This window comes from Schistosoma haematobium, chromosome 6 (assembly GCF_000699445.3).
Source record: "Schistosoma haematobium chromosome 6, whole genome shotgun sequence".
Taxonomy (NCBI): domain Eukaryota; kingdom Metazoa; phylum Platyhelminthes; class Trematoda; order Strigeidida; family Schistosomatidae; genus Schistosoma; species Schistosoma haematobium.
Genome location: NC_067201.1, coordinates 15,143,095 through 15,287,273, shown reverse-complemented (window position 1 = coordinate 15,287,273; position 144,179 = coordinate 15,143,095). Strand labels below are relative to the sequence as shown.

General features: G+C 32.5%; 2 protein-coding genes across 2 annotated transcripts; one reads left to right on the top strand and one right to left on the bottom strand.

Moving 5' to 3' along the window:
- The first annotated feature begins 18,012 nt into the window (after positions 1-18,012).
- On the top strand, positions 18,013-36,291 carry LHFPL4 (LHFPL tetraspan sub member 4 protein). Its single transcript, XM_051216938.1, has 3 exons — positions 18,013-18,763; positions 34,405-34,506; positions 35,250-36,291. The coding sequence occupies exons 1-3, from the start codon at positions 18,220-18,222 to the stop codon at positions 35,828-35,830; spliced, it is 1,227 nt and encodes a 408-aa protein (XP_051065571.1). The 5' UTR covers positions 18,013-18,219; the 3' UTR covers positions 35,831-36,291.
- A 4,552-nt stretch (positions 36,292-40,843) lies between these two features.
- Positions 40,844-130,155, bottom strand: GABRB3 (Gamma-aminobutyric acid receptor subunit beta-3). The gene is made up of 4 exons (XM_012937820.3): positions 128,687-130,155; positions 49,108-49,323; positions 46,517-47,050; positions 40,844-42,593 (listed from the first exon to the last, which is right to left on the bottom strand). The coding sequence occupies exons 1-4, from the start codon at positions 129,839-129,841 to the stop codon at positions 41,748-41,750; spliced, it is 2,751 nt and encodes a 916-aa protein (XP_012793274.3). The 5' UTR covers positions 129,842-130,155; the 3' UTR covers positions 40,844-41,747.
- Positions 130,156-144,179: the final 14,024 nt, after the last annotated feature.

The following is a 144,179-nucleotide window of genomic DNA, read 5'->3' as shown; positions in this document are numbered from 1 at the left end:
TTGTCTGATCATCACTTTTACCAGATCATATGATAGTTACCAAGTTGGTTTAAATATTCTTATCTCTCAAGTATGTAACACCCTTTTTATTTCTTCTGGTGATCGAATGGATCATGAAGACGTCAACATCTGAGGGGAAACATGGGATACAGTGGACAGCTAGGATGAAGCTGGACGACTTAGACCTCGCAGATGATCTGGCTCTTCTATCGCACACGCAACAACAAATGCAGGAGAAGAAGACCAGTGTAGCAGCAGCCTCAGCAACAGTAGGTCTCAATATATACTAAGGGAAAAACAAGATTCACCGATACAACACAGCATGCAACAATCCAATCACAATTGACGGAGAAGATTTGGAAGATGTAAAAACCTTTACATATCTGGGCAGCATCATTGATGAACACGGCGGATCTGATGCAGATATGAAGGCGTGGATCGGCAAAGCAAGAGCAGCATATCTATGGTTAAAGAACATCTAGAACCCAAAACAATTGCCAAACAACACCAAAGTCAGAATTTTCAATACAAATATAAAAACAGTTCTACTATATGAGGCGGAAACCTGAAGAACTACGAAAACCGTCGTACGGAAGACAAAAGTGTTTATTAACAGTTGTCTACACATAATACTTCGGCCAGACACTATCAGCAACAACCTACTGTGGGAGAGAACAAACCAGGTCCTAGTGGAGGAAGAAATCAGGAAAAGGCGTTGGAAGTGGATAGAACACACATTGAAGAAAGCACCGAACTGCGTCACAAGACAAGCCCTCACATGGAATCTTCAAAGCCAGAGGAAACGAGGAGGACCAAAGAACATATTATGCAGAGGAATGGAGACAGATATGAGTAGAATGAACAAAAATTGGCTACAAGTAGAAGGGAAGGTCTAGGATAGAGAGGGTTGGAGAATGCTAGTTGGCGAGCTATGCTCCATTGGGAGAAATAAGCGTAAGTAAGTAAGTAAGTAAGTAAGTAAGTAAGTAAGTAAGTAAGTAAGTAAGTAAGTAAGTAGTAGTAAGTAAGTGAGTAAGTAAGTAAGTAAGTAAGTAGTGAGTAGTGAGTAGTAGTAAGTGAGTGAGTGAAGTAGTGGTGAAGTGAGTGAGTGAGTGTGAGTGAGTGAGTGAGTGAGTGAGTGGTGAGTGAGTGGTAGTGAGTGAGTGTGAGTGAAGTGAGTGAGGTGAGTGAGTGAGTGAGTGAGTGAGTGAGTGAGTGAGTGAGTGAGTGAGTGAGTGAGTGAGTGAGTGTGAGTGAGTGAGTGAGTGAGTGAGTGAGTGAGTGAGTAGTAGTGGTGAGTGAGTGAGTGAGTGAGTGAGTGAGTGAGTGAGTGAGTGGTGAGTGAGTGAGTGAGTGAGTGAGTGAGTGAGTGGTGAGTGAGTGAGGTGAGTGAGTGTGAGTAGGTGGTAGTGAGTGAGTGAGTGAAGTGAGTGTAGTGAGTGAGTGAGTAGTGAAGTAGTAGTGAGTGAGTGAGTGAGTGAGTAGTGAGTGAGTGAGTGAGTAAGTGAGTGGTGAGTGAGTGAGTGAGTGGTGGTAGTGAGTAGTAGTGAGTGTGAGTAGTGAGTGAGTGAGTGTGTGTAGTGAGTAGTGAGTAGTAGTGAGTAGTGAGTGAAGTAGGTAGGTGAGTGAGTGAGTGAGTGAGTGAGTGTGAGTGAGGTGGTAGTGAGTGAGTGAGTAGTGGTGTAGTGAGTAGTGAGTAGAAGTGAGTGAGTGAGTGAAGTGAGTAGTGAAGTAAGTGAGTGAGTGAGTGGTAGTGAGTGAGTGAGTGAGTGAGTGAGTAGTGAGTGAGTGAGTGAGTGTAAGTGAGTGGTAGTGTGAGTGTAAGTGAGTGAAGTGAGTGAGTGAGTGAAGTGAGTAAGTGAGTGTAAGTAGTGAGTGAAGTGAGTAAGTGGGAAGTGAAGTGAGTGAGTAAGTAGTAGTGAAGTGAGTGAAGTGAAGGTGAAGTGAGTGAGAGTGAGTAGTAAGTAAGTGAAGTGAGTGAGTGAGTAAGGTGAGTGAGTGAGTGGTGGTGGTAAGTGAGTGAAGTGAAGTGAGTGAAGTGAAGTGAAGTGAGTGTATAAGTGAAGTGAGTAGTAGTGAGGTGAAGTGAGTGAAGTGAGTGAGTGAGTGGTGAAGTGAGTGGTGGGTGAGTGGTGAGTGTGAGTGGTGAAGTGGTAAGTGAGTGAGTGAGTGAAGTGGTAGTGGTAGTGAGTGAGTGGTGAGTGAGTGAGTGAGTGAGTGAGTGAGTGTGAGTGAGTAGTGAGTAGTGAGTGAGTGAGTGAGTGAAGTAAGTGAGTGAGTGAGTAGTAGTGAAGTGAGTGAGTGAGTAGTGAGTGAGTGGTAGTGAGTAAGTGAGTGAGTGAGTAGTAAGTAGTGGTAAGTGAAGTGTGAAGTGGTAAGTAAGTAAGTGAGTAGTAAGTGAGTGAGTGAAGTAAGTAAGTAAGTAAGTAAGTAAGTAAGTAAGTAAGTAAGTAAGTAAGTAAGTAAGTAAGTAAGTAAGTAAGTAAGTAAGTAAGTAAGTAAGTAAGTAAGTAAGTAAGTAAGTAAGTAAGTAAGTAACAAGTTTTATTCATAATCTTGAAATCTTTAAGACATCGTTTGCATTATATGTTATTCGATTTGTGCATTATTATTATCAGTTATGATTATTATTATTATTATGAGCTTTGAGTACTTTGCACAATTTGTTTTTATTATCTCGATAAATCATAGCCAATGATTTGTCTATTGTCTTTTATTTTCGATTAATAATTATCTCTATTGTAGATCAAGAAGTCATTTTAAGTTACTTTATTTTAAAACTTCACTATTTTCTCGGTTGTTTTTCTGTGTTATTCTAATACTACTTATTAATAGTGAATAGTTTAATCATTTCAACAATTTATACTCCGTATATTTGCGTTTTAATTTTATCGATTGCACCACAAGACTATTTAATAATAATTAATTTCTGTAAATTCAATATATTTAACAGCCATCTTCCAATTCCATTGGTGTAGATGCTCCATGCTGCAGATGAGAAAATTTGTTTATGATCTCTGCCCTTACTCTCCTCCGGTCAACTTTCTTGTGTGTATCGTATCATGCTACTTATTAATATCCAGTAAACAGTTGTATTTCGAGCAATTTCTATGCGTATATAGTAACACAAGCTTATCGTGTAATATTTTAAAATATTTACATATAGTTATTTATTATTATAATCACTTTCTTTCATTCTTTTTAGCAGTTATTCGCAATTTTGTGTCGTCATTTAATTTTTGTCTAAACTCCATAGTTTCCATATTGTTTGCTCTTAGTTGGATCTTTGCTTGTTGATAAACTGTTGTCAAGATTGGTCACAGCTAACAGCTGTCATTTACACCATCAATCCTATTTGACTGTAAAATATAATTCGTCAATGGATTATCTATTTGTTCCCTTTTTAATACTTTTGTTTATGATGTTATATATGAACACTGGGGGGATGGGGTATTTTTTTAAAAATGTTAACATCTGTACATCTGAATAGTTGAGATCATAAGTCAATTGAAGCTAGACCACAGTGGAAAACCTGGAAGTACTGAAGGGCCGTTTCGTCCTACTGTGGGACTCTTCAGCAGTGCGCATCCACGATCCTGCTCGCGGGATTTGAGCTAGTCCGTGTCGGGTAGAAACAGGTATCTAACACAATACAATGGAAGATGGTCGTGCAATTTCTTGAAATGGTTGAGGTTAGACATTAACACCGTTGAATGCCGGCCAGCCCATTGGTCTAGATTTTAAGCGTTCTCTCGCGAGACCAAAGGCTCTGAGTTCGAAACGTGTGGGTGGGGTTATGGATGCGCACTGATGAGGAGTCCCACAGTGGGACAAAACGGCTGTCCAATTCTTCCAGGTCTTCAATGTTAGTCTAACATCGATCGATTTATGATCATAATCAAAAGTTTTATAATCTCCACAACTCCATATTGAATGTTAATGTCAGTTTGAGGAAAATAATCAAATGAAGATAAGTAAAGTATGATATATACAATTCCGATCCAATTCGAGTTTGATAACTACATCAATCTAACATAAAATTTTAAGGCAGATTATATCGTGAACTAATATTAAGAGCAAATCTATTGAAAATTAGAAAATATTAGACTTCTTTTTTATGTTTGTCTAGGACTCATCAAACTGCTCAATTTTAACATGAAACAGAGTCAAATCCAAAACGTTTAGTTCTTGTAGTAGTTATACATTGAATTGTGTGCAGCATAAAGATGATTTCTTGAAGTCCTAATGGAAAACTATTGTGGTGAACGACAGCACTAGTGGAGACAACCAAATATATTTTAGTACATTACAAACTATTTTGGTAAAAACTGAAAAACATACAGTAATACTTCATTTGCAAAATATCCATCAATTGTCTCAGACTTGACTATTCCTTCGTTTCCGCACCAATCTCTCTCTGTTCTTGTTCTTTTCTGTCCGATCTTTTTAGCTTTCTGGTGCCAGGTTTTCCACTTCTGGTTGGTGTTACATACTACTTATATCTGTCGATATAAGTAGTGTACACCTCAATATTATTTTATAATGAAATATACTGAAAATACTTGAATTACGATAGTTTGATTAAAAGACGTATGATAGACATGTGTTTAATGGTGTTGTGTGATTGATCAATCATCATTGGATGATCATTTTTGTTTTATTGATGTATGTTAAGATCATTAATTTAAATTTGTCTGTTCTTATCGATTCGAAAAAAGATCAAATGAATTATTTGCTTTACAATTGTGATAGGTGGACTACATTGATCTTTCTTTCTTCCTCACGTTTAACTACGGTTGTGAAATAAGTGTCTCGCATTGTTTGTAAACTAGTAAACATGCTAATGACATCATAGTTATTCATAAAAACTGGGTTCTAGACATCTGGTCGTGTTGTATAATGATCCGAATCCGTTTTAAATAAGTTGTGTGATAACACATCTTTCTAATAGAAGCTAATGATCATGATCAGACGGTTAACATGAATAATAATGACTTATTCCGTGAAATCTATACAATCTTTTTACATTTTGTTCTAGTTAGTAAGTAATAATATCAAGTAAATATGGATCATTTGCCTAGTGCGTGTTGCATTCATTACTAAACTAGTCATATCAATCGTTAGGTTATTACAGCATACGTCAATTAAGGTTTATAACCATAGGTTACGATTACATTAAGTATATTTGTGTCAATACTTTAATACCTTCCAATTCGATAAAGACCGGCAGTCGATAAGTTCATAGATTGATCCTTTCTTTTGATGTAGCTTCATCCGGAATCATTCTAGCGTACTAATATGTTAACCAGAACAGAGACCAAGGTGTTCAGTATGATTAGACAATTTAACCGAATTTCGTTTTTTGATCTAAGTGCTCTAATTGTGGAGCTATTATTATCCTTCTGGACAACATCATCAACATAAATTTCAAACAGTTAAGCTATTCGAATTTTTCCTAATAAAACTGGCAGTTTGTTTTTTCTTCGTTAATCTTGACTTATGTCGACAATTATGGGCACTTGTTTAACTGGAATAATGTTTAAATTTTAGATATAGAAAACCTTGGGAAACTTTGTACTAGGAATATAGAAGGGACTGAGGTTAGCATGACATTAGAAAAAGAAGACAAAAACGGATGTCAGATAAAAACTGATCCAACCTCTAAAAGAATTAGACACTTACTTATTATGGGTCAATTGAAGCTAGACTACCATGGAAAACCTGGAGGCACTGAACGGTCGTCTCGTTCTATTGTGAGAATCCACAGCAGTGCGCATCCATGATCCTTCTGGGGAGTTCCACAATAGTACGAAACGGCTGTCCAGTGCTTTCAGGTTTTCCATGGTGGTCTAGATTCAATTAACTCATGATCTCAACTATTAGAAGAGTTACTATAATGTCCACAAAACTCCGTCTGATACTAATCAACATATGCTCACTAGTGACTGGCTTCAAGAGGTATTTCCTACAGTTCTAGTGAGGAGCACTGACCAGTGGAGTTCAACTGGGTCTGTTGTGAGATAGTAACCCACTGAAGAGAATGGTGGATATGTCAATACATTTAGTGGATTGGTTGAAGTTGGACATTAACACTGTTGGATGCCGACCAGCTCAGTGGTCTAGTGGTTAGAAATTTGAGCGCGAGACCGACAGATCCTGGTTTCGAATCTCTCGTGTCATTATCATGGATGCACACTGCTGAGGAGTTCCTCAATAGGATTAAACGACCATCCAGTGCTTCCAGATTTTCCATGGTGGTCTAAATTCAATTGACTCATGATCTTAACTATTAAAAAATTACTATAATATTGACGAAACCCTTTTGATACTAATTACTCATTAATTAGACGAATTTATTGAGATTACATAATTAGTGAGTGGATACTGTAAATCATAGTAAAAGAATAGTGGAAATGCAAATGAAAGGATTTTACACTGATTTAATGCAATTAATCAGTATCTATATATATATATATATATATATATATATATATATATATATATATATATATATATATATATATATATATATATATATATATCATACCGAACAAATATTACACTAAAATAAAACATGATAACTTCATCTTTTGAGGTTACAATGTCATTTTTTGACATTACACTTACATTATTTAGAATGAAGTATAACTCCTGGTAAGATTTTTTCAAAACATGTGTTTGTTTTTGGTACAAAGTTATCTTAACAAGAATAGAAAAGAAAAAGTAAAATACAATATGTTATAGTTTTGTAAACTATCTATGCATAGTCAACTTTAGAAACTACCATGTTCAGTACACAGTAAGAAGTGTACATAGATAGATAAACCTAATTTGTAACTCTATACACATTCTATACACATAAATCATTTATGACCCTATCTGGGTTTTTTTGTTTCTTCATCAACTGACAAGTATACAGTACACACAGCAACAGCAACAACAAAACACTTGAACCGAAACAAATAAAAATGTGTTTGATATTGTAAATTGTAGTTGAACATAATTTTAACTAAAATTATTTCTTAACCTCAACCAATTCATGAAATTGCGCTACCATCTTTCATTGTACTAAGGTAGATACCCGTCTATACACGACACGGATTAGCCCCACTGGTCACGGCTTTTCTCAAGAACTCCGAGAATTTTCTCATGAAGCTAGTCACTAGTGAGCACATGGTAATTATCAGTTTAGGGGTTATGGAGATTGTTAAGTTTTTGATTGAGATCATGAACCGATTGATGTCTAACATTAATCGGTTCATGATCTCAATCAAAAACTTAACAATCTCCATAACCCCTAAACTAAAATTATTTCCGTTCAATCTTGTTTTCTATTCAGTAGGATATATCAATTTCCCCAGTGTGTTATCTATTCTTTAATCCATATTGTTAGCTTTAAGAATTTTGAGTAAAAAAAAATGAAGAAAAAGAATTCGTTATTGATCGAATGGTTTCAAAGTATTTGGGCGCCAAGTTAATGCGAGACATTAAAGAGAAAGAACATATATATATATTTGTAAAATCTCAGCGAATAAATTTGCAAAAGCTTAGACCAGATTGCCAGGCAAGGCGTTGGATTTAATTGAAATTCATCCACTGAGATTTTACAAATACAACATTCTTCTTCTTTAATTGTTATTGGTATAAAAAACAGCACTTTATTTTGATTACCAATGACCTTGAACGTACTATTGAATGAAGTGTATAAAATAATAAATTTCGTAAATTGTATAACTTTCCCTCTTAATTTACTGTGCTGGTGAATCAGTCTGGATTATTTGAACAGTGTGATTACGTAATTTGTTTATGAATTAGACATTGTGTTGGATACGGTGGCATTTAACAACCTTGACACTTAGATATCAATCAATTGGTTACTGATCATCATATGGAAAACAAATAAGACTGATGAGAATCCTTAGGAAAAAAAGGATGATGTTTTTTATGTCCTGATTAGATAAATACCAATTTCGTCGCTAAAATTAACGTACTTCCATAACTTTCTGGAATATTAAGGTTAAAATGATCTATGAATACCCTTGTCTGGTGGATCTAAACTAACCCTCAAAGTTAGACTTTTCGAATACTTTCTGCCTTTTGACTTCCGTTTATGAATCAAGTGTAGGAGAATTTTAGGGAAGTAAACTTCAGGCTTAAACGAACAAAGTCTTAAAGTCGATTAAAATAAGACCAAGACTGTCGTTATGGTTCACAATATATCGAAAAATCTTTTATTCCTATTAGATTCTATGGGCTACCAAAGATTCACAAGAATAATGCACCATTAAGACTAGTGTTTGTTATTACTAATTCTTCTCTCTTACACCTGTTACTCCTCGTGAAGGAGCATAGGTCGCTCACCAGCATTCTCCATCCAACCCTGTCCTGGGCAATCCTTTCCAGCTCCTTCCAGTTGTAATTCATCCTTTTCATATCTGCTTCTATTATCCGACGTAATGTGTTCTTTGGCCTTCCTCTTTTTCGCTTCCCTTCAGGGTTCCAAGTTAGGGCTTGTCTTGTGATGCAGTTTGACGATTTGCGTAATGTATGTCCTATCCATTTCCATCGTCTTTTCCTAATTTCTTCTTCAGCTGGAAGTTGGTTTGTTCTCTCCCACAGAAGGCTATTGCTGATGGTATCCGGCCAATGGATGTTGAGTATCTTGCGTAGACAGCTATTTATAAATACTTGTACTTTCTTGATTGTGGTTGTTGTAGTTCTCCAAGTTTCAGCTCCATACAGTAGAATTGCCTTGACGTTCGTATTAAAGATTCTCACTTTGATATTGGTTGAAAGTTGTTTTGAGTTCCATATGTTCTTCAATTGTAGGAATGCGGCCCTTGCTTTGCCAATCCTCGCCTTTACGTCTGCATCTGAACCTCCATGTCTATCGACGATGCTTCCCAGATATGTGAAGGATTCTACATCTTCCAGAGTTTCGCCATCAAGGGTGATTGGATTGCTGTTCTCCGCTTTGAATTTGAGGACCTTGGTTTTCCCTTTGTGTATGCTGAGGCCTACTGATGCAGAGACTCCTGCTACATTGGCTGTCTTTATCTGAATCTGTTCACGTGTACGTGATAGGAGGGCTAGGTCATCTGCGAAGTCCAGATCGTCTAATTGATTCTGAGCTGTCCATTGTATTCCGTGTTTTCCTTCAGATGTCGAGGTCTTCATAATCCATAATTCATAATTACTAATTCACCAACATACAAACTAGCGAAATACTTACTTAAGATACTTAAACCTTACGATAAATTGGTTAATCATGGAATTAAAAACTTTACTGATTACAAGAATAATATCGATACCAGTCACATGGAAGATGATCATGTTACTTTCTTATTTAAAAATGTACCCATTAAAAGACGTCACTGGATGTCATTTATGATTGTTTAGAGTCTGACGCAGATTTATATTAACGATGCCTGTTGAATCCTTCCAAGGTTTTTAGGTTCTTGGAATTATGTGTACGATCCACCCGGTTTTTATTCCGAGAAGATCTTTACAGATAGGATGGCATAACAGTGGACTCACCAGTTTCTATGAATGTAGTGAGTGTATTCATTTATTCCTCAGAAACCGGTGCGATCGCAAAATATGTAAATTTACTTAAATTCTAGTTACGGTATGTAGACGGCATTTTGCCATGATTAAACGAAGTGGTTTGGAAGAAACATTTGAAAATGTAAGCAACATATCGGATAGCATTAAGCTAACCAAGAAGATATAGTTCGCTGACCACAAACTAACGTTTCTCGAATGTTTGGTTGGAGGAACACAATACCAACTTAAGAATTAATGTATTCCGGAAATCGACATATTTTGAGAGATACTTGGATTACTGTTCGGCTAATACGTATTGTACGAAAGTCACAGATGTAAAAAATCTGATTAACAGGAGCATTAGTCTCATTACAGAGAATGATGACCAACAAACTGAACTGAATGGAATATTGTACACACTTAGAGCTAACAATAACGTTAAAGAGTTTTTGAAGGAGATTATTAGGAGTGAAAGAAAAACTAAATTGCAGTGTATATTGACAGAATGGAAGACCACCATGGTCAACCCATGCCGTGGAGAAACATTGGAAGAAATCAATAGGATTCTAAACAAACAATATCAGAGTGTATTTTCGGGCTTGTGACACCATAAGATCAGCATTAATCAAAGTTAAGGATAGATTTTCAGAGGAAGAGCAACTGATTATTGTCTACAAGATCAGTGTTCATGATTGTAATGAATCTGGTGTGAGCGAAACATCTAAACAATTGAATGTAAGGTTGAAGTAACAGAAATAATGTTTGAAAAATGTTCCCAAATCCTTGGTTGATCTAGAGAAACTTGAGAATAGGTCAGCGATAGCGTTACATGAGTTAGAAACAGGGTACAAAATCAATTTCGAAAAGACTAAAATACTTCAGAAAGAGTTTAGCACACATAAATAAAGATTGACAACAGAAATGCTGTATATATGGGTTAATAAGAGCATTCTGGACAGAAAAGATGATATTCAACCAGCGAACACATCGCAAATGTTGATTAACAAGTAATTGGACCCTATTATCTATCCAACCTGTTTATTTCACATGCATCGTTATTCTGCTAGAAATTAATTTGATTATTTTAACATTACAACTATATATTTGATTATTCCCATTTTACACACATCGGCATTATAAAACCATTTTCGATTTGCACTTTTATTTTGACTTTTTACGAAATAAATAATCAAAATATATTCTAATAGTTGAATTCATCAGTCGATTTAAGCTAGACCACTACTGAAAACCTGAAAGCATTGGACGACCGTTTCATCCTAGTATGAGACTCCTCAACAGTGTGCATCTACGATCCCGTTCGCTGGTTCCGAATCTAGGACCTTGGGTCTAGCGCACAAACGCCTAACCTTTAGACCAATGAGCAGGCATCTGACGATGTTAATGCGAGATCGAAGGTCCTAGATCTGAGTCCCACATGCAGGGTCGTAGGTGTGCACTATATTAAGACGAAACAGTTGTCCAGTGCTTCCAGATTTTCAGTGGTGGTCTAGTTTATATCGACTTATGAATCCAGCTATTAAACTACTACAATCTCTACAAACCCCCATTCTTATAATATTTATTCACCAAATATCAACTAATAATAACGTAAAGTTGCACACACACACATAAACACATTCATTCATTTATTTTTACATTGTGAACTTTTCCCGTGATTCACATCTAACTGACTAATGTTATCCTATCCCATTGTTAATTTCTGAATATGGTTGGATAAGTATTTAGTGTAGATTTGATTTGATCAATAAACTTTATTTGTTCTTTGATAAATTTGATTTTTATATTATGACTTTAAAGAAGTCCAGGAGAGGTTGATAGATGAAACGTCGGATTTATTGAAATTTCAATTTCTGAGATCACTTCAAATATAATTTACACGAATCATGTCTTTTATGTACTGAGCGCTCGATTTCTATCAAACCGTTTATTCAAACATTGATGAATATTCGTATAGATTAATCTCTTATAGTTTATAGTATACAAGTCATTATTACCAATTTTTTTAGTAGTTTTTACAATATTAAAATTTACTGAATGATATTTCCTCCTGCCTTCTGATGAATATCCTTGTCTGTTTTGACAATAATAATTATTATGCAATAAGAATATATTTAACAAATGTAATAACGGAGAAGAGGAAGGTCAAAGAACACACTGTGTCAAGAATTGGAAGCAAACATCAAAGGAATGAATAGTAAACTGGAAACAACTGGAAATTGATTGTCCAGGACAGAGTTGGATGGAGAATGCTAGTGGGCGGCATATGGTCCTCTACGAGGGTTTATTGGCATGAGTAAGTAAATAAATCGGATTATTAGTTGCAGTGGTATGATCGAATATCTACGTTATATAATTATCAATGAACAGATCGTATATACCTTAACATGTAGACGAATGTAAATATACACATTCACAGTCTTGTTATATATATATATATAACAAGACTGAATATATTCGCTAGAAAGTATACATACACATCGGATAATCTGAACATTGATATAACTCTAGACAGAAAGAGAGTGATATAGAGAGAAAGAGTGAAATGATGATATTTTGATCTGATAAAACAGCATGAAAATAACATAACTAAAGTAGTTGAAATAACACAACAAGGTTAGCATATAGTGTAACAATATCAAGACAAGCATAGTAATAAATGCATGATTAATTCGTTACTGTTTTTCTCTATCCAACTTGTTAGTTTACTCGATTAAAAAATATCTGTTATTTTACCATACAAGCTGTGTGTGTGCGTGTGTTTACTTCATTTTAATGAAGCTGATCATAATAGGTTGGTGTATTAATATCATAAATATATATTATTTGTCTATTGAAACATTGACATTTAACATTGAACCTTGACGTATGAATGAAATAGTCAGATTTGACTAGTGATAGTGTAGTAGTAGTAGTAGTAGTAGTAGCATAACTATTACCATTACTTAAGGAGGAAGAATGTAAGCGAAAAATCTCAACGAATGAATCTGAAGTAAATCTAACGTTTCGTTTGGTAATCTGGTCCAAGCTTTTTCATGGAAATATAATCAAAGATTAATATTATAGAATATAAACAGGTATATGGTTCTTCGGTTAAGTTTATACTGAATAGGTCATCCAAATCGTATGTTTTCTTAAAAATTCACCGATCACAGGCGATAAATGGCCAATGAAATATCTTCTTACACTTCAGATTCACTTACGAATTTACACAATCTGTTATCGCAACACACTTTTCGTTTCACACCACATGTCTCATACACACTAAAGCAAATAGCTACTTTAAACATTGTTAATGTGATTGGAAAGTAAAATCGGGTCACTAAGATATTTACAACCGATCAATCATTCAGTAATGGAGAACTTCATGTTTGTCTACTCTTTTAGTGATAGCTGAATTATAACAATCAAGTTGTAACGATAACTTTTCAGACTGTGAAGCTAGTTAACTCTGGTTCGGATCATAAAAAAAGGTTTCGATCCCCTCAAGATTATTAGCTGGAAAAATTGCTAATAACATTTTCAAAATTTTTATAATCCACTTGATAACATTACTTTCGATTCATACTTCAGGGCTTGATAAAATTAGTTCCAAGTTGAATTTGCAGACCAAGATGAGTATGGAAAGTACGATTCCTGCTGCACGAATAGAGGATCTAATGTCTTTTTCACTTATTCAGGTATTGTTAACCGAGAACGTAAATACATCAAGTTAGAACTCCTGTCAAGTGACCGATGCGAACGCATCATTTTTGTCTATGGTCTACAATTTTTAATAGAAGAAGATATCCATACAAGCCTTCTCAACGAAACTGAGCTAGACCTTTTGAAAACATTAAAAATAGTTACTTACAGTCCTAGGGAGTTAAATTAAAATGAAAATTAAATGCTCTACAAACCAAAACAATTCAGTGCATTGAATACAGTGACAACTGGAACGTTTGAAGAGATTGGGATATCACCTTAAACTGACGAACGGAACGAAGTCAGCAACACAACAACAGAACAAGCTAAACTATTCACTGCACGCGGGCCTTACTCACTAGAGGGAGAGAATCAGATTCCGCTGAGGGAAATGTATATTCCACAAGCAGTCTGAAGCACGAACGAATAAGCCCACAACTCATGCGTATATATACAGTACAAAAATGTCCTTGGACAGCGACACAAAATAGCGTACTAAAAAAGGAAACGTACCAATTATATTCAAGGTATTTCCAAATGGGAAGTACAAACTGAAGGCAAAAGTGGGCGCTTTTGTCACGAAAATCAGAAATTTAAATTTTTAAAATATAACTACAAAAATTAGATGTTTACCAAGCGATTTCTGGGATCTATCATCCCCAACAGCAACATTAAAATAATCACTGAGACAGCGTTTTCAATCATTATCAAGGAAGTGTTTTCATTAGCTTGTTGGCGCTATGGTAGATGGTATTTCTCCAAGTTTTAGCATTTTGAGAAATACCGTTGTCAACAAGGTAACAAGGAAACGAATAGAAATGGGTTATGCAAATCACACCCCAACATCAGATTTGTAGCAAAGTAGAGAAAATCTTTACAGGAAAAGCTTTATATGCATTCAAGAGGTCTATTTACAACATTTATGATTAGTGTAAAGCTAAGTGGATATATGTACTTTTACAAATACAAAAGATATTCTACACACGTCCAACTAGATACGGCATCTGATATTACTACATAATATCGACGAAACTATGGTGATGCATGGGGAGGTCGTTGTTTCAAAAAGCACCTCAGGTTGCGAAAACGTCTTTGAATGGAATATTAAGTCTCAATGGATTATAAATTTGCAATGTTATGTGTCAATGTAAGACTACCATCGAGTCATTTTATATTACTAATATAAACCGGACCATGTTTGGATTTGATGGAATCAATATAGCTGGTATATATTCGCAATCGTTAAATGATATTTCTCTTTGAGCACACAAGAGCCAATTCCAGAAAAAATAGATCAAGTTATTTCGGTTTTTTTCAAATAAAGGTTCATATGAAAACCAAGAGAAAGTGCAATTCAAGTATAAAGTCACGATAAATACTTCTCAGATGTTGAAGTCCTCTAAAGCTGAAAACTCACCATCAGTGCTATTTGAAGACAAAAAAATCACAGCTATGGAGGAGATAACTCGAAACACTTCTTGAGTTGGTGAGTGACCCGAATGGTGTTAGAGTACTAAGTTTTAAACTTAGAGGATGTGAAATAGGTTAAAGAAGAACAAATTTTGATCTGAATGGTGGTATGCAATTCAATTCAAATTAAGACTTCGATCTGATGGAACAGATAGAACCTGAGATTATAAGGGTTTTGATAGTTAACCGGTATTCATAAGTGATGATTCAGAGCAATTTTCGTGTTGCCCACATGATCGTAATAGAATCAATGACCAATTGAGGCCTACCTCAGTTAAAGTTGAGAATAGCATCAAAAAAATAATCTCTCATGAGGAACTCAAAAAATGCACCTTGGAGGAATGTAAAGCTATATGCTAGATTTTTAATCATACAGTTATTAGGGAAAAAATCTTCGTAAAACGAAAAGGAAAAACAGAAACCTAGCAGTTTTTTTCAGTGAAAGGTTTTATGAAAGGAACGAACAGATTAATAAGTTAGAAATGAGTTAAATTTCTCAGTTAAGTTACTCAACATACACAAAGGGAAAAGCAAGATTCTCCGATACAACACAGCATGCAACAATCCAGTCACAATTGACGGAGAAGATTTGGAAGATGTAAAAACCTTTACATATCTGGGCAGCATCATTGATGAACACGGCGGATCTGATGCAGATATGAAGGCGTGGATCGGCAAAGCAAGAGCAGCATATCTATGGTTAAAGAACATCTGAAACTCAAAACAATTGGCAACCAACATCAAAGTCAGAATTTTCAATACAAATGTCAAGGCAGTTCTACTGTATGGGGCAGAAACCTGGAGAACTACGAAAATCGTCATACGGGAGACAAAAGTGTTTATTAACAGTTGTCTACACATAATACTTCGGCCAGACACTATCAGCAACAACCTACTGTGGGAGAGAACAAACCAGGTCCTAGTGGAGGAAGAAATCAGGAAAAGGCGTTGGAAGTGGATAGAACACACATTGAAGAAAGCACCCAATTGCGTCACAAGACAAGCTCTCACATGGAATCCTCGAAGCTAAAAGGAGGGGAGGAAGACCATAGAATATATTACGCAGGTATGAGAAGAATGAACAAAAATTGGATAGAACTGGAAAGGAAGTTTCAGGATAGAGTGGGTTGCAGAATGCTGGTTGGCGGCCTATGCTCCATTGGGAGTAACAGGAGAAATTACGTAAGTAAGTAAGGTATTAAATGCAGTCCTAAACATCAATGAGAAGATTCAAATAATCAATGTAAAAATGAATTACTCATCTGTTTATTGAAGACTTATTGATGTCCCTATCTAATGAAAAGTTTCTATATTCATTTATAATTAACATAATTCATTTGTTTCATTCAATCAATCAATATAACCCTATACACTTTGTTATCTGATTATTATTATTTTTTAAATACTACAAATTATATACATTGTTTTCATTGAAAGATAGAAATATAAAGAGGGAAAAACAGTAAATAATCTAATCAATATTTAAATGGAAACTGTTTTTATCGATTATTTTTTCTTTTTTTGGGGGGGGGGAAGAAGATAAACTCTGATTCCTCCCAGTTTTTTTTAAATATTTTTCGCGGAAAACACAATTAATCATGACATTAATGTTTATTTAAAACTAGTAAATCATCTGATTACATAATTTTATAAAATTAAATCTCTTTTTTTTTTCTCTTCTCTAATTTGATAAAATATTGAGTAGATTAGAAATTTATAAGTGAAGAATTTTTTTTTCATTAGTTAAGATTATAAGTCAATTGAAGCTAGATCATCATGAAAAACCTAGAAGAACAATGATTCATGATTTCAACTATTGAAATTACTACAATCTCCATTAAACCCCTTCTGATATTAATCAATAACGGTGGTTAGGCATAGAATGTTTTTCATTAGAAGATCGATAAGGAAAGGACGGGAACGGAACGCAATTGATATGAAAATACATAAATAATGAACTATGAGACAAGGGACTGATATTTACAAAAGAACAGTGAAATTTGAAACGATGGATTGATATTTTGCAAATTACCTATTTACTATATGATTCTCAAATTTTATTGAGATGCTTTGTAATTTCGTGTTCAAATACATTCAATTGTCCCCACTCGTGTTCTTGTTTACTACAGTATGAGACAATACACGAAAGAGTGGAAGGGAAGTGAATGAAACCAGAGAACGCAAAAAAGACTTAACATTTAGTATGGTGATCATTGCCATCATTCTCATTCAGTATCGATCCATTCATTTGAATGCCATTACATTTATTATTGACCAGTGATATACTTATAGTGTCTAGTGACCTATTCTCCATTTTCACTGGTTGTTGTGATCTGTTCCAATAAACAGACCAGTGATTCTTTACCATCTGAAAATGTTGGTAACGAATTAAATGATGAAGTTAAATCTGTTTGTGAAAATATTACACCAGTATTGTCACCTGAACAACAATTCAATCCATTCGACAGTTGATCCGACTATCTAATCAACGTATAGGTTGAAGCATTTGAATTGTTCAAATGGTTGAAGTAGTACTGTCTGCAAAGAAACAGTCAAATTTAAAACGATGGATTGATATTTTGCAAATAACCTATTTCGCTGATTGAAATCATGAGTCGATTGAAGCTAGACCACCAGGGAAAACCTGGTATGGGACTCCTCAGCAGTGCGCACCCACGACCCCGCACCCCGCGAGATACGAACCCAGGACCTACCGGTCTCGCGCCAGACGCTTGACCAACTAGACCACTGAGCTGGCCGGCATCAAATGGTGTTAATGTCTAACTTCAACCAGTCCACGAAGTTGCGCCACGGTACACCATTGTCTTCACTGAGTTACTATCTCACAACAGACCTGGTTGAACTTGACTGGTAACGGCTTCTACTTATTTACTATATAATTCTCAGATTTTATTAAGATGCTTTGTAATTTTGTGTTCAAATACATTCAATTGTCCCCACTCGTGTTCTTCTTCATTACAGTATGCATATATATCATTTCATCAGATTAGAATATAAATATAATTTCTATTTTGAATTCATTTGTAATTATGCTTATACGTATATACATTTACTGACTGATCAAAAGTCGAAATTTCATTGGTTAATTATGAATCATTTTTAATTTAGACGCCAAATACATATCCACTATATTATCCAATCAAATTAAATCCGATTGGTGTATTCTCTCATAACTGATATCAATATATTCACATACATAACAACTACTGACATACAAAAAAATAGTTACCTTTTTCAACATACATCATATATACATTATATATTGGTAAACAAGTTAAAAGTATGTTCATAAATAGTAAAATATTTTTTGTTGTTGCTTTAGTTCATTTATCAAAATGATAAATAACCAAAAAAATTATTGATTTTAAAAAGCACAAATATTGATTAATCAAAATTGTGGCTATCATTATTAATAATATAATATATATACATTATACACTTACATAAAATAAGTAATATAATCAATATAAGAATGAAATTATGAATTATATATGGTTAATATGGTGTATTCTAACATGGATAACAGCTATCTTATGTACCATTGGTTGTTTATTACCATATTGGTTAGATGGTAAAATTTTTTCCAATTATGAAATCACTACTCATGAACAAAATCTAATAAAACATACTACTACTATTACTACTACTTATTCTAAAGATATATCAAGTACATTAAATTTATTTCGTCGTTGTATTTATCCAGTATATACAAATGTAATCACAGATATTTTATCAGAAAATCCATTTAAAGCAAAACTATTTTTTAATCAACCAATTCATTATAAATTAAATATAAAACAACATTATTTAGAATCATCTCTTATTCATATACAAACTAATTGTGGTTATTATCAATTTTTTGATATACCTCATATAGCATGGAGATTTAGTTTAATCTTATTAATTATAAGTTGTTGTAGTTTATTTTTTTTAGCATTTCTATTATCATTTACTGGGTGTTATTTAAATTTTCTATGGAGATTAAATATACATCGTATATGTCAATTAGGATTATTATTAACCGGTAAGTTTATTTATTAATTTATTGATTCAATCAATCATTTAATTTCAATGTTTTTTTCTGTATTGGTTGTCAATGAAATTTCATTATATTATATAAATATCAGAAAAGGTTTTGTGAAAATCTGGAAAAACTGGAAGCATTGAATAGCCATTTCGTTCTATTGTGGAACTCTTCAGAAGTGCGCATCCATGATTAGTGGAGTTCAATCAAGTCTGTTGTGAGATAGTAACTCACTGAAGATAATGGTGGATTTGTCATTTAATTTCGTGGATCGGTTGAGGTTAGACATTAACACCGTTGGATGCTGGTCAGTTCAGTGGTCTAGAAGTTAAGCATACACAGGCGAGATTAAATGTCGTGGGTTCAAAGCTCGCGGGGTGCGGTATCGTGGATGCGCAATGCTGAGGAGTTCTACAATAGAACGAAATGGCCATCCAGTGCTTCCAGGTTTTCCATGATAGTCTAGCTTCAACTGACTCATGATCGCAACCATTAGAAGGATTACTATGATATCCACAAAACTCCGTCTGATATCAATTAACATACTCTCACTCGTGACTCGCTTCAAGAGGTATTATATAAATCTTTAACTGGTTAATAATAATTATATTACAATTATATGACAACTATTATTCATTGATTTATTGACTATATTACAGTTTTTTTTATATTGAATGATTCATAAGTTAGGGATGTTATAGAAGTAGGCAGTTCGCAAAAAGACTCGTGTGCATTTTGTAGGAAGTTTCCGTCTTGAGATGATGTTAGTTAGAAAATCATCGAAATCTAGAGTGTATAGTTTGATTAGTGAGTAGTAGTGACCAGTATCATGTTAGTCTTGCCTTTTTAGTACTGATCGCATCCTATTGATCAAGTGGAGATGAAGCCACTAGTTTAGGTAACTTATGATTGTATGGACTATATATTCGTGTATTATGGTTTGAAGTGGTCACCAGAAAACTATGATCTTAGGTTCCATGCCAGTTAGCAGTTATCGGTAAAAAGAAGTACCTTGAATATTAAGGGAAAAGATGCTACCTGTGGGGTCTAAAATAAATATTACATTTTTTTAGCTGTTCATATAAATATATTGTTGTGATGAGTGCTGATCCAGTGCCAATCTAGGTCTAGGGTTTTCGACTGACTTCCTTGAATAACCTACCTTCAAAGCTAGGTTGTGTCAAGCAGACGTTATATTCTAATTCGGTAGTTTTCAAACCTTGTGAAATTATAACTTGAACTTGGAAAGAAACAGTTTTTCCCGTTTGACAGTCATGAGTGAAAACATTCGATTCTCGACAGCTAAGTGTATCTCACTTTTAGCTGAAACATCAGAATCGTCCAAGGGATCTCATATTAATTAATCTGAATGTCAGTAGATCTTCTATGATTGAGTATATGATTTTAATGAATTTGTTAATCAATTATATGATACTGCAGATTTTTAATTCATACAATAACCTTTATTAATTCTTGATGGTTGAGTTTCACCTTGTATCTGCTCTTCTTACTGTAGTTGTGAAATCATTCGATTGATAAAATAACATTCTGAAAAACATCTAAATTAATGACAAAATCAATCATTTCACTGATTGAAATCATGAGTCAATTGAAGCTAGACCACCATGGGAAACCTGAAAGCTTCAATTGACTCATGATTTCAATCAGTGAAATTTCTAAAATCTCCACAAAACCCTTCTGATAAAATCAATAATTGTCGATTCAAAAAGACAAAGAAATAACCCTTCGTTTTCTAGAATCCTCTTAGGAGTTTTCTACTGGCTTACTACATACTTAAGCCTGTTACTCCTCGTGGAGCATAGGCCACCGACCAGGATTCCCTAACCAACTTTGCACTGGGCAATTCTTTCTGGTTGCTACACATTCCTTTGATTTCTGTTTCCAATTCCCGACGCAATATGTTCTTTGGTCCTCCTTTGTTCCTGCTCCTTTCAGGACTTCAAGTTAGGGCTTGCCCCGTGATGCACTTTGATGTTTTCCGTCATGTATGTCCTATCCACTTCCATTGTCTTTTCCTAATTCCGTCCTCAACTGGAAGTTGGTTTGTTCTCTCCTACAGTAGGCCATTGCTGATAGTATCCGGTCAATGGACATTCGGTATCTTTCGTAGACAATCGTTTATAAATACCTGTACCTTTTGATGATGGTCGTAGTAGTTCGCCAAGTTTCGACTCCGTTCACTAGGATTGTCTTGACGTTTGTATTGAGGATTTTGACCTTGATATTGGTTGACAATTGTTTTGACTTCCAAATGTTCTTCAACTGTAGGAATGCTGTCTTTGCTTTTCCAATCGTTGTCTTTACATCTGTATGAGATCCTCCACGTTCTTCGGTGTTGCTATCCAGATACATGAAACTTTCCACCTCGTCCATATTCTCCCCATTAAGCCTGGTTGTGTTGGTGTTCTTCATGTTGTATTTGAGGATCTTGCTTTGTCCGTTGTGTATGCTGAGGTCTGCTGCTGTAGAGGCTGTTGCTGCACTGGTTGTCTCGACCTACATTTATTCGTGTACATAGGATAACAGGGCCAGATCGTCTACGAAGTACAAATCGCCTAGTTGCATCCAAGATTCCCGTTGTATTCCACATTTTTTCTCAGATGTGGAGACCTTTATATCCAATCAACCAACAGAAGAAAGAGGAAGGGGAAGAGTAGTCAGAATTGTCTGACTCTAGTCTTCGCTTGAAATGCATCCGTCATCTGTTCTTCATTCACACTTTGCACTGTAGTCCGTCGTATTACTTGACAATTTCTCTGGGTAAACCATAGTGTCGAAGAAGGTTCTATGATGTTCTTCTATCTACACTGTCAAATACTTTCTCATAGTCAAGGAATTTAATGTTAAGTAGCGAGTTCCATTTAATTGATTGTTCAACATTGATCCGTAGTGTCACAATTCGGTCTGCGCAAGACCGATCTTTACGGAATCCAGCCTATTGATCTTGAAGTTGGGAGTCTACTGAATCTTTCATCCGATTCAGTTACACTCTTTTGAAAACGTTTCCTTGTACTGATAGTGGTGTGTTGCCTCTGTAGTTGGAAGTTTCTAGAGAATATTAATTAATCAATGTTTTTTCAGAAGGTTTCTCGCCTTTCAAAGGGCTTTCAACACTAAATCAATTCCCTCTTATTTTGTTTTATCAAAAAGCGTGACAAAAATAACAAAATTTGCAAACATTTAAATGTAAACATTTACTTTCAGATCAGTAAATATCAATAATAATTTAAAACATTTGGGTTAAATCTCAAGGAAATTGAAATCACTTATAAGATTACAAGATTATTTAAAAAGAAATAGGCTAGCTCAGTGGTAACGTCTCTGATTGTGAAGCTGGGTGACATGGGATGGAATCCTCCAGGGAGCACCAGTTCCCTCAAGATTACAGGTACACCTTGCTGACGAGTGACAAGTAGCACGAAACCTGGATCAAGGGTTTCCTGTAGAAATAGGTTCATTTAAACTGTATCTCTTGGGGTTTAATTTAATTCATAAGCGGTATTGAATCACACCTAAATGATTCTAATCAATATGCATTTAAAATGTATTCTGAAAGTTTTAAGTTTAGTCCCTAGTGAGGTTAACAATATAAACTATTAGTAAAGGCTACTGTTTAAGAACGAAATAGTTGTTTAATGATCTTAGGTTTCCAATAGACGTGTCGGAAAAAGTATCATTGTATGATGAATACATTATAATGATAAATATTATTGATATCTGATTATTTAATTAATTTAATTCATTAAATTATTTCGATTTATCTACCTATCTAACTGTCTATCAATGTAGATTTAATAAGAAACATTGTGTAGAATGATCACTGACTATTTTATGAAATAAAAAAACCCTTTTTTCAATAGTTGAAATCATGAGTCAATTGAAGCTCGAATACCACGGAAAACCTGGACGCACTGGAAGGCCGTTTCGTTCTGTTGTGGGACTCTTCAGCAGTGCGATCCATGATACCACCTCACGGGATTCCAACACAAAATCTATCAGTCTCGCGCGCAAACGCTTAACCAGTAAGCCAATGAGCCGGCCGGCATCCAATGGTGTTAAGGTCTAACTTCAACTAATCTACGAAATTGAGCGACACATCCACCATTATCTTCAATGAGTTACAATCTTAAAACGGACCCGGTTGAACTGCACTGGTCACGGCTTCTCACTAGAACTACAGGAAACCCTTTTTGTCTGAAAAATTATTTTTTCTCCTAATTAACAAAGGCTTTTTGTAATCGCAATAATTTAAGGATGTCATGTTCACTTTAAGATTCAAACATCATATGTAGCCTATTGTACATAAATTTAGGTTTATACTACTGAATAAACTAAAATATACAGAAATAACTATTTAATAATTCAGTGGTTGAGATCATGAGTCAATTGAAGCTAGACTACCATTGGTTGAAGTTAGACATTAACACCGTTGGATGTCGGCCGGCTCAGTAGTGTGGTGGTTAATCGCTTGCGCGTGAGACCGATCGGTTGTGGGTTCGAATCTCGCAAGGCGGGATCGTGGTTGAGCACCGCTGAGTCCCATAAAAGAACGCAACGGCCGTCCAGTGTTTCCACGTTTTCCATGGTAGTCTGGCTTCAATTAACTCATGATCTCAATTATTGCAATTACTATAATATTCACAAAAACCCTTCTGATATTTATTATTTCTTACTTTTAGCTAATGTCAATCAATACCAAACATATATGTTTGTTTGAATCTCCACAAACTGATTTCAGTTTGGAAGCAATCAACATTTATTTCGTCTTACTATGATATTTCTTAGTAGAGCGCACCCATAAATTTACTAGAGACTGAATCAAGGACCTACAGGTCTCTCTTTGAAAGTTGAAACATTGGAAATACTGGGTAGGCTTCCATTAGAATCATTTTAACTTTAGTCAATTTTCTATATAGTGCGACGATCACCACATGTTATTCATGATGTCTGTTTCACTCCAAACATGTTTAATATATGTTAGTCATAACTTCTAACTAAGATTTCAGGAATATTTTTAAGTGAATTAGTTGTAAGCTGATTATAATAGTTAAGTTGAAGGGGTTTTGTGGAGATTAGTTCAGTTTGTATGCTTTATTGTTAACACATTAATGTCTATTAAGAAGTTTCATACTAGGATGAAATAGCTGTCCAATGTTCTTTGGTTTTTAATCGTACAGCAACTGAGATTAATTCGCGACGAGTGAAATCTATAAATTAAATCAATTTCCACGACACCCCTTCCAATAAATAATAAACATTAAACCAATCTAATGTTCACTATAAATTTATTGAAAATGTAAACAGCCATCAAAACGGAGTCATTAGTACAAATAATAAAATCATAATGTTAATTGTACAAATCAGCTCTATGGGTAGGTAGTAACTGATAGTATCCTGAATACTTCTTAATGGGGATCAAGATCTATTACTCACGTGTGTAGTGTGTATGGTCACAAAATGAAGACATTCAATCTAACGGCAAACTCTGTTTAATGTAAGAGATATTTTAAATCTGTACTTTTTAAACTCACCAATAAAGATGTAAATTCAGCATTTAACGGTATCGTAGTGAACGAGAACACCAGTGAGGACAATGCAATGTATTAGAACGCGATATTACAGAATATTTTAGTAAAATCTGAGAACCATACAGTAAACGCTTCATTTGCAAAATGTCTCAGCTTTGATTGTTCCCTCGTTCCCATACCCATTATTCTCTTTTCTCGTTCTCTTTTCTTCGACCTTCCTAACCGTCTATCACCAGGCATTTCTCTTTCGATTGGTGGTACATAATACTTACAACTGTCGACATTAGCAGCACCAACCACAGGATTACTAGTAATAATTATCAGACAACTGTAGGTGAACTAGCGGTCATAGTCATAATTCAGATTGCGACTTTAAGAAAATGAGGAGAGATAGAGACTAGATAAAAATGTAATTTAAGGCAAAAATGATAATAGAGTACATAAGATGAATTGGGAAATCGATAAAGGCAAGATCGAATAAAGCTATCCGTTTTGATTTACACCAATCATCATAAAATTTAACTGTAAAAAATTCCAGCTTTTTAAATCATGTATAAAATTTATACGAATTTAGATTTAATATTGATTACAATTACACTACCGCATGGGCTAGCCCATGGTGTACGATTAATTGATGCGCGTTGGTTATACTTGACCTTGACGAGGATCGATGAACTATTCGATATTCAGTGCTCAACAGCCAGATAATTTGGCTCGGGCTCAGTGACATTTCACTGGCCTTACAACATAATATTAGTGAATGAACTGTGAATATGTAAATGAGAGTGGAGTTTTAGTTCATTATATTTAATCAGAGAGAGGTTTTGTGGATATTATAGTAATTTAATAGTTAACCACCATGGAAAACCTGAAAGCACTGGAAGGCCGTTTCGTCTTATTACGGGACTCCTCAGCATTATGCATTCACGATCTCGCCTCACGAGATTCGAGCTCAAGACCTATCGGTCTCACGCGTGAACGCTTAACCACTATACCACTGAGGATAAATGTTTTGGAAAATGGATTAATTGTAATCACTGACCATGTTACTTGAATCAGTTTAATTGAATTAAGAATAAATAATATAGGAATATGAATGTTTCATGAAAAGAAATATGTGATGATATGATAAGTAAAATTACTGAATGTATTCACCTCAGCTCCATTAAGTTTATCTCTATGGGTTACACTCAAGCATAAAATATGTAACTGTATACATTTTCATAAATTATTTTGAACTGAATACAAAAAAAACCCCGAATGGTTTCGCTATTATAATACGATATTCACTGATAGTTAGATGAGAAAGTATGTTATGTTATTCATGGATTTAATCACTGTTGTACAAATAGAAGGACCTATGAGTAGTTGTCTAGGACACCTATAACTGCTAGATGAATTTCTTTGGAAGTTTGAAGGTGTTGAACATTACTTTGAAATAATTGGAATTTTTGTAAATTCTCAGAAAATTCCAAAAAGTAAATAAATCATTATGTTTTTCTTTAAATACATTAGTTAAGCACTAAAACGTTGTTAGAAATCTTATATAAATATAACTAGCAACCTTATCAATGTATTTAGGTTTCCATGATCAAATTAATCTGGAAATCAATATTTAGTTTATATTTTCACTTTTCAGTTTTTCTTCAATGTGTTCAAGTGTTAAAGATTGTAGAATTGATCTAGGTAATTAGAGATCTCAGACATTCAATGTACTGAACCTTTTTATAATAACTCATGTTAATAGAATCACTAAAACATTGTACGTTAAGGAAGTTCATTTCGATAATCCAGTACTGAGTAGAAATGGTAAATTTTAAATGAAATGACACGTCACAGTAAACTGTATTGGTTGAATCATGTATTGTTAAGCTATTTAACTGTATTTTTTAAATTATCTAGCGTTCAATAGCTTGGATTTGTTACGAAGGTTACCTAGTTGCCACTTATCTCAGTTTATTTAATTAATGTCATTAAAAAGAAAGGGGGGCTATGGAAAACGATTAATAAGAGTAATGCATTGGACAAATCAAACAATATCCATGGTATTGATAGGTACAATAGTTGACTGGTCATGTCAACTGTAATAATCAATTGAAATATTTATCTAGTCAAGATCAGTAATCTCTGTATGACCACTATCTACGATTACGTACTTCATGTATTAGACAAAAGCCGCTTCCGATACACTTCGTTTCTTACTATATGGTCGAAAGTAGTGAAGTGTTAATAATAATAATAACCGTATTCATTACTATAAATCGTAAGGAATCTTCAGCATTAGTAGTACAGTAATACAATAAATTTCTCTTTAACAGTCATTCAAATTGCAATTTTTAAAAACATTGTATTTTATACATGATCTTTTCATTAGTCAGTATCTGGTACTTATTACAGAAAGTTTTCTTATCAGTTCTCAGGTATTACAACTATAGTTTTTTCTCATACATGTAATATATTCAGTTCTTGTGTTTGTTCAAAGAGTAGACAAAGAGAAAATTATGTCAATAAGTATCGGGTTTCAATTTAAGATGTCCAGTATTTAGCATCGTCAGTGAGAGCATATAAAATCAGAATGTTTAAGTATTTGATTTAAACTGATCGAAATCAGGAAGTTTTATTGTAATATTTAGTACAACTGAAAAATAGGTGACCTGAATATGTTGAGCAGGTCGTTGTATATCTGTAATATAATAAATCAGACTATCAGTGATATCAGGTGACTGGAATAAAAAATTGGATAGGTTCAATTGGTCAGCAAATTCCCGCTTGAATCATTTAGATAAAGAGAGAGGTAAAGTGATGTAAACTTTGTATTTGTGGTTCGAAAGGTAAATGAAAATCTATGGTTTGAGGAAAGTTGTTCCAAATACACCTCAGTAACATATGGGCCCTGTTATTTTTTCATAATTGTTGTATAAAGTTTTTGTTTTTCTTATTAATAAGTTCTAAATTCTTCATTCCACTCCCTAACTGTTAATCTCTCCCACTAGTCTTTTTCAAAGATCTACTTATCAGGTAGGGACTAATGTATATGGCTTAGAGCCGTACGCAAATGTGAGGTATATTCATACTACCTGACTCCTCCAGAGCAAAGTAGATAAGACAGGATTCGAACTTACAAATTAGTGGTTGAAAGTCGAATGGATAAAATTCACTCAACCACAGCCTACTTGTAGTGAGGGCATAGTAAGTTATTGTTCAAATGTAAACCGACGCAAAGCTAATGATATCAGATCTTACACTCTATATGTCTTTTTTATATCCAAGATGATAAATTGTCTTAGCATTGGCATACATACATATGTATGGGGTTAGGAGCAAGTTTGACTGACTGACTGACCTACTAAATTAGATCAGACTATCTTGATTTGACTAGTAACATTTCCAATAAAGTTGACCAGTAAATAATTTTCCATATACATTGTAACAAAAATTATCATTAAAAATGTTACATGATTAATCATGTAATTTCTCGTTTAAAATTTCAATTTTCAATGGTGATATCAGATAAATTCTTCATCTTTACCATTTACTTATTTGCACACATACATGCATACGTATCTGTTTACCTACCTACCTAACTACCTACCTACCTACATACATACATACATACATACATACAAACGTACTGGTATATCTAACATATGCCCATTTATCATTATAGTACTTGAATAACAGAAATTCGATTTTATCTGATAGTTACGTAGATTGGGTTATATATATACCCATATGTATACCCATATATAACAGCAGTGTACGCGAATACTTTGATCAATTAACGATTTTATGTGAAGAAAGGTGGTTTGAAGCAAGAAAAAAATTAAAGAAAACGTGCTTGTTATAGTTTCTTCATACAAGATAATCATTGTAATACAATCTTAATGATAGAAATTTTCATTGCATACATTATTACTATTTGATGAATTAGGTCTATTATATTAAATGAAAGAAAGAAACTGATCAATGTTTCATTGGATTTTTATGTTTTAACAAATATATCGTTACACTTATACACGGATACATACATATTAACACTTAATAGTTGTTTAGACTTGATAGAAATTATGGCTATCAATGTTTCATCTTGATTAATAGAAGAATTCTTCTTTGTTTCACATTGAAATCATTTTAACATTTGAATGTATATTTATGTTGCTGTTGTTGTTGTTGTAGTTGTAGTTGTCTAGCCATAGTTGTACGTATTTATGTATGTGGAAGTAGTGCTTGTATTAACACTTCAAATCGACAAATAGTTTTAAATAATAGAGTGTTTTATCGATAAAGGTGTTAATTTACTTGAATTTTCATTATTAGGTTATAGGTTTTAAGCCCACTCTATCTGATATGGTTTAGGTGACTGAATAGCTTTACTAGATACGATGAAATAAAATTGTAGCTCAAAGGCATGGACTAGAGAATTGAGTTTTTTTAAAGTCTTTATCACATATATTATTAGAATTATGTTGGTCAATATACAGTTTTCACAATTTATTGATCACTGGGTGGTGATCAATGTCATGTGGGTCAAGTCCTTATTTAGTGCAGATCGAATGATATCGACCATGTTGCAATGTGGCCACCAGTCTAGGTGACTCGACACTGCGTGCACTATATATCGAGATTAGATGGTGGTTGATGGTAGTTGACAGGTAACCCTGGACCCGGGTTTCGTGCTACTTGGCACTCGTCAGCAAGGTGTACCTGCACTAAATAAGGACTTGACATACATGACATTGATGACCACCCGGTGATCAATCAATTGTGATTATATCTCAGTCCTACAGGAGGTTAGTCACGGCTCGGATAGCTCAGTGGTAACGTCTCTGACTGTGAAGCTGGGTGACACATGATCGAATCCTCCAGGGAGCACCAGTTCCCTCAAGATTACAGGTACACCTTGCTGACAAGTGCCAAGTAGCACGAAGCCCGGGTCCAGGGTTTCCTGTCGACTACCTCCAACCACCATCTAATATACAGTTTATATAACAGATTGACTCGAGCTAAACAATCATAGATAAGTAAGAGATTATGGATGGATGTCTCCTCATAGTTATGAGTTTCCTCAGCAGTGCTCACATACAATTCTACCATTGATCAAACCCAAGATCTTCAGGGTTATTGGGTGATTTGAGGTATCTTTTGTTACCTGGGCTTGGCTCTAGTTGGTACAAGTCAACAAAGCGTACCTGTAATCTTGAGACAATTGATACTTCAAAGTTAAATTAATATAAATCATTTTCTAGTGTTCTTGATTTCTTTCTGTTCAAACTTATAGGAGATTATAGTTGAAAGACTAAGTATCAGTCGTTCACTTTATCTAGCTCATATAGATCCCGTTTGTACCCGAAGAATCTCATCATCAATATATAAGACATCATGAATCATAACAATTATAAATGGTACTCCTCATTTTTAAGAGGGAATTGAATGAAACAACATATTAATGAATAAAGAATAACTATTATTTCTACCCAAGTTAACTTCATTTTCATGAGTCATAATTTTATCAGACAAAGACAACTGACCTGTGTCAGTGAAATAAAATTAGTTATTTAAAGAAGAAATACAATTCTGTATTTTTTTTCAAAAATAAGGGTTGAAAGCGATGAAAAAGTGGTGTGATACTTGGACAACAAGTTACTCGTTAAGAGTCTGTCCAAACGATGTACCAGCATAAATCAATCATCATTTATTCAGTTACTTTATATAATTCGCTTAAGCTTAGATCAAACTTACCGTACAAGTTTATTAAATTGATTATGAGTAACAACGATCTTAAGTGGTTTGTGATGGTCTACAGAAAACTCTTCACCTCGATTTCTTACGAGAAGTACCTGGAATCTTATGGGAAGCAAAGTTTCCTGTAGAATTCAAACCTGTTTCAACTAACTTCACTAACTTATCCTATTATGTTTTTCAGTCTCTTAATCAAATTAATAAATCAGGAAAATTTACTAATACGACTACACTTCATCTCTATCAGACCATATACCTTCTATTTCAACCAATGACACTCTTCGGTAAGTAACAAATAACCTTGAAGGATCGGTCATGACAACTCCTATTCCTAATGACCAGAAGTGCAGCTTTCTTCTAGCACAGTAGTCGGTCAGAATAAGAACACAACAAGCAAACAAAACATTTATAGATTTATATAAACTAATTAACAGACCACTACATACTACAAGTAAGAAATTATAGAATGGACACAACGGAGTCAGAGATAATTCAGGAATGGTAAAACGTATACCGACAGCTAAGACTTCAAAGGAAGGCTTATAAATAGAATAACATAGAAATACCATAAACTAATTACTTTATAAGTGTGTAATAAAAGTAGAGATAATACATCATCCTATAATAATGGTAAACGTTTCGAACTTCTCAATATCCACTTCGTTTTAACGACATTTATTTCAGAAACTTCATACACATAGTTCCCTTTATCATCTTGAAGAGAGCAAGTACCTAGATTTCAGTAGTTTATTTCCAATGAGTTACACGAAAGTATTGATCAAAACACTATTTTCTAGAGTAAAAAAAAATATGTACCATTAACAAACTGGAAAGTGAATCGATGAACGTTGAAAATTGCATAGGAGACAAATGTTACCCACACGAACTCATTGATAAATGTTAAAGAAAACTGAAGACAAGTCGGATGTAGTTACAGTCAATAAAAGCCAAGGTTTATCCATTTCAACTCCAAAGGTGGCGGCGTTGTAGGGACGATGATTAAGAGGCTTAATGTTGTATTAGCCAGAACTTACTCTGAAGCCAAGCTATTAATATTGCCTGAAACAACATGTTCAATAATTCAGTTGAAAGCTATCAAGTACCTTTTTTATGTTACCGTTAATCGAATCTATAGATTCACATGTGCCTGCCAAAGCAACTAGACTGTCCGAATGGAGAGGAGAGAATAACTTAGATTGTTTTGATCATGTTCTGGAAAGTCTTCGAATAAAGGGAAGAAATATTTTAAATAACATGATTACTGGACATTTCTTAGACACAGGACATCAAGTTGATGCCTTGAAATCTCTGAAGGTGATTAATAAACAATCAAACTCCAATCTTTTGAAATTTGTTAAAGTCATCTCTATGAGGCATCAAAAACCGGATGTTCGTGTTCGTGCTTTGATAACATAAACGTCTTTTCAACACATTATGAAATTTTGTTTAACACTTTCTTTCAATCAATTACATCATTACGTCATTTTTATTCCAACTATGTTCTAAATGAATAATCCTATTTTAAATAACTGAGCTTCACTCATTTTATTCCTACTTATCAGAGTTTATTCATTACGTAACCACTAGTTTCTATCCCTTTAAACTTTTATTACTATCATCAGAATGGGTTTTGTGGAGATTTTTAGAAATTTCACTGGTTGAAATCATGAGTGAATTGAAGCTAGACTACCATGGAAAACCTGGAAGCACTGGACGGTCGTTTCGCCCTAGTATGGGACTCCTCAGCAGTGCGCATCCACGATCTCGCACCCCGCGAGATTCAAACCCAGGACCTATCAGTCTCGCGCCAGGCGCTTAACCAACTAGACCACTGAGCTGGCCGGCATCCAATGGTGTTAATGTCTAACTTCAACCAATCCACAAAGCTGCGCCACCGTGCATCATTGTCTTCAGTGAGTTCCTATCTCACAACTGCTGAGGAGTCCCATACTAAAACGAAAACGCCGTCAAGTGCTTCCAGGTTTTCCATGGTGGTATAACTTCAATTAACTCATGATTTCAACCAGTGAAATTTTGTTACTATCGTTGTTGTAGAATGTTCTTTCACATAAGATATTTATTTTGTCTATTAAATTTATTTACGCCCTTTCTATACCATAATGATATGTGATCATATCAACTTTCATCCAAACTCCTTTATGTAATCAATTCCAAACTATTTTATAACTATATTTGTTTAATATTACAGATTGTAAGTAGCTGACAAGAACCAAACGAAATCAGTGGAATTCATGTTATACTACTCAAATCATTGTACTTACTCTTTTCAAGTTTCTATCTGATTTGCTCAATGTATATCATTAATTTGTAGATTGTTTCTATCAATGTTGGAAAATTTCCTTTGAACTCTATAATAATAGATATTGATGTTAATGTATTCCGAATTGTAAAACATGTTAGTTTCGTATATTTAACATTAGAGTTGATTATTTTTTCTTTATATGGAGAATATAACTGACTGATTAGCTTTCCTCTTTATTACCGAAGACATGTAAGATTGGGTTATTTTTGATGTAAATTCACTGATTACTTTATCGATGTATTGATTATCAATGGATTCATCACTATGTTTAGTTTTGTTTTCTTTCAACTAAACAGTTATTGATAGAGATATATTTTTTCCATATTATTATTCTCTGTGTTAACGTGGATAACAAAATTGTTTCATTTTGTCTTAAATACCCCCCCCTCGGATATTAATTAACATATTCTCACTAGTGACGGTCTTCAAGAGGTATTTCCTACAGTTCTAGTGAGAAGCAATGACTAGTGGAGTCCAACCGGGTCCGTTGTGAGATAGTAACTCACTGAAGATAATGGTGGATTTGTCGCTCAGTTTTGTGGATTAGTCGAAGTTAGACATTAACACCGCTGGATGCTGGTCTAGTGGTTAGACGTTTGAGCACGAGACTGATAGATCCTGTATTGGCATCCCGTGAGGTGGTATCGTGGATGCGCACTGTTGAAGAGTTCCAGAATAGAACGAAACGACTATCCAGTGCTTCCAGGTTTTCCATGGTAGTCTAGTTCCAATTAACTCATGATCTCAACTATTAAAATTAACTAATTTTATGGAGTTTGATTTATATCTTGTCAATGCATGTACACCCACACATTCGTAAATATGATATTTATTATCAGAATGGGGGTCTGTGGATATTGTAGCAATTTTGGTAGTTGAGTTCATGAGCCGATCTAAGCTAGATCACCATTGAAAGTCTGGAAGTGCTGGATGGCCGTTTCGTTCTAGTATGGGACTCCTTAGCAGTGCTCATCCACGGTCTCACATGTGGAACTGAAACCCAGGACGTTCAGTCTCGTACGCGAACGCCTAACCTCTAGACTTCTGTGCCGGTATGTATTTAGTGTGAGGAAGAAATGTTAGTGTTTTTATAGTGTATACAGTCTCCCTCATTTTGTTGACTACTTAAACAAATTATATTGGTTACGCAATAAGACAGGAAAATGCTTTTAACAATTTGAATGAAAGGGAATTTTACTCTGTGTCTATGTTATAGTTCGAAGAAGCCAATAACAATCAAAGACAATAGAATGTTTATTTCATTTTATTTTGATATTTTTCAACAATGATTAGTCACGATTGTGTTAAAGACTAAAACCAAGACTGTCAGATCTCCCAACCACTTTGTTCTTCAGATCATTATATTAGATTTGAATAGTTTGTATAGTTAGACTTCGTCGGGAATATTAATTGAATGAAATTGATTATAGACTTGGTTAAACTTTATTTCAGTTATTTAAACTGTCATATTTTGAAATATGTGCTTTTAAAGAAGCCTATATTATTGCTCTACCCTCATCAAATGACACTGTTATCGATTGATTTTGAGTATGGTTTTACAGTTTTGTGAAAATTATTGTCAAAAGAATTAGAAATTATTTCAACGTTTTCAACCTAATATTACTGTTTTATGTTCATTTCTGGTCTAAATCATCATACATTTTTATGATCAAAGGAATTAATTGTACACCACGAACTGACATGAGTTAGACAACTATTGAAAACCAGGAACCAGTGAACAGGTGTTTCATTCTAACATGGAACTCCTCAGAAATTCGCTCCCATGACTTCACCATAGATCGACTTCAATACCTTTAGACTTCAAAGCAAACGCTTGTTCTTCAGACCAATGAATAGTAGCCAACTAGTCAACTATATGTTTGACTGAAACTTATTTTTGATATTGCATAACCATCATTCATTATCATTGGTAATATCACTTTATGAAAACATTTTAATACTACTCTATTTGTTTTCAGTAATCTATACCACATATCTAGAAATGAAGTCTTTTCTTTTGTTCTAAAAAGGTCTCTTAATCCTATTATGTTGCATCCTGTTTCCTATTGGATGGTCTGACAATGATGAAATTATTCAAATATGTGGTGAAAGGCGTTCACGATTCGATCTAGGTAAGTATTCTTTGATTTTTGTGCATTTTACTATTAAATGAATGCATCAAAGTAGGAATAGTGATAATCAGAATAATGTTTCAACATTGAAGATTCATCTGAGCTGATGTACCATTAAAAATCAGGGATTATTGGTGAACTAATGTGCCGTAGTATGCAACTCCTTATCAGTGTGCACCCACGGCTTGACCAAACATCAAACTAAAGACCTTCATAAGAACCACAATTTTCTTCGACTCTTAGTCAGTTGAACGTGATGCTAGAAAAACCATTCTATAAAAGACTAGAGAATTTTTACTTCTGAAGAAAAGAGGATGAAATAAATCTACATCACAGTAAAATGACAGTGAGAAGTTGTTTTTTTTCTATGTGAAGTCAAGTCTCGTGTTCTGCATAATACTATCCGTCTATGGAACCGGCATCCACTTAACCATATTTCACATTTTCAGTTAAACTCAAACGAAATATTTATCCAGTGCTCTGTGTTATTCAATGGATATCCAGCTAGTGTCAGGGAATGTTCCCAAAATTTTCCGATTCTTTAAATACATTTATAAAAATTAACTGAGGGTTGAATATTTGGTGGTTACCGATAGTTACATCCTTTTGATATCTACTTTCTAACTGGACAGATTTTAGTTATTTTTAGATATACCAGTGAAATTCGATAACTATCAATCCAAATCGACTGTAGATTGATTCATCAATTTTTCTGCATTTCACTTGTCAAACGTCTCTTTTAGGTCACTGTCAACTTGGATGGGCCTATGTCGTAACAATAATGAGCGGTTTATTATCAATCTTTAGTTCTGTCTTTCCAAATCTATGCTTTCCAAAGATACTATTTGAAATCAAACAAAATAACAAATCTCGGCGTATTAAATCTAATGAAAGACAAACAGATGATGGATTAATACCACATTTTTTATCACATGACTTGTCAATGACGCCAACAATTTTAGCACCAGCCACACTAGGTGGACCACCATCAATTGAAACTGTATCAACTAGTTTACGTACGTCTGATCCACGTATTCATCATGTTGGTTTCGAATCACCATGGTTAAAAACTTGGGCTTGCTTGAATACACCCACTCAACATCAATCACATGGGCCAGTGGTACTAATACACCCAGATTATAATTTATCTTCATATTCAGGTGGTTATTATAATGGAGATAATCAATTAGGCTATAGTCAAGGAAGTTTAGATGACACTTCACCAGTCGGGACAGAGAAGAAATCTGCTATTGTGAATTCAATGAAACCAGATGTCTCCAAAAATTTAACGCAAAACATGGAAAACAATAAAAGTAACAATTAGATGGGTGATATGGAACAAGTTCACAATATCTTACATGATCTTTCACATTATGTATTAATTCATAATACATGAACTATTTGCACAGTTCTTACCTAAGTCAAAGAAAATGTTTCACATACACTGACTTTATCTTTTACATATATATATATATATATATATCAATTGACGAAATGTATAATTAAATGTATCTCTCAAGAATTCTTCATTGAGTATTCGGCTTTTAAAATACATGTATGAAGTGTACTACTTTATGCTATATAAGTAGTTAAACAAAATATAAAGTTAAAATTTTATGGACATTCATGTATAGTAAGTACAATAGAATAGAAACGTGGGCACATTATTAGAGTTATTCAGTATATCGTAATGAAAGGAAGGAGTAGGTGGTTATAAAATTTTATGACTGGCCATTGATAATTTTGAATGTTGGAAACTGTGTGAGTTTATAAGGGGACAATCACTTTTGCTTACAAGTATACTTAATGTATCAGTCAAATAACTTTCGTAAATGCATAGTTCAATAACATTCAGTAAAGTTAGTGAAAACCATATATATCGAGTCAAACACTTAACTTTGTTTATGTCATTCCTGACCTCTTGTTTTTTGTTTATTTATTAAAGTATAACCTATTAGAGAAGTCATTTCACAGACTGGTGCATTTAATTTTTTTCTGAGAGTAAAAGTTTATAATAGAAGATTGCGAAACATTCCCTAAGTTATTTTATTATGTGCTTGATTTCAACTGAATAAAACGAACTATTCTAAACTTCTCTGAATTTAGTACGTCCAAGTAGTTTGTAATAGTCTCTGCATAAATCTACAAGTCAACAATTAACTGCGTGTACTTACAACCCATGTCAAGGTTAAAAAGTAGTTGAGGGATCCCAAAGAAGACAGGCTGCTGAATAAAGCCGGTTATGTTACTAGTCAAAGTCTTAGCCTATGTTTCGTTGTCTTGGTTAAAAGAATTGATGCATACTTATACTTATAATCTATTTACAAATGATTCCGTTTGCTAATTTAAGCTTTTTAGTCATTGCTCAGACCTCTCACGCTTGTTGGTAGTTGGGAAAACGTGTAGGAAGTGTATATATATGTAGCTGGATCAAACATCAGGGATCATAACATTTATCAGTATAGCCTTCTTTTATGAAGGATAAAAAAATGAGTTTGATTTTTATTCCCCGTATTAATCAAGTCAGTTAATAAATATGTAATATGCTGGAAGTATTTACTTAATTCTATGTTTCGCTGTTTAATTGTTTGAATTCCCAGCCTATTAGATATTATTACTGAAGCAGAACTCGAAGATTAAAACTGTGGTATGTTTCAGTGTGAAGAGGTTTATTTCATCATGGAAACATGAAGATTTTTCTTTCTTTTACTAACGGATATACTCACTGATATACAGATTTCCCTCTATTGATTATTATCTAGTAAATGTCTACAGTGAATTAGTACAGAAAAAATGCCACATTAAATTAATACATGACCTTAGGGATAACTTAGTGATGACAATGAATTGTTTAAATAAGAGAAACCTTTTTTGAATCTGTGATCGAGATAAACAAAAATGTTTATTGGAAATCCTGTGTGTACTGCAAATGGAATTAAATGTTCAAGTTTAATAAAATGTTTACATTTCATGACCCTCGATCTTTTATATATCCACTTGATTAAATCACTAGATGATAGAGTTCATTAATGAGAAGTTTGCTTTACGCATATCAAACCAAAAACCTCTTTAATCATGAACACGACTAACTGTGACAACGATAGTGGGATGGTAAATTCCAGTGGTGCTCCTTCTATCCTCAGTGGGCAATCAAAACACAAAAACAGCAAAGAAATTTGCCTTCTGTCATTGTGTTATCATCCTGAGTGAAAAGCTTACAGGATTATGTACATCAGTTATATGAACACTGTTATATCTAGAGCTTGGATTCTTGCTATACCGCGTACCACTTGAGCACTCGAACGATAGAACCTTTCAAGTCATAAGTTAGAAGACAAAAACGAGTGAAAAGGAATGTTGTTCCAAACAGTGTTATATATGACACAAAACTCTCAGGTATTTAAAGTTTTTAGCAAAAACGAAATCATCATTACAGTCATTCAATCTGTATACAATGGTTTTTAGCATTTGTCTAATCGGGAAGCTATAAGTCGATATTCTGGAATGTTCTTCCGAAAGATGATTGGATGGAATATCTTCTACTCTTTCTGGGTTTCTTACAGTTTCCTTGAGTTCACTCGTGAGTTATCCTCACAACCACAACTTACCACGAATAAAAATTACTATATGTTCATAATTTAGTCATATGTGCTATGAGATTTAGTAATAAAAAATTCTTTGTTTAAGATATGGGTTTGTAAAGGTTTTGTACAGCTTTAGGGTAATTTTCATCACTTAGAAAACTGTTGAAAACTAACAAGCATTACGATATTATACTATTCTACATTGGAATCTCTCAACAACACACGCATAAGACATCATACTGTAATTGAACTTAGTCTGAGGAAAATCACCTCTGAAGTGTACTAACTTTTGTTGTAATATACAAAAAAATAGTAGAGCTAATCCGTGTCGGGTGGAAACAGGTGTCTATCTCAGTACAATGGAAGATGGTCGCGCAATTTCGTCGATTGGTTGAGGTTAGACATTAACACCATTGGATGCCGGCTCAGTGGTCCAGTTGGTTAAGCGCTTGGCGCGAGAATGATAGGTCCTGAGTTCGGATCTCGCAGGTGGGGGCGGGATCGTGGATGCGCACTTCTGAGTAGTCCCATACTAGGACGAAACGACCGTCCAGTGCTTCCAGGTTTTCCATGGTGGTCTAGCTGCAATTGACTCATGATTTCAATCAAAAATTTAACAATTTCCACAATCCCTAAACTGAAAAAAATAGTATAATGAATACAACTACAGTTGCATATTAGGTTAAATGTTTGAATACAAAGTATGGACCTGAATGAGATTAACTTACAAGAATGAAATTTACGACTTGAATTTTCAGCTGAAATTTAATCAGTCCTAGTTGATGGAATACGATTGTATGTTGTTTAATGAATTGATAAATGTAGAATTAGTATGTCAGTTTGTAGTGAATGTTGAATTCTTATAGTCTACATTATGGAGTGAGATTAGTTTGAGGTTGAAATATGTTCATGGAATATTGTGAATTGATTGAATTTAGAAATATAAACCATTAGACCCCATCCCAGGGATTAGAGTTGTTAAGTGTTCGCTGCAAGCCCTTAAGAGTCTGAGTTTGACCTATGGTAGAGTCTGGGATGGGTACATGTGGGAGTTCTACTTTGGGACAGAAATTATACTCAGTACTTCTTGATTCTTAGTAGTTGTTAGGCTAAAGTCGGTTCGTGATTCAAACCATAAATATGTTGAATGTATTACTTTTTTTCTCAATTTATTTCTAACACTAGTGAAGCCAATAAAGTCGGAATTAAGACATCCTGTTAGTAATAATGGAGAAATATAAGCAATATGGAACCCTGACTACTTCATACTGTGATCAGAGTCAAATGAAAATTCGTTGATTTGACTGATCTATTTTCTATTAATCAGGGTTGTTAGATGAATTAAGACGGCAGAATATTCTTATGTAAATTCTATATAGACTCTAATAGTTTTACTACTGAACTCGTTTTTGTTTGAACTTTTAAAACAATCTATTTTCTGATTTACCCAGACTTGAATAAAGTATCGTGGTTAAGAAATACTAGATAGTAGAATAACACAACAACAAAGCGCCTGGCGCGAGACCGATAGGTCCTGGGTTCGAATCTCGCGGGGTGCGGGATCGTGGATGCGCACTGCTGAGGAGTCCCATACTAGGACGAAATGGCCGTTCAGTGCTTCCAGGTTTCCAACGGTGGTCTAACATCAATTGATTCATGATCTTAATCAAAAAAACTTAACAATCTCCACAACCCCCATAATAATGACATTTATTATGTTTGAGAGATTGATTGAATTTAAGTCTATGAATCAATGGATGCTAATTGAATAGATAAATAACACTGGGTCTGTCATAATATCTGAACATTCTATTTTCTGTTACTATTTTTAAAGTGATGGTCATACATCGTTAAATGACCTCGAATGACAAAAATCGATATGGAGGAGGTCAATCAATCACATGTTCATTGATTAACCGAAAAAAAATACAGGTCGATAGGAATATAAGAACACATAGAAATGATAAAATCTTTGAAGAAAATCAGTTAGATATAAGGTTTATCAGAGGAGATTGATTTAATGCTTGTGAAATAATCAGAAAGCTTATGGCTACATGAGGTATACACTGATAATATTGTGCAGAATGACAAAGGAACCTTCACAATTAAACCATTCATCTGAGAGAACATAACATTATCAAAGACTATTTGTTTAGTACTGTTTAGTTTTCTAATTATTCTTCAATTGATCTCAATTCATGCTGTAAACTGTCATGTAACTCATAGATGTTATTCACAGTTTAAGGCCATATCATGGGCATGATTTTTACTTGAACAAATTTTTCATCAGGTATAGATTTTTAAATTTTTCATACCGGACTAACTTTGGTTAAACAATCAGTAAAAACCAGGAAGTTTGGAACAATTGTTTTGCCGCAATTTGGAATTCGTCAACACTAAATATTAAGGATCCCACGAGGATCGGATCAAGGACCTTCGTTTCTTCCAGGGAATGCGTAACTTTCAAACTACTGAGTAAAAATCCGTTGATTTCCATTTCATGACATCAAACTAAGCAAGTAATTTAGTGTCTTGATCTTATTCTATCCTTAACCAAATACCAACCTACCCACATACCCAGCTATTTATCCCCTCACACACATAAACATCCATAGAACAAACACTTATGGCATATGCATTAATATCATCATCATCATCATCGTCATCATCATCATCAACAACAAAAACAACAACACTCAACTGTACATTTTTCCTTATAGGAAATTAAACAAAACAAGCCAAAAAAAGAAAAAAAAATTAATTAGAAGAAACATTCTTTTTTCTCTTTGAACTATGGAAAGAAGGGAAGAGGAAGTGACAAAAAGAAAGAAAAACCTAGAGAAGATCGATTTAGCAGTGAAAAATATCGAAAAAAAGAAAGAAACAAAACAAAGTCAACCAATAACTCATAACTCTTGATATTGTTTATTATGATTATTATTACACTAATCTTTGTGAAATTATCATTATGATTAACATTAGTTTGGAGAAGAAAGATAATAATAATAATAATAGTGTTGTATTCCTTTGAACGTCTATGTTTATCATTCAAATTATGATAAGCGATTTTAATGTTAATAATGATATGATTTTGTTTGTTTTGTTTTTGTATTCACTTATATGTGTTTAAGTGTATACACTTGTATGTAGTTATCATACAACAAAGAGTCTGTGTATAACTAGAATTTGTAGGGAAAGTAGAAGTGAAAGAATGAAGAGTTGAAAGAGTTTAAGATAGATTATTATTATTACGGAATGTCAGAGATGATAAGAAATTCGAAGAAATACAGATAAATTTAATTATTCTAACTAATTGGGCTAAATAGTATCCATTTATATATATATATATATATATATAATATAATACATCCATGTACTCATAAGTATACAGTTTTATACTAAGATATCTATATAGGTATACATATTTGTATAAAAGATACTAATTAACTGAAAGACAATAAGTAATAATTCTATATAACATTGATTGTTAAGTCTATCTAATGTTTATTGATTTATTATTCATTTATCACTGATTATCATCATCATCATCGTTGTCGTCGTCATCGTCACCATCATCATCTTATTGTAATTATAATGAAACTATTGAATACAACAAGTTCTCTATTCTCATTTCACTTTTTTTCTTCGTCTTTAAAATTAATCTTTAGCTAATACTAAATAAAAAAACCAATAAATACATAAAAATAAAACAAAGAATATTGGAAAAATGAATCGACTATATGCATCAATTTTTGATTCATATGGGATATTATTATTAGTAGTATTAGTAGTATTAGTAGTAGTATGAGTAGAATTTATAAATTTTATTGATTTACATGAATATGATTTAGATGATCTGTTGAACATTTTAATTAATGGTTGATATTTTTCATTCGAATGATGATGATGATCATGATGATCATGATCATGATAGGTACATTTAAAACAACATATACATTTATATAACATATTTTTGAAATACCATAATTTTTTATTGGATTGATTCATTTGTTGATAATACTGATTGTCATGATGATTACGAGGATCAAGATGAGAATGATGAGAAGAAGGAGGAGGATGAGGAGAAGGAGATTGATAATCATGACGATTATTATGATTAGAATATGTTACTGATTCATTTATTATATTTTTCTCTCCATGATCTAAAAATGTAGTAATTTTTAACTCTTTATTTGAATGGATTAAATTATTATTATTATTATCATTATTATTTATATTGTATATTGTTGATTGTTTTACTTTTAATGCAGATTTTTTAGGTTGTTTATTTAATAATAATAATTCATTATTGAATGGTTCAATAAATATATGACATGAATCAATATTTATTGATTGTAATTGTTTTTCATTGATTAATTTAGTTTTTTTTATTGGTTTTATTATTTTAGGATAATCAATTAAATTTGATTTGATTTTATTGATTTTTCTTAGTTCATTATGATTTATTGATTTTAATTTTGATTGCTTTGTTGATATTTTCACCTAAATTTAATTTTTTTTAAAAAGAAAAGAAAGAAAAAAATATAAAAACTATATATAAACAACTAATAAATATGGTTTTAAAAGGGAATACCATGGAAGACTTGGAAGTACTGGACGATTGTTTCGTTCTATTGTAGGACTCCTCAGCAGTGCGCATCAACGATACCGCCCAGCGAGATTCGAACACAGGATCTATCAGTCTTGTGCTCGAATGTTTAACCACTAGACCACTGAGCTGGTCGGTATCCAACTGTGTTAATGTCTAACTTCAACTAATACACGAAATTGAGTGACATATCTACGATTGTCATCAGTGAGTTACTATCTCACAATAGATTCAGTTGAACTGCAATGGTCACGGCTTCTCACTAGAACTGTAGGAAATACCTCTTGGAGACCGTCACCAATGAGCACATTTTGATTAATATGAGAAGTTTTTTGTGGATATTTTAGTAATTTTAATAGTTGATGTGCACTGCTGTGAAGTTTCACAATAGGACGAAACGGCTATCCAGTGCCTCCAGGTTTTCCATGGTAGTCTAGCTTCAATTGATTCATGAATTCAACTATTAAAAAAACATGGCTTCATTTGATTTATAAGAGCTTAGATAACTAATTAGTAGTATGTTTAAAAGTGGGGAAACAAAAATAACTTAATGCGTCTCCTGGAAGCAAACTGTGATTGGTCAATGAGTGAAGATGGACAAATCTAACTGAATTATATATAAGAAATAATCTTGGATTGTTATTTATTTCAATTCTGTTCCATTTTGATTTTACCTGTTGACTACTTTATGTTGTGTATGGTAAACACGCTAACTGGCCTATATCTGGTTCTTGATCGTTGGTTAAATAATGGAGTTGAGTGTATTGCGTAAATATATTGTGATTTATCAGCCCTACTGATCTGACTTTTTAGTGGTTTAGTGTTGTGTACGGTTGCGAACCACAACTTGTAATTAACGGTTATGACGAAACTAATGCTTTCAGTATGTACGTTAAAAATAATGACATTTCATAAACATTCAAAGGAGATAAATAATACTGAACTTTTCAATTATTTAATGAATAAAATTACGTTTAGGAAAGAAATGAGTTGGTTGCTTTACTCACTGACTAATCAATTATTTTTGAGTTTTGTATCACCAAGTGACTTTATGTAGAGATCATCACTTAAAATTAAGAAAAACAATAGACTACTATTTGGAACTATTTATCAGTGTACATTCAGTTCTTAATCACGTTTTAAGGCTAAAACCATGAAGTTTGATAGAGAGCTACCTTAAGTCTACTCAGCTCATACATAGTTGTTCACATATCTGACCTTAGTCAGCCAATAATTTTGAGTGACTGTCATCCACTGTCATTGATGATACTTGTCTTGTTCTCGATATAGCTAAACTAAACTGGTAACGGTTTGGCAATATGGATTAAGAAATTAGTTTCAAACTAAGTTATTGGTAAGCATATAACTATTATTATCACTAAGGATTTGTAGAGATTGTGGACTTAACAGGATTTTAAGTAGTTTGGGTAAGTAATAAGTTCGAACCTATGGGTTTTAACATTGTCACTGTCACATCTATACTCTATGAATTTGATATTATATATAATTTAATGAGTACTGGTTATAAGTTATAAACATGGATTAAAAACTTATCCAATATTCCTAAGCTTTCAAATCATGTTAAACAGTGATTTAAGATGTTTCCAAATTAATGTGGCAGAGATTACAGTGTCAGGTCACTCTTAATTGAATTTTTCAATATATAATTCACAAACAGCATTTTATGATTAATGTTTACTCATAAAAACTATTCATTCATAAAACTGTCGGTTTCTCCATTGAAGTAAGGTTGATTTTCTAAAATGAATAATCCATAATCAAATATATCACCGATTTACACAAAAAGAACTGAAAAAAATAGGACTGAACAATGTTTCTGTGATGATAAAATCTCTTTCAAAAAAGAAACCTTACCAGTAAATGAGTTGGTTCACGTATCTTACGAAGTTTCTGAATGTTTATCCAGGTTTGAAAACTTCAGTTGTGAGAATTCTCAATAGAAATGATAGATAATAATATATGCTGTTGAGTGTTATTACTAGTTTTGCAATGGAAGCGATATCTTATTTGAATGGATGTGACTTACGGGTAGCATTTTTAATGAATGATATGAACTATTGACAAGTAGTATGAATATATAAGTGAAATATTTTGTGCTACGATTTTTTCCCTGAATCTATGAATTTTTAGGGAACACACTTCATTCCAACAAACAATATTATATTCGATAAGAATTATGTTTTTATTTTTCATTTTTGGCATTTTTTCCAATTCTTCCGTGAAATGTTTAGTTGGCATTAGTTTCATTATTCTCGGTATAATGAATAAAACATTTGACCTCTATCTTAAACTTAGCTATTAGTCTAATATATCTTTAGAATTGTTAATAAAAGTGTAAGAAACCATTCAGTTCAAATTCATACCCATTGCCAAGTGGGTGGTTATCTGGACTTAGTAGCTAAGTGGATAATGCTTTGGCGTTTGAAGCCTATTGTACTCTGTTCCAGTCCGGCAGTTAAAACTAATTCTAGAATGTAAGTACATCTGGCTGACGAGTCATAAATAGGATGAAACGTGCATCCTGGATTCCACTGCTACCTATCTCTTCTAAACAATTTAGACTAGTACTTTAAATATCATCGGAACTAAGAATTGTAAATTACGTTAAGAATTTACTGTGTGAACATTATATTTACAATTATGGAAGAATCTAACCGGAGATTAATGTACAGCATACATCCACGGTTAACTAAAATCTTTTTGAATTCAAGTCAATCAACAATTGCTTAAAAGATGCACTCTGATATTTAGAAGCATAGCGTTTTGATGTCAGTTACTCACTATACTATCAAATTATTTTAGTCAATACGATGAATAATTTATCTGAAATACTTTTCAAGATTGTTATGTAAAATTCATTATATTCTATTCTTTTTTTACCATAGTCAACAGTTTTAGGATTAATTCAATATTTTAAAATGAGAGGTAGCTTTCGTGAAAGAATCTTTGTGAAACTGTCAAAATGATATAACTGATTAACCACCTGTTAAGTTCTACTATTAAATTCACTTTGTCTAATACAACATCCGATCACTGATACTAAGGATCACATTTCAAATTAACCAATGAAATTCGACCAATCGTAATGATCACACAAATATGATACTACTTGATAATCAATTGGTGTACATATCTTAGTATTTTAGTAGGTCAGTTGTAATCTCAAAAACTCAATGGTAATGTCTCAGACTATGAAATGGAATGACAGATTTGAATCCTACAAGAAATATCAATTCCCTTAAAAGTTGGGTTGCACCTAGTCGACGAGTGGCAGCTAACACGAAACTTAAATCAAATTGTGTTTCCTTCACCTAAAATCAAATCTCTAAACTATTCAACAAATTCTGGTCATTCAAAACAATAATTTGATATTGTTGGAGAGGCCCAGAGTATTTTTCAATAAAAGCCCAGAGGGGCCCTGAAAACACTGAGAAACATTTTACCCAATCAGCATTGAATAAATGTTTCTTAAGAACATCTAGAAAGTGAAGAACCACGTTTCACATTTCAGACTGGGTGGGCATCTATGCTGATACTACGTTTAGTAGGACTCCAGATTCTTCCAAAAACCCGAAGCCATCTGAAGTGCTATAAATATCCTAATTACTAATAGTGGAGTAAAGCATTCTTTCCATATTTTGCACCTTTTTTCTCGTGGTTAAGTTATCGTGTAGATTTAACCTTGGAGTTACTAGAAGAGCTTAGGAAACCGATTGAAGCATTCAATTAAATATTTATAATCATATCAAATGATTAAAATCTTTCAGGAAAAAAATATCAGTCATATACAACTTACTTGTGTTGGTTTTTTTCTTGGTGCTTCAGGACATTTCAATCGAGCACAAGCTGGACAAGTACAACATACTGGTTGATATGATTCACAAACTTTACAACGTAGATTTGTTGATTTGATATGCCTTGATCTACTTGTTCTACTTGATTTTTTCGTTGATTTCATTGTAAATTCAGGATCAGATTCAATATCTCTTGTGTGTGAATTAAATTTTTTATGTGTAGTATCTATGTAGGATCGTGGTTGATGTGACTGAGATCTTTGATTATTATTATTATCTTTGAAAATTGGTTTATGATGTCGATTCTTTGTGAAACAACAACAACATCGAATTTCACCAGTATAATTTACTAATAAAGTTTTAACTAAATCTCTCACTTCTGGTTCCCATTCAGGACTGTCATTTTTAGGTGTCATTAAATAAGCATAAGCAAATTCAGCTAATGCTGCGATGACAAATAATAAACAAACAGTTAACCAAACATCGATTGCTTTTAAATAGGTTACTTTAGGTAATTGTGAACTAACACTGCTACTCTGTTTATTTTTTTGGTTAAAACAAAGAGAATAGAGAGAAAGAGAGGGGAAAAAAGGAAAGACAATGGATTTTATCAATAGAATATCTTGAAGACATTTTTTTTAAATCAGTAAAATAACAAACATGATCAAGATAAGAGTATTTCAGTCCAGACTTCCAAATAGCCTAATGTGCTGATTCAACCTTCTTGCAACATTTAAATAATATTGAATGAACCGAGCTCATAGTTGTTTGTAGTGAGTTATTTACTCAATGACAATGGATGAGGATGGTCCAATATTGTAAATCGGTCAAAGTTAGAAATGTAAATCAGCAGATAATAATTTGGTGGTACAAAGGCTAAGTAATCTACTGGAGACCTGAAGATCCTGGGCTTGATCCCTAGTTGAGTCGCGAACATGCAATGCTGGGGAGCTCATTGCTAGAGTGAAACACCTGTTCAATGTTTCCTTGTTTTAAATAATTGTCTAAGACAAATCAATGGTGTCGATTATTAAACTCAACAATCTGGATAGATGATTGGCTTTACAGACTACCAACAATCACTGAAAACTTTACAACAGTAGACTAGTGTTTGACACAACTCTGGAGCTTCTCAGTATAGTAAAATCACAATCATCTCTCTATAACATCCTCATTTTAAGAAATTAACTACTAATCAGTTTATAACACTGTAAGGTTTTATTAGGAGAAAAATAAAATGTGCTAACAGAAAAGAACCATCTTTTTTCTCTCAATTATTGATTTCAAGTTTAGAATGCAGTGGATTTCAATCGGACTGTCAATTAGGAATCTATTGACTTAAATTCAACATTTCTAATTTTTCTATGGCTGATAACATTAATTCAGTAGTAATGAGGATGCAATTTGTTTTTTAGGAACACATTAAAATATGAATCATCAAACAATAAAGATTAACTTTATTTATGAAGGTTAGAATCTTCTAATTTTGTTACTAAGGTCTTCATTTGATTAAGCTCTTTAAGTACATTGCCATTTCATCATAAGTAGCTACTAACGTTGAATATTACTCAGCAGTGGAATCGAAGATGTGCAATTTGTCCTATTCGAAATTTGTCAGCTCGATGAACTTACACATTCCAACGTTAGTACTTACTTACTTACATACGCCTGTTACTCCTCGTGAAGGAGCATAGGCCACTCACCAGCATTCTCCATCCAACCCTGTCCTGGGAAATCCTTTCAAGCTCCTTCCAGTTCTTATTCATCCTTAACATATTTGCTTCTATTTCCCGACGTAATGTGTTCTTTGGCCTTCCACTTTTCCGCTTCCCTTCAGGATCCCAAGTTAGGGCTTGCCTCGTGATGCAGTTTGATGATCTGCGTAATGTATGTCCTATCCATTTCCATCGTCTTTTCCTAATTTCCCCTTGAGCTGGGAACTGGTTTGTTCTCTCCCATAGAAGGCTGTTGCTGATGATATCCGGTCAACGCACATTGAGTATCTTGCGTAGACAACCATTTGTAAATACTTGTACCTTCTTCATTGTGGTTGTCGTAGTTCTCGAAGTTTCAGCTCCGTACAGTAGAACTGTCTTGACGTTCGTATTGAAGATTATGACTTTGATATTGGTTGAAAGTTGTTTTGAGTTCCATATGATTTCCAATTGTAGGAATGCTTTCTTTGCTTTGCTAAACCTTGCCCTTACGTCTGCATCTGATCCTCCTTGTTCATTGATGATGCTTCTCAGGTATGTGAAGGATTCTACATCTTCCAGAGTTTTTCCATCAAGAGTGATTGGACTACTGTTCATCGTTTTGAATTTGAGGACCTTATTCCAACGTTAGTACTCACACTCATACTTGAACTGAGCACTAATCATTTCAAACATCAACGCGTTATTCATTAAGCTGATAAGTGTAGATAACCAATAACTTGTGCAATAGTCATATGTTTTATTTAATTTAGCTAACTGGTTCTAGTAGCTAACTGAACAACAGGTTAGGCAATTGAAATAAAATGTACTCTTCGAGTATAAAACATCGATTATCAGTAACAAATCAAATTATCTTATGAAAAACAAAAAAAACTTACTTCAGTTAATAAACCAAGTAATGTTAACAAACCTAATGTTACTCTAGCTGGTACTGCTTTAATATCAATCCAAAATCCTAACCATGATACCATAACAATTAAAACTTCTGGAATATAAGTTGTAACAATATAAGAACCAATTAATCGTCGAAGTGGTATAATTAATAATAGACAACTATAAGTTCCAGTATTTGTTGTACCATTTTTTGTACAATCCTGTATAATAGAGGAATAAAATAAAACAAATAAATGAAATTAATGTTCATAAATTAATTATATTATTGTAGTATTTTCATTGAGATGATAATAGTTACGAATAGTTAATTGAGTAGTTTAGAGTATTGTTAATAATTATCTAGTATTGTTTGCTTGGATCTTTTGATTGATCTTTAGAACTACAATTGATCATCTTTTTTATTTGCATATGTGCATCATGAGCATGCCTCGATATTGTCTGGGATGTAGGTACATCTAAATAGAACGGAACGCGAGTCCTAGATTTCACTGCTAGACAATATCTATATTTGTTTATATTGTTATTATTGTATAAATTTATACTGATAACAAGAAACTAATAAGTCATATAAAGAAAAACAAATTAGACCTTGAATATTAATTGATACAATGTTTACTGATAGTTAAAAATTAAAATGAATTATTAAGATTTGTAATTTCCCTTTGTTGATAATCGATACTGTAAATAATCAGTACTTGTTTCTATACTTGCATCCAGAGGTGATTGTCTTGCTAGGATAGTGTCACAAGTTTTAGTAACTTCGTTATGTAATTGGCAGTGGACTTCAGGTCTAACATTTCTTTTCATTTGAGACTCATCAACTGAATATATCTAGATCCCGTTGTTGGTGTTCACATTGAAATTCAGTGGAAATTATAAGCACTTACTTGTAATATCATACTCATTAAATAAATTTGTGACTTTATGGACTAAATAGCTCAGTGGATAACTCATCGAGGTGGGTGGTAAAGGGAAAGAAACTGAGTTCGAGTTTTATTCATTTGAATTGTCAATATTTTCTTCTACTGAAAGTATTGATCGTTAATATTACAATGTTGTGTAAATTATCCTTCCTACTGTAAGTATTGAAAGAAGTCAATTAGTCTATTGAAAACAATTAAACTTCTTTTCTGATAGATCTTAATTGAATCATGATAACTAATTAAATAATCAGTGAGTGATCAACTTTAAATGTATGTACATGTGTATTGTTACTGTACTTTGATTAGTTCATATCGGTTAATAATGTTCTGCCAATTGCTCAATTTAATAATCTTTTCACTCAGTCAAAATGTTACGTTCTCGTTAGCGTTACTTCATCAAAATAAACTATCTTGAAACAAAGATAGATAGTAGCTAGAAGTGGAGTACAGGACATGCGTTTCATCCTATTTAGGAGTTGATGTTCATTCTGGAATTCGAATCCAGTACCTTTCACTTCAAATGTGATCGAATTATCCACTTAGCTCCTAAGTTCTGATAGCCATCTACATGTGCAATGGAGTGAAGTTTTAAATTCATTTGATGTTGTTTACTTGTATTTTTCCATTGTTATTTAGGACTGTCATTGATCAATCTCTTGTTGGCATATGTACATCGTGAATTTATTTACCAATACTAATGACCAAATAGATTATACCCATCATTCATACTGGTTACTCTCGTTTAATTTAAAATCTGTCTTCTTCTAATTATGTAATATTGAGAAAACTTAATTGTATTTTTCTTGCCAAAAAACTATATTCACATTATACTTTTTTTATTAAAAAAAAAATATCCGACAAAATCATCTTTGATCATGTTTCCTTATAATCTTTATAGAAGAAAGTAAAATCAGATTTTTTTTCAAGTTGAACTGCATTAGATTCATTAAAATGAAAAAAAACTTTTTTATCAGATGAGAAGGTCCCCCCTCTTTCTCTCTCACTCTCTTTATATATACATATATATGTATATAATGATAATAATTATATTTAAGTATCTATGGTATTTAGTATTAGTGGTATTCTTGGTGTTACTAATGAAAATGGCTTATTCTCCTTATTTTTTTTCTAGTTATCTTACACAACATACACATACCCACAATGTAAACAGGCATGAGCATATCCACGTATACACATACATATATACAAGTATACATATATATATATATATATATATATATATATATATATATATATACATTAATATTCCATTAACATAGTCTGCCAATATTTTTTTTACTGTATCACAAAAGAGAATCTAGATTACTCAGGGGTAAAAAAAAGAAGAAAGAAACAGAGAAACAAAACAAAGAAAAATTTCAAAAATTAATTGTTTGTTCCATTTTTATAAAAAAAACAGCCATAGAATATGACCGTGGTTAAAAATGAAATTAATTTATTTAAGTAAATTAACATTTACCCATTTATTATTATTATTATTATACTGACAGTATACATTTTAGTAATGTATATCATTTTATCCCATTGTATATATATATATATATATATAATGATGTAATATTGGAAACAAGATATTAAAATGAAAATATCATAAACCTATGACGTCATCATATATGTGTGATAAAATGAAGAAAATGAAATCATGAAAAAAAAGAAAATTATCAGAAGAGGTGATGGATAGTGGCTAGCAGTGGAATCCAGGACGCGTGTCTCGTCCTATTTAGGACTCGTCAGCTAGATGTACCTGAATCTCAGAGTTGATGTTCACTTTGGGACTCGAACCCAGTACCATTCGCTTCAAACGCCATCGCATTATCCACTCAGCTACTGAGTCCTGATAGCCACTTGCTTGTGTAATGTGGTGAATTTAAATTCACTTGGTATTGTTTTACTTGTATCTTCGCATTGAGGTTTAAGACTGCAATTGATCAGTCTGTTATTGGCATATGTGCATACTGTGCTTATGCCTCGATATTACCTTAAGAATACTTAACTGATATATATTAAAAGTGGATTTTTTATCACAATACATCTCGACATATATATATATATATAGCACAGTTCATCTAAAACTTTCAGACATGCACAGAATAGAAAATGCATATTATAAAACAAGAGTACAATAATGAGAAAGCACTTAAAATAGTCTCGACATTGCTTTTCTATGAATAAATTAAGGCAAATAAGTGCTTTTGATATTTCTTTTTCAAAAATTTTCTTCATAAGAAAAATGACGGATGTAATACTCAATTCACTTTGATGGATATGATAATGGATAGAGTTTGGAGCAAGAGAAAGTGAGAGGGGAAACAAAAGGAAAAAAAGCTCTGAGTATTTTTCGATTTACCATTATATCACGTCACCTTACTCTGGTTTATCCTCTCTCTTTTTTGGGCTATCCCTTACCTACCCGCTTCCTGTCACTGTTGTTACATTTTTACTCAGACAAAACAAAATCATACGGAAAAATATGTACATTGTGAAATAATCATATGTATTATTCATTTCTTTTTGTAGAAAATTGGGTGAAACAGAAAACAGTAGAGAAAGGTTCATAAAGTAAGGAGACTGGTATTTCTATCGTTATTAATTACTTATTTAAACAAAAACTGCCTATTAACAAGATGTTTCTCTCATAGGTGGTGAGTGGGGAAGGAAACAAATGAGGATAGATTGCATAACATACTCAAGAGATTATATTGAAAAGAAAGAGATAAAAGAGATCTGTACTGCATGAACAAAAATGGCTACGCATGTATATACACAGAGAGATATGCGTAAAAAGCACAAAGTATACACACTAGTGACGCGTACTTCAAGTACACTTGAATGTTTACTACATATATAATTATATGTTTAAACGTACTGATTCTTTTTACATTTGAAAAATGAGAAAAACCCTTAGATTTTGTGAAAATCAGAAGTGCTGTAATGACAAAAAAGGCTGATAGGAAGGAAGAAAAGGAATTTTAAATGAACAATTTCATGTTACGCAAATTGAGAAATTATTTTTAAGGGTTTTTTAATCTCCCATTATTGTTAATACTAATAACTGAAATCAATCAGTGTCTATTAGAATATGTGCAATATTGAGATAATCTAACAAGACTTAAAAGATATACACCAAGATAACGACTTGTAATGAACCGAGCATTCAAGTAGGGGAAATCAATTTATTGTTTAGTGTCAAATTACAGAGTGTTTTCACACAGTATGAATACCGTATATCAAATACATTATTCGCACATCTTTCATCTGTTGTCTCTTACAAACTTCATCATCCCTCCATGCCCGTTGTTATTTGTTTAAATTCCTATTGTCTTCAATTCGATCTTCTCAATCTTCTGTTGGAATGCATTCCATTTCTGACTGGTGTTACATACTACTTATTTGGAATCAGCAGATCATCGAAAAATACATTGGTATTTGAAGTAATAAGTACTGAGTTTTGGTTTCAGTATCAACATATTTAGTTAAGTTATATTCAACTAACAAATTCCCATTTAGGATGAAATGTGTGTCCTGAATTCCATTAGTAATTACATACCAAATATATTGGACTTAAAGAAAATAGAATATAATTAAATTGGAACAATAGTTCAATATAGTCTGAACACTATACAAATATGTTTGTTGTCTGTACTGTATTCATTTAGTATGTGTTATGTCAGTAGGCCCGTCAAATATCACGTGACTAAGTCGCCAATTAGAACATAGACTTATATGACCTTAGTCCTGTGCCAAACTAATAACGCATTAACCAGCACGAGCAGCCTAGAGTCAATTTGAGTCTTTATTAGATCCTCTAGCCCTATCCTGCCCGTTGAGTTCAGAACACCGATATCACCTTCCACTGTGTGAATCATATATTTCACACATACTCAGTTTATATACAAGCAAGTCAGGCCGCATCATACCAGAAAACAAAAATAGCAATTATCCAGGATGAAGCCAAAAATGGTTGTGATTGTGAGAGACTGTAACTAATAAGTTGGGAATAACTTAGGAATAACAAGTCGTATAATAGTATTCGACGGGTCAAATGAAAGGAATACGAATGCGTATATATATATATATATATATATATATATATATATATATATATATATATATATATATATATATATATATATATATATATATATATATATATAACAGTTCATAAGTGATTCCTAGCAGTTACCATTCGTTTATTCTTCGTTAAGATATAACTGTATAGAGTTCTTCAAATTTATTAATTGGGAATTTTGATTAATTCTACAATTTAAAGCAATTAGTCCCTTTTATAAATTTCGATAGAACAATAAGAAGACGGAGTTGATCTGAAAACACTTTTCAGATCAACTCCGTCTTCTTATTGTTCTATCGAAATTCTACAATTATCTAATAATAAAAAAGAAATACTATTAAGTAATTTTCTTTCACATATTATTTGTGTTCACTGGTACCCTGCTTAGTGATGTGTTTCTGAAGTTCTAGGGTGAGATGATGACCGATAAAGTTGAACCATATCATCACTGAATGACTGTCGTATCATGTCGTGAATTCACTAAAGTTGGAAATGTTATACCGCTTGGATACTGATCTGGTAGTCTAATAGTTAGGCGTTAGCTGAGAGATTTAAAGGTTGTGAGTGCTTACTAAAAAGGATTTCATAATAATATGAAGTGGCTGTTCGGTAATCCTTCAAATGACCTTCAAACTATGATAAATTCTACTTATAGATTCATTATGTTTATAAACATTGAATTTCATCAATAAATCAAAGGAAAAATCAAAACATTAACAAACTGAAAATGAAATGGATAACCTCGAGAAAAATAATAACAGTAACAATGAAGACTTATGTTTATATCAATAGTTGAGATCATGAGACAATTGGAGCTAGACCACTGTGGAAAACCTGGAAGCGCTGGACGACCGTTTCGTCTCACCGTAGGACTCCTCAGCGGTTCGCATCCACGATACCGCCCAGAGAGATTCGAACACAGGATCTATCAGTCTTGTGCTCGAATGCTTAACCACTAGACCACTGAGCTGGTCGGTATCCAACGGTGTTAATGTCTAACTTCAACTAATCTACGAAATTGAGTGACACATCCACCATTGTCATCAATGAGTTACTATCTCACAACAGACCCGGTTGAACTCCACTGGTCACTGATTATGTTTATATTTTGAAAAAAATGGCCTACTTATGAAATGCATTACCTAATCATCTACCTGTCTTTCTCTGTTTTCCAGTTACATATATATGTATGATCAGTGTTTTGACCTTTTTATTGTGATTTAATATGATTTATTTAAGTATAAACAGGTAACGGTTTCTTCTTCTTCAATAACTTTAATGTCAATCAATTGTTAACCTTATACATTCTATAGTAAATATATTACTGTAAAAAAAAACGTCAATTAAGTAAGAAAACAAAAGAGAGTTGTAAAGAAATTATGTAATTTTGTTGAACTCTTGGTCACACACACATATATATATATACACAGCGATACATCTACTGACAAATCTATACAAAATAATTCTAAGACATTAAGGCGAATACAGTAGAGTGAATGAACAAAATGAAAAGCATTATGAATTCTTCTTGATTAGAAAAAAAATGAAACACAAGAGTATATAAGTTAAAGTGAAATATTGTTGTTAATAATAAAGAGAAAGAATAAAAACAAAGAGAAAATCAAAGATTAAGGAGAAAAAGAGGGATTGAAAGTACAAATAACTGATTGACATACATATTTAAACAAGAAAACAATAAATTATTTAATGGATCAATGAATTTAATGACTTCTCATTTTTTACATTACTGTTAGCCTAAAGGTGTGTTAGAAAGTTAACAATATAAATGATCAGTGTTTAATGTCATCATGAATCAGTCATTGGATACCGACTCATTGTTAGACATAAGACCTAATTAATATCAATTCAAGTTCATGGAACGTAGGAGCATATAACGTGAAAGATAGCTAAATAAGTAAAAAATATAGTAAAATGGGGTTTAATGTCAATTGATTGACGGAAAGCAATATTTCAAACCGTGATCCTAGGTTTCGTGCTGGTTGGTACTCGCAAGCACGACTTAAATACAATCTTGAGAGAAATGATACTCCATGTGAGCTTACCCTTGGCTACTTCTAACCACCTGGCATCTTAACATAACGGACATGATATTGAGTTATATAGACTAGTGGCCACATCATAACTTGATTGGTAGTATTCGGTTAACATCAAATGAACTGGACAAACGTGAGATTGATCTCTATTCAGTGATCAATCAATGTTAAAAATGGTTTTCCACTTTGTACATTCTAAAACAAACGGATTTGTCAAACAGCTATTAATTTTAAATTTTGACACATGACTTTTTCTTTTATACCAAACTCAAGGTATTCGAATCTCGCTTAACCAGAATCCAGTGGTTCACATTTCCAACGTCCACCCGTTCATAAAACAATGCGATCTTTATTGTTACTGATGTTATCTGTTTCATATGTTCACATTCCACCAGTTCCAACTTTTCACTAGAATTTCTGTAAATTATCTTAAATTTGTTGATCAATGAAAATTCAATTGTTGAATACATGAGTCACTTGAAGCTAGAATGCCATGGAAAACCCGGAATCACTGGACAGCCATTTCGTCCCAGTATGGGACTCCTCAGCAGTTAACCTACTATAATATCCACAAAACCCCTCTCTGATTAGTGAAAAGGCTCTTATTGTCTGATTGAATGGATAGGGTCAGTTTTTAATCATATCAGCAGTAGTAAAATTCGAACTCAAACGAGCAAACAGAATACCCATTGATCAAGTTACTGGATATTTGCACTTGGAAGCTTATAAAAAAGCATATTGGTACTTGAAATGATAGACACTGGGTTGGATTTTCAGTGAGAACACTTATACTAGAATGCAGGTCATTTTAATTAACCGTTTCAAACAGCCCTAACTAATCGTCTTGGATTGCGCTATTAGTGGCAATTCCGAATTTATACATATCATTTAGTGTCAGTACAATAATTGATTCACAGTATCTTTAAAGATGATACATGAAAAATTGTTTAAATTAAGTTATATAACTCAACCCAACAAACAATCAATAAATTCACTTATTAGTGCAATAATAGTGCTTAAATTACATTTCAGTCATAATTACCAATCTCACCCAATTATGCTAAATAGTTTACACTTCGTTTGATTGATCACTCAATAGTAACCACTGTCACATTGATAATGACCCTTTACAACCGATCTAATTTTATCTGTAAATTTGAAATGTACCACTAGTTTAAGTGCCGAATATTACGTGCATTATGTTCGAATTTCGGTTGGTTGGAGGTATTCTACGGGAATTCTAGGTCTCATCAGCACGGCATACGTGAAATCTTGAGAGAAATGATGATCTCTGATGTATCTGAACCTAAGCCATCTAGTTTTACAGTCTGAGGCGTTACTATTGAGTTGCTCGTGCAGTGACTGATCTTTTACAGGAGTGAGATATTGAAATCTAATCATGGTCTCCTTTCGTCTACATCCAAGCATCTAAAATTTCGCATTGCTTTTGTTGAGTCTTGTTTTTATATCTCTGTCTTTATTCATTTCCCATGTCAACCTAATCATTTCGATAGTAAAATTATGTTGGCACAATTTATTGTTTGAGGGTTTTCGGAGTTTTATTATTTTCTTTACGGCGTTGCCTGTATCTAACCATTTTGTTACAAGTTTTGCAGAATTGAATTAGATTCATACCTGTTTCACAAGCTAGCGGCTAGTGTTTGGTCACTAAGCCCATCAGACGTTTGTAATCAAAGATAGTGGGTTTGAGTCCAGATGTGAAAAATACCAGATTGCATGTACATTCAGTTGATATGTCCAAAATGGGACGAAAACGGACATCCTGACTTCCACTAGTATTCCAATTTTTTTTCCTATAAAATCTAATTATTTGTATTTTAACCTCAATCTTTACTTGGTTATTTTGTTTCCTCTTTAAAAATACATGTAGACTATTCATCAAATATAAATGTATGTAGGATTAGATACCGTTGGGTGGCGATGGTTATTCTATACTACAACAAGTTAGTAGTAGTAACAATTATTGGACAACTATTGGAATTTCCTTAGATAATCATATTTTACTAGTATCATACTGGGTGTTAAATCGGTTTGATGTAAATTAGTTTTCTCACTCTTTTGTACTTTAAGTTCATATGGAGTTAACGTCGCTTCTTTATAATTGCATATTATTCAAAAGTCATTTATCATAGTAAAATGAATGTAATCTCCCTATCAAATAGACAGATAGATAGAGAAGATCGGAGAGAGAGTGAGATGAATTATGGTGTGGTATTTATGACATGACTATACAGTCTGGTATACATCTTTTGATAATAGTATGTATGTATGTATGTGTATAGATATGATATACCCTTTTGTACATAATAGTTTCTACACATTTAACCAATACCATCACACACAATAATCCACTTTTATTGTGAAGTATTATGTTTGTGTACGATGTGTGACATTTAATTTCCGTCATCAAACAGAAAACAAACGATTCAGTTCTTTTTGACACGGGGTTCCGTTTAATCACCTTCTTTTACGGTTTGTTCGTTTTTGCCTCCTTTTTTTCAGTTTTTTACTTTCTCGATTCCACTGTAGACTTGGTTGAAGCTGATTTCCGTTTTTTTATCGTTTCAAGATTTTTTTTTAGAAAAAACAGGGATCATACTACTCGTAAAACAAGGTGTACATATATATGGATATTTTACTTTATGTGGAATTTTTTAGCTATTATTAAAAGTTTATCAGACAGTATTATGCTTCTGAACTTGTGGTTGGGGAGTTCCTGTAAGAATAGAATAGCATGTAATCTTTTAGTCATTACTTTTAGTTATGTTTCAGTACGTTATATAGTTCAAGGTAGTCGAAAGGGAATTCTGTATGACTAAGGTTTCTGCTGGTTGTCACTCGTTAGCAAGTGTATCTGGAACCTTGAGAGAACTGATTCTTCCAGGTGAATTCGAATACGCGTCATCCAGCTTCACTTTACCGTCGAGCTATCCAGGTTGTGAATGACCTCATGTAGAACTGAAACATTTACAACCGATTGATCACAGAGTAGTGAAGAATTTCATGCTTGTCTAGTCCTTTAGTGGTGATTCGATCCTATTAAAATCATGAAGAAACAAACGGTTTTTGCATTTTATACTTAAAACTCTATTGAAGTGCAAAATTTCCTATTATGTAATAAAGAATTTTGCTGTTCAAGAGCGTTGACACACATTCAAATCAAACTATACTAGGAAATAAATTTTTGATATTCAAATTAGTCTTTCAGTAGATATTAGTTCATAATAAGATTCCATTTTAAATATCATGGATCATGGATGTACACTACTGAAGTGTCCCATATTGAGACGAAACGGCCATCCAGTGCTTCCAGGTTTTCAATGGTAGTCTAGCTTTAATCGACTCATGATTTCAACTATTAAATTTCCTAAAAAGTTATTTCATTATCACAAAATCAAGGTGCATAAAACTAACATCTTTTTGAGAGGGAATAAACTGTTTATTTATCTTTAAAATTGGAATTAAAAGAGATAGAAAGTAAGTAACAATGAAATCTAAGTCAAATCAATAATTTCATTATATAATCGTATGAATTGCTGGAGGGAGAGAGCGGAGAGAATAGGAAAGAGGAGTATAACAAAATGAATAGTTTCGAGTATATTACATTAGTGAGATCTGTCTACAAATATAACACACATTTCTATACTGTCCTTTGTATTATGAGTATAATACACGCATCTCATGTCTCATTACGTTACATAGGTCTCAATGAACTAGTTTGATATTAACAAACACACATACATATAAGAAAATCACAAATAAAGAAGATGAAATGGATGATTAACCTACACTGAAAATGATTCTAGAGAAATAAATTGTTTATAAACATCACAATTCAGTTAAAATTTGCATATTATTTGATAGATACTACTATTAATAACAACAGTAGCAAATAAGTCACTCCATCTGTAAATAGACATTCCTTTAAAAAGATAAATAATTAGCATTTTTAATGTACAAAAAAATTGAACTAATTTGTATGGATGCTAAACGGTTAGTCTATACTCGTTTAAAACTTGTGAAATAAGTAATGGATACTGAAAAATAGGTATTATGTAGGTTAGTTGATTAGTTTCTCATTACGAACTGATTTCAGTTAAAAAAAAAAACCACTAAAAACCAGAAAGTACTGGATAGTTAATTCATATCAGTATGGGATTCATTAGTAGTATTTATCCTCAATCCCACTGAGGAGTTGAAATCAGGTGCTGCAAGAAACGCTTAACTTGTAGACCATTGAGCCAACATCCAATGATCTCCATTTCTAACTCCAATGTTTCGTAATTACCTTTCAACCGAGTTCATGGGTGAATAATTACCTCTTAACTTGCATGGTTGCACCTTTCTGGTCATCATTTCTCACTAAAATTCCTTGAATGATCTCTTGAAACTAATGACCGGTGAGTACAGGTTCATTACTAGTTAGTGTAGAGCTTTATACAAGGGTCGTTGAATTTCAAATTTCATATCATGGACTTTGTTTAGACAATATAGGAATTACGATAAAACATAGAAATTTAAGTGACTTAATAATTTTATGTTAATAATAATGACTTATCAAAAAGGAGACGTGGAAGAAGTTTCGACGAGACTATAATTTATGAACTAACCACTAAGATTTAAGATAACAGGTCTTGGATTTCGGAGCGAAATTTACTCATCCACTTGGCTAAATAGCGTTTTGGTATTTTAGCTGATGTCAATTCATGATGAAAATTCTAAATATAATCCCTGTCCTTAACCATCAACCGTAAATCACAATCCATATCCTTCACATAAGTTTATAACCCTCATTTAGCCTTAGTCAGTAGGTAGACATTCTCAAGGCCACATTAGTGTCACTCAAAGGTCGTCCATAAATTATAGTCTCACCAAATTTAAAGTTCAAAATTTAAAATCTTTTAAATTGTTCAATAGACAGTCAAGTTCTAGTCTTCAGAACTTCACTTACATCATTGTTATGAAGTATAAGAAATCTGATTTACAACTTCAAAAGTAAATAATTATTATTCTTTCACTATATGGATATATAATTCCTATTTTACAAAATTCCTTTCAACTTTCTTTACATTGACTACATTTTCTTTTACTAACGCCTGTTACTCCTCGTGAAAGGGCATAGGCCGCTCACCAGCATTCTCCATCCAACTCTGTCCTGGTAAATCCTTTCCAGCTCCTCCCAGTTCTTATTCATCCTTAACATATCTGCTTCTATTTCCCGACCTAATGTGTTCTTTGGCCTTCCACTTTCCCGCTTCCCTTCAGGATCCCAAGTTGGGGCTTGCCTCGTGATGCACTCTGATGATTTGCGTAATGTATGTCCTATCCATTTCCATCGTCTTTTCCTAATTTCCCCTTGAGCTGGGAACTGGTTTGTTCTCTCCCATAGAAGGCTGTTGCTGTTGAGTATCTTGCGTAGACAACCATTTGTAAATACTTGTGTCTTCTTGATGGTGGTTGTTGTAGTTCTCCAAAATTCAGCTCCGTACAGTAGAACTGACTGTCTTGATGTTCGTATTGAAGATTGTGACTTTGATACTGGTTGAAAGTTGTTTTGAGTTCCATATGATTTCCAATTGTAGGAATGCTGTCGTTGCTTTGCCAATCCCCGCCTTTACGTCTGCATCTGAACCTCCTTGTTCATCGATTATGCTTTTCAGGTATGTGAAGGATTCTACATCTTCCAGAGTTTTTCCATCAAGAGTGACTGGACTGCTGTTCTCCGTTTTGAATTTGACTACATAGAAATGTTAATTTTTTAGACTGACTATTAGGTAATCACTTTCATTGAATCCTTTAGTTTCTCTTCTTTTTACTACTAATATTTTAGAATGTTCATTTATTTATCATGCTGATATATGGTCATAGTAAATTCTAACTAAAGTCATATAAATAAGTATTTCTTTAAAAAACTTATTTTGTAATTATAGTTTTTTTAATATTACAAGTTGTAAGTAGCTGACGAGAACACAACCAAAATCAAATAAATTCATGTTATACTACTTAAATCTATGTTCTTGCTCTTTTTATAATGATATAGGGAACTATATGTATATATGTGTTTTAAATTGAAGTAAGATAATAGCTAGGAGTGAAATCCAGGAGATCAATTTCATTCTAATCGAGACTTGCCAACATATCATACTTGTTGAACAAGTTAGTAGCTTTCGAAACTTATTTGTTTAATCGTATCGCATGTGAGGCAGTTACCCACGGAAGACAATGAAAGATGGTTGCGCGACATTGTGGATTAGTTGACACCGTTGGATGCTAGTTCAGTAATCTAGAGGTTAATCGTTCGCACACGAGACCGAAGGTCATTGATTTAAGTTCCACGTGCGGGATAAAGGATGAGCACTGCTGATTAGTTCCATAATAAGACGAAACGGCTATCCAGTGCCTCAAGGTTTTCAGCGGTGGTCTAACATTGATTAGTTCATGATTTTAATAAAATTCAAAAATTTTCACAACCTTAAATTGAAACTTAATTATCTAGTCGATAACACGTTCATATTTGATGCGATAGAAAAGTAGTAGCCAACAATAATTATTTTGTTGTAGTACTGAAAAAAAAATTTTCAATGACAGTTTTCATTAAATTCATATCTAAAATGAATTCCTACTATTTTGACATATAAAATGAATGATATTTGTACATACATAATAACACAGAAACAAAATTTGATATCATTATAGTGTTTATGAGTTAGCAACAATAATAATAATAATGATAATAATAGTTATATTACGTTGATGATTATTAATACTGATATGATTAGAACAACAATAATGTTAGTTATGTTTACAGTCTGACCACTTCCATTTTAAACAGTTCAATTCATTATTTTTTTCTTCGTTCAATTCATTTGATTATTTCTTAATGTCATTTGTATCTATCCAATTTACTGTTTGTCATCTATGGAAGAGACAGATCCTTCACACACACACACACACATACACACAGTCATATCATTCGAATCCACTTCATTCTCACTATTTATATAAATCATCCATATATAACTGATATAATATGCATGACTAGTCAATTAGTTGATTAAATCATAGAATTCATTGAATAATGAATAGTTATAGTTGTTTGAATGAATGAATTCATTTAAATTAGAATTTCTTCGGATTTCTTCTTCTTCTTCGAGGGATTCATTATCATTACTACCTCTTTTATTTTGATAGCGTTTTGTTCTCTGAGCTACATGGTTTGATCGTGGAACTTTCATCTAGCTCAAAGAATAAAACGTCATCAAAATCATCCACCCGAGCTACAAATCTTTTCCACCATCTTACTATCTTTTTTTATTCTATTGTAATATCTAAAATTAATTCTTTATTTCTATTATACATACATAGATATGATGAAGAGAATAAGTCCAATTTCCATTAGTAATACTTACATAAAATAATAATAATAATAATAATGATAATGATGATGATGATAATGATGATGATGATAAGGTTATATATTTAGATACTATTATATAATAACTATGTCTTTTACTGTAAAACAGAAAAATAGGGTTGATTTTTTTCTTTTTCTTTTTTTAATTACAAAAAGAACACATTATGAAATCAGTGTCAAATTGGGAATTGAATTAACAAATGAATGAACTAAACATTATTATGTATGACATTTAAATTTAAAAAGGATTATTGATGTAAAAGTTTGCCTAGGGAACTAAGTAATTGAATTTTCACAGTTAATTAAATGGATTGACGAATTAATTCATTCTAAGTTTTCAATGATAATCTAGTTTAGATTGATTCATGATTTCATTTGTGAAAATACTATAATCTCTACAAATCCTCTACATTAATTAATTAATTAATTAATTAATTAATTAATTAATTAATTACACACACACACGTCGTCCTGGGTACGAATCTCGCGGGGTGCGGGGTCGTGGATGCGCACTGCTGAGGAGTCTTATACTAGGACGAAACGGCCGTTCAGTACTTCCAGGTTTTCCATGATGGTCTAGCTTCAATTGACTCATGATTTCAACCAGTGAAATTTCTAAAATCTCCACAAAACCCATTCTCATAATAATTAATTAATTAGTCTCTAGCCCGAATATATTGGATTTGAGTTTCACTAGAACTATTAACAATTATTATGATGTAATCAAAGAGGTTACAGTTAATGTGAAACCCTAGCCTTTATTCATATTTTCAGCTCCATCAAACAACAACGACAATACCAATGATATTTTGACTGACAAAACAATGAATCATTAGCTCAGACCAAAGTATATTAGGCATTTGAAAAGTAAGATATTAGGTTAGAGTCCGGTTGTGTGGGTAATAACACTTGAACGATGCGGGTATATATCTAGCTGAGCGATCTCAGATAAGATAAGATGTGCTTTCTGGATTTCACTATTAGTCACAATCCACCTGTTCTATGGAAAAGAGTAGTACTGTATGTATCACTCGAGAATTTCTTATTAAAGTCTTTAAAAACCGATAAAGGGTTAGACAACATTCTATCGATCAGTATTCAAAGGGCAAGTCTCAGAGATTACTGAAAAAAGCGATGAATTATGTGTCAAACTTTGATTTAATAACATCTTATTCAGTTATTAAATTTATAACGCTTCTAGAAGTTTCCAGAATGTCGGTGTTACTTATGGACTTGCAAATACCCTTGTTCTAATTTCAAATCTTACTCTCTGTTGTTTGTGACTGGACTGTAAAGAGAATTCCGGGAATCTAAGTGGCAGCTAACAAATCATCATCAGATATTTGAGCAACAGGCTTATCAAGAACAGTAGAGAATATTAATTTTTAAACAAATTATGACTTATACTTAATTTTCAACATGTTACCTTCATGGTTAATGATTACTGTTGAAATGAATCCTTTGAAGTTATTTTATAGGGTAGCTATAGCTGGTTGACTAGTCAATTTAATCACGGAAGAAACAAAGTTCTAATTGAGTACAGATTCGTCTACTTGACTTTTAACCACACTTTATGCGTGAGGGCTAGTGATACCACCTGGTTGTCCGGACATTTGAGTCATGAATATGTTATATGATAAATTAACTAAATTTAAAATTTCTATACAAGTACACTCCAAGTAAGTAGTTTAAAGATACCATAGCGTTTTGGAGAAATTTTATTTTTCATTAGGTATTGTGTTTGACTAGCTATTTTTCAGTCAGTTGTCAAATGTGACCACCAACTTGATTTACAGTGTTTCATCTGTTTAGACATAAATTCAGTTGAAATAAATATATAAACACAATGTATTAAAGTATGTTTAATAGAAACAAATGACGTTTAGAAGATAGTATACATTATTATTGATAATGTTAATATTATTATTACTGAGTTTTTGGTTGAGATCATGAATCGATGAGTGTTAGACCACCATTGACAACCTGGAAATACTGGATGACCATTTCGTCCTAATATGTGACTAGTCAGCAGTGCGCATGCACAAACTCGCACTCGGAATTTAAACCCACGATCTTCGGTCTTGCGTACGAACGCTTAATCCCTAGACCACTGGACCAGCATCCAGTGTAACTTCAACCAATCCACGAAATTGCGCGACCATCTTCCTGACACGGATTAGCTCCATTGGATTTGTCACATACTAGGACGAAACGGTCATCCAGTATTTCCAGGTTCTCGATGATCGTCTAACATTCATCGATTCACGATCTCAATCAAAAGCTCAACAATCTCCACAATCCCATGTTGATAATAATAATAAGTTTTGTTATTATTTTAGAAATCCTAATTCGTATTGTCACAACCACAAGAAAATGTGAATGTGAAATAATCACACTTTGTTAATTGTTATAAGACTAACAGTTTATCTTAATCATATAAGTGAACTGATTAGATTAGGAATTAATCGACTGAATCAAAATTTCTTTATTCACTTTCCATTTTATTTCTAAGGAGGAAAAAAGATTTTATTTGTAAAATCAGTAGTATGGTACAATTATTAATAATAAATTCTATAAACCACTATTCTAAATCCTATTTATGTTTGAATCTTTTTTATTCAAAGGAAAACGCAAGCAGTTTTTCACTTGTGAAAAAAATTATTCCATTTGCATTTCGAGATTATGAGTGAATCTCAGTTCAATAATCATTGAAAATCAAGAGGTATTGAATAGACGTTTTGTCTTAAGACAGAAATACTCAATAGACTATATCCAAAATCCTTCTAGGAATCGAGCTTATGAGCTTTGATCCTCATAAGTAGTGACTAACCTTTGGACTAATAAGTTAACATGATATCATGCGACCATGATTCATTATAATCAGTGATATTTATCTGAAGTTTGGTATGGTTGAGCTTTAACTAGTCACAGCTTTTGAATAGGACCATTTGAATTTCTTCTCAAAGTTATTCACCAGTGAGTTTAACATGGTTATTAATTGGAATATATAACTAATGAACTCAAAGATAATTTTAAATGTCATTTGTTGTTGTTTTTTTAAAAAAAAAGACATTTTAATATAAAAAAAGAAGATAATTGAGTTGGGATTTCCAACAGTATCCATTTTACAGGTTAATTTTTTTCTTTTAGTTACTTTCCACTCCAATTTCTTTATCATGACACAGTTCATCAAACTAAATTATTTCAGATGATCTAATCTATTTGAGCATTGAAAACTGAAAACCACCACTTTCTATATCACCACCACCACCACTAACACCATCACCCAACAACGAAGAACAATGTTCTATTTTTGAAACTTGACAAAATAGAAGTAATTTTCAATTCAGGAAAAAAAACACAGTGATATATGTATGTGTACAATATTAATTTAATCTTTTCTTTCCCCTCTCTCTCTCATGAATTGGTTAACCTTAATGAATTTACAGATTAATAATTCATGAAGAAAATTATGAATTAATCTATGGTGTATAAAATCAATTTTGGTTTTGTATTTCTGTTACTAAGTTTATTTATAATGAGTTCAGTTGTTTTCTTTTTTTCTTTCAATCTTTTGTTTTTCTTTTATGCTCTAATTCTTAACAATTTTGAATAAAATAAATAAATATAATTATTAAGTAGTTGGGTTAATTGTTAAACAGGTAGGTATGAAGAAAAGAGATGGAATAGTTATGATGATACATATGAAGTTATTAAATAAATATTTATTTCAATAGCTGAGATCATAATTCAATTGAAGCTAGACCACCATGGTAAACCTGGGAGCAATGGACAGCCGTCTCGTCCTAGTGTGGGACTCCTCAACAGTGCGCATCCACGACCCACATCCCACAATAGGACGAAACGGCTGTCCATTGCTCCCAGGTTTACCATGGTGGTCTAGCTTCAATTGACTCAGGATCTCAACTATTGAAATTACTACAATCTCCACAAAACCTCTTCTGATACTAAATATCTATTGTTTATTGTAGTCACACATGACAATGTTCACTACTCAGTAACCAATCATTCGTGAATATTTCAGTCATATAGGAAGTTGTTGATAACGTCTTGGGTTAAAGGGGTAAGTAATTTAAATTTGAATCTCACTAGGATCAACAGTACTCTTAAGATTACAGAGTTTGTCTTATTAACGACTGTCCATGGATTCCTGTCGGCTACCGTCAACCTCCTAGCATCCTAAGATAACACGAACAATATTAATTCACTTAAACGAGTGATCATTACTAAACAGGACTAGGTAGACATGACAGTGGCCGCCATGCAGTGATCAAATAATATTAAATAAACTGATGTTTCAGTAAGCAATCTATCATGCTCAACTCTTTAGTGACATGGATATTTTAACGATGCAACAAACTGTATATGTAAACTGCCATACAAATATCTATAAAGACATTGAATAATTGGATTCGATTACAAAACGGTTACTAATTTGGAAGCTGTTTTCTTTTATAGCGAATATTATTTGATATTCTTGAATTATCATCATGATAGAGATCACTTCAAAGATAAAAAAAGACATATGACCATGTTATAAGTTTACAAATTTATACATGATGTTGACCATTATTCACTTAGCACCATTAGCTAACACTGACTTTATTATTATGGTAGATTTGTGGAGACTGTAGAATTACCTAATTTACATCATGGTTTGGTCTTAGTTAGAAAACTGATCAAAACCAGGAATCGTTGAGCATTTGTTTCGTCCTAGTATGAGACCCGTTTACGATCGCATTAGAGCTTGAACCTATGTCATATAAGTCTCACAGCATTCGATGTTTTACATATCTGACTTTAATCAATTTCTAGTATTACGAAACCATCGTCCATTGTTGCTGATGATATTGGTCTCACGATCAAAATGACTGAACTGTACTGGTTACAGTTTTTTTTATTAAAACTCCTGGAATTACTCCTTAGGGTTAGTCATCAGTGTGCACATTATTACTACGACAATATGGTTTGTGTAGATTAATCTTATAGACGAACACCGCCACCGAGGAGACCAACACTAATACGAAACATTTATTCAGTGTTTCCTGATTTCGAATGGTTGTTTATGGTGTACACCATGAAGTGTTGAACTTAGTCTGACAAAAAAGAAATGAATATGATTTAAAATGGAATTAGTTTTCAAACATTAAAGAAAAGATGGAAAAATGTCATTTTTGCAATTTTAAAAGTATAATCCTTATTTGCAAAATTACTAATATTTCAAATACCTTAGTTGATTAACTTTATTCACAAGGTAGACTGATATTTGAGATGAAAAATATTGAATGAATAACTAACACAGAGATTACTAAAATCATTAAAAAAATAAGGAAACATTTTAGTTTCTAATTAAATTTTCTCAGCTCTGTCTATTTCTCTCTCACGTACACACACACACACACATAGACATATTTTCTGTCACCTTCAATGAATCTGTGTTTTATGTCAATTTTTAAACGCGCCTGAGCAATTATGCGCTTATTATCACCATAGGTCTGTTTTTTATAAACTAAATGGAAATAAAAATAATGAGGAATATGTCAATGATTGATATTAATGATGACGATGGCGATGATGTTGATGATGATGATGATGACGATGATGAAGAAGAAGAAAAAGTAACGAAACTAACAGACAAGATGACAATCATGTTATTTTGAACTTTATTTAATTTTTATTCATTCTGTTAATCAAATTTGACAGATTTTTATAATTTAACTTGTCTATGCTTACCTATTGAACATCATTTGTTACCATTAAAGAATATGTATATAATTATATGTATATTCAATGGTAAGCTGATTGAATGACTTGTGGTGATTGATGTGCGCTTGATATTCTTTCAATTTGTTGTTTATTCGTAAAACATAATATGCTAACTGATATTTATCCATCAGTTTATTTCTTTCCATTTATTTAATTATTCAGTTATTCTTTTGTATTCGATTTCAATGAATGTTAAAGATATGTGTCTATATACATAGGTTTATGGGTACTTTATGGATTTATGCAAAGAGTTTACAAATATTACAATAAATTAATCTATAAGTTTGCTATTAAAGCTCAATATAGACAGGTGATTCCGTCTGTAGCCCTTCTAGGGTTACTGTCGGTCCCAAGCCTGGGAAAGGAGGAGGATTGTGCATGGAATCAGCAACTCCATCCAGTAAGAAACAAGTTTACTTTAAAAAAACGCTAACCATAAAAAATCATTTGGAACATTTAAACTCTGCCCTAATAGTTAGGGAATTGTCATTCAGAAGAATTATGACGCCTTATAATGAAAGCCAAGGTATTTCAGAAGTCATGATGTCGATGCTCCTTTTAACAACCAAAGCAACAATTAATATAAGTACTTGGAATGTTCGGACAATGAGAGAGACCGAGAGGACCAGTCAAATAGCCACAGAAATGAGGAGACACAACTTGTCAGTTCTCGGGATCAGTGGAAGATAAGCTTCGAGAGAAATGTTGAAAATGCTTCGCACACACAAGGATCTGCACTGATGCTTCTCAAACAAGCACGAAGAGCATTTATATGATGGGAATCTCATGGGTCCAGAATCATTAAAGCATCCTTCAAAATAAGGAAAGAGGAAATCACAATGAATGTCATACAATGTTATGCACTCACCAATGATAGCATTAACGACGATAAAGACCAGTTTTACAGGAGGCTGCAATCAATCATAGCGAGGTGCACAGGAAAAGACCTGAAAATCCTGATGGAAGAAGTAAACGCCGATGTCAGAATAGACAATACCGGATATGAGGACGTAATGCAGCTACATGGACTGAAAGAAAGGGATGAGAGTGATGAGAGACTGACAATTCTATGTGCTTTCTGATATGATGGGATGAAAAGTCAAAATTACAGTCTTTTACTCATTATGACTTTTTTGTTCAACATTACTTCCGTTTGTTTAATTGAATATGATGATTAATTAGTGTAGTATGTGTTTCGGTTTCCACTTTGATATTTTGTTCGTTATAACATTAATCTATATGAATGTGGTGTTTTACTCAAGATACAATATTCCGGTATTAAATTAACATGAAATGACATGTAGTATGTGATTTGTTAAAACTCTGGGTACTTTTCATATTTGTGATTTCATCCTAACTAATAATCAAAATGGGTGTGCAAATCAATATATAATTGAGCGTATTTTCGCCTCGAGTCGTTGTCACGTTTTGGAGTTAATAAATCTTCATTTATACCAGTCTTTGTGTTCTTACTTTCTCGTCGTGGGAATCGCAGTGGTTCCTCGCTTTGCCAGTTTAATTGATAAGCGATTCCGACATAACAATCAGCGACGACCAAATGTAACAATTTGTGACGCGGTCATAACAGTCGACCACCAGCCATAGCACTTTCAAAATCATGGTCAAAAGTGGTACAATATTCCTCCACAAACGCATACACAAATCTACATGGTTCACACCGTACCACACCACGGAGAACCAGATAGATCATATTTCCATCAGTAAAAAATTCGGAAGGTCAATGGAAGACGTGGGGTCCAGGAGAGGAGCTGACATAGCTTCAAATCACCAACTGGTTATGGCCGAAATTAAACTGAAGCCAAAGAAACACTGGACAGCTGGAGGAATGGCATTATAAAGGTTTAATACAGCCTTCCTTCGAGATACTGATGAACTCAGAGAATTCAAGATAACTCTCAACAACATGTTCCAAGCATTATAGGATCTACTGAAGGAAGAAGAAATTACTGTAAAGGACAACTGGAAACATATCAAAGGAGCACTGACTTCAATGTGTCAGGAAGGGTTGCGCCGCACCCAGTATCATCACAATTAATGGATCTCTATTGAAACCCGATACAAAATTCAAGAAGACAACGACTAAAAACATCCCAACAAGAACAGAGGAAGTTAAGGCACAAGATGAATACACAGAAACAAACAAGCTAGTGAAAAGGAGCATTAGAGCCGGCAAGCAAAAAATATGCAGAAGAGCTGGAAATGACAGCGGAAAAAGCTTCAAGAGAACGAGATATGAGACAGCCATATGACACAACGAAGAAACTGACAGGAAAATATAGTAAACCAGAGAAACCGGTCAAGGACAAGAACGGCAAGACAATCACCGAGATTGAAGAACAGAGAAACAGATGGGCAGAACACCTTGTAAATCTCTTCAGTGGATCAGCTCCATTGAATCCACCAGACAGTGAGGCAGCAAAAACATACCTTTCTATAAATGTCACGCCAACAACGATCAAATAAATCAGGATGGCCATCCGACAAATGAAGAATGAGAAAGCATCAGGACCTGATAACATATCAGCTAAAGCACTGAACTCAGACATAGAAGCAAATATAAATATGCTTCACACTCTACTCAGGAAGATTTGAGAGAAGGAACAAGTACCGATGGATTGGAAAGAAGGATACCTCACCAAGATACCAAAAAAGGAGGTCTGAAGAAGTGTGATAACCACAGATTCATCACACTACTGTCGGCATCAGGAAACGTTTTCAACAGTGTTACTGAACCGAATGAAAGATTCAGTAGAAGCTCAGTTTCTAGATCAACAAGCTGGATTCCGTAAGGATCGGTCGTGCACAGAACAATTCGCGACACTATAGATTATCGTTGAACAATAATCTGAATGGAATTTATCACTACACACCAACTTCATTGACTATGAAAAAGTATTTGGTATTGTGGATAGGAGAACCTTATGGAACCTACTTCGACTCTGTGAAGTACCCGAGAAGATCGTCAACATCATCCTGAAATCATACGACGGACCACACTGTAAAGTCGCGCATAGAGGACAGCTGACAGAATCATTCCCAGTGAAGATCGGTGTTAGACAAGGCTGTCTACTCTCCCTCTTCCTCTTTCTTCTGGTGGTCGATTGGATCATGAAGATTTACGCATTTGAAGGGAAGCATGGAATACAATCGAGAGCTTGCATCCAACTAAACGATTTGAGCTTCACAGATCACCACTCACTTCTATCTCATATACACCAACAAATCCAGGTCAAAACAACCAGTGTAGCAGCAGTCTCTGAACAAGTAAACCTCAACATACACAAGGGAAAAGGCAACAACTTACAACACAACACAGAAAACACCAACTCAAACGCATTTGATGGAGAAAATCTCGAAGAGGTTGAATCTCATGCATCTGGGAAACATCATCGATGAACAATGAGGATCGGATACAGACAAAAAGACAAAGATCAACAAAGCAAGGACAGCATTCAGACAGTTGGAGAACATATGGAACTCGAAACAAATGTCAACCAACATCAAAGTCACAATCTTCAACACGGACACCAAAACAGTTCTACTGTACGGAGTCGAAACTCTGAGAACTACTGCAACCATGATCGAATTCGCACAGGTATTTATGAACAGTTGTCTACGTAAGATACTCAATGTGCGTTGACCAGATATCATCAGCAACAACTTCTGTGGGAGAGAACAAACGAACTTCCAGCTGAAGAGGAAACTACGAAACGATATTGGAAGTGGATAGAATGTAACATCACGGAAATCATCAAACGGTATCCGGAAGCAATCGCTAACCTGGAATCGTGAAGGGAAGCGGAAAATGGGAAGGCCTAAGAACACACTGTGTTGAGAGTTGGAAGCAGACATGAAAATGTTGAATAATAACTGGGAAGAACTAGAAAGGGCTTCCCATGACAGAGTTGGATGGAGAATGTCGGTGGGCGCCCTATGCTCCTTAACAGGCGTAAGTAAGTAAGTAATGAGTAACGTTACAGTTAGCAGTGAAACCCGGAATTCGCGTCTCGATCTATTTTGGACTGATAAATCGGATGTACCCGTGTCTCGATATGCTGATGATCACATTAGAACCCAAACTCAGCATTGTCACTTCAAACGTCAACGTGTTATCCCCTTCCCAACATAAGTCCATCTATTCCAATAGAAAATAAGTGCAACAAATTGGCTATATCGAGGAAATTTGCACAGAATGCACATTTACAAAGATTGCTCAAATTTCGAATCTGAATATCAAAAATGGGATTAATTTAAACCATAACTAATATTGATACGAATACATTTTCATAACTTATTTACCTAGTAAACATAATTTACATACATATATAGTCACGTAACTTCATTGAGATAGTCGATATTCTCAAAACAACTTATGATACAATATCAGTTTTGATTTCGATTTTTTATTTTCTATAACACCACAATATTTGATCATTATAAGACTCTCAATCACATAAGTCAACTAGTAACAAAACTGTATAGATTTCATAAACGGAATCTGTCAAAAGAATATCCTCTTCATTAAACTGTATTTGATTCTTCGTCAGTGACACGATGTATATCCTCCGTTATTTAAACAGTGAATTAATTAACTTAACCACTCACACTGAGATTGTGGAAGAGATTATCGAAGTTTAACATATGTCAACATCACAATTATGCTGACATGATCTTTTTGTTACATTAGAAGAAACAATAATGATGGTACAGATAATAATTGTTTACATACTAAATAATAGTTGAAGTAAACTCAACTCACATCACCACACTTCCGCATTACACACACACACACATATGAACATGCACATGGAAATACAGCACTCAGGCACATACATTCATTCATATTCGCATTTCAACTTCAAAGTACTTAGGTTTACAAGATGCAATTATTATTTCACTCTTTCAATAATAATAATAATAATACCAATGATAATAATAATAATAATAATAATGACGGCGATAACTACTAATGGCAACATCCTATCATCAGTAAAATGTGTAATTATCTCGTAACAATGAAGATAAATAATATTGGTTGCTAAGTTATTTTATAATAAAATTGAGATAAATCTGTCCAAATGTGAGTTTATTTCATTCATTTTCCATATAGATATACAAATACATATGTATATATTCATATGATCACTAAGCAACAAATTCTATTATTCGTTTAGATGAAATACTGTGTATGAACACAGATATATCAGGAAAAGTGATGAGAATAAGGCGCCTGATCAGATTGGATTTTACCTATTATATTTTTCGGAAATTATATACAATTTAAACAGAGATGGATGGTAAGCATCAGTAGAATTCAGCACGCAACATTTCGTCCTACCTACAACTCGTCAGTTTGATGTGCTTGTATCCTAGAAGTGATGTCCCACTCCACTCCATGATCTGAATCCACTACCGTTCACTTGAAAACACTATCACGTTATTCCATTAGCTACTGAATTGAAATGGGTAGAACTATCTGTACTAATAATATAGAGTGAAGGAACAATTATTAATAAAAATTATTAAGTAATTGTTGGATTAACTGGAAAATTAGGAAATAAGGCATGCATGAATACATACATACATACGACATACAAGAAGTAGTCCGTATAAAATTTAACATTAGTTCAATGGTTCATCAAATGAGCTATAAGAAACTGCATAAACTTATTAACAAATGGAAAAAATTGGTTGCGTTCCCGTTTTTCCTATCTGTCCTCCTCTTAATAAACAGGTATCAATGTTAATGATTATAGACGTAAATAAATACTACCGTTTATTTATATGTTCAGTATACTTTCCGTATAGTAGTGTTGTTATGCAAGCTTTGCGTGATCCCGTTTGTTGATACAACCCACCGATATGTACGTAAATTGTGTGTAACCAAGAGAATAGAAGACGGTGGAATCTATGTGTTACGCCCAGATTTCATGCATTATTCTTCTTATACTAAATTCCACTAATACTTATAAATGTAATAATAAAAGGGAATATTTGTTGTGAATACCATTTTAAGTAGTAATAGCGTAAAGAAAAAAAGTTTTTTTGATTGACACATCTATTTAAACGTGTACTGTAGTATTTCTTTTGTTAATTCGTTACAGTCATTATTCATGAACGAGGTTGAAGCGGAATGAGTATATGTACGTGTTTGTGCGTGTGATATATAGGAAAGAGCGAAACACGCATACAGAAAACAACGCATGAAAGACTTGTTTCTAACCAAGATAAGTCACCGTCCATCTAATCTCTTTCTATATCTTTGTCTATCTGTGTCTTTCCTGATTTCTCAACACTTCACAACTGATAGTTCACTGTTAATAATATACTTACTTACTTACGCCTGTTACTCCTCGTGAAGAAGCATAGGCCGCTCATTAGCATTCTCCATCCAACCCTGTCCTGGGAAATCCTTTCAAGCTCCTTCCAGTTCTTATTCATCCTTAACATATTTGCTTCTATTTCCCGACGTAATGTGTTCTTTGGCCTTCCACTTTCCCGCTTCCCTTCAGGATCCCAAGTTGGGGCTTGCCTCGTGATGCAGTTTGATGATCTGCGTAATGTATGTCCTATCCATTTCCATCGTCTTTTCCTAATTTCCCCTTGAGCTGGGAACTGGTTTGTTCTCTCCCATAGAAGGCTGTTGCTGATGGTATCCGGCCAATGGATGTTGAGTATCTTGCGTAGACAACCATTTGTAAATACTTGTGTCTTCTTGATGGTGGTTGTTGTAGTTCTCCAAAATTCAGCTCCGTACAGTAGAACTGCCTTGACGTTCTTATTGAACATTATGACTTTGATATTGGTTGAAAGTTGCTTTGAGTTCCATATGATTTCCAATTGTAGGAATGCTGTCGTTGCTTTGCCAATCCCCGCCTTTACGTCTGCATCTGATACTCCTTGTTCATTGATGATGCTTCCCAGGTATGTGAGGGATTCTACATCTCCCGGAGTTTCTCCATCAAGAGTGATTGGATTGCTGTTCTCCGTGTTGTATTTGAGGACTTTGGTTTTCCCCTTATGTATGTTGAGGCCTACTGATGCAGAGACTGCTGCTACACTGGCTGTCCTTATCTGCATTTGTTCGTGTGTATGCGATAGGAGGGCTAGGTCTTCTGCAAAGTCCAAACCGTCTAATTGGTTCTGAGCTGTCCATTGTATTCCGTGTTTTCCCTCAGATGTCGAGGTCTTCATAATCCAGTCGACCATCAGAAGAAAGAGGAAGGGAGAGAGTAGACAACTTTGTCTGACTCCAGTCCTTACTTGGAATGCATCTGTCAGCTATCCTCCATGCACGACCTTGCACTGCATTCCGTCGTATGAGTTCCGGATAATGTTGACAATCTTCTTAGGAACTCCGTAGTGTCGAAGAAGTTTCCACAACGTTCTCCTATCTACACTGTCAAACGCCTTTTCATAGTCAATGAAGTTGATGTATAGTGACGAGTTCCACTCAACTGATTGTTCGACGATGATCCGTGGTGTTGCAATTTGGTCTGTACACGATCGATCCTTACGGAATCCAGCTTGTTGATCCCGAAGTTGGGTGTCTACTGCGTCTTTCATCCGGTTCAGCAACACTCTGTTGAAGACTTTCCCTGGTATTGACAGTAGTGTAATACCTCTGTAGTTTTCACATTTGCTCAGGTCTTTCTTTGGAATCTTGATGAGGTGTCCTTCTTTCCAGTTCATCGGCGCTTGTTCCTCCTCCCAAATCTTTCTGAATAGAAGGTGAAACATGTTTGTAGTTACTTCGATGTCTGACTTCAGTGCTTCAGCTGGTACATTGTCGAGTTTTGCTACTTTTCCACCCTTGATTTGTCTGGTGGCTATTCTGATTTCTTCCATCGTTGGTGGATTGACATCTATGGGAAGATCTGTGTGTGCTGCTTCGATATCCGGTGGATTCATTGGAGCCGGCCTATCCAGGAGTTCCTCGAAGTACTCTACCCATCTGTTCCGCTGTTGCTGAATTTCAGTGGTTGGCCTGCCTTTTTTGTCTTTGACTGGTCTCTCTGGTTTACTATATTTCCCTACTAGTTTCTTCGTTGTATTGTAAAGCTGCTTCATATCTCCTTCTCTTGCAGCGTTTCCCGCCGTCGTTGCTTGTCGGCTCTAGTGCTCTTCTTTACTTGCTTGTTTGCTTCCATGTATTCAGCTTGTGCTTGGACTTTCTCTGCCTGCGTTCGGCTGTTGTTAATTGCTTGTTCTTCCTTTCTTTGATCTTGTCCAGTGTTTCTATAGAGATCCATTCTTTGTGATGATGCTTTATAGTATTCTAATTGTCGTATGAATTAGGAATTCCAGGATTAACGAAATTGAATTAAGAAGACACAGGCACCAACGAATGTATTGTATTTAGAATTCGAAATCAAACATTCAACCAGTACAAAGGTATCATTAGTCCATTCAAACACCACATCCGCCACAGCTTAAATAGAAGTATAAGTGTTTGTAATCGGTTGTACGTCTTCTTGTTAAGTTCATCCTGAGTCTGTCCGACATCGTATAAGATAAAAACTTTGTAGTATCTAGAAAGTGCTCATTAGTATTGGAATTAACAAACGAAATCGGAACAGACCCACCTGGAATTGTATACAATCAGCATATCGGTTTTGTACTGAAATCATTAATATCTAGAATTTGAACCATAGATTTTTCAATCCTATCCTCCCCCACGAAATAATGTTGGATCTTTATATCCCCAAGTTATGAATAATGTGGCTTCATTTAAAACATATTTCTCACATTGTTTAGAGTAAACATTAGAACTGTTTTTGTGATAAGGGTAAACAGCAATTGATATGAAATCATCCGACATGTAATCAAACTCGAGGTCACTTAGTACTCGTGCTTCGCATTGAGCAGGTTTTTCACAAGGATCAAATGCATTATGAGGAGAGGTAATATATGATATGACATCAGGATTTGATTCTTCTGAAATATTCTCATGAAATTCATTAGGACTGTCATTGCAGAGCGTAGGATCGTTAGAAAAACCAGCATCTATCCTAACCACATCAGGTTTCCGATCATGATTAGGTTCATTTAACATATTTTCCTCAATATTGCAAGTAATTTCATTAGAAATATGTGAATCATTAGGAAAAGTCATACCTGGTACAATAGCATGAGAATTCTGATAAATCGGTTGATTAGGAACTGTTGTCTCACAAGAATTCTGGATTTCATCTAACTCTGAACTGTCATATGACTCTGCACTGTCTTTTGAAATCGTTGATAAAGATAAATGATCATTAGAAACATCCGAATTATTTAAATTTAAATTACAAGATTTAGTACAGCTTGAAGCAAAATGAACAATAGCTTTGCATACTGACTGAATGTGTCCTACCTTACCACATTTAAAACATTCAGCATTACGAAATACACATGGATTGCGAGCATGAAACTTTCCACATGATAAACATTTACCAAACTTCATCTCACCTTTGTGATTTGCTTTGTAATTCCTCGTTGAAACACCTTTCATATTTACACGAGAATAGGAATCACTGTTAAATGAACGCAAGTTTGATTGACCCTGAGATTGTAGTTCATCATGACGACTAAGCAAAGTATCAGAAATCTTCATCGACTGGATATCAAGTTCATTCACTGCTTCGTAGTTAATACACGCAGTCCTAGCATCTTGAAAGGAACAGTTTGGCATTTTTAACAGCTCTCTTTCCAAACTCGGTATGTTAATTCCTGCAATTAATCGATCTCTCAGTTGCACATGAAGTTGATCACCGAAATTACACTTGGCAGCTTGTTTCTGTAATTCAAGGATGAATTCCCGAGCCTTTTGGTCATTTTGACGAATCGTCTTATGAAACTTCGCCCTTTCACGGCATTCAAAACTGGTGCATTTTACATGACTTAATAATAGCACTTTAAGAGTTGCATAAGGGAGTGAGATAGGTTTTTCTGGACATGCTAAAGTTTTTAATAAGCTGTACGCTTCTCTCCCAATGAATGTGAGGAAGTGTGCCACAATATTAACATCCTCATCATCTTCTTTGGTCATGCTCCAAATTTCGAACCTTTCCAAATAATCCTCAATAGCTTCAGGAGTTGAATGAATATCCAACTTTTCCATTACAGGTTCCATCACGACGCCAATATAGTATTCCAATTGTCGTGTGAATTAGGAATTCCAGGATTAACGAAATTGAATTAAGAAGACACAGGCACCAACGAATGTATTGTATTTAGAATTCGAAATCAAACATTCAACCAGTACAAAGGTATCATTAGTCCATTCAAACACCACATGCTTCTTTAGGCCCAGAACCCCTTGACACGTTGAAGTCAGTGCTCCTTTGATACCTTTTCAGCTGTCCTCCATCGTAGTTTCTTCTTCCTTCAGTAGATCTTGTAAGGCTTGGAACCTGTTGTTGAGAGCTATCTTGAATTCATTGAGTTTATCAGTATCTCGAAGGAAGGCTGTATTGAACCTTTGTAATGCTGTTTGTCCAGTTGTCCAGTTCTTCTTCAGCTTCAGTTTCATCTTGGCCACAACTAGGTGGTGATCTGGAGCTATGTTAGCTCCTCTCCTAGTTCTCACATCTTCCATTGTCATTCGGAATTTGTTATTGATGCAAATATGATCTATATGGTTCTTTGTGGTGTGGTCCAGTGAGATCCATGTAGCTTTGTGTATACGTTTGTGTGGAAATATTGTGCCTCCTATGATCAATTTGTTGAATGCACACTGATTTGCAAATCTTTCCCCATTCTCGTTTCTCTCTCCCAGTCCATGTCGTCCTATGATATCTTCATACCCGGTGTTGTCTATTCCGACTTTGGGGTTTAGATCTCCCATCAGGATGGTGAAGCCCTTTCTTGGGCACTTCTCTATGATTAATTGCAGCCGCTCGTAGAACTGATCTTTAATGTCGTCGTTGCTATCATTGGTGAGTGCATAACATTGGATAATATTCATTGTGATCCCCTCCTTCTTTGTTTTGAATGATGCTTTGATGATTCTGGAACCGTGAGATTCATATCCCACAAGTGCATTTAATGCTACTTTGGACAGCATTAGAGCAACTCACTGAGTGTGCAGAGCATTTTCCTCTTCGTGACCGGAGTACAGCAGCATCTCTCCCATATTTAGCCTTTGTTGTCCAGCTTGAGTCCAATGGGTTTCGCTGATTCCCAGTACTGCCAAGTTTTATCTCCTCATTTCCGTTGCTATTTGACTGGTCTTCCACATTGCCCGTACGTTCCATGTACCTATAAAAATTTTTGCTCTGGTTGTTAGAAGTGGAATCGGTCTCGTGGCTTTAGAAGGAACTCGGCTTTCACCATGAGGCCTCATAGTTCTTCTAAATGAAGACCCTCAAACTCCCAGGGCAGCGTTGAAATGTTTTGAATTGTTTTTTCTGGTAAGCGTTTTTTTAGCGAGTTAGTTTTCTAAGGGATGGGGCCGCTAACCTAATACGCAACCCTCCTCCTTTACCCGGGCTTGAGACCGGGAGTAACTCTAGAAGAGCTACAGGCGGAGTTGTTAATAATAATAATAGAAATTATATATATATACTTATTGTGAATAAGTTGAGCTTTCCTTAAGTAGTCAACGTAGTAAGTTAGTTTGTAATATCGACAATCTCATAATAGAATCGATGCGACAAACATTTTTTCAAGAAAAAGATTAAGGTATCTTTTTTTTGTACCCAAAATAATAATGGACTTCACAATAAAACTATACAATACTGACAATATTGAATTAGTTGATCAGATTTAAGATAGCGTCACTCAGATTTTTACACGAAATTCTAGGTACAGCGTAAGAGGGATTGCATTTTATAATAAACTAGGCCAAATATCTCCCATATCCAGTTTCTAAAATCGAAATTGATGTAAATATATTTTGTGTAATCATATAGAGATCATGAAATGATATGTGAACTAAAATATAATAAATCCCTGCTACAGATAAGTATTCTACCTGAGAGTAGTTGATGCAATTTAAAGTATACAAAAGGTTATTTCTGTTTGCAAATAGTATTCTCCCATTCAAATCAGATATCTTAATGCTAACTCCCAACATTAAAAGTTGTAATCCTAATACTCTTAATATTAACAATAAATTAACTCTTAATGCTTAATCCTAATCATTTTTAATTAACTAATCATAATTAATTCATCATTCATGTCAAATAACTTTTATCATTGCTACTATATTATTTCGGTTAAGTTTTTTTATTTTCATCTTCATATGTGAATGTGGTATGGTGAATTAGGCCGATATATTTATGCATAAAGATCTATATTGATAATCATTGTCTATCGAAACTATTTATCAAGTGTAATTCAATCTCATTTTATTAATAATTGTTCCTTCACTCTATATTATTAGTACAGATAGTTCTACCCATTTCAATTCAGTAGCTAATGGAATAACGTGATAGTGTTTTCAAGTGAACGGTAGTGGATTCAGATCATGGAGTGGAGTGGGACATCACTTCTAGGATACAAGCACATCAAACTGACGAGTTGTAGGTAGGACGAAATGTTGCGTGCTGAATTCTACTGATGCTTACCATCCATCTCTGTTTAAATTGTATATAATTTCCGAAAAATATAATAGGTAAAATCCAATCTGATCAGGCGCCTTATTCTCATCACTTTTCCTGATATATCTGTGTTCATACACAGTATTTCATCTAAACGAATAATAGAATTTGTTGCTTAGTGATCATATGAATATATACATATGTATTTGTATATCTATATGGAAAATGAATGAAATAAACTCACATTTGGACAGATCTCAATTTTATTATAAAATAACTTAGCAACCAATATTATTTATCTTCATTGTTACGAGATAATTACACATTTTACTGATGATAGGATGTTGCCATTAGTAGTTATCGCCGTCATTATTATTATTATTATCATTGATATTATTATTATTATTATTATTATTATTATTACTGAAAGAGTGAAATAATAATTGTATCTTGTAAACCTAAGTACTTTGAAGTTGAAATGCGAATATGAATGAATGTATGTGCCTGAGTGCTGTATTTCCATGTGCATGTTCATATGTGTGTGTGTGTGTGTAATGCGGAAGTGTGGTGATGTGAGTTGAGTTTACTTCAACTATTATTTAGTATGTAAACAATTATTATCTGTACCATCATTATTGTTTCTTCTAATGTAACAAAAAGATCATGTCAGCATAATTGTGATGTTGACATATGTTAAACTTCGATAATCTCTTCCACAATCTCAGTGTGAGTGGTTAAGTTAATTAATTCACTGTTTAAATAACGGAGGATATACATCGTGTCACTGACGAAGAATCAAATACAGTTTAATGAAGAGGATATTCTTTTGACAGATTCCGTTTATGAAATCTATACAGTTTTGTTACTAGTTGACTTATGTGATTGAGAGTCTTATAATGATCAAATATTGTGGTGTTATAGAAAATAAAAAATCGAAATCAAAACTGATATTGTATCATAAGTTGTTTTGAGAATATCGACTATCTCAACGAAGTTACTTGACTATCTATTAGCTAATGAAAAGAAATATTAAGATGGAGATAAATTACAGATGGGATATAATTTTCCAATTTTAATGTATATAAAGTACAGGGTAACTGACTGTCAGAATAATTGTCGATTAAAATTACTTTTAAACAGTAGAAAGAATTGAATGCTAAATCCATGAGAGAATGATAGAGTGAACATGTTTTTGTGCATAAGGATTCTCAATGAATGCTACTCACTATGAGACCTGATAGGCTGATGTTTTTCAACCCATTTTGTTGATATGGTTGTACGTTGGTGTTCTGTGCTAAACAAAAATAAAGTTACCATCCAGGGTCTTCCTGGATGTTATTGGTTGTCTCTTTGATATTAGTTTACAAGTGCTTTTATTTAGATGAATGTCTTTAGTGACGAGTATTTGACTTTTTAAGCAATACTGGTCAAAAACTAATCTCAGATGCGATACAGGTGGAAATCGATGTGCACTAGGTAGCTAGTTCGTCACAACATACTATTCATCATGGGTGACCATTCCGGACCTCATGGAGGACTGCAATCAAAACCCGTATGCATTGTAACTAACACTTTTCCCTTATAACCATTGAATGAAGTGTTTTACACGAGATCTAAATGTTTTGGAAATGAAATGATTGAGTTATGCATAGAATTACTTCTTTAGGTAGGATCGAAATGGGAAACAAACTAAATTAGGTACCCAGAAATGAATGGTAATTTGTCAAATTCTATTCTCAGAACTTCTCATCAGTTCAGACAAACCAGATTATATTCCTACTGGACATTAGATTTAATAATAGACAGACTTTATGTAATGACAATAGAATAACGTAATTTTCTAAAATACATAAGAAGAATAAACGATACATGAGAACAACACTACACATTGTAGTTGAAATTGTTGAGTATAATTTGTTTTTGGCAAATTATCCTCATACATTTTTGGAAATTTCGCCAATGAAGTAATCCCAAGTATAACTAGAAAAGTCAAAATGTTTGAATAATTAAACGATATGGTTGAGATAAATTTACTTCAATAAGTATCAGATAGTGAGTGGTTCAATTTGAAACTCCATAAATATGGGATAGATAAAGGAAATTGAACAACATTCATAGTTATCAATGTGAACAGAGAGAGAAAGAGAGTAATTTTATTCTGTCTTCCTGTGTACACAGGACAAGTAACGGATGATTTGCGCTTAATGAAATGAATTATTGGTGTTCATTGTTCATGTGAAATGTTATATCAAACAGGGTACTCTGCTTACTACATACTACCATCCATCATCATATTATCTGTCTAACTGTTGGATATTTGGAAGAAGAATAAAAATACCGGTGTCTGCACAAATACTTTTACTTGGGTTCAACAAACTGACCATCGCAACTAGATAAAAATTGAGTTATTAAACTCCACCAGATTGTTCTTAATCCTCACGAATGACAAATTTGAAAGTGAAATTCTCAATAATCAGTTGAAAAACTATGGCTTAAAGCATTAACCAAGTTGGAAACAAGTTTATTATGATTGTTCTGTGACAATAAGTGGGAATAATACCTTGTAATGAATTGACCGAATACTATAATGGTAAGCTCTGTCACCGTAAAACTAAGTGACGTTAGTTCAAATTCCATAAGAACTATCAACTCTCCTAAAACTAAACATACAATGAACCACAAATAGTGCAAAACTTACATCAAACAGGGTTCATTATCGACTACTCTCAACCATTTAAAATAAGTACTTCGTATTTTGCATTATCTATTTAATTTAGTTGAGTTTCAAAAAATCTATTCTAAAGTGTCACCTTTATTATTTGATCGATTTGTCCTTAAAATCTTATCCATATTGAGTTGAAAACAGATAGAATAGATTTTTAACTAATTTAGTTCTGTATGCATATAGTTCTCTTTGTCAATGTTGGCAGAGGAGAAGAAGAAGAAGAAGAGGAAGAAGAAAGATTTGAATGGAGAATAAACATGAACTTTCATTTATTTTCGCCCTATAAATTTATCCAGATTTGTTCAGAAGTTACCTCCGAAACTCTGAAACAAAATAATAAAGGTTCGAATCCTATGAAATGGATCAGTTTTACTAATACAATATGAAACGCATATCAAAAGTCTTTTCAAACAAACTATCATCACAACAAAACTAGTCAAATTTCAAAGACTGTGAGCTGTTTGATGCTTGGTTCAGTGATTTGTAAGTAAGATTCTCGTTGAAATACTTCAAGAATCTTTTGGTCCCATCTTATTTGGTGATAATACACAAATTCACACTGCTGAGCAGTTGTACACTATATTTGGTGGAGTTTCTTTCTCTGAACTGGATGGTTTAATCATGAAACTTTCATTGTCCTTCTCGACAACATCATCAGATATCAGTGAGCTATTCGAATTCTGATCTGTATTATATGATCTAATTTTTGAACCAATTGAAATTCTTCATAATCAAATGCTTACTCAAGTCAATTTGTTGTATTGCAAAGAAAAATTTGGCATGGTTTTATAAAGTGATTTATGAAATGGTGGAGAAAATTCACAGTTGGAAAGATTACTTTTGGTATTGTTACTGAGTTCTCAGAGTTAAACGGTTAAATTGTGAAACCATCTTTATGTATGTGCTCAGAGAAGGAATGTTAGGGGAAATGATTAGTTGTAGAAAAGCACTGCATAATCAAATCCTGTAATTTTCAAGTTATTTAATGTTAAGTAGTTGGAAGTGCTCTCTAGGCTATTTATTGACTTTGCTGGTGAACAGTTACTAAGTTGTTTTCAATATTATAATATTGATAGTTATTGGTTTCATTTATAAACATCTTCAAAATAATATCAATTGTAAGCTGAAACGAACGATAGGTGACCACTCAGTTATGTTTAAACACTGAAATGTTTGGAATACCCGGGTTTTTTTCTACATACTCTGTGAATGTGTATATAGGTGAGTAATGGATTTTTTAAAGTTTCAGTGAGAAGCTATAACTGATGGAGTCAACCAATTTCAGAGCGAAAAAATCTTCGACAGCAATAAATAATAGTGTTGTTTTACTGAGAACTAACTGAAATCATGGGAAAGTGGATTACTGATCTTTAACATAATCGACTGAATGATGACATAATCAGTAAAAGATATGAATGCCTTAAATTCCGTTCTCTAGCCGAATACAAGCGCTAATTAAAAGAGAATTTTAGAGTCTAATTATCCACCCCATTTAGTTTTCAATAACTTCTAAATAAATACCAGACACTGATAATAGACAACTTTAAATATTAGTTAATTAGTTCAGAAAAACGTTAGATGTTAACCTTTATTCCATGATTTTATTAAATACTATGATTCATAGTTATCACTATATAAAGAGAGATTTTATCGGCCTAAAAAAAACATTTCTACCGTTAACGTAAAACAATCCAATTAGGGAAAGAATTTTCATTTAGCTGTAGCGTATCATATAATTCAGATCAATTTCTCATATTCTCTAGTCCTTAATTGTTGTCGGAATTACATGTATATCGATCGACTGCTATTAATGTACTGAATAGATTAGTTTGACTCGATAACGAATTAGTTATCGTTTGATTTTAGATGATCGTATGAAATTAGTATGATTGTTTTTATGTTGAATTTTTTGTTCAGTAGAAAGGTGAAATTCGCTTGCTTCGAATTCATAAATAGATATGTTGTCATTCATACTTACAGATGATATGTGTTAATGACTTACTAGATATCGAGAAACATTAATTACATACTTACGCCTGTTAAGGAGCATAGGGCGCCCACCGACATTCTCCATCCAACTCTGTCATGGGAAGCCCTTTCTAGTTCTTCCCAGTTATTATTCAACATTTTCATGTCTGCTTCCAACTCTCAACACAGTGTGTTCTTAGGCCTTCCCATTTTCCGCTTCCCTTCACGATTCCAGGTTAGCGATTGCTTCCGGATACCGTTTGATGATTTCCGTGATGTTACATTCTATCCACTTCCAATATCGTTTCGTAGTTTCCTCTTCAGCTGGAAGTTCGTTTGTTCTCTCCCACAGAAGTTGTTGCTGATGATATCTGGTCAACGCACATTGAGTATCTTACGTAGACAACTGTTCATAAATACCTGTGCGAATTCGATCATGGTTGCAGTAGTTCTCAGAGTTTCGACTCCGTACAGTAGAACTGTTTTGGTGTCCGTGTTGAAGATTGTGACTTTGATGTTGGTTGACATTTGTTTCGAGTTCCATATGTTCTCCAACTGTCTGAATGCTGTCCTTGCTTTGTTGATCTTTGTCTTTTTGTCTGTATCCGATCCTCATTGTTCATCGATGATGTTTCCCAGATGCATGAGATTCAACCTCTTCGAGATTTTCTCCATCAAATGCGTTTGAGTTGGTGTTTTCTGTGTTGTGTTGTAAGTTGTTGCCTTTTCCCTTGTGTATGTTGAGGTTTACTTGTTCAGAGACTGCTGCTACACTGGTTGTTTTGACCTGGATTTGTTGGTGTATATGAGATAGAAGTGAGTGGTGATCTGTGAAGCTCAAATCGTTTAGTTGGATGCAAGCTCTCGATTGTATTCCATGCTTCCCTTCAAATGCGTAAATCTTCATGATCCAATCGACCACCAGAAGAAGAAGAAATGGGGGTAGTATCAAGAAACACACTTCAGGTATATTGGCTTCCTACACTTAAATTGATCATTATGCGTTCAGATGTCTTTTTTTCAACTAACTAGAATGATATTAACATGCACAAATGATAATTTACACGGGTATACACAAATGACTGACTGATCACTGTTTGTCAACTTAACTCATATCTATCTAGGGACTTAGTGTTAACCAAATTCTATAGATTAAATTGTATTGTTACAACGGGTTCAAGTGACTTAATATTGCATACACTAGGTCATGTTACGAAAAGTAATAGTAGTAATGTATTAGACAATTACACTGGATGACTGGGGTACGAATCTCACAGAGGAGATATAAATACTACCTTTCTAATAAGTGTCAACTAGTACAAAATCTGGATTAGATAGTTACTGTTAATGACTACTCACAACTAGTTAATATTGTTTATTGAATATTCTTTAAAGTGAGACTGATTTCTAGAATCCTATGAAACTGTTATATAGGAAACTGATATATTTCCATAATTACCATTTGTAACAATAATTGTTTTGTCTAGTGGCAAAATTTATTATGTTATAGGCAGTTCTATTTATGTGCAAATAATTTACATTTGAGTATTTGAGCATGTATGGTTTATTGTTTGGTCTATTAATTATTTTAGATTACAAAAATTGAATATAGATGAATAAATTAAGTATATATCCCATATTCTGTGAATGTTCCTCTTCGATGAACAAATATATTTGTATGTTTTTTTTTTTAACATAGTTGAATTCACAAGTCGATCTAAGCTAGATCTCATACTGATATTTGTATGTGTTTATATATATGTATATAATTGTACATACGTGCATGTTGGCTTTTATAAAATGCTAACACTAGTAATAATAGCACTGGGAGTAATTATCATAATTTGTTATCCCCTTTGGAGTACATTATAAATTGGCAATTATGATCGATATGTTTTTTGTCTGTATTATTTACTGTTGTTATTAAGGGAATAGTGAATTCTTTTTTTTTGAACTATTTATCTAATTCTATACTATTTTAACATGAAATTAGAATAATTTACCTATCTACATATTAGTTGTTACTACGAGAGAATGTTGAACAAACTGATGAGAGTTCATGATTAAATTTTGTCACGATGCAATATCAGGTAAAGGGTTATGAAAAATCAGTAAACATTGAATAGTTAGTTTAAGACTTTTCAATTGTATATACTGATACCCCATATTCATGAAGTTGTACTCGGAACATTCAAGTTATAGATTTACTAAGATACCTTTGGACAAATGGATTGAAGTTCAGTTGTCGATTTGTGATACGACACGATCTTCATCTAATACTGAAGATGCTTCATTAACTTAACAAATTATAGTCTTTTATGTATAAACGTGATTTTTTGAAATAATTCATGGTGAACTTAAATATCAGTCAGTGAATTTCACTGAAATCATGAATCGATCTAAGTTAGATCACCATTGAAAACCTGGAAGCACCAGATGGCCGTTACGTAGTAGTATGGGACTCCTGAGCAATGTACATCAACGATTCTGCCATAGAGTTGGAACTAGGACACTCAGTCTTGCACGTGAACGGTTAACCTCTAGTCAACTGAACCGACATCCAATGATGTTGGTGTCTAACTTCAATCAATTCACGGAATTAAACAATCTTTGAAACTAAATAATATATTTGTAATATCACAATGAGTATAAAAATTAGATTTAGTGACTTAGTTTAAGCCACTTCTTCAGAAAATAAATATATTATTTACTTATAACAATCTACCCAATGGTCAATTTATTCGAAATTATCAAATCAAACCTTGGTAATGATACCTACAAATTCATTAATAACCGGATCAAATTATTCAAATGTAAATACAATCTTTACAACTGTTTACTAAAATATGTATCAGTGTTCATCTTTAACGAGTAGCAAATTGACATGAAACTTCTCATCTTATGTTTGTTGTTTATTTTCTTTTAATGATTCAGCTGGTAAGAGTAGATAACAATAACAAAATTCACTTTTAGTGTTGTTAAGTTCTCTGAGCCAAATGGTTTAATAACTCAACTTTCATCGTTGTTCAGGATAACATTGTAGAGGTAAATAAATCCCCAAAATAAGTAGCTCTGCAAGTCTTCAACATTAGATGCTGACCATATTGATTTAAATGGATTCACCTAGCTGAATGCACTCGGTCATGCATCCGCACCAGATCACGAATGGGAACTCCATGCTCAACATCCCCTGCAATCGCTAGCCAGTCTACATCAGTCAATCCTCGATATATTGGTAGCCTATCAAATATATTTTCGAAACTCCTCGCTTCTGCCTTCTGATTTCACTTGGTGGGTACGTTTCATATTAGTTGTTACTGGTTGAAGAGTTGTCAAACCTGTGGCATCTTCAACATCTTCAATGTTTGCTTCATTCAGAAGTCAACCTTTCCAGTTATACTAAGTGTGTTAAAAATCTGTTCATTCTGATGATCTTGTACTGACATTAGATTTCGCTGATACTCATAAAATAACTAAAAAATTTACTTCTAAATGAAGAAAACACTAAGAACGTTGTTCAGAATTACACTGAGAGTTTCACAATTTGATCATTTAACTCTGAGAACTCAGAAACAATATCAAAAGTAATCTCTTCAGCTGTGAATTTTCTTCATCATCTCAAAAATCACTTTTTAAAACCAGCATTCAATGATGAGGCATTTTAAGTGGTCCAAAAATTAAATTTTACAATACAGATCAAAATGATAAAATCCTTATAAGTGATGATAATAATCTTTTAGCTTTTTGATCAAAATATATATTTACTTGATAAGTTGGCGAGACTATAATTTAAGGACGAAACCAATCAGATTTACGATAACAGGACTTGAATTTTGGCGCGAAATTAATTAAGTCAATTGGCTAAATAGAATTTTGGCATTAAAGCTGATGTCAATTCGTGATGAAGATCTTAGATCTAATTCCTAACCTTAATTATCAACTGTAACTATTAATCCTAATTCTTCACACTGGTTTATGACACTCATTTAATCGTAGTATGTAGATGGATATTCTCAAGGTCTTTTTGATGTCGCTCAAAGGTCGTCCGTAAATTATAGTTTCACTGATAAGCTTTATTAAGAGAAAATAATTAACTATCATGGAATGATGAGTATAATGTGTTTGTAAAAACTGTTAGATTTTATAGTTTTCATTACAAACTGATCTCATTTAGATAATCATTGAAGTGTAGGAAGCACTTAATAGTTATTCTGTCCCAGTAAGGAATTTCTCTGACACCTCTATACAACGTCGTATGAAATCGAACGCAGAACCTAACGGTGAGCATTGAATCTTTAAACCACTAATTCGGCAACCAATAGTTTACATTCCTAATTTTGAATAATTTGCAATGTTGTGTAATCATCTTATGCTTAATTAAGGTGTACATTTTGGAAATGTAACAATCCTCACAAATTTCCTTCTAGTGATAATTTTTATATGCTAACTAGTGACGTATTTTCGGAGGTAATATACTGAGTTATAGTGCAAAGTAGTGAACAGTAGAGTTCACCCATTTCGAATGTCAAACGGTTGCTCACCAATAGCATTTGGTTGTGAGTACATAATACTGTGAAATGAACGTAATTAGACACATAAATACATGAGATGCCAACTTGTTAGTTTGAAGGTTAAGCATTTTTCATAAAACATCAAGGCTTTGAATTTAATCTTCGATGAGTTTGCGGTTGCAGACACTTGAAAAGTCCTATACTAGTTTGAAACAACTGTTCAACGCTTCTTGATTTTCAGTATTCATCTAAATGAGATCAATTTGTAGTGTAAACTACAGAATTAATCAAATAATTAACTCTTATTAATATTTTAAAATATTTTCTTTATTAATAAACAATACATTTTCACTACTGTCTAATTTAATCTAGTTTTATATTTAAAAAAAACTGTCTATTTAATAGAAAGCAGGCAGCTACAAGCAACAAATTGAAATTTAATTTCATTGATACCCTTTACAAAAACATATGAAATATGTGTTATTTCTTGATCGAGATCATGAACCGATTGATGTTAGACCACTGCGTACTGCTGAGGAGTCCCACAATAGGACGAAACGGCCGTCCAGTGCTTCTAGATTTCCAAAGGTGGTCTAAAACCAATCGGTTCATGATCTCAATCAAAAAACTTAATAATCTCCACAACCCCTATACCAGTAGTGTGTTATTTCTGTTGGAGTGATTCAGAAAATTTCTTGCAAAAGACAAGCAAGCATCAGAAAACACTAAGAAGCATTTCATCAAATCAGCGTTCACTTGAAGTTTTAGCCAAGAATATCAAGGAAGTGAAACGTCACATGCAGAAGTTCTGATTGGTTGATTGCTACACTGCTAATATGTTTAGTAGCATTCCAGAATCTTCTAGCAACCCACGGACATTTAAAATATTATAAAAACCCTGTATTTTCTGTATTGAAATGAACCTTGGAGTAAAGTACTTCTCGCATACTTTGCGTCTTCTCTCTCGTTGTTCAGATCGCTGTATAGTTTTAGCTTAGGGGTTACAGAATAGCTTAGGAAACGAATATAGCGTTCAGTTCGCAAGACTTATCAATTTCTCATTATCGAAACACATAAATGTTCAAGTCTATATATATATATATATATATATATATATATATATGGTCTAAGTAATTTTTTTAACAAATAAGACGAAAAAAAGAATCGAAAATAAATTAAACCGTAATACTACTTAAATAAATTAATTAATTTCGACAAGTTTTGTCTTTCAAATGAAAATACTCTTATTGTTAATATGGGAATTGGTATTATTGTTTACCTATTGTAAAGAAAAATTAAGTAGTGAAATACAATACAAAAGAAATCCAATTAGCAATGATATATATATTTATATATATAAGTAAATTTTGTCTATTTTAAATGGGTAGAATGCTAACACGAACACACACACAGAGATAGAGTATTCTCACTTCACACTGTCGCTACATCCACCACCACCACTACCCCTACAACGTTGTCATCGTTATTATCATCATAATCAATATCGACATTATCAACACTTTATTTATTCATAACATTTCTTTCTCTTACTTAATGATTTACATTATGTATGGTAAAAAAAGACTGTGTTCTATCAATTTAGATATAGACATATATATATATATTCAATTAATGAACAGAATTAATGAAAATTGAATGCACAATCTAGTTCTCATTTTAATTCATTTATAGTTAACAAGAATTAATTCTAATATTTATTTTTACAATAAATCAATATTGAAATAGTGTAATAGTTTTATCTTTTATCTTGTATTCTGTCTTTCACACATACACACACACTCTCTTCCTCTCTTTCTGTTGAGTTCATGCACTCATTTTTCTTTCTATAGTTTCTATATTAATCAATATTAATTACTAGGTAATTTCTCTCTATATATATATTTTTTTATAGACAACATTTTGATTAATGATTGTATAGTTATTTATAATTGTAAGAATGAGAATATTCTAAATGTACAATGTTAAACTGTGATTGAAATAACTTTTTAATGAAAAAAGCAAAGTGTAGATAATATAAATATTTAAATTTAACACAATTTTACAAATGTACTAAATTTCACTGGTTGGAATCATGAGTCACCATGGAAAACTTGAAAGCACTGGACGGCCGTTTCGTCCTAGTACGGGATTCCTCCATTAACACCGTTGGATGCCGGCTCAGTGGCCTAGTTGGTTAAGTGCCTGGTGCGAGACTGATAGGTCCTGGGTTCGAATCTTGCCGGGGCGGGATCGTGGATGCGCACTGTTGAGGAGTCCCATACTAGGACGAAACGGCCGCCCAGTACTTCCAGGTTTTCCATGGTGATCTAGCTTCAATTGACTCATGATTTCAACCAGTGAAATTTCTAAAAATTCTACACAAAACCCATTCTGAAATGTACTAAAGTTATATGAAACTTTTTTTCAATGTATAATAAGTATATTATATCTAATGCTATTGGTTAATTTTCTATTTATTTAATAGGTGAGTACTCAATATCTAAGTGTAATTTTACTTGAATGTTCTATTTTATAGTATCTAGAGTTATCTTTAACTGTTTATAATAAACATATTGATATGATACAGTCAAATATTTGATATATAGAACATAAATATAATAAAATATGAAGCTTAGAATGAAATCTCTGATATTAAGTAAACTCTAGAATGCAGTGATTACTCAATAAACGAATAAAAAAATGGTTGCAGAAACAAATGGATTCCAATAGTCAAATAAGATCACAGGATAGACAGACATCATCCTCCATTGCGAAACATTTGATTGAGACGGGTCATAAGGTTGACATCAAATCAGCATTTGTAGTGCTGTACAAAAGCCCTTAAGGATGTATACTGAGGTTTATTGAAGCCTTGGCTATACGAAAATTGAAACCCGCTTTGTGTGTTCATAAACAATTTGTCCTTACACTTAACCTACTCTGGTAATACTGATTTATTATCAAGAGTGTTAATCACATTTGTTTTTGTGTACTTCATTATTTTTCCTTTGTTATGACTTATCCCCAACCTGTCTGGTTGACCTTTTAATTTTCATATATAAATGTCCTTAACAAGTATATATGTGTGATCAGATTGTTCGAAATGTATTGCGCAAATATATCACATAATTCTGATAAACTTCGTCTTCTCATTGCATTATCGAAAAATAACAATAATTGAAATTATCAGAATGGGTTTTATGGAGATTTTAGAAATTTCACTGGTTGAAACTATGGGTCAATTGAAGCTAGATCACCATGGAAAACCTGGAAGTACTGGACGGTCGTTTCGTCCTAGTATGGGACTCCTCAGCAGTGCGCATCCACGATCCCGCCCTGCGCGAGATTCGTTGATTCGTGGATTGGTTGAAGTTAGACATTAACATCATTAGATGCAGGCTTAATGGTCCAGTAGGTTAAGCGTTCGCGCTCGAGACCGAAAACCCTAGGTTCGAATCCCGCGAGTGGTTTCGTAGATGCACACTGATGAGTTGTCACACAATAGGTCCAAACGGCCGTCCAATGCTTCCAGATTTCCAACAGTGGTCTAACATCAATCGGTTCATGATCTCAATCAAAAACTTAGTAATCTCCACAACCCCTATACTGAGTTATTGTAATAATGAACTCTAGCAATTTCCAAATAGATAAGTCATAGTTAACAGTAAAATTTAGGAGGTACGATAAGTGTTTTATTTAAAACAGACCAACTAAATAAACCGATATTTATATATTAATGTTTGCAATAGTAACAAATCCAACTAACAAGTCTCAAATAAAACAAAAGATTTATCTTAAATTTAACCACTAGTGTGGTGCGTGCTACTTATATTGATATAAGTAGTATATAACACGAGTTAAAAACGTAATGTCTGGCAACAGAAGATGAGGGAAGATCAAGAATGGAAGAGCGTGAACACAATGCAACTTGTAAGAAAACGCATGAACAATCAAAATGTGAGACAATGGATTGATGTTTGCAACAGGAGTAGTTCAGGTTAATATTTTGCAAATTAACGATTTACTATATGGTTTTTCTATTTTACCAAATAACTCTGTAATTTTATGCTAAATACAAATCAGTTGTCCTCACCTGTGTTTTCCTTCACTACACTAGTCCTAATCAATCTATTTTTTTAAAAATAATTATCCCATAAAGTTTAACAATTATGTAATAATGTAATTACAATTTAAAGCTTCTAAATATTTCCGTTCTTTCTTTTTTTCAATTAGGTTTCCTGATTATTTTTGGTTAATGAAATGGTTACTATGACCATTATATTTTATGTTTTTTTGTTTTTCTTTGCTTTTTTTGTTTTTCTGTTTTGTTTTGCTTTTATGTCAGAACATTTATTATTATGATTATCTATTAAAATGAAATTTATTTATAATTAATAAATGAATCGGGAAAAAAAAGACACAACTTTCAATTTTCAATTTAATTCCAATTGAATTCATTATTGTTTATCTTAACAACAAACAAGAACGATTCAATCAAATATGCTAACACTATTACGAGTAGATTAGAAGAAACTATTACTATCATTATTATTATTATTATTATTATTATTATTATGAGTTGAATTATCCAGTTGTGAGCATAAAAATGTATGAGAACAAGTTAATAATTTTCTAATGAATGAATTCAAATTATTATTAGATAAAAAAATGTTTGTAAGAGAACTTCATGAATGAATTAATGTTAGACCATCAATGGAAACTTGGAAGTACTAGATGACTATTTTGCCTTTGTATGAGACTCCTCGACAATGTGCATCCATCCGTGATATTGCAGGCGGAACTCGAATATAAGACCTTCGGTTTTACGCGTGAATGTTTAACCACTATACCATTGAACAGGTATCCAACGGTATCAATGTCCAATTTTGTTCGAGAGACCAAAGGTTCTGGGTTTAAGTCCCGCATGTGGTATCATGGGTGTGCATATCGATTAAGTACTTTTCTTTACTAAGGATTTAGCATGTTCCCAGAGGCTTTCAGGATGTTAGGGCCATTGATAAACCTGTAAACACCCACGCTTCCAATATATACACTAACGTTGAAATAAAATTTCTCTTATTACTTTGAGCCATTTCTGAAGCGGTTAGGAAGATATTACCAGTTGCTCAGGTACTAAACTTAAGATTAATAAATATTTTCTACCACGTAACTAAATAACTGAATAAAATGAGTAATAATTATCGTAAGAATGGGCATTTATATAGAGATTATAGTAATTTTAATAGTTGAATTCATGAGTCGATTTATACTAGATCATCATTAAAAACCTGATAGTACTAGACTGCTATTTCGTCCTAGTATGGAACGATTACGAGACCAAAGACCTTTATTTTGAGTCTCGCTTGCGGGATTGTGGATGTGCATTACTGATGAATCTCATACTATGATAGTTATCGAATGATTTGTTATTAAATAGTGATTTGACTAGCTTACAGGAACTTTCTTATATTTTATATTGATCAATCTTATGACTTGATTAAAAATAATCATAAATGATAAATTATTGATGAGTAGTTTTGGAATAAATTTATTGGTTAATTTTTCGACATAAAAGAAATAAAACTATATAGTTATGATCAAAATGATGAAAGGTAAAAAGGAAGAGAGCAAGCAGGCGACCGAGCGACAGCGAGAGAGAGAGAGAAACATTAAAGTCTTTTAATCTGGATTAATAACGAATTAGTTGATTAAATTAGAACAAGACACAACAACTATAGTGATACTACTCACACTACTACTAATGATAATAATAATAGTAATAGCATCAATCGATTATTGACTAGAACAAAACCTTTTCTTCTGTCTTCAGGTTACGAGATTAAATTGAATACAGTGAGTGAGGAAAAGATTTATTTGATCAATAATATGTAGAAATAGTATACTATGAAAAATGTATCAGTTAATAAAGTTAATTGCTCGATATCACTTAAACAATTTTCATGAAATTATTTTACAAACACTACTTTGTTTTATCATTCCTTATCGAATCCAATGCTGAAGATAGCTGAGAGGAAACTTTGAGACTAAGTTTTATACTGGTTGACACTCGTAAACAAGGGCTATTTTTTGGTCTAAAAGGAGATGATGTTCCCTATAGGATTCGAACACATGTTATCTAGATTCACAGTTTGCAAAATTACTGCTGAGCTCTTCGAACTGCGATTGACCTTCCATAGAACTGAGATATTGATAACCGATTGGTGATTGACAGAGTAGTTATTAGTAAAATATTCGTTCACTTAACTGATGTTGATTGAATTCTATCAAATGAATTGCAGTGAGCCTACTAGACTAAGTGATTCAACGTCGTATAGGATGGATTGTTGATGAAACCGAAACCAACCTCACAGGGTTCAGATATCCCAAAAGAGACTGATCAATTTCAGTCCTAGACATCAGTGGAGAGGTTCAAACCATCAATATAAAAAATTTAAATTTGCCCTATCACATAAACCAGTGGCTATTGGACTCAATAGGTAGGTGGATAATAAGTTAGCATTTGAAGTGAAATATAATGGATTCGAATTCCGGAGTGGATATCAACTCTGGGATTCATGTACATCTAGCTAACAACTTCGAAACAGGGAAAAACACATACTCTGGATTCCGCTAATATTCACCATCCAACTCTGATTAACATCTTAAAGCTCCTTCATAAAATCCTACTCGGAATGGATCTTAAGTAATTTTTTTCATTGTAATATTAGATTAAATATTAATTCCTTGACGTAATAACCCACTTGTGGTTTAATGATTTTTCTGTCATTCAGTGATAAACAAGGTACTGGTGGTGGTGGGAATAAGAATCTTATTTGTTACTTACGTATGTGTTATTTTGGCAAATCTACTCTTGTTTTCATTCTAATGCATTATACTGTATCACAAATGGATCATTAGCAGTTTTCATGTGTCTTTCGTGGTGCTGTGCTCTCTAAGCTAGACAATTTAATTTTGGAGCTTTCATTGTCGTTTTGTACAACATCATCATTGCCTATTTTATTTGTAGATAACGATTTCAGCTATTCTACAAGTCCTATATCAGTGATTTATAGGTATCCGAATATGTAGAAAGGTTATTTTCTTCTCTACAGAAATTAAAGTAAGCAGTTAAGTTGTTCAAACCAGTTGAGTTTGTTTTTGAAAGAGTATACCATAATAATTAACTGAACAAGTAGACAGGCTTGGAACAATTTTATTTGGATGTTAACTGAATCTTTGGTGAAGAAACATTTAATTAAGGTGACAGTTTGGGATTTCTACTACATTACTTGTAAAAAAAAGTCATTACTTAAGAAAGATATGAAGCTATCAGATATCACTCTGTCGACAATCAATAAATTCAGTTACTTCATAGTATTGTATCTATGGGATTTCATAGCATATTTCTGTAAAAAAAACTTAACTTTTGGCGGCTTCGAACACTCTAAGCCGGCATTCGCACGCGAGACCGAAGGTCCTAGGTTCGGGTCTCGGGTGCTGGATCGTGGATGCTCACTAATGAGAAGTCTCATACTAGGACGATGCGGCCACCCAATACTTCCAGGTCTTCAATTGTGGTCTAGCCTAAATCGATTCGACCAGTGGGTGGTACCATCTCAACTTCAATCAATTTGTAATATAGCGTGATTATCATCTGATTCTATTGGTCATAACTGTTTTACATCTAAAATATCTTAACTTTATACATCATGACTTCTTACTAAGAATTATATCATAAAATAAGTCTTGAGGGTACCGAATACAATAGTTTAATTAAAGAGACTTTGTTGTGAGTAACTTTAATTCATAGGCTATATTCGTCTCTGGATTTTCGTGGGTACCCAAACTATGTTGAGTATAATACAATTTACAAATTAAATCAATCCGTATAAAACCCCTTTCACTAAAAATAAATCTCATTATTATACTGAACTATTTTATTCTATTTAACTCATTACTACTTTTTCAAGAAAAAAAAAGAAAAATAAACAACCGTTAAATAATGTGATAATGACGGTCTACTCAAATTTTTTCTTTGTGTATATGTGTATTGTTTACAGTAACTTTATGACTGTGTTAATTTTTCTGATTTTTCTTTTGTATAAAACAAAACAAAAAGATCAGTAGATAATCATCTTTCTTTTCAGCTGAAAATTTCCCTTTTTTTCTTACACATATTCCCTACTCCCCCTCCCTCACTCTCTCCCTTAGTTTTATATAATAAATCAGTTTAATTTTATAATTCTTTTTTTTTGCTTTTTTAAATCGATTTTCTTATCACTACCTTGATAGAAAAAAAACGCATAAAACAAACGGATTTAATTAGAAAATTAATTAATTATGGAAAAGAAAAAGAAAATTTAAACAACATATATATATTAGTTGTTGAAAAATTTGAGGATTTCTTTTTATTTATGCAAGAAATATGGTTGTTTGTTTTTATTTGCCAGAATATTAGGCTCTACTTGACTAATGGATCTATTGAAATAGTAATGTCGATCAATATTTGTTGTTTATCAATCGATCTAAAGATTAAGCATAATGTATTTTGTTTAATCCAAAATACGATATGTTGGAGAGATACTTATAGTTGAAGCATCCTAAAAACGTGACTGTAGAGTGCTTACAGTTGATAAATGGTTGAATGGTGGCTAATGTCATGTGTATCTGTGTTAGATCTTGAGATTAAGGCAAGAAACAAGCCTACAACAACTGCTAATCACAGAATGATTGAGGTTATTTCAATACGAATATGTTTTATAAAGGAAACGATAAAACGACAGCTGATACACTATAGATCTTGAACGTTGATTATCCATAAATTTATGTAAAATAGAGAAGAAAAATAACTTTCAGAATAGCTTTGTACTTTGAACAGAAGTCAAAAATTGAAATGGAACAACTCTGTCGACATCGTAGCATTTAATGACGCAAGGGAACATGAATTTGAAAAAATGTCATTGAGTTTATTTTTTGAGGAAAAAAAACTAACTTGTAATAAAAAACCACACGACTTTAGCTCTCTTTAGTAGTACAAACCTTTGGTGATCGTCTATCTACAGTTATGTGACCAATTATCTAAGTGACTACACATTGTGTACATTATGCTGAGTTATTAGATGTTCAGGAGTAGTTGGGAGGAAAACCTGTTTTTTTATAGGCTTCTTGATAGTTGGCACACGTCAAACAAGACATTCAGCTTAGAGGTAAGGTTTCAGATTGTGTAGTTGGTTGACGCGGGCTCAGGTGAGTCTCACAAGCGATAATGAAATAACTACACAGTTCTTCTTGGTCTGAAATTGTTTTTAAGCTGACGTCAGACTTTTGATGTGGAAAGCATCTTCAAGATGACACTCATATATGAGGAAAGATATTCACAAACACGTACACATTTGAAACTATAGATGTTATTACTTAATTGTCGCATTTTGTCTACAAAAAGGCTTATTATACATTTAATATACTAAAATAACATACTTCAACTCCGTACAATTTTCTTTCAGAACAATATTCGGTTTATCTCAGTGCAATTATTTTTCGATGTAAAATTCAATATGACACTTATTCAAATTCACTTGGTATTGTTTACTTGAATCTATCCATTGATGTTTAGGACTGCGATTAATCAGTCTCTTATTGGCATATGTGCATACTGTGCATATTGTCTCGATATTGCCTTCATTCACAAGCATTATAAGCAAAGAAACATATTGGCTAGCAGTGGAATCCAAGGCACACGTTTCGTCCCATTTGGGGCTGATCAATTTCGGTCCTAAACACCAATGGGAAGATTCGAACAAACAGTACCGAGTGAATTTAAACTTCACCTCATTGCATAAGCAATTGGCTATCATGACTCAGCAGCTAAGTGGAAAACGTGATGGAGTTTGAAGTGAACGGTACTGAGTTCGAGTCTCAGAGTGAACATCAACTGTGAGGTGCAGGGACATCCAGCTGACGAGTCCCGGATAGGACGACAAGTGCGTCCTGTATTCCACTGCTAGCCACTATCCATGTTTGCTCACGACACTTATTCAGTGTAATATTTTTTATAGATTAATTCAATGTGTATTACATTTAATATAATATCCAACATGTATTTTGTATGAATTTTACGTAAAATCTAATGTTTTTATTTCCCTTATTACGGTTTTACTTGATATTTCTCTTAACTTAATGATCAAATATCAGTAGAATCGATACAAAAATGAATGCATTTTATAGTCATCGTGTCTATCGATGGTGAAATAAATTGTTATCACTTGTCAGCTCTGTTTTCTTCATTATCCTGTGCTAATCTCAACTATTTTTTCGATTATTCAAGTGTCGGTTTTACTCAATTATAACAATTCTTTACCGTAGTGTCACATGGGCAACTCATTTCTAAACATTAGTCAACCAAAATATGCTTTATTTCTTAATAAAAATAACTTTTTATCTCTATTTATGGGATAACTTTTGTAGAGAACACAAATATAACTGAGAAAACGTAAGAAAGAAACAGAAATAGAATCAACATTGTTGTTACATTTCATGCAACAGTGATCCAATTATATTTTTGGTATAAATGCCAATAATTGTAACTTAACTCTTACTCTCCTACTCTCTTTGTGATTAAACAGAAGTAATCAGCTGTGGGTACATCACATGCACATACACACAGTCACAAACATACGAAAGGAATAGGTACGGTCTAATAATAATTTATTCACCGTAAATATCACAAATCAATTTTTTTTTGACAGTAAAAAACAAACGAGATATAACTGATGGATGTCAACTAAATTAAGTAACAAGTTTAATAAATTTCATTGTAAAAACAAGGCGGCATCACTCAACAAACTAGTGAAAACGAGACGGAACAGATAGTAGTGTTTCAGTGTATTAGAATTTACAAGTTGAAGGTTGTGAGGAAAATTTATAATTTAGGTAGACGATTTAAATGGAGTCATGTTCACTGAACTATACGGTTTAATCATTAATCCGTTCTTATTCAGAAAAACTATCACAAGTGAAAAGCCAACAATAATCAATCATCATTATGGTCAGCAAGAGAAGCTGTTAATTATAAATGGAGAAATTCGAATAGCTCACTGATATATGCAGTTTTTACTGATGATGTTATCGGAAAGAACAATAAAAGTTTCATGATTAAACCATTCAGTTCAGAGAAAGGAACTCCACCAAACATAGTGCACAACTGCTCAGCAGTGTGAATTTGTGTATTATCATCGAATAAGATGAAACTAAAAGATTCTTCAAGTGTTTCAACGAGAATTTTACCTACAAATCACTGAACCAAGCATCAAACAGCTCACAGTCTTTGAAATTTGACTAGTTTTGTTATGATGATAGTTTGTATGAAAAGACTTTAGATTTAGGTTGATGAAAGTGATACTTTTCATGGGATTCGAGTCCTTGTTATTTAGTCTCAAGGTCTTGGAGGCAACTTCTGAACTATTCTGGTTAATTTGCCATCGAGTGCGATTTTTGTCTGTTGTCATAGAGGAATAATAATGAACTCACTTCTACCAAGAAGACATTTAATGATGTATTTTTATTGTGTTAATAACTGGTAGTTCTGGCTTGAAAGTAATTTTGAGGTAGTTTTTTTTTCAAACTCATACATCTCATTAAAATCAAAGATCGATCCAATTTAGATATTGTCTTCGCTGGATAACTGTCGTGAAATGTCGTGAATTGATTGAAGTTAGACATCAACACAGTTGGATGCCAACTTATTGGTCTAAAGGATAAGAATTTGGAAGCAGAACCGAATAAGGGGTTGTGGATGAGCAATACTGAAGAGTTTCATGCTTGAACAAAACGGGGATCCGGTGTTGTCAGTTTTTCAATGGTTATCTGGCTTAGATCGATTATTGATTTTATTGTAATTCAGCAACCCCTACAATCCCATATTGAAAATCATATGTTTCAATTGACCTTTGGTGTCATCTGATTAGTTGTTCTCGCTTTTAGTTCATTATTTTTGCTGTATATCAATTTCATATTTGTTGTCAAGTAAATAGAGTTGTTTATTAAGATAATGACATTTTTGGAGTATCAAAACTCTCCTGAAAGTCCCATCTTCTCTCTTACTATCTTATTTTTAGGTAGATTAATAACAGTGACATATTATGGTGTTTCAGTTATGCGATCTACAGTTTTTACGTCAAAAGCATAATTTTAAAACCAAATGAGTAAAAGTCTATTGGTCGAAATTTCGAAATTTTTGTCGATTCATGATATTGGTCAAGGATTATCATCCAATTCCTTCGGTCATGACTGTCTCATTGTAGACGTAATTAGACTCCACCAGTCACCAATGACGTTGAATGATTGTCACGTTATGTCATAAACTGATCGCTATACTTAATCAATGAATTCATTAAGATTACAGACCAATTTATTCAAAGTGAGTTAGTCTTAGATGGTAAATACTTAAAACATTATGTAAGACAACAAAATTATTCACTGACACGATAGCCCCCCCTACCAGTGAACAGATATTAAAAGGTAGAATAATTAATCAGCAAAATATTGGTCATTTCACATGATAAAATGATGTATTTGTTCATAAAATAATCGACAAAAAGACATGATTAAGTACCACCGTGATCTATGAACGACTATAATATGTTAGTTTTATAGATCAGTCATTAATTTATAAAACAAAGGTCTGATTATCAGACTTATATATTGTACATCATATCAGTTCACAGAGAATGATTTCAATGATTAAAAATAATTTTCACCATAAACTGACATTCAGTCACTGAACAATAGTTTCATTGTAGTTTGAAATTCCTTAGGACTGTTCACACTTATAACTTTCAACTATCGTTATGAGAATCATACTGTGGTATGTGCTACTTATATTGATATAAGTAGTATATAACGCGAGTTAAAAACGTAATGTCTGGCAGCAGAAGATGAGGGAAGATCAAGAATGGAAGAGCGTGAACACAATGCAACTTGTAAGAAAACGCATGAACAATCAAAATGTGAGACAATGGATTGATGTTTGCAACAGGAACAGTTCAGATTGATATTATTGATTGATATTTTGCAAATTAATGACTCGCTACAGTTGAAACGATTTCAACTATTTCTCAATATCATAATTATTATCATCATCCAACTTCACTTAGCACTTTTTTTAGATGAGGAAATGTGATCTCACTAAATGTCAACTTGGTAACTGTATGAAATCTTTATAGTAGAAAGATAATAAAACTCATGGGTCAGAGTTCTATATGAAATCTTGAGTACAAACCGTTGATAAACTTTTAAACTAGGACATAATAGTTATTCACCAGTACTTATATTTCGATGTAATAATCTGTCTAATATCAGTTCATGTGAAAAACTAAATTTTATTCTTACTCTGTTCAAATCATCGTTTATTATATCGGTTTTATCATACCTTTTACTGATATACTTACTTAAGCCTGTAGCTTTTTTAGGGTTATTGTCGATCCCAAGGCCTGGTAAAAGATTATGTTTGAGCATAGGGTCAGAAATCCTAACCCGTAGAAAAAAACTTTACTAATAAAACACTAACCAAAAAAAGAAAACGATTTCACTGTAAACGTTCCATAACTATTCATTTCATCGTAGAAATGATTAAACTTAATCCAACCATAAACTTCAACTAACCAATAACAGTCAGTATGAATTTTTTTTTTAAAAAAATGATGTTTTAACTTTAATAAAAAGCTATGAATATTATCAGATTTGAAGCATTAGTTAACAATAAAATCTAAGGTCCATATTTCATCCTACTTATGATTCGTTAATAAGACCCTTACAAGTAACTATGATTCGCATACTTTCAATCTCCATTAAAAATAATGAATGAAAATAGATATTAAACATAAATAATGATTCTATTCTTATTCTTCTCATATATTACATTAATGTTTTTCGTTGTTGTATCCATACATGTTTGTTTATATGTGTATGTATCTATGGTTATATAGTTGTATTAATTAAATCAAATGTTTTGTTTTCATGTTTTAACAATCTAGGTCAAAATGTTTATTTATTGACTATTCTGTTTCAAAAAAAATTTTATCAAAGTGTTAATACATTATAAACGTTTATATTTAGGACATCAGAGGAAGAGGGTTTGTGTTTGTTTGTTTGTTTGTGTGTGTGTGTGAAAAATGGAAGCTAGAACTAATATTTTTTCATTTCACACTAAATCTTTGGAAAAATTAAAATATAAATGTAGGGAAAATTTTATTTTAATTTAAATAATGTTTTTTCCCTTACTTAAGTGTTCTATTTTCGATCTTTTCCTTCTTTCTTTCAATATTCACTTTAGTCATTAAGTCATAGTCATAAACAATAATGTATAAACCTGGATTAATGTATATCAGTCGATGATGCCTCGACGTATATCATCATCTTCATCATCATCCAAATCATCATCATCATCCAAATCATCATCATCATCATCCAAATCATCATCATCATCATCCAAATCATCATCATCATTACAACAAAGTTAATGTAATTAACAACTTGAGTTATAGTGAATCAAAATAATGAAAATTAGATATGATGAAATAATGATGTTAAGCTTAATACGTACAACAACAAAAATAGAGAAATAAATGTAACTGCATCATTGAAAACAATAACAGATCATGTTAGTCAATATGTTTAATCATAAATTTAGGTTAATAATTCTAATTCTAGTTAGAAAGTTTCTGTTACTTACATAGATCAAACATTATTCAATTCATGGAATAATAAATTTATCTTGATTTGTTAAGTACTTATTGATTTCAATCAAACATATATACATTCAATATGAGTTCTACATTTTGAATAACTTCATCAGGAATATATCTGTCTTTTAAACTGAATCAATCAATATATATGTTATGATTGAATTCAGTTCTTATGGAATCTATTAACTTTGAAATTTAGGCTTATAAAATTAGTTTGATTATATTTTCATAAATTATTAAGATGATTAGAATTTGTTAAGATTACTATCTAATTAACATGTCAGTTAATGTAAAAAAATTTCACACACTTAAAGCAAATGTAGGTTATACAATTAAGAGTAAAACATATTCAACTGTAAATTGATATGATAAGAATAAAAAGTTAAAATTACATTATTTTACAGATTGAAATCATGAGTCAGTTGAAGCTAGACCACCATGGAAAACCTGAAAGCACTGGACGGCCGTTTCGTCCTAATATGGTTAAGTGCTCGCGCGCGAAGCCAGTAGGTCCTGGGTTCGAATCCCGCGGGGTGCGGGTTCGTGGATGCGCACTGCTGAGGAGTCCCATACTAGGACAAAACGGCCGTCCAGTGCTTCCAGGTTTTCCATGGTGGTCTAGTTTCAACTGACTCATGATTTCAATCTGTGAAAATTTCTAAAATCTCCACAAACCCCTTCTAATACATTCTTTTGCTTATTATGATTTTTTTTTGTTCAACGTTACTTCCGTTTCTTTAATGGAATATGATGATTAATTAGTGTAGTATTTGTTTCGGTTTCCATTGTAATATTTTGTTCATGATAACATTAATCTATATGAACGTGGTGTTTTATTCAAGATACAATATTCCGGTATTAAATTAACGTGAAATTAGCTCAGCATGACACGCAGTGTGTGATTTGTTATAACTCTGCTTATTTTTCATCCATGTCATTTTATTCTAATTGATAACCAAGATGGGTGTACATGCAATATATAAATGAGTGTATTTTTAGCTATGGTCGTCGTGCTTTGGAATTAGTAAATGTTTTTTACTTGTATCAGTCTTAGTGTTCTTACTTCTCATTGTGGGAATTGTAATGTTTCCTTGCTTTACAAGTACAAGTAATAAGCAATTCCGACATAACAATTTGGAGACGCGGTTTTAACGATTAACAATGACCAGATATAACATAAGCATAGATGGAGTCTAAAATTTTCTCAATCAAATACAATTAGTGACCTCTCTTCAGTACATCCAGTATGATACAATACCTTAAATTAATGAAATGAACAATTCCACTTTTCAAGCAAATTTTCGCTAATTACATAATCATTCCAAAGATGTATTCACTAAGCTGAATGATTTAGCCCAGATCCATATATAGCAAAAGTAAACTATTGATCACTTATGCAGATATTTTAATAGTTTATTTCTTTTCAAATATTTACTGATGATATTTTTTAGACAGAATAATGAGAACTATATGACTAAATCATCTGACTAAGAGAATATAACACTTTTGAAATTCTCATTTTCAGTGACACATTTTCACCAGATTAGGACGAAATCCTTCTCCTAAACTCTATTATTAACTATAATCTAACAATTTATAAAATCATAGATGTGAAATTCCATAAGGAACTATGAGCACTTATTAGATAGAATATTATTGTAAAATGATTATATTGCTAGATGTTTTCAATTCAGATAGGGACATATATCGAAGTGTTACTATGACTATTCACTTCTATCCATCATATCAATTTGTTTTAAAAATGTGAACAAAAAAAATCCTTTTCTTAATCATAAAATTTGAAATTAACTACTTATGAAAATGACTTCAGTCAGGTAGCAATAAAGCATTATTGTCTAAATAATGATTTAAATAATAATGATAATAATAATAGTAATAAAACCTCTTCTAAAGCTGTCACACGCAAGAAGAGAAAACTGATTAAATTATTAGGACAATAAATGTCTATTTCGGATTCAGAAAACAATTTTATTTTCGTCAGTTACTTTTTTGAAAAGAGTCAACAATGCCGAATACTAATCGGAAATCATTATCACTATCACTTATCTACTCACTCCTTTCTCTCACTTTCTCTCTCCTGTTTACACACAAGTATGTCGGAACATTATTGCTTTTTGGTTTAGAAATCAAAATAAAATTACATAAAGAAATTGCATGGAATAATAATAATAATAACAACATTGAATGAGAAAAACTGATGATCAGAGTAATAAAAATCCATCATTGTTAATTTTGACAGCATCAGCTGACTAATTAATGAAAGTCAATGTGAAACAATACAAAGAAATTTCATTCACACGAAAGAACTTTAATCTTTTTATTTCTTTAGTCAACAATAAATAAATAACAACTGAATCAAAACATTTAAAATGAGAAAATAAACAATGTAATTTGATGAATGTGTATTTATGTAAAGATTTTATTTACATTTCATGAATAAAGGATGTATTTGAAGTTTTACATGATACATTAATGTTATTTAGGCAATCAATAAAGATTAAAGAGCATTGGACAATCGTTTATTAGCTTTTAGAATCCACGACAACATTGGAGGTCGAATCCATGAACTCTAAGTCTTTCAGAGAACACTTAACGTTTAGACTACTGAGTTGACATTCAATAGTTTACTCATCTAATTTCAATCAATTCATGAAATTGTGTGATCATCAATGATTACAGTTGGCGATATATGTCTCACACACGACATAAATGAAGTAATTAATTGTAACTGTCAATGCATAAATTTGATATTACAATTAAATAGTAATTTTCTGAAAACAATGGTTGTCTTGAATGGCTACATTTTTTAAGGTTTCATTTAATCGATGGTTTCATTCAACGTCTATTCACGAGAATCCTTGAACACATCACAGTAAATATGAAAGATTTTAAATAATTGATTGTTAGTTTATAAAAAGAAATTTGTCCATTAATGTAATTCACAGTGTATTCAGTTCTATGGAAAGCTTTGTCAATGAATTAACTCAGTTGAAGAATCCTTGAAAATTAAGAAGTAATATTCATCTTTTTCATCTTAATTCGGAACTTTTCAGTATTTTAAATCCACAACCCTACACAAAACTTTTAATTCCCTATATTGGGGTGAAATCTGTGGGAAAATAAACTCGAATCTGATGAATAATCTTTTATCACTCATCTTATTACAATCAGAAAACCATTTAAAAAATTTTCAAAATTATTGCTCTAGGATATTTAGAGAATCCCAGAGAATTTCTGGAAGCATAGTATTCAGGTTAATTTTTAATCAGTGACTATAAGTGTATATACCCTGTTTAGCAATAAGTGCAGAAAACGTCAAATACTCACGTGATCACAGGTTGACAAATCAAGAAACTCAATAAAATCATGAAATAATGTGATCAATAAAACCTTCCAAGATAATCATTCAGAAACAAAATTAACAGAACAGACTGATTTAGTATTTATGAAATGGTTGAATACTAGTCACTTCTATGTCAAGTAAGCTTTGATGGTGTTGCTTAGAATGCTGAATCTAGAGAACACAGCAGTCCAAAGGACGAACATATGTTAACCATAAGGAGTGGCGGTTTATGAAGATTTGTTTGATATGATATTAATTTACATCATGAACTGATACTAACTGAAGAATAAATAAAAATCAAAGATCAATGAACAGTTTTGCCTCTTTTTAGTTTAGATCTTCATTCTGGTCTTTTGTTGATTATTCAACTAATATCATGCTGCAACGAGAATCATCGTCAAAGCAGTCAGTAATTTTCCACAAATGACTTAAATTAAGATTCGCTTTTGTCAATCATCAGTTAGAAAGCAGACTCACTTGAGTCGACTAGAAAATAACATACTTTTAATTTAGTTTGTAGTGATTTGGATTATCTAGTTGTTATAGATACATCCTATTGACTAATCTTAAATCTGATGAAACATACCAACCTGGATTACACTCCCAGCTTAATACCAAACATAATAAAAACTTTAATGTATCACTGTATTGCGACAATCTACTCAGAATAGTTCAGTTATAGAACTGACTATATAAACAAAGAGATTGTTTAAAGCTTTACAATTAACAATCCGTATTATTTGTAAAAATTTCATAGAGATTTTTAAATTTATTTTTCAAACGATTCACTTTCTCACAGATTGAAATCATGAGTCAATTCAAGTTAGACCACCACGTAAAACCTGGAAGCACTGGACGACCTTCTCGTCCTAGTATGGGACTCCTCAGCAGTGCGCATCCACCATCCCGCACCCCGCGGGATTGGAACCCAGGACCCAACCAATTAGACCACTGAGACGGCATCCAATGGTGTTAATGTCTAACTTCAACTAATCCACGAAGTTCCGCCACCGTATACCATTGTCTTCAGTGAGTTACTATCTCACAACAGATCTGGTTGAACTCCACTGGTAACGGCTTCTCACTAGAACTCCAGGAATATCTCTTGAAGTCAGTCACTAGTGAGCAGATGATTATTATCAGAAGGGGTTTGTGGAGATTTTAGAAATTTCACAGATTGAAATCAGTGGTCTAGTTGATTAAGCGCTTGGCGCAAGACCGATAGGTCCTGGGTTCGAATTTCGCGAGGCGAGATCGTGGATGCGCACTGTTGAGGAGTCCCATACTAGGACGAAACGGCCTTCCAGTGCTTCCAGGTTTTCCATGGTGATCTAGCTTCAATTGACTCATGATTTCAATCTGTGAAACTTCTAAAATCTCCACAAACCTCTTCTAATTCACTCTTTATCACATTTTGTTAATACTGTCATTTTTGCTTTGTGTAAATCCTATTAATGGTAATGATAATAATACTAATAACTAATTTAAAAATAATACATCCTTCTTCTTAAAATAATAATTAATCCTGATGGATCTACAACATGATATTTAAATTGATGAAAGTTATGTATAGGCAACCACAGTGGATTACGGTGTGTTTTTTCGTTCACTTTTATTGCTTAATCTAGTCTGGGAATATCAATTTTCCATTGGTTTGTAATAATAATAATTATTATTATTATCATTATTGATATTATTATTATTATAACCATCATTATACCGATAGTAAATAACATGAACACTTGATAGTCAAAAAGATTACAGATGTTTAAGATATGTACACAGCAGAAAGCCTAGGAGTGCACACACACACATAAAGTTAAACATGTACAGGTCTGCATGTATAGATGCCATAAACTAAGGAATGTAATAAATGCATGTAGTATGCATGTATATACTCATAAATAGATAGATCATAAAGGTAATTGAAATGATAGAAGTCGTAAAATTCAAATAAAGAATAAAATTGAACTAACTATATCCTATTGATTTAATTAAATTCTATATTTGTTTTAAATTATTCCCCTATCCCCTCCCCTTCTACAACTCTATCTATGTTGAATGAGGGATTTTTCTAAAAGTAAGATTAGGAAAATAATTTCTTTGGTAAAGTTGTGTCAAAACTACCAGGTTATGGTCTTCACGATTATTTTGACCGTTGATTAACTTATAAGTGGTCGAAATGGTATGGCATGCACAGACTATTTGTCTTTCTTAGATTCTGAGTTGCAAAAGTATATATATATTTCTTTTCATGAATCCCATTTAGCTTCTTGAATAACATTCCTTATGACTATATTTTTTCTATTGCTGATTCTACTACTTGGATATTTATTACGTCAATTTATTTTCAAAGTAGTGATGTGGTGTGGCGAATTGAACCGATCCACAACAAAAAGGGGTAGAGAGAAATACGATGTTCAGATATTTTACACTGGCTACCTCTGAATATATATATATATATATATATATATATATATATATATATGAGTTCATTGAAATCAGGAATCGATCTAAGTCAGACCACCATTGAAAACATTGGAGCACTGAACAGTCGTTTCCGAAGACGATCATGCTCTATTGTTGATTAAACGAAGTTAGACGTTAACACCGTTGGATGCCGGCTCATTTATCTACATGTTAAGGGTTCGCGCAAGAGACCGAACATCTTAGGTTCGACTCCCGTGTGAGTGGAGACTTATGAGGAATCCTATATTGATATTAAGCTGTAGTCCGGTGTTTTCAGATTGTTTAACCTAGATCAATTTATTATTTAAATGAAATTCAATAATCTCCACATATGAAATTGTTATTAATTTCCCAAAGCTTGTCATTTGTATACACAATCTTTAATTGTCATGATTCACACTATTTATTCCAGCGATATGATCTTTCTTTTACATCATTATTCCTTTACAAAATCACTATATAAAATTTTCACGGTTCCAATATGATACAGTTTGGTAATAAATTCGTTGTGAGGGGAGAGAGAGAGATTCCTTCAATGAACTCCGTGTTTTCGAGTTTGTTACTATGATTGATTTTACTTTAATAATTTCATGAATTAATGCTTGTACAGAAAATCATTGTTGATTTATATTGATTTTGGAGATAAAATAAAATTGTCGTTATTCCGTTTTAACATTTGGTTTCAATCCTACAGATTAATCATTCTTGGTATCATTCCATTCATAACGGCACAGAGAGAGAGAGAATGGAAGATGTAAACATGAATATGTATGTATTGAAAAACAGAATAAATCAACTGAATAACATCAAAATATAAATTTTATTGTGCTGAGATATTCATGTTGAATGTGTATATATATGTAAATGTCTATCCGTATTATTATCATCTGATGTTGTCCAATTTTTAAATATTTTGACTTTTCAAAGCATAACGTAACAAATTACTGTCAATTTCATATGCATAATGTACATATTTGTTTACAAACTAATGGAGAAAATCATAGAAATAAAGTTGAGATATCGCTAAGTGAATAAATAGATGATATTTGAAGCGAAAGATGTTGGGTTCAAGCCCTGGAGTGAACATCAGCTCTGGGATGCTGGTACACACAAATAGGATAAATCAAGCGTCCAAAATACCCCTACTAGACACTATCCATCTATTCTTAAAATACTTATGACTTAGTGGCAATATCTAGGCAATCCTCATAAGATGCCCATATGCCAAAAGTAACTGATCAATTACAGTCCTAAACATTAATGGGAAGATCCAAACAACCAAGGTGTGTATGAATTAGAATTAAAATTGACATAATTACTCTTCGTTTGGATTTGTATTTCCCTGTCATTGGCATTGATGAATTTTGGGTGGGCTGCCTCGATATTATTATTCGATCTCAAGTTTTTAATAAACTTGGGCTGTGACTAGCGGTGGAATCGATGACTCAAGATTCGTCCTATTTAAGACTTATCAACAACGAGAAAATAAAAACTCTTAAAAATAAATCCATATTCGTCAAACAGATTGGTAATTATCTTTACTCAGTAGCTTATAATATATATATGTACCCTGGTACTTACACTCAAACACAAACAAATATATACATAATAACATATCTATATTTGTATATGTAATATGTACAATTGAAATGAATCTCATTCAATTAACTATCTCAAAATGATTATGACTGTAAATAATGTTATTGAGAAGAGGAATATGACAGAGGAGAAGGAAAAAAAGAGAAAGAAGAAGACGACGAAGGAGAATAAGAGGAGGTGGAAGACGAGGACAAAGAGGAAAGATAAACAACTGAAAGAAAATTTTAAAAAGATAATATTCATTAAAAAGGAGGATAAAGAAATAAATAAACAAATAAATAAACGAACACACATTGAAGTGTTTAATTATTGACAAAATCGCCTTTGATGAAATAATCTCCTTCTGATGAAGTGTGATAACACAGAAACAGAACATGAACAAAAGGAATAATAGTTATTTGTTTTAAAGAAGAAATATATTCTGGAAAAATGCTAATTTAAATTTGTTTATGCTAATTCATAACTCTAAAAATATATCAAGTGTATATGGGTTAATGAAAGATTGATAAAACCAAAAACAAGAAAAACAAATAGATAGATTGATTAATATTTAAACTTGATCCATATCTCTCCTTTCTATTAACAAAAAGCACGAGCGGAAAAAATTCATGCATAGTTGATCGATAGAATATAGTCATTGTTTTCCTGTTTTCCATTTTTTTGAGTGATAATATTGGAGTTTTAATTAAACCAAAAACTGACAAGGTTCAAGAGAAAATATTAAGAGTTCTGGTGGAAAGTTGTGACCAGTGAAGTCCAATTGTGTCAAGTATGAAGAAGGTACCTGCTAAAGACTATGCTAGGTGGTCGCACAACATTGTGAATTGATCTAAGTGAGATTTATTCACAATTGGATCTCGACTCCTTGGTCTAAAGGTTATGTATTCGCATGAGAGACCGGAGACCTCGGGTTCAATTCCCGGCTGCACACTGCTGAGGAGTTCCATGCTAGTTCAAAGCGGTTGTCCAGTGCCCAAAGGTTTCTAATCGTTGTCCAACTTAGATCTGTTCGTGAATCCCATAAAAACTAAGAGCTTTTCACAGTTTCCGTTCACGAAGATAGTTGAGCTGAGAAGAAAAAGTTAATCTTAATAATGCAAAGAAAAGATAAAAGACGATAGATCAAGAGATGGAAACTGTCACAATCTACGGAGTATACGGGCTTTTGACTAACAATCGAATTCATAACACATGTTACGTCCTGCCTTGGATCCCCCAGCCGAATATACTTGAATATTTAAGTTGATCTGCATATAGGGACTAGGAAAATGGCTACATTGAGGACACCCACTTAAGATGCTCGTATTTCCATTAATAATAATTAGAATCCGGTCAACATTATCAACAGTGAGATAATTCAATTTCTTCCTAAAAATGATTTTCATGTCCGAATTTTATTTTTACCTAACTACAATTTTTGTAAAACTTTCCAATCCAATTTCTTATCAGGAACATAGAAACAATCAATTTTTAGGAATTCTAATATTCATTAAATATATATTCATGAGTGAAACTTGAAACGTGGGATAATCACTGGAAAAAAGTTAAACTAATTGTGTTTTACTCATTCATAAATAAGAGGTAGTTTAGATTTAGAAAGTTTTAAATAAGAGTTTATAATCCTTAAAAATAATAATAATCCTTAACCTATTTACATTCACATACGTTTTTAAAAATTGTGAACTGAGAATTAATGAAAACGCTTAGCCAAGTTATAAAACTTCATTCCATTTCACAAGCTAGTGGCTGTCTAGACTCAGTAGCTAAATAGATAACACCATATCGTTTGAAGTGAATGGTACTGTGTACGAGTCCTGGAGTGAACATAAACTCTGAGATGCAGGTAAATCCATCTGACAAATCTTAAATAGAACTTGACGTGCTTCGTAGATTCCACTACTGACCATCATTCATCTCTTTTTATAATGCTAAGCTGTTGTTGTTAAAAAAAATAATCGACAAATTATAAATTTGTATATTTCGATACTACTTATAAGTAGGGCTAATAAAAATGATAAGTTCTAGTTGAAAAAATAAACACTTATAATCATTCTGTAAGTTGTTTTCTTTTTCTCTACAGCCTAAAATATTAATTTTAAATGAGTGTAAAATTTTCACATGATTATCATTTTATTTATACTGAAGTGTATTTTTCACACCATCCACTTAACATAGAGGGGATAGATATTTAAGGATTGTTTAATCCGTTGACAAAAGTTAAGTATAACATACATATTTTTTTGAAATGATTTCCTCAATTGACTTATGGATCTAATTTTTTTTCAATATGTTTGAATAATCGAATTAACAACAACAACAACAATGGGAAGGTGAGTTGGGATGTTATTTCTAATTCATTATTTCGATTGTTACAGATATCATTACCAATAATAATAATAATACTGACATTTCACTAAAAATACTAATAATAGTATTTGTACAGAATAGTCAGTAATTTCTTTCCACCCAAAATGACAGAATATTTTCACTCATCTATAAATATAATTTAGATATTAGTACTACTGTTATTGTCATTTAATAAACAGACACACATGGACAGTATCAAGAATGCATCTTATATTGCATCAGACAACTAAATAAATTACCATATATTTATATGTTGACATCAGTTTCAGGTATACAACTAATTTTCCACGTAATAATAATAATGTGTGTATGTGCATATATGTAGATGTATCCCATTGTTACTCAGTCATGTAGGAACAAATACACACAGAAAAAAGGAGAATGTAAGTTTTTTTTCTTTTAAAAAAGAGATAGTTAAGTGTATAACTTATCGAAACTATTCAACCCAATATTGAAAAAAAGGTTAATAAAACTTTCTTTTTCATATATTTGATGATAATAATAATAGTAATTATTATTATTATTATTATTACAGTTGAATAAACAAACAGAAGTTATATGCACGATTATAAATTTATTACATAAATTCATAAGTTAACGCCTCTTTAATCCTTTTTTATAATATAACTAGTGATATTTCAATGGGGAACAATTATGAACAATACTTGAGATTATTATCATTATTATTATTAAATTTGTTTACTTGAACAGTCAACAAGAACCATTTGTTTGTTTAAAAGAGATTTAAATGATATTTCTTATCGTTTAATTGTTTGTATAGAATAAATTAAGCTATAAGGATGATCATTACCATGGAGAATGAACACTGAACATGAATCAGTTATATATATTGTTATCAGTATGTTAAGGTGCAGTTTATTAAACTAAATAAAATTTCATTATTTTTTGTGAAATAATCAACCTAATCATACAGGGTAACTGATTGGGAATAGATATTATTTATGATTAAACAAAGAATATTATGGTGACACCAGAACAAATCATTCTAGAATGATGAATAAGCATCTTTACTAAGTCTCTTTTATATATAACTAGTACAGCCATTATAGAAATGAGTACACTGTTCAACTGTAAATTATCTATGTATCTCTTTTTTAAATGTTCCATCTACTCTTCTTGTTATTTGAACATCTAGAAACAATATACTATTTGCTATAACAGTCGGTGATCTGATAGTCGAAATCTGATAGCGATACACAACGTTCTACAAGTTAACCTTTCCCCTCGAACTAACTACTTGAGCGAGAACACAAGAGTGGAAGAGAGAGTATACCTAGATACCGAATGAAATGCACAAATACTCTCTCTCTCTCTCTATATATATATATATATATATATATATATATATATAAAGTGTAGAACCATAATGAAAAGCTAGTTGAAAATAAGTTTCTTCTCTTTATTCATTCTTTTTTATGACACTACTTCACTGTCAGCCTATATATAATCTTCAGATTCTTTCCATACATAGTTGATAATGCCTAGAAATAAAGTCCGATTGATTTTTTTCATTGTTGCCTAATACAAGATTTATGTATTTTTTTTCAAAAGAAAAAACTTTCGGAGAAGAAATATGTTTCAGAATTATTTATAGATCCTAACGTCAATGCTTTTCAAACTATGTTAGGTTTAAGATAGAATAATGTTATCACATTTTTATATATGAGTATCTATAGATGCGTATAAGTGTATGTTAGTAACTCTAAGTATATATTAATCTATGGTATAATCTGAGAACAAATTAACATTTCATAAAACAATATATGATATGTTTAACATGTTAGACATTGAAGGAAGAAAAGACTGTGGTTTGTGAAAGTTCAATTGTTAGAGTAATCAAACACAGATATACAGATGACATACATGTGTGGTCACTCAAACTGACACTCACCTTCCGCTGACACCGTGTAAACAAGATTATTTATTATACGTTTGTTATAACATGTGACCGCCGATTAGAGAGCAGTGACTTATCGATCGGACCAATGACGCGTAAACCCGTATGAGCAGCCTAGATTTCTGATTAGTCCTGCTTCCCGCCTAGCCCAGCCAGTCGAGTCCAGAACGCCAATCTCAGCCTCTGCAATATGAATCATTATATTTCAAACATACTGAGTTTATATACCAATCAAACAGACCACAACGTACCAATAAAATATGAAACCACATTTGTACAAGAATTAGCCAGATGTGGTTGTGAGTGAGTGAGGTAGTAATTAATATACTGGGTATAACTCAAGAATGGTAAGACTTATAATAATAGTTTATGGGTTAAAATAAAGCTTATAATAAGAGGAATATGAATATGTATAGTTTAGTTACTTAATAATCATACAATAGAAATATACGTTTAGTATTGTTCCATAAATGGATCCCAAAATTATCATTTATTATGCTTATCGGGACCTAACAACCTTTAGCTTTCTTATCATACTAATAACAAAGTCTAGTAAGCGAAATAAGTTTTGATGGATATGCATTTATGAACGAATGCATGATTTACAAAGTGATTAACTAATCAGCTGAGCGATCACTTAATGGTTTTGTTTCGATGTATTATTTGCTTATTAATCTAAGTGATTGCCTCATGTAAACAGAAAAACAGATATTTAAGAGGAAAAACCTATATAAGTACTATATTCTTTGTGGACAAAGAAGACATAGTTTTTCGTTTGTGATTCGCAGGTAAATCTAAAACATGTGCCCTGTCTTATTTGGTATTCGTTCGTGATGCGAAAATGCCGCCAGAGATGGGATAACTTAACCCTAAATACGTTTCATATTTAAATAATCAAACACAGACTTCACAAGAGCTTCTTAGTCCACATAAGTCTTCTATTTTAGATTTTTGAGCTGAAATACTGAAGAAGTATTACTTTCAAGGTTTATCTATGCATAATAAGCAAAGTTACTTATAAGACCATGTATAATCTTGAAATTCTAAAAGATTCCACAAAAGATGCTGAACTGGTAAGAAGTTCCATGATTTTTCGGATATGATAATGAAATTACAATCTACTGTTTTCGAAAACTCTTCTTAAACTTTATAAAGAATGTTGGCTAGTTTATGTTATTTCAAAAATTTTCCTGCTTCTGAAAGCTTTTCTGTGAATCATTGATGGGACTTAATAATATCACCATTTAGAAAGTACAAACCCTTTTTAAAGAACAAGTAATGTTTATTTAAAAGGGATGAAATTTTTACGACAAAATGGAAGAATGAAGTAATTTAGTGATATTTGACGATTAGTCAATGAATATGTAGTGTCGGTTGACAATGAAGCCCATGTACTCTTATTCTAGCTTTCGAACAGGCCAATCTATTCATTCTACTTGAGTCATATTTTGACCTTGTTAATTATTCGCTTATCAATCTTCACTGTTTTTATATGAGGGCATATGTGTGTACACTTCTTATCCTATTCATCACATGTGTGTAGCCCATTTTTTTGCGACTATAAATATCGATTAACGCTTGAATAAAGGGGGTTGGCTTACCACTGCGGGCAGTTTCACTTCTCTCTATTCTGTTTGCTTCATATACAAAATATATGTATCCAAAATTCTCTTCTCGTCATTTGACTTAATTCCGTTATTGACTAACGGGATTTAAGTCGATGATTATATACGAGGATAGGCGACATATATATTTCAACAACAATCATTCATACGATCAAACTGGAGTCAGATCCCGGGCCACTAGAGTGGAGAGCCCGTCAATAAACATCATTTGATCTAAGTAACGACAAAATAAAAGGCTCCACAAATATCATACATAACTGGAACGGTAGAACTGTTAATGAAGTTTACACTGAAATTATACGAGAAAATATTTTGCTGATTAGATTGTGCATTGAAATAAACATAAAACAAATGATACATAGAATAAATATCATACTAAATTAAAAGATGATATCATGTCTTATCCAGTTTTAACATAATCATTACCTGGAACATGTGAATCGGTTAATTAAGAGATTGTATTAGTAATTTCCCATGGGTAAAACGTTTTATAACATACAACTAGATATAATTTGTATATTGATGTACGATAGTGATGATTATATATATACATACAAAAATTTAATGAAAGAAAAGATAGTGTATCAGTGTGTTTGTCATTTAAAGATGGATGGATAATGGATGTACGAGGGTTACAGTAAATAATCACGACCTGTTCTTCAAATTCGACTATGAATACTGTCTGTTAATTACATTTTAGATAGAGGTTAACAACGGTTGCTTTAGTGATTTCTTAATCAATTAGGTAACGCTATACTGTTTGAAATGATCAGTATTGGCTAGTCTTGAGAACCAAAAATAAATATTATACTAAAATGATGGTATATTCAAATGGGAATTGCTGAATAGCTCGAAAAAAGTGCTGTGAAGTTCACTATTAACCCATATCAATATATTAATCAATTTTTACATAGAGACAATATTAGGTTATTTGTTAAAAAATGGGCCGATATACTAGTAGAGAATGTTTCAGTTTAGTGTGTAGTGGAAACAGTCAGAGAATATAAGTTTCTACAAGCTCACTGATGAGTTACTAAACTTAAAATTTTGGAAGGTAGACAGATTATCACAATCTTATATGTTTGTAAAAGTTTTCCAAACTTTCAATTTTATTGAAAGCACATTTTCTATTTTATTGGCCAAAAAATAACCTGAATAACAAACATTGACTAGCCAAGAAACTGTGATTGATTCATACTGATCGTAACATAACTTGTTGGCTACAAGAAATGAAGACTGTCTTTTTTAGCTAAGAATCAGAGAACACTGAGTGGCTGTCTTATTTAAACTCGTGACCATATAACGTCAAAAACGCATACATTCCATCACGAAGGATCGAATTTATGACGTTTAGGTTTCCTAGGTAATCATGTTTCTATAGTTAAATTATGGAATTGGCTTCGATTGGTTTAGTCGATTCATAGCGTAGTTAATCATATAAACACCGTTACAGAGAGGTTGCTTTGTGGTTAAAGGATCAGGTTTTCAACCACTCGGTTGAATATGCAATCTGAGAGCCATCTGATATGGTCCCATCACTTGAATGATCAGGAAACTAATCACTTTTTTTATAGATTAACACAATAAACTATTCATATTTCTACATAACGGACCATTTGGATTAGATAAGCCAAAATAGAATCGTATGCAATTTAAATTATACGTTTGTTTAGCCATACTGATCTATGTGCACAATACAAGGGACAGATTCTATACTAACTAATCAATTGGAACAGTAGCTGTCATTAATACACTACATCTTAAGCGAGAGAAGTGAAACATAAGTTGGTACTAACTTAATCTTATCTCTACTTCATAACTAAAATTCTAAGCGATATAAAATAGATGGATTATGACTGACAGTGGAATTCAGGACTAGCGTTTATTTCCATCTCGGACTTGTTAACCGGATGTACCTACCACAATGCAATGCTGATGTTCAAACCAGAACTATAGTTTGATGATTTTCGCTTTCAACATCAAATGGATTCAATCAAAAATACTAACAATAAAGGCTATTTCCACTCTTTTTAATAATGATATAAAATGCTAGAGTGTTATGTTTTTATGGCCTGTTTATAATCACGTGAAAAGATTGTCAATTAGAACACTGGCTTATTGACCAGATCAATGACGCATAAACCAGTACGAGCAGCGTAAATTCAACTCTGATTTCTTATTGGTCCACCGAGATAATAGCTAATCATCTAACCCAGCCAATTCATTCCATAACGTCAATATCACCCCACGCTATACGAATCCTATATTTCATACATACTGGGTTTACATGCAAAAAAAGCCAGATTGCATCATACCATAAAACCGAAAATAACAACTATACAAAATCATGCCAAAAAGTTTTTGTGTTTGTGAGAAACTGTTACTAATAAATGGGGAATATCTTAAGAATAGTAAGTCGTTTAATAATAGTCACTAGGTCAAATAAGAGCTCATAATAAAAAGAATATGGATATACATATAATATAGTTACTTAATAATGATACACTAAGAATATATCTAATAATGATCCACAAGTGGATCCTAGAGGTTATTATCCACTTATTCCTTATCCAAATATAACATAAAGAATATCTAAAAATGACTCTATATTCACTTAACAACATAAATAACTTAAGTTTAATAAAACATGAGCTTTTTCATGTTTATTTATCTGTTTATTATTAGTTTCGAAGTATATTATTTCAGTAAATATAAATATGACCGTGAACTGAATAGAATTTTGTTTTAATATGACTTCAGTTTAGTGGTTAATATGATGAAAAATGAAGACTCTTATAAGCAAATAAATGGTTTCATTTCTGTCAAAATCTATTAATGACATTCTGGAATGAAAGACAAATCGATAAGATAATTGTAGTTTATGAAACATATTGCAAAACATTTTATTTGTCTTGAATTTGTGTACTACTTATTAATATAGTGAGTAGCTTATTGCACGAGTTGAAACTGATTGAAGCGTTAGCTGAAAAAATTATCTTGATCGTCAGTTGAGAAAACCCAAGAAAATAAAACCAATACAGTTTCAAATTTAGTCTCAAATTTTATCTCTAATGCGAAATCTGGATTAAGGTTTGATGTCCTATATAAGCTCATTCAGTCAAAAGTGGTAGTATTACGTAATAGTAAAATGTATAACTCCCAGATTTAGCTGTATTTGTTAGTTAAAGCATTTTTCTGACCTTTCGATTTAACTAGTTTTATACGCACGCCAAATTATTGATTGACTACTAGTTTAATGCACTAATAATTACCCACTGATCAAACGAACATCTAAGATTATGTACAACTTCATATCTTTTTTGTCGACTGAGCAACAGTAATGAAACTAGTGGGTTGTTCATGAATAAATCTTCATCGCAAAGTTGTATCCTCTTTATTTCATCAAGTTATTTCACTCTCATTTCTCTTGAAAACCATCAGAAAGTAATTATTTCTCATCCATAACCATTAACCGTTTCAGTAGCAGTAATCAGTTAAGTATAGTAGATATTTGAATTTCAGTGTGGTCATCAGCAATTCGATATAAATACACCTTATTGACTGGTGTCAAATCTGTAAGTATACTTGATTTTATTCTTAGACACTATCTAAGGTGAATAGAATTTAGTAGATTCTCTTACATATTCATATTTTAAGAAAACTGACCGATTCCTTGGAAATAAGGTTTTTTCTAAAAATAAAACACAACTTCTCATAAGTTTTTCTTCTCTAGGAAAATACATGTAATAAAATTTCCTTTTGAATATTTGTGTACGATTATGAAAAGGAAATTAAATGAAATTTCAATCAAATTGTTTGTTTTGTTTTGTTTCTAGTTGAAATACACAATAAAATGTTGATTTTGATTTGAAGGGAGGAAGGAATACTGATACTGAACAAACAACCATCCATTATATATATATATAGGGAGAGAGAGAGAGGAAGGGGGAGGGAGGGAGAATATTTTCATGCATCGAATTATGTCAGTTTCCAAAAAAGAATATTTGTAAATAGATAAGTGATTCAAATGACATTGTTTTCATTGTAACGACAGATTTCAATTAGATTTTGTTATCTTGACAAACATGTTGAATTTATTTATTTATTCTTTTAACAAGTAACAAAAATGTCCCTATAAACATCATAGTGTCTTATGTATTAAGATTAATTTAGTTGAATAATAAGGAATTCCTTGAGACTTATTATTTGACTATAACATGATGCAATTGTTCATTTTTTGACTGAAATTAGAAACCAATATTGAATACTTTATAAATTAGAGTATAATTAGTGAAACATACTACATCAACCAGAATATAAATGAATTCTATTGAAGAAATCTCAAACAACTCTTCTCTGATTATAAAACAAAAACAACAGAATACACATCCTGAATTTCATTGTTAATCACTATGTCACATATATACATCCAGTTTGTAAATACCTAGACAATATTGTGATCAGAGTTCTGGGCATCTAATATGGTAACAGACATTGGAGTCTTAAACATCACAAACAATCAAATATAATTCTTTACAGTCATTATTGTATAGAGTATGACAGATTAAAGACTAAACAATTATTTTATGAAGCTAACTGAACGGGAAAAAACCCATACTAATTTTGGGAAATTAACTTATTCTCCAGTAAAAAGTATGTACATTTATCAATCGGTTATAAACCAATCAAATAATCAGTATAATTTCACTTATATCAAAGAGGCTTAAAACTACGTCGAGCATTTATCAACTTTTAAACTAGAATAGATTTCAATTAATTGTTCACTGAATAGTGAACAATATCGTTTTTATAAAGTTCCTTATTCCTGATCAACATGACTGAATAGTTCAATGATAATGTCTCAGACTATGAAACTAAGTAACACAGGTTCTTATCTACTAGAGAATATGACTTTCTACAAAATTTCAGGTATATCTTTTTGACCATTGCCTACATACATGAAACCTAAGAAATAAGCATTTCTTATTGACTACTTTCATTTACCTAACATATAACAAACACTTGTATTAATAATATTATAATCTTAACTTAAATAGAAACTTTGGGAAAAATTTTCTAAATTACTTAACTACTTAAATAAAATGAATAAAAAGAAAACAAAAGAGATTGACTAACATTCTCTTCTGCTTATTATGTAGAGTTATTATATGAGTTAATAATAAATGACATTAGTTAATTATTTTTATGAGATAATAAATTACTAATCTTTATGAATATTTAATAAAACAAATAACAATACACAAATTTAGATTTGAAATATTCAACAACAACAACAAAAGAAATTGTGGAAATATTCCCAGATAGATTAAGATTATTATCACCAAGTGAGTTACACTAATATAGTTGTCTATAATTATTATTTCACAGATTGAAATCATGAGTCAATTGAAGCTAGATCACCATGGAAAACCTGGAAGCACTGGAAGGCCGTTTCGTCCTAGTATGGGACTCCTCAACAGTGCGCATCCACGATCCCGCACCCCGCGAGATTCGAACCCAAGACGTATCGGTCTCGCGCCAAGCGCCTAACCAACTAGACCACTGATTTCAATCTGTGAAATTTCTAAAATCTCCACAAACCCCTTCTGATAATAATCATCTGCTCACTAGTGACTGACTTCAAGAGATACTCCTGGAGTTCTAGTGAGAAGCCGTTACCAGTGGAGTTCAACCAGATCTGTTGTGAGATACCAACTCACTGGAGACAATGGTGTACGGTGGCGCAACTTCGTGGATTAGTTGAAGTTAGACATTAACACCATTGGATGCCGTCTCAGTGGTCTAATTGGTTGGGTCCTGGGTTCTAATCCCGCGGGGTGCGGGATGGTGGATGCGCACTGCTGAGGAGTCCCATACTAGGACGAGAAGGTCGTCCAGTGCTTCCAGGTTTTGCGTGGTGGTCTAACTTGAATTGACTCATGATTTCAATCTGTGAAATTTCCAAAATCTTCACAAACCCCTTCTGATATTATTACTATTACGGTTACTTGAAAATATAATTCTCTTTACAAGTGAATATTAATTGTGATAAAACAATTTGTTTATTTTATATGATTTTTCAATGATGTGCAATTAGTACACTTTAGTTTTCAACTAATAGTTTGTTAATGAATATGTTAGTTCATATTGAAAATTATTTTCAAGTTGGTTAAGATTTGCATTACACAATCGTATAAATGTGCAATTGTTATCTTGATTTGAGAAGATTGAAGGTAATAAACTGAATGAACTGAACTTAAGCTTTGTTCCAATTAGTAATCAAGATCCAGATGAATCTTTAAATTAAGAGAATTGATGCTCCTCGTGAAATTTATTTTGTGCCTAGGGGATATATTAACATTGAGCTATTGAAGATGTGATTGACCTTTTTTAGGAATGACGTATTTACACTGGTTGTTCAGTAATCATTAACGTTTGTTATAAAGTTATCTAATCCTTAAACAATTAAATAAGATTAGTACTATGAACTAGACACTTATGAAATCGGTTACTATTCAGTTACCGGTCACTGTAAAGTTATTGTATTCACTTTCTAGATGTAACTTAATTTCCAAGTAACAATTAATGTAATTAGTACTAAACAACATTCTTTATCTAAGAACCAGCGATGCTATTTGGATACGCAAACTGAAGTGGGTAAGTAGTGCTCCAGAGTAATAGTTTGTAGAAATAAAGCTAAAAAAAGGTTAAATGTAAGGATTTCATGTCGCTTTGTGAAACTGAGTAACACAAGTTCAAATCTGCCATAGAGTATAAATTCCTTTAATATTCCAGATGCTTTTTGCTGACGAGTACCAACTAGCACGAGACCTATATTAAACGGATTTTGTTGCAGACTATCTTTAAACACTTTACATTATTCATTAATTTGAGTCATCCCATCTACCGAGGGGCTAATTGTAAGCAGGTCAATTTACAAATTTACCAGAGATTTTAAAACTTGATACAATTCTCGATCATTTCCAGTCTAAAAGAGAAAAACAGATCTATGGACTTCAGTAAGATGCTGAAATGTTTAAAGCACAACTAAAAGAATCTTCTTAAGAGTTAGAAACCCTAAATATAGTTGAAATAAATTGAAAGACAAGAAATCTCTTTAGTTTATATAACTTATTTGACAAGTGTAAATTCATATTGAACTTTTTACTACATATAATAATTAGTCAGGTATATGATCCTACTGATCAAATTGTGAAGTAGGTTGAAAAATATTTTAATTTATGACTAATCAATTGAAAAATGACTATTTTAATCAATCCACTAAAGTGAGAAATCATTATTGGTGTATAATTTGACTTACTATAGTGTATGTTGATAAGAGGTTCCATAAAACCTTAGAGAATCTCCTAGTTTTGTTTCATATATTTCAAAATATCATGATATTGAAGCAGTGACTAGAACAAGGTCGTCGTCATCATCATCATCATCATCATCATGAAAAGTAGATAGTTTAACTCTTACAGAATATTTTCAATTGAAAGTAAACACTGTGATCTTTATTTTATACCAGAATGACAGTGAATATTTTGTGATCAAATAATTTAACTTAAACACTTCCAAAGCAATTCTATCTGATTTATAAGTCTTAACCAACATTTCACACACACACACACCAAAAAAAAGGAAAAATAATTCAACTGTAACTAGCTTTAACTTTTCAATGTTATATCATTTATACAACAGAACTATTTCCTACACAAGAATAAAAATGGATAAATAATTTCCCCAAAAAAATAAAATAATTTTCAATACAACACGTAAATTGTATCTAAAGAGAAGAAAAATTACATAAACGTAACAGAAAATATTTGTTGTTAAAAGTTGGTATCTCATTTTCTTTTTTATTACGTCAGAATATTGTTATACATAGTATACATATATATATATATATATATATATATATATATAGACTATTGTCTGTAAATTTCATTTAGTTCTCTTTCGTTCCATTTAAGTTTCAGACACAACAAATACTACTTAATTCCTTCGTTTTTTTGTCTTGACAAAAAGGAAATCTCGGAAGGAAATAAAATTTATTTTACAAAAAAAACAACAATTTAAATCAATTTTAATTATTTAACTCGATAGAACTTATCATTTATATTGGATATTGTCATCTGTCTACTTATTTGCCTAAAATTGTTACAATTATTTTTGGTATCTTAATTGCGAAGGAAATATGAATGATTATCGATTTTTCCAAAGCTTAACTTATACTGTAAGGAGTAGTACACATAATAATAATAATAATAATAATAATAATAATAAAAGTGGCAATAATGGCAGTAATTTAAAGTTCTGCTTTAAAATGTCCATAAATGTGACCATTTAAGATTTTCATGAGCCATTAAATCTGTAATTGAAAATACTGTGATAAATCATATGTGATTTATTTTAGAATATTTTTTGAGAAATAATGTTATTGTTGTGTATACATGAATCAATAATGATTTATGATATACCTTGATTATTTGATTAGTTACAGATTGTTAACTTGTATATTGAGTTGAAAAAAAAATTTATTAGTATAGGGTTGTGAAGATTATTAAGTTTTTGTTTGAGATCATGAACTGATTGATCTTAGACCACTATTGGAAACCTGAAAGCACTGGACGACCGTTTCGTTCTATTGCGAGACTCCTCAACAGTGTACATCTATGATCCCGTTCGTGGGATTCCAGCGCTTCCAGGTTTTTAATGATAGTCTAACATTATTCAGTTCATCATCCCAATAAAAGAAAATCATCTCAAATGGAAAAAAGAAATGAAAACCTATAAAAATTGGATTAGTTCAGGTTTATTATTCATTTTAAGATTAGACTAATATGAATCAACAGATTTGAATAAATGCACATTGTTAGTTTCAAACTTTTACAGAGGTATTTGACTAAAAAAATAGATATTGTTTATACAAAAGAAAATTCATTTTTATAGTAACCTCTGATAAGGTACTTAGGGAAAAAGTGATTAAGATACAAATGTTTTAGTTGATAATAAACACAATTGAAGATGAACGGGCAACATCGTGGGGTGGTTGAAGTTAAACAATAATATAGTCGGATGCCAGTTTAATGGTCTAGAGGTTAAGCGTTCGTGCGCGAGACCAAAGGTGTTGGGTGTGAATCCTGTGTGGAGGGACGTGGATACACACTGTTGGAGAGTTCTATACTAGGATGAAATGGCCGTCAAACGAGCCCAGATTTTAAACAGTAGTCTAACATTGATCGATTCATAATCTCAATCAAAATAAACAAATATATATAGTCAAAAACAAACCACTACATAAAGAGACACATGATAAGTTTTTTTATGATCAAAAATATATTTTATGAAATAGCCAAGTAATAGCAATAGCTGTAGTAGCATGAATATTATTTATAAGTTGCTATGGAAAAAAAAAAGAAATTCTTTCTTTACTTACCAAAGTATATGCACCGTGTGGACTTTCAAATTCTAATAATTGTAAATTATTCGATATAGTGACAGGTTTATCATGATGCCATATAAATTTTAATTGATCAATTGTATATCCATATGAACCAATATTAACTGTACACTCTTGTTTATCCATTGGAAATTTCCGTAGATACATTTGACATAATAATGTCATTGTAATTTTTTGACTATATAATACTTGTCCATTAGATTTAACACGTAATAAATAATTTGGTTGTGACATATCATGTAAAAAACCTGATTTACCATTACGAAAAAATAAATCGGGAAGCCATAATTGATTTTTTTGTTGATTTAATAATAATTCTTTAATATTACTACTTAACTGAATATTAGTATCCCATGATAAACGTGGATCATACCATTGTTGACGTAGATAACAATTAATTGTATACTCCATTTGTACTACATTACTTGATGATATATCTATAATATGAATGAATACACTAACAATAGTTGGATCTTGAGAATTTTCATTTGGTCTTTCATGTGATTTATAATTAGTTAATATATATTTTAAAATTTGTTCTGTTTGTGATTCACCGGCCATAAAAGGATGTGATATTTCAGGAGTATATCCTATACCTAATGATGTTTTAGATTCTGATAATGATGATATAGATGAGAAAGGAGATGATAATTTAGATACTAAATTAGGAAAAATATTTCGTATAGAGGTATAATGTGATTGATTAATACTATGAATATTACCATTACTTATATGATTAATAGAACTATGATTGGTATATTGATTATTTACACGATTTAAATAAGTATTCCATTTATTTTCATGTATATTAGAAGAAGGATAAGATAGATTAATAATTCTACTAATTGGCATATATGATTGATATGGATTAGTTGTATAAAAATTATATGTATGATCTACATTCGAATTAAATCGATTATTATTAATTCGATATGATTCTAATTGTGATAATGATGGATATGGATTATTTTGTTGATTATTATTATTATTATTATTTAATTCATTTAATTGATCAATTAATTGTTCACCAATAATTGTTTTTGATATAAATAAATATTTTGTTATGAATAAATGCATATAATAAATAGTTTTAATAATTAAATAAATAGTTTGCCAAAATCCAATGGCCATTAATCAATTATAAAATGACATAGTCGTGATAAATAAATATTGTTCATTAGATAATAATTTGATTCATACATTATTTTCTTTTTTTCTTCTTTTTATTATTATTTGATACATCATTTTTCTTTTCTTTCTTTTTTTTCCCTTTTTTTTAAAAAAAACTATAAATAAATATAATTTTGATCAATTGTTTTAAACAATAAGAAAATGGTTATGAATGTATATTGAACATTTATTCTTGTTTATTTATTTCTTTTTCCAAACGATTTAATACGGGAAAAGTAACAACGAATATTACTATTACGACGACAACAACAACAACACTAATGATAATGATAATAAAATGTAGAAAAAAGAAAACTATTTATTTAGATGAATTCTCTTCTCGTTATGGAAAGTTGAATTTTTTTTTCTAGAAAACATTTTGATAAATAGTCATTTGTAATTAGTCTATTAATTAACCAATCAAAATTATGCTCAGTTATATATATATATATATATTATACATTTTACAATTATAATTTGTGTGTATGTGATGATGTGTTATTAATAATAATAATAATAATAATAATAATATTATTATTATTATTATTATTATTAGTACATCTTACATGTCTGTGAGTGAGTGAGTGAGTAAGTGCTCAAACATATTTTTTCCCTCCTGAAATAAAATTAGAAAATTTAAACATAGAACTACACACCTACACACCTATATATATATATATATATATATATATATATATATATATATATGGATACACACACATAAATAAATGTTTGTATGTATGTATATATATATCTCCCTAAAATAGGATATACATAAAATATTTTGAATGTCATCTAACATGATATTAACACAACCATATAAAATATCTATTCCTATTTATATGAATCTGATTAAATGAATAATATTGTCCGACCGGCCATTTTTTTAAAAAAAAAAAAAATTTTCCAACCCCAAATTACAATATTTTTCATCCCGTGTTTCGTCCAATGAAATGGCTAGTTCCAAAAATTAGATTTAATTGGTTAGTTATGTCTTGAAAATTGTTATAAATTATCAGTACTTGTCGACGAAGCACAATCTCAATCGTCATTATGGAGCAGAGTAACGTGCCGAGTACGAGCGCTGGTGTTTCTCACGTAACGGAAATGGAGGAAGTCTTTTTGACTACCTTGTTTCTGGTTGCGTTTCCATCGGTTGAAGCGTTAAAGACCACTATCACAAATTTTGAAAGATCGACTTACAGTCATTATGTAGTGAGAGATTCGCATATTGGCAGAGATCAAAAATCCTACATTAAATTTGTGTGTTGGCGAAATGGGCGTATAAGATCTAGCGGTTCGTCACAACGTATTAGACGGAGGAGGTAATTTGGTAAATTGTTTTATAATTTTTTTAATGAAGGGCTTCTATGAACACCCAATGTCCAGCATTTATGTTTTGTAAGATTATAGACGGCTATTGGACTGTTTCAAGTCGTTGCCATGGATATGAATTTTAAGGCAATACCCATGTGCATTGCCTTTTAAGTCGCGAAACGTCGGCCTTGATTTCTCGATTCCTCTTCTTTTTCCAACGGTGTACCAACAGTCGACAACTGGTAGGCATTGTGACCGATGATTCACCTGCAATTGCTGCTGCTATTACGCAGGTGTATCCGGATGCACACCATATTCTGTGTCGCGTACACCTTGTTCGGAATGTGATAAAGAACGAGAACGAGTAAAGGCCCTTTTCAGGGCCACCCACAATTTGATTTCCATTATTTTTTATCTACTACTTTTCCGCCGCAAAGGTCAAGTGATTAAGCACTTATTAATGTCTCATGAATTTAGATATCCCTTAGAGATTAATAGTGGAAAAGCGATTATCGTTCATGTATTCGTAAACTTGTTTCTAACGTTTATTAGATATAAAGGTTAAGAAAACTTAGACAAGATTTTGTCATCTAATGAAGACTAATCTAGTAATTTTATATTGAAAATAATGTGATTAGCGTTCATGTTTTAGTAACACATTTGTAAACTATCTAATAAAAGTACATTTTGAGTACATTTTAATAGGAATATTTTAAATGAGTGAAAATCGTAATTTTGTCGTTAGGTCAATAAACTTATGATGACATTTATTAGTGAATGTAATAAGATAATTACAAAGATGAATGTGATTAAAGCTCATAGAGAAGTAAACGAAATTGAGAAAATTAACTTATTTAGGAATAAAATAATGACATTTGAAAACAAGTTGAAACCATCATCATTGAAATGATGATGGTGATAAAAGGTCATACAGTAAGTGTAAAAAGAAATAAGAATATTATCCGTTTCATAGATACACAAAACAAGAACTTCATATTCTTGTTTTATATTAAAATTTCCTGAAACCAGAACTATGCGTACGTAGGAAGTACGTCTGATCGTAAACTAAGCCTCCATAGTTATTCATAACTACTGATTATATCACCGTATTCATTTGCACACCTCATCAACTATTTATGACTGGTACAATCTCGTTGTACCAGTTAAATATTCCCTTAAAATATTCAAAAATCAAAAATAATTTAGGAAACAATCGTTTTCCTTAACTTCATCATCACACTATACAGTTATTAGTCCATAATTTTATTATTTTATAAAGTCCAAAAATAAGGCATGACATTTATGAATTTGACAATGTAATGTGTTAACAATGGTTAACGTTTACATCTGTAACGATATATATATTTACAAATTAAAAAGGTCATTCACTAAAGGTCGGGATGATTTGCAGTAAAGTGTTCAGTCACAATAAGTGACTAAGCATTATAGGAAAATTGAAAATGCAAAAATTTTGTGTCAATGAAATACATAGTACAAGAATTGAATCTTGTCAATTGACATAATAATAATAATAATAATAATAATAATAATAATAATAATAATAATAAGGAAAATAAATAATACTAATAGCATTGTAAATGTTCATTGATACAGTTGACCTTACTCATATTTATACGTTTAAAGTCGATAAATATTTGTTGAGTCAGTCAGACGACGTAGGCTTGTTCATTTACACTTCATGAAACTGATATTTCAAATGCTTGTCAAAAATGGTTACATTCATAATGTCTAGATAATTCAGGTTTCATATTACGGCGGTTAACAATATTCACACATGACTGATTAAACAAACTAGTTTTTATTACGACCAAAAATTAATTTTAAAATACAGAACTACAAATAATTTACAAGTGAACACAATAAACCGTTTCAATGGACTTTTACAAATTAACCACATTTAAATCTAACGTTGTCTAATTCTCATTATGAATGAACATTTACAAAATAATCCTTTACTAAATATTAAGTGTCTTTTTCGGAAAATTTATTACTACTTTCATATACTGTCAAAGTCAGTTCATTAAATGATCGTCTACGGTTGGTTCACCTGAATTATACATATTGCAACCAGTAATTTATCATGATGATTTATTGATATGTTGATTTCTTTTTCCCATTAACACACCGTGTGTTACAAAAAAGCCTATGCGCACACTTTGGTGATAATTTGTTTATTAATTTGGTATTAAATATTTGACTACCGACCTCATTCAGTAATCACTATTATCAAATATTCAAACCGGTTTACAGATGCTTTTTCCCAAAAACTTTCTTTTACTGAGATACATATGATTATTCCTGTTCCGATAACTAACGACTTCAATTCAAGGTATACTTGATCGGAAAACAAAAATTGATCCCAATACACATTCACTAACAGTAGGATTGCATGGTAATGCAATTAAGTTGGTGTCTTTTTCTTCAAAAGTCTAAATTTTTTTCAAGACTAAGATTACACAAAAAAAATTATTCATTATCATTAAATTTCAAATGTAAAAAATGAAAATTCTGGTATCCAATCACAGCTCCAGATGTGATTTCGATTTCAACTAATCAGATTACAAAGATGAACAGTTTACGACCAATCACAAAATTATTAAAGGTAACAAAATGTTTGTTCATTATCACTTGAGCACACACTTGCAAAACAAGTCCACCAATCAATGATACCTAAATTTTTCATTCACACCCCACAATTTTTTAAAAGGGGTGGTAGGGAATCATATAGGCCGGTTACTTAATGTCAACCTGATTAAATTACTCAATAAAATGACGATTGATTTAATTCATTTACTTAAATTTCATTGGTCAATAGATTATTTATTATTAGTATTATTCACACACACACACACACACCCTGTATATACAACAACACAAAATTAATAATTATATTTGACCAATAGAATTCCAAGGTTAACTGGTTGATTGTTTTTTTTTCTATTGTTGAAATTATCCATATTATAAATTAAATTAATAAATAACTGATAAAGAGAAAAAAATTGATAGAAATGTGATTTATATGAAATAAATTGAATGAATAATGTAATGAGGAGTCCAGTGTTTCCAAGTTTTCCATAGTGGTCTAGCTTCAACTGACTCATGATTCCGATCTGTGAAATTTCTAAAATCTCCACAAACCCCTTCTGATAATAATCATCTGCACACTAGTGACTGACTTCAAGAGATATTCCTGGAGTTCTAGTGAGAAGCCGTTGCCAGTGGAGTTCAACCAGATCTGTTGTGAGATATCAGCTCACTGAAGACAATGGTGTACGGTGGCGCAACTTCGTGGATTGGTTGAAGTTAGACATTAAAGCCATTGGATACCGGCCGGCTCAGTGATCTAGTTGGTTAAGCGTTTGGAGCGAGACTGATAGGTCGTGGTTTCGAATCTCGCGGGATGCGGGATCGTGGATGCGCACTGCTGAGGGGTCCCATACTAGAACGAGACGACCATCCAGTGCTTCCAGGTTTTCCATGGTCGTCTAGCTTCAATTGATTCATGATTTCAATCTGTGAAATAATGTAAATCATCAACATCAGCAACAACAGTAACACCAACAACAAAATTCATTTTCATAACTGAATAAATGTGTTGGTGTAAGTTAGACTATCATTGAAAACCTAAAAGTACTAATCAGGTAACTATAAATGGATTTGATAAGTCTTGCTAATTGAACTCTATATTCGGTTCCTAAGCTATTCTCGTAACCCTGCAGGTAGAATTACACAGTGACCTGAATACAAGAGAAAAGGTGCGAAATTATGCGAGAAGCTTTAGTACAGAAAATATAGAATTTTTATAGTATTTTAGATGTCCTTGGGTTTCTGGAAGATCCTGGAATACTACTAAACATAGCAACAGTATAGTAATCGGACAATCAGAAACTCTACAAGTGACTTTTCACTTTCTTAATGTTTCAGGTTAAACTTCTTGTAAACGGTGATTGCATAAAATGCTTCTTACAGTTTTCTGAACCTTACTTGTCTTTTACGAGAAGTTTTCTGGATCACCCCAACAAGATTGATGGATACCAATCTAGTGGTTTAAAGATTAAGTTAAGCATTCGCATGCGAAACTGAAGGTATTGAGTCTGAATGTTTCATGTAGGACTGTGGATTCACATTATTGGAAAGTTTTATACTAAAACAGGAATAATCGTTTAATGCGTTTTCAGGTTTTCAATAATGATCTAGCTTATAACAACCTATAAATTCAACTATTGAAATTATTACAATCTTCTTAAACCCTATTTTCATCAACAATATTTAAAAAAGAAATTAATAACAATGATAAACATTGATAATTCAGTATACCATTAGGATTTAATTTAATCCGATCCAATGAATACATCATAACATTTCAATGGAGTATCCTATTGTCATTTTTATCTTTTTTTGTGTTTTTCTTTCTATGTTGTGTACAAATAATGTTGATAAATGGTAAAAATAATAAATAAAATCAATAAATCTCTAAATGAATTACTAATAGATTCGTTATATATATATATATATATATATATTTCTGTTTAGAATTATCAGCTATAAAACATTCATAACAAGTTTAATTTATACTGATAATTAACATGTGCTCATTAGTGACTAGCTTCGTGAGAGAATTCTCTGAGTTCTAGTGAGAAGCCTTGACCAATGGAGCTAGTCCGTCGACACGGGTATCTACCTCAATACAATGGAAGATGGTAGCCCAATTTCGTGGATTGGTTGATGTTAGACACTAACACCATTAGATGCAGGCTTAGTGGTCCAGTAGGTTAAGCGTTCGCGCACGAGACTGAAGGCCCTGTGTTCGAATCCCGCGAGCGGGATTGTAGATGCACACTGTTGAGGAGTCCCACGATGGAGCGAAACGACTGTCCAGTGCTTCCAGGTTTCCAACGGTGGTCTAAAATCAGTCAGTTCATGATCTCAATCAAAAACTTAATTTATTTGATTGGATTTGATCTCATAGAAATTAATTTTTAAACTATAGTTGAGATCATGTGTCAATTGAAGCTAGGTCACCATGAAAACTTTGGAAGCACTGGACTGTCCTTTCGTCCTATTGTGAGACTCCTCAGCAGTGTGTTGAAATAATTCAACACCTTCACCTCTCAAATTGTTTATAGTTAAATAATCACTGTAAAGTAGGAAATACTAATTAACTACCCAATCTTAGTTTGAGGATACTTTGTAGTGTTTATCCAAAGCTCAGAAATTATTTGAAGACTTTACAGCGAGCGCTTAATCTTCACACTGTTAAACTAGCGTTATGTTGTTTACAACTCTAACTTCAGTCAATTCGCGATATTGTATGATTATTTTCAACTACCATTAGTAATGTTGTCTCCCACCCGGTATAGTTGTATTCAATTGGCCACTGATTTTTATTAGAACTTCAACAAGTGTCTCTTGATCTTAGTCATTATTGACCCTTGATCATTTTTTTGTGTAGTAGGGTTGCATAGACTATGAAATATTCCGGTCTTTTGTGACTATAAGTGAAATGCACTCTAAGACAGAGTACCTACTAATAATTTTTTATTGGAAGTTGTCATTTGTCGTGAACAGAAATAAACTTCAATCAGTCATTATCAAGTCAGAAACACTAAATGACAATTTACCTACTGATTTAAACGTCTACAACAATGTCGATCTACATAGTGAACACACACACATAGAAGGGAAATTTAGATATCTGAGTAGACCACTTAGCTGAGATCCAGTGGTACAGAGTCCTAATTTCAGTTACTTTGAGTGGTTGAAGAAATATCTAATTTGAGTAAAACTAACTGGTTGAGAGTCTAACCATATCAAGAGTAAGACTGATATTACTGATGACGTTGAAATGTAAGAGTAATGAATTAAGCTACTAAAACATTAAATCTTGACTTGGTGGTTTTACGGTAAAGTGCTTGTACTGTGACATATTATGGCATTTCGGGACAATATCTTATGTCGTATCATGGATGAGAACTGCTCGGGATTGTTGGATTTTGATGAAACAACTGTCCAATTTTAGATGTTTCATAATGATTTTTCCCGTCCAACTAAAATATTTCAATGATATTGCATTCACTAAGCCAAACGGTTAATTATGAGGATCTCATTTCCTATCTCGACAGAAGCAAGCTATTAGTCACTTGTGAAGAAATTCTAATAAGTCACATTCCCTTAAATTATATGCTGGTCATTTCATCCGGAAAGACAATAAATGCTTCAAGAAGAAACCATTCAGCCAACAACAACAACAACAGCAAAAAAAAACTCAGCAATACCAGAATCTATCTACAAACTGTAGAACTTCGCCATCATCTTTCATCAGACAAATCAAAATAATGTCAACCAATTAGTAATATTAAAGATAAACGTTAACTTTGAATTCAACAATCTCCATAAGCCTTATTTTCTAACATATTTGAGAAATCAACATATTTACCTATATTGTATTAACAGATTATCTATAATCAATAATAGAATGAGTGACTCACCACAATATCGAATGTATGTTTTCGAACAATCAATAAAAGAGTTGAGTAGTCTCCTTGTTATGTATGTATCTATGTATGTGTGTATGCATGCATGCATGTATACATATATAATGTGAGTTCGATTTAAGGGTTCATTGAATAAAAGAAGATAAATATTTTAGTCATTTGTAAAATCTATACACCAATACTGAATAATCACTATAAGATAATAAATCTATTCGAACTGATAAATACTGTGAGGAAGGCGAGACTATGATTTATGGATGAACCAATCAGGTATAACATAACAAGTCTCGAATTTTGGCGCGAAATCCACTTATACATTTGGTGAAATAAAGTTTTGGCATTATAGCTGATGTTAGTTCGTGAAGAAAACTATAAATCTAATTCCTAACTTTAACCATCAACTGTAAATCATAATTCCAATTCCTCACATTGCTTTATAACTCTCATTTAGTTCTAGTTAGTAGGTGAAGACTCTCAAAGTCACTTTAGTGTCACTCAAATGTTGTCCATAAATTATAGTGTCACCGTTGATCCTCATAAATCATTTCTTATTTTCAAATATTGAAAAGTAAATTGTGTTTACATGGTAAAACGTTTATTAAACTAGACCTATATTCAATAGTCCAATGAAATAATATTGAACATTTAACAGGTATATTCATGCTAAATATGAATGCCTGTTACAATATTTGGTACGGCATTCACGGGTTAAAATTATTTCTAAGTTAGATCGGCTCACGATTTCAATAAAATTCAATTATTTGAATAGTTGAGATCATGAGTCAATTGGAGCTAGACCATCATGGAAAACCTGGAAGCATTAGACGGACGTTTCGTCCTATTGTGGGACTCCTGAGCAGTGCGCATCCACGATCTCGCTCGCAGAATTCGAACACAGGGCCTTCAGTCTCTGGCACGAATGCTTAAGCTCTAGACCACTGAGCTGACCGGCATCGAATGGTGGTAATGTCTAACCTCAATCAATCCATGAAATTTTGCGATCATCTTTCATTATACTGAGTTAGATACCTGTCTCTACCTGACACGGATTACTTCCACTGGTCAAGACTTCTCACTAGAACTCAATATTGATTTTCAGCATTTTGACTAGATCTTATTATTTTTTATTTCTTGTTGTCAATTCCGTTTTAATAAAGAAAAATAATTCAGTTTGATGAATGATCCATCAAATATTATGAGAACTCAATAATCTACATGGAATTATATCATTAACTTGATTATACGCTAAATCTGCCTGCATTAATGTTTCTTTTTTGACAAAGTACACAAAATCCAAACTTCAATTGACTCATGATCTCAACTATTGAAATTACTATAATATCCACAAACCCCTTCTGATATGAATCAACATATCCTCACTAGTTACTGGCTTCAAGAGGTATTTCCTGGAGTTCTAGTGAGAACCAGTGACCAGTGGAGTTCAACCGAGTCTGTTTTGAGATAGTAACTCACTGAAGACATTGGTGGATGTGTCGCTCAATTTCGTGGATTAGCTGAAGTTAGACATTAACACCGTTGGATGCCAACCAGCTCAGTGGTCTAGTGACTAAGCGCTCGCGCGCGAGATTGATAGGTCCTGGGTTTGAATCGTGGATGCACACTGCTGAGGAGTCCCACAATAGGATGAAATGGCCGTTTAGTGCTCCCAGGTTTTCCATAGTGATCTAGCTTCAATTGACTCATGATCTCAACCATTGAAATTACTATAATATCCACAAAACCCTTATGATATTAAGTATAAAAAAAACTCGATTAGATATGTGGAAGTCAAGAGGTTATTAAAAACTATAAAAATTGATAAGAGTTCACAAATCTCCATTAATAATGACTTTAAAAGTTAAGAATAAGGCTAGAAAGGTTTCATTTAATTAACATTGAATAGAAGTTTTGAGATTAACCTAGAAAAATAAAAAAATTGTGTTGTATTTTTATTAAATAGTTACTTATATTGTTACTATATTTATTATGTTTCAAGTAGTTTCTAGATGATCAAAGTCATTTGATAACTTATAAATAAACTCATTTTTATCTATATAAACTAAATTTCAAGTTGAGCTTTTACTTATATTTCGCACCTTTTCTACATTATTATAATTGAAGTGTAGAAGTAGTCTGGGGTTGTAGGAAGCAGATGGAAAGCCAAGAGCAAGCATCCAACAGCAGACTTATAAAAAAATATAACCACGAGATTACTTAAAATTTGTTATAAGTTGACTAATAGATTTCAGATTGCCGGACCATGTCATTAATGGATCTCATTTGAATGACTTACTAACTGGTAATTCTGGGAACATATATCATTCACAGATTTCCGCTCACTTGGTTCCCTTAAATTATGTGAACTCTCCAAATTTCTGTTCAATTATTACGTAACCCATCTCACCATTTTTTTATTCCATTAATCCTTCATGACCTCTAAAATTATCGTACAGCTTATCTGTCTCTGAATTCCACTCAACTACTACACCACCCATCCTTAATTCTAACACCAAATAACCTCTGTCCTGTTCTTGCATATATATAGTTATCTTTGATAACCTTTATCATTCCAATTCTTTACATTCAAATTCACTTGGTATTTAAATAGAGCGAGAACAAACAGTGGAATCCAGGACGCGCGTTTCGTCCTATTTGGGACTCATCAGCCTTACATTCAATTATGTCAATTGTTCCATATTATTTCTTATCCCAATGTAAAATTCCAATACATATTTGGTTGTAAGCAGCTGACGAGAAACCACGAAATATAATGAATTCATATTATTATTATTATTATTATCATTATTATCATTATTATTATTATCTATATTTGTTCTGGCTTTATTTAAATTCATAAAGGGAACTAATTGCATGATATATAAAGAAATTCGTTTATAATGATTCTTTGTACTAAATTTCCAACGTTCAGATATTGTGATAACTAGTATAATGTTAAAAGTTAACCTCAAATTAATCGTTTCTTTGATTATATTCTTAGTTTGATTATTTTGAGTGAAACCGATACATCTGGCATATGAACGTTTCATAGTGACTTTTTAACTGTTTACAAGTCACCGAAAATCTCTACAAAAAGTAAATGTATTTACAAGATTATGAGTAACCTTGAGATTTCAAATGTTTCTGGAAAACATACTAAGAATGGTAAAGAAGTCGATAATCAACCGATTAGCATAATGAAAATATAATCGAAGAATCTTTCAGCAGTTTATCAAGAACATTTATTTATTGAAGTACTACTAGTTTTTAAAGACTTACACGAGGCATTCTTGAGGATTTTCAACAAAAAAGCAAATCAAAATAAATGACTTCTTTGACCAACTATATGATTCTCTATAATAATACTAAATCAGATATCAAATGATAAATCGCCATGTATTGTTGGTAGATTAATGATAGTATTAAGACCAATCTTGATTGGAATCATATTTAATCGTCTGGAAAAATAATGATATGGCAACGAAAATCTAAGTGAAGTATTAATTCAATCGTAATGTTTTCACTAGTGTGAATGAACTAAGAAAGGCATTTTATTTAACCAATTAAAGCTTAATATGTTAATTTATATAAAATGATACTGATGAAAATATGATTCATAGAGGACACAAACAGTCCTAACATAATTCTAAATTCACAAATAGAATAGCAGGATGAATGAAGAGTCAGTCGAATTCGAATGTTATAGAATCTGACAAAATGACGATTTAATGATGAGGTTATGTATATGTAAACATACGAAACTATAGTTAGTCAATTGTTGATAGAATGGTAAACTTTCAACATAGCTAACTTCATAGATCACGTGACCTCCAACCAGAACTTCAACAAATCTATTATAATCCAAGTTGTTAATGGTCATGATGTTACAATTAATTGCTTATCTGGTTCACTCTAACGTCCAACAGATATAGGTTTTTATCAGAAGGGGGTTTTGTGGAGATTTTAGTAATTCCAATTGTTGAGATCATGAGTCAATCGAATCCCGCGAGTCAGGATCGTGGATGCTCATTGTTGAGGAGTCCCACAATAGGACGAAACGGCCGTCCAGTGCTTCCAGGTTTTCCATGGTGGTCTAGCTTCAATTGACTCATGATCTAAACAATTGAGATATAGGTTTCTCAATTAAAACATCAACTTAATGAATGTTCTAGTTTCTAAATAGTTATTTGAAGTAATCTGTTTATATATTGAAGGTTGATCAAGATTATTTCGATGTACAGCTGAAACATGAGTCCCGAAATACGAATCTATAGTGGCTGATTCCTAAACATATCTCGCCACTGTTCATAAATACTTATGGATTTCATGCAGTATCATCTTCGTTCATAGCTGCAATAAACTGGTTGAGTTTCGGTCATGATCCGGAATGTGTTGAGAGCCGAGTTAAAAAGTTATTAGGATTATAGTGTGTACTCCTCCTGTGGATTCTTTGTTTTCATGTATCCTGTGTTTGTGAATCGCGTAGTACAGTCAAATTACGCTAACATATTTTTAGTGCAACAAAACCGATACTTAAAATATTTTTGATTTATGAAAGTGGGCAATATTCTGTTTTACGACCGACAGTTAAGGATGTGAATAACAACGATACGTGCTACTAAAGTGTCATGTATAAGGAAGAAACAGCTGTTCAGTGATATCTGCTTCTTGGTAGTTCCAATTCATCAACAAATCAGAAAGATCATGGACAAATAGGGGACCAGAGAGAGGGAGAGACAACCAAAGTAAAAGTGTGGACAATGATAGATTAAAGATCAACAGTAACCAGTCAAGATCGACGTTGACAGGACAGACTGTTTGTCATACATATGGGTTTTCGAACACCATACTTCTATCTGAAGTTTGTGCTGATGATGTTACTCGGAGGGACAATGAAAGCTACATAACTAAACCTTCTAAATCAGAAGACAAAACTCCACCAAAATCTACATGCGACACGAATAATAATCTATTTATTTTACATTCTTCTTTACTATCCTCAAATAATTCCAAGGCGATTTTAATTAATGCAGGTAATTCAATGACTTGCTATCTTACCTTTAACATGTTTTTATCATTAAGAAAATAGTTGATATCAGTTTAACCAATTAAAGAAACAGGCTCTCGCCGCGTATATACATAGACAAAGTAGGACTTGACTGTTTAATTGCGGACATAATAATAATAATTTCTGCTTAGATATAGAAGTACAGTTATGGGTAGATAATGATACGAAATATGATGGCCACTGTAATGAAGTCATCTCATCAAGATCAAATAGGTAGTGGCATGATAATAGGCAAAAGATAATTCTTGAATCCTAATAAAATGAAAAGTGGGTTTTATGAAAAGAGTTTACCATATGTATTCTATATAATAACTAGTCGAACTTAAGGTCCTAAATCTTATCCTCTTAAATAACCTTTCCATTAACAAAATAAAACTTGTCCCATCACCGTTTGTATTGTTTAAAATATCACCAGGAAACTTCAAACATCAGATATTTTAGTTAGTTCATCACCTCAAGTATGATTGTTTCTTTAATGTTCTCATGGCATACTCATGTAACTATTTTAGATTTCGGGGACGAACAGAAATAGTGGGGCCTTGATAAATCTGGGGAGTAAGAAGGATAATCTAGTGTAATGGTCTAATTATTATTCAGAAATTCGTGGAAAATCACTGATGAATGTTCAACTGTATGGTCATCGTACATCAACTGTCCATGAATTAACATTTAGATAAAGACAGAGAAACAGTGACTAAGATAGTAAGTGTTTATATACATTGGTAATGGTCGGTCGGGATATATATTGTATATGTGTCTCTATATACATACATAAAACTTGGATTTCGCATAGTATTATTTTGCAATCACAGTCTGTGTATACATTAAACAGACTGGTACTAAGGTGAATAAGTACACGAATATATATATGAAAATTTGTGGTATTCATTTTGCCTGAATAGGAATTTCTTGGAAGGTCTAGTATTAGGGAGTGCAAATAACAAACAGACTTTTCTTTCAAGATATAAATGTAAATTATTTACATACCATTTCCGTTTATGTTTAAACGGTATAGTCTTTATTTACATTGAGATATGTGTGAAACGCAATGTTTTAAATTTGTCCATGTACATATCTTTGTCTATGTATTTTGAGTGTAAAAAAATTTGAAAACTATCAGTCTTCTTTTCCGAAAACAACGAGTTTTACATATTTTAGTTCAGTTAAATATCGATTCCCAACGGAAAAGCATCTCAAATATTTATCATGCTACTTTTATGACATGTGAGCAGTTTGAAGAATTTAGTTTAATTTCACAAATGAGTGAAGATTTATGTTGAGAAACTTGGAGATGGGATCTTAAACATCTCAATAAAAAAGTTGGACAAATGAAGGATGAGCCAGCGATTTAACAACGAACTTGGAAGAGAATCATGCTAAATTACCGAATTAACTGAAGCGA

Excerpts from the sequence above, each read along its gene's own strand:
- LHFPL4 (XM_051216938.1), top strand. The coding sequence starts at position 18,220 with ATGAATTATATATGGTTAATATGGTGTATTCTAACATGGATAACAGCT. Across the intron at positions 18,764-34,404 it reads ATTAGGATTATTATTAACCG|GTCTCTTAATCCTATTATGT; the intron begins GTAAGTTTATTT and ends TGTTCTAAAAAG. Across the intron at positions 34,507-35,249 it reads GCGTTCACGATTCGATCTAG|GTCACTGTCAACTTGGATGG; the intron begins GTAAGTATTCTT and ends CGTCTCTTTTAG.
- GABRB3 (XM_012937820.3), bottom strand. The coding sequence starts at position 129,841 with ATGGCCATTGGATTTTGGCAAACTATTTATTTAATTATTAAAACTATT. Across the intron at positions 49,324-128,686 it reads CACACGGTGCATATACTTTG|GATTGTACAAAAAATGGTAC; the intron begins GTAAGTAAAGAA and ends TCTATTATACAG. Across the intron at positions 47,051-49,107 it reads TACTTGGTTTATTAACTGAA|AGTAGCAGTGTTAGTTCACA; the intron begins GTAAGTTTTTTT and ends AAAAATAAACAG.